Source organism: Acomys minous, assembly GCF_964271855.1.
Source record: "Acomys minous genome assembly, chromosome: 4".
Lineage (NCBI taxonomy): Eukaryota > Metazoa > Chordata > Mammalia > Rodentia > Muridae > Acomys > Acomys minous.
Window position 1 is genome coordinate 38,125,572 of NC_140486.1, and position 144,179 is coordinate 38,269,750.

Here is a 144,179-nt window from a genome sequence, read left to right on the forward strand (position 1 = left end):
TAGCAAAGCTTTTTCTGGATTATGAAGCGAGTAAAAATCTCAAGTAAAAGGAAAAATCAGAGAATTATCCTTGAAGGAAAAATGTATCCAGGGTTTTCAAGACAAATGAACATATGTGTGAACCATGAATAAGACTCCAGTGTGGTAAAAACTTGAGGGCACTAGGGAGTGCATGTCTGGGGTAAAGATGGCCACTTGAGCTATAATGAATTACTGTCACCTGCAGATAAAAACCTTTCATTTCAAAGTTGTCTGATTTCTTTAGAGAAGTTAGAAATTCTGCACAACAACTCATATATGTGTATATAAATATTAAATCATTGTAATAAAGCAGAGATAAAGCCCATTTTTTACTTTTACAATATTTAAAACTTATAAGCTCCAGATAATATCTTTCTTTTCATGAAGCAATTATTAATATAAGATAATGGAGAAGTGAGCATTTCAGAAGAGAGAGTTATGTGATGTAGAACAAGGTGCGATCATTTAGTACTGTAAGATTCTCAAATTGATGCTGTTTGAGTGTAGATGTACCTGGGTATGTATGCTGTAAACACCACTTCAGACATCAATGGCAACTCACACAGTTATGAGAAGGCCCTAAAAACCAAAGAGAGATTTGGAGCAAAGGACTAACTCCTGGCAGCTGGCCTGTGAGATAGACTGGGCCAAAAGCTATGGATACAAAGAATTCTCTAGTTCATTTTGCATTAGATGAAAAAAAAAAAAAACAAACAAACACAAAAAACAAAAACAAAAAAAATTAGTGGAGTCCAGATGAAGGGGCAGTTAAAAAGTAGAAAGGATGGGTATGATTGACACAGTAGAATTTTAAAATAGAACAGGTAGAAGAGAAGATTTATTTCAAAATATATTTTAGGTTTCATGTCATTTTTTGAGGATGAAGAGACATAAGTAGATAGTATGCTGTGTTCTGTTCCTCTATTACCTCTGTCGTTGTCTAATGGATCTATGAACAAAGTGGTCATGGTAGCAGAGACAGAGGTTATAAACGGGCTTAACAAAATGAACTTCCACTCATACAAGTTGAATTAAGTGGATCAACAGCAGAGACAAATACTGAGACATTTAATATGGTACAGTTCACTGGAGTGACTGACTGTGACCAGGTGGCTGACTGAACTACATTAGATACGTCCATCATAAAAAGGTTGTGTCCTGCTGCAATGCATGCTTATTCTGGTTTTTGCTTTCCTTGCTTATAATACTTTGTTCAAAATCAAAGACTTATAAAATACTTTATCCATCGCCATTGTACTCAACACAGCACTGCTTCTGAAGAAAGAAGTCCCATGTGGCATTGCTTTCAGGCTCATGGAAGTCACTCGTATTGACATATTTCCACCATCCTGAACCAGCTGGCTTACAATGATGGAATGGTCTCCTAAAGATAGTATTGCAGAGCCTTCTGGGTAGAAGTATTCTGAAAGGCTGGGGCAAACTTCTACAGAAGGTTATGTAAATTTTGGATCAGCATCCAATATATGGGACTATTCCCTGCATACCCAACATTCAGGAATCAAGAGTTGGAACAGGAATGGAATCATCCAGTCACTGTAACCTGTGGTGACTCATTAAGAAAAACATTCTTCCCTGTTTACATAACCATACGCTGGCCAGGAAGTCTTCATTCTAGGGAAAAAAAGAATCCACCAAAAAGCACAGCAAATGGAAGCTAAACGTAAGACTTTCAGGGCCCCTTTTTCAGTCTTGATGCCTTTGAGTCAACAGGCTAAGACGTTCATTACAGTGTTAACAAGGATGATTGATACAGAAAACCAGGGAGAAGCTTCACTGTTTCTTCTCAAGGGGAGTATGAAATATGTCTGGAGGGTGGAAGGTCTTTGGGCAATCTCTTAGTGTTATCATGCCCTGTGGTGAAGGTCAGTAGAAACTACAAAAATCTGTTACAGGCTGCCTGATCATTCAAGGATAAATATGTGTATCATATCTCCAGGTAAAGAACCAAGATATGCTGAAAACTTAGCTTAGGGTGGAGAAAATACAAAATGAATAATAAAGGAGAGTAGTTATAAATACCATCTAGGTCATGTAACTGACTATAGAACCCTGATTGTCATGTGGTAGGTAGCATGAGCATTCTTTTGTCTGTGTGTGTTGCTTGTTTGGTTATTAATTTATTTATTCACTTTAATACTGGTCATAGCCCTATTCATCCTCTCCTTTCAGTCGCACCCTTCCTCCCTCTCCCTCTCCTCTATTCCTCAGAAAAGGGAACCCCCACTTCCAATCCACCCCAGGTCATCAAGTTGCATCAGAACTCACCACGTCCTCTTCCCCTGTGGACTGGCAAGGCAATTCCACCAGGGGAAAGTGATTAAAAAGCAGGCAACAGAGTCCATGTCAGATACAGCCCCTGCTCCCCTCACTAGAGGATCCACATGAACCCTGAGCTGCCCATCTGCCACATCTTTGTAGGGGGCCTAGGTCCAGTCCATGCATGGTACTTGAGTGATGCTTCAATCTCAGCAAGCACCTCTGGGCCCTGGCTAGTTGACTCTCTTGATGTTCTGGTGGAGCTCCCGTTACCTGCAGGTCCTTTTTTTTTTTTACTTCCTCCCATTTCTTTACAAAACTCCTTACACATCACCCAATGTTTGTGATTCTCTCTTTTGAAACAGAGTATCGTTAATAGTCTCAGGGGTTGGGTCTCTCCCATGGGGTGGGTCTTAGGTTAGCCATGGTTGGACATTTCCTCAATCTCTGCTCTATCTGCTCTATCTTTATCTCTGTACATCTTGTGGGCAGAGTGAGATTTGGGTCGAAGTTTTTGTGGGTGGGTTGGTGTTCCCCTCCCTCAACAAGGAGACTTGTCTAGTTAGAGGGTGTCCATTTTAGTCTCTATGACCCCTGCTACTATAAGTCTCTGCTTGAGTCACCTTCATATACTCTCAGGAGCCTCTCCTGACTTAGGTCTCCAGCTTGTCACAGAGATGCTCCCACCCACAGTTTCTCTTTTCTCTTGAGGTCTTCTGTCTCCCACCTCGCCCACGTTCCCCAGGTCAGATCTCCACCCTCATATCTCTCAGCATCCCTCTCCTACCTTGTTACCTCTCTTCAACTACTGCTTCTGTCTATTCTGTTTCCTCTTCTGAGTGAGATTTGAGCCTCCTCCCTTCGATCCTCCTTGTTACTTATCTTCTTTGGGTTTGTGTGTTATAGTATGTTTATCCTGTACAATATGGCTAAAATCCACTTATGAATACATACACCACAAGTGTTCTTATCCTGTCTTGTTAAGAATGTGTGTGTGCAATATATGCAGATATGTGTGAGGTTTTTTTTCCTGTTTTCACCATGTAATTCAGCACTGGTTGAGATAATACAGTAGTTAAGTTTTGTTCAATCTATACAATTATGTTTAAGTTATAGTATACTAAAATACTGACCACTTCTTAAGACATTGTATTCTGGGGGAATATTTGCACTTTTTTATTATAAGAGGGAAATTTATAACATAATAGGTGAGAGCATGAACTTTCTTTTTGAAAGAAAATACATTGTAACATAAGCAAGCAGGATTTGGTGACAAGTTGACAAGGGGTGGAAATTTGCTTTCAAATTATTATTACATGTTTCTTTTTAATTTTTTGAGAAATTCAGATATGAGCACTCTGTTAGCATCATTTCTATATCCCCCCTCTCTCCAATTCCTCCCATGTCTTCTCCCTCCCTCTCAAATCTTTGTTAAACAGTGTTTCCTCTGTCTGTCTCTATCTCTATCTCTCTGTCTTCTTCCCCATCTCTCTGACTCTGTCTGTCTGGGTCTTTTGAGCTCTCTGGAAGAGAGAAGATCTTGACGGTTGTGTCTTCCAGCTGAGTCAATTTTAGAGTTTTGTAGGACTCTTGTGATTTCTATTTTTTATGTTTCTTTTTGTTTCCCAGTTCTTAGACTTTATTGTTTCCAAACAAATCCTTTGAGATGTCTCTTTCACAGCAAGGGGCAAGAGCTACCTATGCTTCTTGGACAATATTAGATAATTGGGAAAATGTCTTTTCATAGGTAACTATGTCTGTTAGCAAAATAATATGTATTTCTCTACAAAAGGATCGTGATTTTATCCTACCCCAACACTTCAAGCTTCTTGTATGGTTTTAATCTCACAAAACTATCTTTTTTTTTCATTAAATAAGATAATGTATGTAACCCACGAGCATATTATTTCCAGTGATATAGCCAGAGAGACATATTATCGATCCCACTTTGCTTATTTTTAATGCTAAACTCATTGGTCATTTAATAATTCAGTACTTTCAAAATAAAATAACATAACTTAAAAGCTGTCTATATGTAAAGACATAGCATACACTGAAACCAGACATAGAGAGAAAAAGCATCAATAGCAAAGACTATACCTGTTCCAGAATGATTTTTTGCAGGATTGGTGGCTGCCTTGCTAAGTTCCATCCTTGGACATTGCCTAGGAGTACAGAGAGCACAACCCAAACTCTCTTGTTATGCCTTAGCTGAACTGTCCTGTCTTAACTACTGTAAGCTTCCTACACACCTTCAGGCCAGCGACATTGTCTTTTGTGTTTTAGATAATCCATATAGACAGTCAATAATAAATAATTAATAGTAATTAATATTGAATCTCATTCTCTGGGCAGTGCTCCCAGTATTGATGATGTCAGTAAGGATTATGTCTTCCAGAGAAGTATGTACCAGATTCTCAAATACTTTCCACTCACAGCATTTTTGCCTAAAAACTAAACAAAGCTGAACATGTAAATAGATAAATAAGTCTATGAATCAAATATTTATTGGTAATAAATCTTAAATGTATTTAAACTAATACTGGATTTATTACAATGTTACCACTTATTAAATACAAAAGCTATTAAATTCTATCAAATACTATCAAGATTTAAGATTTGCTTATTTTTACACTAAAATAATAAATCTTGACTGGGTATTTTGTTACTGTAGGATGTAGAGAATACCTAATAGACTTGGATTTGACTATTCTTTAATTTCATAATTATTGGTGTATATTTGTATAAATACTCAGCACAAAATAAAACATATTTTTAAGGCCATTAGAGAAGGTCATGGAAATTATGCCCTGATTCTGAAATAAAAATAATTTAGCATTTTTCTTCCATTTCCACATCTTTTGGTCATCATTCATCCACCTCATTTCTCTGTGTGTATGATGCATTCAGATCTCCTTGTGTTCAGGGGTGTTTCACTTTATCAATTTTAACCAATAAAGGGTACAGGATTCTCAAAACCTTAGTATACTGTTTTCAATTTGCTCATATACACAGTAATGAGTGTATGAAGAAACAGAAGTACCCAGTCCTCTCTGCTTTACACAGCTATCTCTATGAAAGACTTCCTGGACAGAGACAAGTTCATGAGGCCATCCCAGAGAGCTCAGTCTGTCTAGTAACATGTTCATTGTTTAATCAGTAATGTACTTTGTTATGGAAAATATGTTAAATTTTTAATTAAGAAATTAATTTTAACTTTGGCATGTCTAATCATTGAAAGGAGTCCTTTTTTAATGATTTGATCCTGTGAGTCTACATTGAGATAATTTCTGTGATAATCATCATAGATCAGATTGGCAATGGCTATTGCTTTGCTGGAGGTGTCATTGTCTTCCGTGTCTCTGGTTCTTAGTACTCTCTTGTTTCAGGATTTCTTCCAAATATGAATTTCTGCATTTTATACTGTAAGCAAATTTTTGTGACCAGTCTATATCTCTTGATGAACAGAAACGTCATCCATAAAAGATAAGAATCAAAAGACTAAGATATCAATTTCAGAAAAAATGTTATTTATATCTGTACCTATATTTATCTTCACTTATCTATAATGTAATGACACAAGTTTTTTCCATTATGGATCTGAAGTATCCTCCATACATAGCCTGTTTTTTAAAAGATTTAACTATGTATGAGTTTTGTGTCTGTATGTACAGCTGGATGCCAGAAGGTCAGATAAGATCCCGTTAAAGATGATTATAAGCCTTCATACTGTTGCAAGGATTTTAACTCAGTGCATCCAGGAGAACAGCCAGAGCTCTTAACCACAGAGCCATCTCTCCAGCTCCATATAATCATTTGTGATGTCACCTTATAAGCTGAGAAAAAACCTTCAACTTAAGAGTACATGTTCTTAAAATGTATTGTATACCAAAATCAAAATCAATTTCTTTCTACAGAGACTTGAAGGTTTTTTTTTTAATACAACTCTTTCAGTGGCTTGGTTAGAGTTACATCAAGATACTTTATATTATTTGTGGCTATTGTGAAAGCAGTAGTTTCCCTAATTTCTTTATCAGCCTGTTTGTCATTTGTATACCTGAGGGCTACTGCTTTTTTTTTTTTTAATTAATCTTGTATTCGATCACTTTGCTGAAGGTGTTTATCAACTTTAGGAGTCCTTTAACCCACACACCTATGGACACTTGATTTTTGACAAAGAAGCCAAAATCATACAATGGAAAAAAAGATAGCATCTTCAACAAATTGTACTGGTCTAACTGGATGTCTACATGTATAAAAATACAAATAAATCCTTATTTATCACCCTGCATAAAACTGAAGTACAAACGGATTAAAGACCTCAACATAAAACCAGACACACTAAATCTATTAGAAGAAAAAGTGGGAAAAAGCCTTGTACAATACAGGAGACAACTTCCTGAACAGAACACTAATAGCTCAGGCTCTAAGATCAATAATGAATAAACGGGACTTCATGATACTAAAAAGCTTCTGTAAGATAAAGGACACTGTCAATAGAACAAAAGGACAAAACATACTGAGAAAACATCTTCACCAACCTTACATCTGACACAGGGCTAATATCCAATATATACAAAGAGCTAAAAAAAATTTAAATACCACTAAACCAAATAATCCAATTAAAAAATGTGATACAGAGCTAAACCAAGAATTGTCAACAGAGGATTATCGAATGGCTAAGAAACACTTAAAGAAATGGTCGACATCTTTAGTCATCAGGAGAACGCAAATCAAAACAACGCTGGGATTCCATCTTACACCTATCAAAATGGCTAAGGTCAAAAACTCAAGTGAGAGAACCTGCTGGCAAGGATGTGAATAAAGGGGAACATTCCTCCATTGCTGTTTGGAGTGCAAATTTATAGAAACCACTTGGAAATCAATCTGGTGCTTTCTGAGAAAATCGTGAATAGTGCTACCTTAAGACTCAGCTATACCAGTACTGGGCATATACCCAAAAGATGCTCCACCACACAACTGGGACATTTGCTCAACTATGTTCATAGCAGGTTTATTTATAATAGCCAGAATCAGGAAACAACCTAGATGGCTCTCAACCAAAGAGTGGATAAAGAAACTGTGGTACATTTGTACAATGGAATACTAAGCTATTAAAAACAAGGAAATCTTGAAATTTGCATACAAGTGGATGGAACTAGGATCATCCTGAGTGAAGTAACCCAGACCTAAAATGACACACATTGTATATACTTAGTTATAAGTGGATATTAGCCCAACATACATGTGGGGATCCTCACAGAGGCTGGGACTCGCAGCTGCATTCTGGGTTGAGCACTGAGAGTATGGAAGAGTGGGGCCAGGGAGTAGAACGACCTGGAGGAGTCAGGAGTTCCACAGGGAGACCACCAAAGCTGGTGGATCAGGACTCAGGAGGGCCTGCACAAACTGATGCACCAACCAAGGACAATGCATGCAGAGAACCTAGACCCTCTATTCAGATATAGCCAATGGACTGGTCATTCTCCACATAGAGGGGGAGGGTAGTGGGTACTGCCTCTGACATAAACTCAGCCCCCACCATTTTATCACTTTCCCTCGGCAGGGCAGCCTTGATGGTACATAGAGGAAGGGGATGAAGGCTACCCTGATGAGACATGGTAGGCTGTGGTTATAAAGTTGGAGAGGAGGGCCCTCACCCCAGGCAGATGTGAAGGGGAGAGGAATAGGGCAAAAGAGGGAGGGAGGGTGGGAATGGGGAGATATGAGTGAGGGGATAACAATAAGGATGTAATGTGAATAAATTATAACAAATAAAATTTTAAAAAAAAGTCACCTCCATATGTGCTGCATGGAAATCTGTCGGTTCAGAATAGTGCTTCATATGTGACTAGTTCTTTGCTCAAATAGTAATTACTTAATTTGGGGGGTTTATTTGTTTGTTTGTTTTTAGAGACAGGGTTTTTCTGTGTAGCCCTGGCAGTCCTGAACTCCTTTGTAGACCAGGCTGGCTTTAAACTCAAGGAGATCCACCTGCCTCTGTCTCCCAATTGCTGGGATTACAGGTATGTTGCCAACACACCCGGCCTGTCATTGCTTATTTTAATTCATCCCGTTTTCCTTTTAGCTTATCCAATTTAGCTCTGATAGTGACCAGTTTTCTTTTGTAGACAATCGAAGCATTTTAAACCAGCATTACTACATGGAATCCTAGATGTATGTTCATTTCAAAGGTAAGATTCTGGAATATCTTGTAATTTCACTTTAATTATCAATGATTCAATTTTCCAACGTTTACTTTGCAGTCAGTATTTGGTACTACAAAGGGAAGAGTTGAGAATATGCAAAATGGGATTTGGGGTGCACATGGCAAATTCTAGTGGGCTCCATTTATATGTTATATAGGTTGTTGAAAATATTTAATCTAAAAGTTAACTATTAAAATTTTGCATAAAACAAAGATGATATATACAAATTGTGGAAATTGTTGGATTCTTATTTGATAAGAATTCAAGTTAGCCTTATATTTTTTTCTCTATACACTTTAGTCTCTATATTTTTCCAGTTTTCTGAGAAGCTACAATGCAAGCTATTTTCGTTTCTAAAATGGTAGCAACCGGACCAAAAGCAGCTACTGTCCTTTAAATTGCTTCTGGCAAAGAATTCACAGGAAAATAACTGCCAAATTCTGGATGTAGTAAAGGGAAACTGTGCTGGAGACATCTTAAATGTTTCGTAGTTAAATTCAAATGATCACTTAGCTTTGTGGTGAGTGTATAAAATTTGTTCACGTGCACCTAATGAGAAAATCTGTTTCTTGACTCTCATACATACTGGGTGTGCACACCTTGCCAAGCCTGTGGCACAAACGAGTCTCATGTAGCTTTGTTTGGATGATTTTAAAATAAAGTATTGTTTTATTTAATCTCGTTCACTTTTACAGTTAGCACAATCATGAAAACCTAGAAAGATGGAGTGTTTATGCCCCCTGGTACTAACTAGATACCGTTTACTGTTTAATTTCACTCACTGCCCTGCATGGAGAGCAGTGGGTTAAACGCATCACAAACACTTGCACAGCAGCTGGGATCAGCACTGAGTCTTAGCTCAGCCCACCTGACAGGCGTGAACTAAGAGAGCAGGGAGTTGCCAAGCTGGAGCGCATCCTTCTTCTGGCGTTTCCTTGTGGACTGATTTATTTATTAGCAATAAAGAATTCTGCTTTCTAAAATGAAGTGCATTAACCTCTTGAAGGTCAGATAAGCATGTCATGCCTAACTCTAGGCTCAGCATTTACAAGAGCCCCTCCCCCCTTTTCTGTGATTAAAGAGCTATTTTCTAAGGCGAATACCAGGCAATAAATGCATCCTGCATCCACCCTGCCTAAATGAGAAGTGACAATTTCCTTTGTAAAATTCCAAGGTACATCTCTCCTGTTTCTCTGTGCATTTGGCTAGAGTTCTTAAAAGTAGATGAAAATCTAGGTTTTGAATAGTCTTCAAATTCACTGAAGAAATCATTCGGAAAACATATTGTGCATTTTTTAAAACCAGCATTAAGATTTCCTTAATGACCTAACTCCAATTCTGGAAGAGGTAATCATCTTATAGTATTCGCCCTTCAGAAAACACAAAGAAATTGTTTAATCTTTGAGACAATATAGAAAATTAATTTTACTCTTAAGACCTCTTGGTGTAATGCCAACCCCAAGGTCTTAGTCCTATTTATATCTTTGGTTTTATAACATGCTGAAATAGTTTTTATGTTAAAAAATACTTGCATTAAGCATTATTATTGCCTTATAATTAACTACACTGAGTTTAAAAATAAATACGCAGTGACTGCTTTTTATTTCAATCTTTTATATTAATGGAAATACATTTTCAGGTCAGTTGAAAGTGGCCCTTGTTATTATTCAGTGATTGAAAAAAATCAGTTGAAGGTATTCATTCCAATGGAGACGTAATCATTCCCATCTAATTGGCACAGATATGCTGAACTTAGAAATCAAGGTTATTTTTAAAAAATAATAGTCCTTGCAAGGTACTTTATTTTTTATTTTTTTTACTCTGAGATAATGTCTATTTTTATTGCTTAGTTGTGTTTCTTTTTTTTATTATTAATTTATTTGTATTACATCTCGATTGTTAGCCCTTCCCCTGTTTCCTCCCATTCTTCCCTCCCTCCCACTTCCCCCCTTCTCCCCTCCCCTATGTCTGTGATTGAGGGAGACCTCCTCCCCCTATATATGCTCTTAGAATATCGAGTCTCTTCTTGGTAACTTGCTATCCCTCCTCTGAGTGCCGTCAGGCCTCCCCATCCAGGGGACATGGTCAGAAAAGGGGCACCAGAATTCCTGTGAGAGTCAGATCTCACTCTCCACTCAACAGTGGAGAATATCATGTTCGTTGGCTAGGTCTTAGGGGTTTGAAGTTTACTGCTTATATTCTCCTTGGCTGGTGCCTTAGTTTGAGGAGGACCCCAGGACCCAGATCTGCCTGTCATAAAATTCTTTTTGTAGGTTTCCAGGACCCTGTGGTCCTACTATTTCCCCATTCTTCCATGCAACTCTCGCCTAAAGTCTCAATAGTATGTCCTCTCCTCTGACCCACTTTCCTGGTAAGTAAAGTTTTTCATGGTACGTATCACTTGGACTAGTGTTTTGATATAAGTGAGTATATACTGTTTGTCTCTTTTTGCTTCTGGGTGAACTCACTCATTATGATAATTTCTAGATCAATCCATTTGTCCACAAATTTCGGGAATTCCTTGTTTTTAATAGCTGAGTAGTATCCCATAGTGTAAATGTACCACAGTTTCTTAGTCCATTCTTCTACTGAGGGACACTTAGGCTGTTTCCATGTTCTGGCTATTATGTATAAAGCAGCCATGAACATGGTTGAGCATATGTCCCTGTTGTGTGGTAGGGCTTTTTCTGGGTATATTCCAAGGAGTGGGATAGCTGGGTCTTGAGGAAGCCCTATTCCTATTTTTCTGAGAAAGCGCCAGATAGCTTTCCAAAGTGGTTGTACTAGTTTGCATTCCCACCAGCAATGAAGGAGTATTCCTCTCTTTCCACATCCTCACCAGCATGTGGTGTCATTTGAGTTATTGATCTTAGCCATTCTGATGGGTCTAAGATGGAATCCCAGAGTTGTTTTGATTTGCATTTCTTTGATGATTAAGGAGGTTGAGCATTTCTTTAAGTGTTTCTCGGCCATTTGATATTCCTCTGTTGAGAATTCTCTGTTTAGTTCCAAGCCCCATTTTGCAATTGGGTTGTTTGGTTTTGTGGTGTTTAATTTCTTGAGTACTTTATATATTTTGGATATTAAACCTTTGTCAGATGAAGCGTTGGTGAAGATCTTTTCCCAGTCTATAGGCTTTGTTCTACTGACAGTGTCTTCTGCCTCACAGAAGCTTCTCAGCCTCATGAGGTCCCATTAATTAATTGTTGACATTAAGGCCTGGGCTGTTGGTGTACTGTTCAGGAAGTTGTTTTCTGTGCCTATGTGTCCCAGGCTCTTCCCCACTTTTTCCCCTAACTGAATTAATGTCTCTGGTTTTAAGTTGAGGTCTTTAATCCACTTGGACTTGAGTTTTGTGCATGGTGACAAATAAGGGTCTAATTGCATTTTTCTACATGTAGACATCCAGTTAGATCAGCACCATTTGTTGAAGATGCTATCATTTTTCCATTGAATAGATTTGGCTTCTTAGTCAAAAATCAACTGAGCAAATGTGTGTGTATTCATCTCTGGGTCTTCAATTCGATTTCATTGATCCACCAGCCTATTACTTTGCCAGTACCATGCTGTTTTAATTATTGTGGCTCTGTAGTACAGCTTGAGATCAGGTATGGAGATTCCTCCGGAGGATCTTTTATTGTATAGGATTGTTTTTGCTATTCTGGGTTTTTTATTTCTCCATATGAATTTGAGAATTGATCTTTCAATATCTTCAAAATATTTTGTAGGGATTGCGTTGAATCTGTAAATTGCTTTTGGTAAGATGGCCATTTTTACTATGTTGATTCTCCCGATCCACAAACAAGGTAAATCCCTCCATCTTCTGATGTCATCTTCAATCTCTTTCTTCAGAGGTTTGAAGTTTTTTTTTCTAATAAGTCCTTCACTTGCTTGGTTAGAGTTACTCCTACATATTTTCTATTGCTTGTGGCTATCATGAAGGGAGTAGTTTTCCTAATTTCTTCCTCTGCCTGTTTGTCATTTGTATACAGGAAAGCTACTGACTTTTTTGAGTTTATTTTGTATCCTGCCAATTTGCTGAAGGTGTTGATTAGTTGTAGGAGTTCTTTGGTGGAATTTTGTGGGTCACTTATATACACTATCATATCATCTGCAAATAGGGATAATTTTACTTCTTCCTTTCCCATTTGGATCCCCTTGATCTCCTTTTGATGTCTTATTGCTCTGGCTAGAACTTCAAAAACTATATTGAAGAGATATGGGGACAGAGGGCAGCCTTATCTGGTTCCCGATTTTGGAGGGATTTCCTTGAGTATCTCTCCATTTAATTTAATGTTGGCTGTTGGTTTGCTGTATATAGCCTTTATTATGTTTAGATAAGTGCCTTGTATTCCCGATCTCTCCAGAACTTTAAACATAAATGGGTGTTGGATTTTGTCAAATGCTTTTTCTGCATCTAAAGAGATGATCATGTGGTTTTTCTCTTTCAGTTTGTTTATATGATGGATTACATTGATAGATTTCCATATGTTAAACCATCCCTGCATGCCTGGAATGAAGCCTACCTGGTCATGATGAATGATGTCTTTGATATGCTGTTGTATTCGCTTTGCGAGTATTTTGTTGAGTATTTTTGCATCAATGTTCATAAGAAAAATTGGTCTGAAATTCTCTTTTTTTTTTGTTGGGTATTTGTGAGGTTTAGGTATCAATATGACCGTGGCCTCATAGAAGGAGTTTGGTAATATTCCCTCCATTTCTATCTTTCGGAATAGCTTGAATAGTATCGGTATTAGCTCCTCTTTGAAGGACTGGTAGAATTCTGCGCTGAAACCATCTGGCCCTGGGCTTTTTTTGGTTGGGAGACTATCAATGGTTGCTTCTATTTCTATAGGTGAAATAGGGCTATTTAATTTGTTTATCTGGTCTTGGTTCAATTTTGGTAAATGGAATCGGTCGAGAAATTTGTCCATTTCCATTAAATTTTCAAATTTTGTGGCATAAATGCCTTTAAAGTAGGTGCTAACGATTCTTTGTATTTCTTAGATGTCTGTTGTTACGTCTCCCTTTTCATTTCTGATTTTGTTAATTTGGATAGTGTTTCTCTGTCTTTTAGTTAGATTGGCTAATGGTTTGTCTATCTTGTTAATTTTCTCAAAGAACCAGCTCTTGGCTTTGTTGATTCTCTGGATTGTTCTCTGTTTCTAATTTATTGATTTCAGCCCTGAGCTTGATTATTTCTAGGCGTCTACTTCTCTTGGGTGTTTCTGCTTCTTTTTTTTCTAGAGCTTCCAGATGTGTTGTTAAGTTGTTTATGTGGGATGATTCCATTTTCTTTTTAAAGGCACTTAGTGCTATGAATTTTCCTCTTAGCACTGCTTTCAATGTGTCCCACAAATTTGGGTATGTTGTTCCATCATTTTCATTGAATTTCAGGAAGTCTTTTATTTCTTCCCTTATTTCTTCCGTGACCTATGTGTCATTAAGTAGAAAGTTGCTTAGTTTCCAGGTGTTAGTATGCTTCTTGTTATTTCTGTTGTTGTTGAAGTCCAGCCTTAGACCATGGTGATCTGATAAGATACAAGGTATTATTTCAATCTTTTTGTATCTGTTGAGGTTTGCTTTGTGACCAACTATGTGATCAATTTTAGAGAACGTTCCATGGGGTGCTGAGAAAAAGGTATATTCCTTTGCGTTTGGGTGGAAAGTTCTGTAGATATCTGTTAGATCCTTTTGATTCATGACATTGGTTAATGAGGTTATTTCCCGGCTCAGTTTTTGAATCAAAGACCTATCCTTGAATGAAAGTGGGGTGTTGAAGTCTCCCACTATTGTGTGGGTGTCGAAGAGTGGGGCAAGCTTTGTTAATAACTTTTTTACAAATGTGGGAGCCCTTGTATTCAGAGCATAGATGTTCAAAATCGTGATGTCTTTTTGGTTGACTTTACCTTTGACGAGTACGAAGTGTCCATCCTCGTCTCTTTTGATTGATTTTGGTTGGAAGTCTATTTTATTAGATATTAGAATGGCTACTCCACCTTGTTTCTTGTGACCATTTGCTTGGAATATTTTTCCCTAACCTTTTACTCTGAGGCAATGTCTGTCCTTGTGGTTGAGATGTGTTTCTTGAATGCAGAAGAATGTTGGGTCATGTTTATGCATCCACTCCATTAGTCTGTGTCTTTTTATTGGAGAATTGAGACCATTGACATTGAGAGATATTAATGACCAGTGATTGGTAAGTCCCTTCATTTTTGGTATTTGTAACAGTCGAGATTTTGTGAGGTTGTGATTTTGCAATGGTATAGTTACCTATTTCCTATGCAGTTTTGGTTGTAGTTTGACCAGTTGGGGTGGAGTTTTCCTTCTAGTAACTTCTGTAAAGCCGGATTTGTGGCTAGGTACTGTTTGAATTTGTTTTTGTCATGGAATATCTTGTCTTCTCTGTCAATGGTTATTGATAATTTTGCTGGATATAGTAGTCTTGCCCGGTATCTGTGTTCTCTTAGGGTTTGCAGAACCTCTGACCAGGCCCTTCTGGCTTTCATGGTCTCTGCTGAGAAGTCAGGAGTAATTCTGATAGGTTTGCCTTCATATGTTACTCGGCCTTTTTCTCTTGATGCTTTTAACATTTTTTCCTTGTTCTGTATATTTTGTGTTGTTATTATTATGTGGTGGGAAGATTTTCTTTTCAGGTCTATTCTATTTGGTGTTATGTAGGCCTCTTGTATGCTCGTATGCATCTCCTTCTTCAAATTGGGGAAATTTTCTTCTATTATTCGAGTAAAGATATTTTCTGGGCTGTGGAGCCGGTTGCCTCCTCTATCCCTATTATTCTCAAGTTTTGTCTTTTCACGTTGTCTTTTATTTCATGACTGCTCTGTGTCAGCAACTTTTCAGATTTAGCATTTTCCTGGATGGTGGTTTCCAGTTCTGTGATTGTATCTTCAAGTCCCAGTATTAGTTCTTCCATTTCTTGCAATCTGTTAGATAAGGCTACCTCTGAGATGCTTGCTTTCTTCTCTGATGCCTCTTGATCACGTTTTTCTTCTGTGTGTTCCTGTATCATAGCTACCATTTTTAGCTTCATGTCTTGGACTGTTTTAATGATTTCCTTCATCTGGTTATTTATATTTTTCTGAAATTCTTCAAGTGCCTCTTTATATGACTCTTTTAACTTTTCAGCCCTCTTGTTTGCCTCCTCCTGCATTTGTTTACAGATTTTATTTGTTTCTTCCATTATCATCTTCTTTACTAAGGACTTGAGGTCATTTTCTTGACAATCCATTGCTGTTAGGTTCTCCAGGTTGTTTTCATTGGGAATGCTGGGATCCGGAGATGCCAAATTGTTTTGGTTTTTGTTAACGTTCTTTCGCTGTCCTCTTGTCATTTTGATGGCTCTGATGTTGGAAGGTATTTTGTAGTGACCTTCGCTGGTTGAGAGTGGTTAATTGATGACTGATTATAGGTCAGGTGCTCTTGCCTGTGGGGATCAGGGAGTATTTCCGTGGAACAGGTATGTGATCCTGTTTCACTCCTTGTGATTTTCCTCTGCATCGTGGGCTCCAGGCTGAGTCAGCCAAAGTAGATTTCTGTTTGGACTTTACTGCTGTAATTCAGATCAGCAGTTTTTGGACCTAGACTAAGGTCTGCACACAAACGTTCTGGTTGTGTAGGTTGATCCCAGCTGCCTGTCCTTCCTGTGGCTTTGTAGTCAAGACCCCAGGTAAATTAGATCTTCTGGGGGTGTAGCTGTCTTTTAGGTCTGTCTCTATACCCTGTATAGACTCACATTTCATCTCCTGATAATGTGAGAGTGCCTGCCTTTCTCGGGCCAGGAGTCCCAGCTAGGCTCTTTCATTCAGGGAGTGTAGGGCCAGTGCCTTGCGGCTCGGCTGGGTAGGAACAATAGGGTTGCAGAGCTCTGGTGGTCACCCGCAGAATGAAATCTTCCCGCCGGGCTCTGATGCTCAACTATCACTCTGGGCAAGACCCAGGTCTCCCAATAAGTCTGTGGGCACGTCCAAGCTGATTTCTCACTGGCGCTGTTTGCAGGTTCAGTCTGCTGTGATTGGTGTTAGGCTGGGCCCCAGATGGCCAACGAGCTGCAGTCCCACTTTAGCTGTCTCTGTTGGGTCCTGCCACCTGTGTTTCCACTCGGCCTAGGTGGGTGACCTCAGCAGTTTGAGGTGGTGTGGAAGGAGGAATCCTAGGGCAGATTCACCCTCTTCACTGAGACTCCTCTGGCTGGGCATTCCAGAAAATCCCCTCCCTAAACAGTGAGTCTGTGCTTTATATGCAGGCTGCAGTTTGCATGTGGATTCCGTTCCAGAGTTTGGGGAGTACGTTTAGCACCTCCGGGATGTTGCTTGTCCCAGGGGGCTAGGCTAGGTCTCCTCGGAGTAGATCAGATACGTGGCTTATTGGTCGGTGCCATCTTGGAATCCGCCCGCAAGGTACTTTATTAGAAACCATCCCAGTCATGTCAAAACCTGAATGGCTCTTTCCAGTAGGAAGAGTCTCACTAAATCAGAGTAGCAAACTCACACCTGCTCTGCCAATGGTAAAATTATCTGAATATACGTGTTTCCGTGTGTTGGCTTGGCAAACGCAGAGGTAAAGTGTCACTTGATTTCAGATTATGAATTGATTGAGCAGATGAATGATTTACAGAGCACTTCAATGTTTATAGACAATAAACATTTTAAATGTTGGAATGTAGTAGAGGAAAAATAAATCACTAAATGTGGGAATTTGCAAGAAGCAATTAGAGAGAATAAAAAAATTTTGTGGTTAATGTCTGGGTTCTAGCTAAGTAAGAGAGACCATGATGGGCTAGGGATACAGCACCAGATACCACAGGTAAAACACAACTCAAATCTCAAAAGAGCTATGGACAGCTGGGCTCAAACAAAACATTAATTATGTTTGGTAAGTCTTCATTGAAAAGCAGTTATGAAGGAGTAATTTATTTCGTGGTCCAGAATCTGTCACAAACATGGGCTGGCATAGCCCAGCAGGCCCCAATTTTGATGAAGCAAAGAGAACCAGAAATGGTTTTTGTTTAATAGGAGGGCGGTCATGGCAGTGCAGAATTGTTTAAGCTGCTTGATAGCAGTCGAGTCTGCCTCGTGGCACCAGAGTTTAAGATTGTCCCTTAAAATACTGTGTTCTGCGAGTGGTTTCATAGTGCTGTTTCTAAGGCGTGGTGGTAGAACGGGCAGAGCAACTTGCAGCTTCTTTGTTTTAAAGATGATAACCATACTCTCAGAGGAGATGCTAGAAACAATGGAGCCACGTGCATCTGTTTCAGATGCCAAGGAAATATTATTTCAGGCAGGGAATTTTCAGCTCTGTAGAGGACTGAAGTATTTATATATCACCGAGGCTTTCCTTTTTTGTAAGGAAGACCAATGCGAGTCTTAAGTAATAGGTATGGACACAGAACCCACAGGTAAGCAGTTTCATGCCGTATCTCCATAAGATCTGTTACTTTTTACAATCCAAATGAATGAGGTTTGTTGTTGTTGTTGTTGTTGCTGCTGCTGCTGCTACTGCTGTTTCCAGCAGAGAGTGAGAAAAATAAATAGATGATCTAGGGAGAGAGAGGGCGTTCCTGTTAAAATTTAGAAAGTCCTGGGGCTGAGGAAGAAGTTTTGACTGGGGAAAGTACATGAAGACCAGGGCAAAAGACAGTGTAGAGAGCAACTTTAATAGAAAATATAAAATTTCCAATTGCTACTAGTTTTTAAGCCAGGTTCTTTTCATCTTCCCCTCCCTTCATGGAACATTCACAAGCTCTTTTTGAAAAGTTGGGGTAGTGCTGCCATTTGCACAGATGTAAAAGTCAAGGCTCCAAAATTCATTAGTTTCCAGGACAGAAAGTTTTAGGCTTGGGGGGAAACAGTGAAGTTAGGTGATTAGCCTTCGTTTGCTAATACTTTTGGAATTCCTCACAATGAATAAAATTACTCTGTGTCAGGGCACCAGTGGCGGTCCTTACAGCCACTGTGTGCTGGAACCCGAAATGTATTGGAGATGACAGTATAAAAATATATGCAATTTAGTAAGTTTATTGTTGGACGGGAGCTGTGGAAGTCAGCCCATCTTTTCCATAGAAGCTGTGCTACTTTGGTCACAGTTGAGCTTAGCCCTTTTAGTTAGTCAATATTAGCAGTAAAGGATTGAAAAAGAGCTTTTCTTTGAAACATCCCTGTGATTAACTGCCCCCTCCCTCCCTCTGTCTCTTGCATATAAAAATATTTAAAAAAAACCCTTCTTCCAACTAGTTGATCATGAGAGGAAGTATAAGTTGTAACTTGTCTTAATTAGTAATTAATTAATTATAACTTGTCTTAGTCAATAATTCTATTGCAATGAAGAAACACCATGGCCATGGCAACTCTTAGAAAAGAAGGCATTTAATTGTGGCTTGCTTATGCTCTCAGAGGTTTATGTAAGGCGCGGCCACACCCGATAATGGCAGCGACCATTACCACTTGGTAGCAACTGTTACAGTTGCTACAGCTCCCGCACATGCGCAGACATAAGCCCTCTCAATGCACCCCTCCCGACAGGGGTATGCAAATGAAGTACTCCAACACAGCCTCTCATCTGCGGGCATGCTAATGCGGGCATGCTAATGGGACATGCTAATGAGACATGCTAATGAGGCATCCGAATGTAACCAATGAGACATTGACATGCCACATCCAGACAGTATTTAAGAGGCGTGCTCACAGGCATTCGGGGTCTTTCGCTTCAGCTTCAAAGGATGCTCCCAATAAAGCATGATTGAGAAGAATCCTGGTGTCTGCGTCGTTCCTGCCGGCAGGAGGACGCGACAGGTTTAGTTCATTCTCATGGTGGCATGCAGGCAGACATGGTGCTGGAGAAAGGAGCTTGAGATTTTTACATCCAAATCCACAGGCAACTGGAAGAGAAAGACACTATCCCTGGCTTGGACTTTGGAAAAAAACATGAAAGCTCACCCACAGTGACACACTTTCTCCGAAAAGACTACAACTCTTAATTCTTTTCAAATAGTGCCACTCTCAGATGACTAAGTGTTTAAATCTATGAGCCTATGAGGGACATTCCTATTCAAACCACTATGTTCTACTTCCAGACCCCATAGGCTTGTAGTCATATCACAAGGCAAAAATGCATTCAGTCCAACTTTAAATTTTTCCATAGCCTAAAACAGACTTAACGCTGTTTAAAAGTCTTAGGTGCAAAGTCTCTTCTGAGACCCATGGCAATCTCTTAACTGGAAATCCCAGTAGAATCAAAATTAAAAACCAGATCATGCACTGCCATCAGACAATGGCAGGAAATATACATTACCATTCCAAAGAGGAGGAAAAGAAGCATGAGGAGGACATAGTGAACCGTAACAAAACTAAAAACCCAGCAGGGGAACCTCCAAACTCTGTGTCTTGATGTCTGATGCCAAAGCACTCTTCAGACCTCCTAATCCTTCTCAAGAAGTCCCACTCCCTGGTGACCAAACATTCAAATCTAGGGCGGCCACTCTTTTTCAAACCATCACATTACTTAGAGTGCAAGCAATTCTCTGTGGATCTCTTGGGCATATAAAACATTCCTTTAACTACTTGGGCAGCTGAGTACTGGAACCCAAATCTAATCTATTCCCTCACTGGAGGACCCCTTATGTCAGGTGCACTAGAACCCACCAATGTATTCCTCCACTGACCAATCCTTATAGCCACTATGTGCTGAAACCTGGATACAGTTTCTTTGGACAAAGACACCTTGTTGACCTGTGGCTAGAATTTAGCTACAGTTTTTAGGTTTTTTATAATCTTCTCTCTCTCTCTCTCTCTCTCTCTCTCTCTCTCTCTCTCTCTCTCTCTCTCTCACACACACACACACACACACACACACACACACACACACACATACACACACACACATACAGACACAGACAAGACACACGCACATACACACAATGAAGGGCTGACTTCCATTTCTAGATTTCACTCTCTGTGCTACCATCCTACAATAAACTTACTAAATTACACATATTTTTATACTGTCATCTCTAATACATTTCAGAGTATTGGTTTTTTTTTAAGAATTTATCATTGAAAACTACAGGTTTCTCCACATTCTCAAGATCTCCTATTTTTCTTTGTTTTTACCTAGTAATAACCGTCTCTGGAGATAACTCCTCACTTCCTCACTCCCAATTCTTCTGTTATTTCATCTCACATCCAAGTAGACTGCAGAAAATAGTGTTCCAACCTTAGAATAAATGACAGTACTTCTGGGGTAATGAAATTCAATCAATTAAGTATTCAAAAGTGTCTGTGCTGTCAAATAGTCACTCAGAAATTACTGAATACTATAAAAATAAAATCCCATTAGCAGATTCTAAACTGAAGCATCCTCTAAGCCCCTGGGCAGTCTAAGCCCCATCATTGTACATTTGTGGGCTATCAGAATTTAATATGTTTGCATATACATCTCTTTGGCAGTTCTGCATTTGTGTCATTTTGGAAGAACCCCCCTGATCAATAGAAAAGACACCTCATAATCTTTCTTGCAAGAACTAGGCCCTATTTTGGTCCTGCTCTCCCCTTATATTCACTTCTTGTCCTTCCACTAGTGAACCATCTGGTACCTGCACCCATGTTCATCACTAAGGATGTTTTCTGCTGTAGCCTGAAGAATTAGAGTGTGAATTTATTTAGGAGTTAGGGAAAAAATGAGTGAAAATATATCATTTGATGAGAATCAAAATATCTTCCAGTGATTAAAGTGTCTGACAACTTGTGCCTTCTTGAACAAAAGACTTTTCATTTGCACCAAGTTTCAGTAGAGAGGGATAATCTTCATTCCATATTTTGTAAAATTTTTAGTAACTGAGATGAATAGGTGCCTGCATTTCTTCCTTGAGAGAAGGGCATCATGGTATGCAATGAGCAAACTGTATTTTGTAACTGTTTGGCATGGCCCATTACTATCTACTATCTACTCATTAAAGAGTCACTGAATGTATGTTGAGTCCCTCCTCTCCAGGCTGGATAGTGGCTTGTTGAGCCAACATATCTGTACCTTCACTGAGGGTCCTCTCTATATAAGCATTCTTCTCTGCTGTCTATTCTTGGTACCAGCATAACTACATTCTCTGTGTTTAGAACACCATACCATGTTATAACTCAGTTAGTTACTAAGTATACGATCATGGGCTAGTGTACCCATCATCTCTGAGGCTCATTTCTTTCAATATTACCAGCTTTTCTCAATAATAGTGAAGAGAAAAATGGGACAATATTTGTCAAATACATATCTGTAGAGAAACATCTTGACATAAGACCAAGGTTCTTCATCACAACTGCAATTTTCTATGCCTGATGATCCTAGCAGGCAGCCCAGAGACATAGAACAAAGTCATTCTGATAGCTGAGTGTGTTGTCTCAGTCAGCAGCACCCAGAATATATCTTAGCCAACATTTGAAAGATTAATAGATTTTGAAAGAGCCCAGGTCCATCCCCAGTTTGTGATCTGTTTCCTGACTTTAGGATATGAACTCTATCCTCTGCTTTGTAGAAGGAGTAGGAAGGGCTTCTTTCTTGCTTCTGACTGTAGCATGTGACATGCTTGTGCCTATACATCTCTGCTACACTGTCCTTCATGTGTTCTGGATTTGTCTGCTTCTTCCTTTATCTTTTGACATCTTCTTTGACTCATGCCTGGTTCTCACATACTGGGCCTGGTGTTGTACAAAACACCAAGTCAGGGTGAAGCCAACTTATGATAATTTTAACAGCCTTAACACGGTACTCTAGGCCCCTGTGAACATGGCCACCTCACTGCCATGTTGATGTCCTTCTTGTTTATACACTAAGATCTAGTCCTTCCTGGGAAGCATGTCTGATGTCCTCATCCCTGTTGCCATTTTGATATCTGGATCATCTCCCACAGCCTCCTGGACTCCTACTCTCTTCTCCAAGCACCTTAATTTTACTTAATTCTTTGAATATCTTCCTTAAAAAAATCTTCCTAGTTGTACATTTCCTTGCTTTTAGTCTTTTAATTGGCTGGCTAATGCCCAATTAAACTGTGAAACCTTTTATTTCCTAATGTGTGCCATGAATATCTAAGATGGAAGCGCACTTCTCCATTTTACCAGCACATTTGTCTGCTAATGATGTTTTATTACATTGAGTCTTCTTATTAATGATATCAGATGAGTGCAGAGGCCATACTGCCCAATATTTATGTCTCAACATCTTAGAAGATATACATAAAATCTGTGTATTGGGAGGTCCTATCTTCAGTGTCAGCATCATGCTCAGATTTACGTTACTCCTATTCACAAAGTTCTTCCTTGGCAGATTCTGTTACTGATTTCAAAAACACTCCAACCACTATTTCCACACACTTCCACCCAGTTCGCTCAAGGACCAAATGATTCCTTATGAAACAACTTACATGTATTTTGAGCTGTGTAGGCCTTGCATCTTCTAAACAGTTTAAGAACTTTGGGAATTTAAAGGGAAAAACTGAACTGTGTCCCTGGTTCAATTATAACTTGATCACATTGCTAAGGAAGACTCTGTCTCCATTCTTGAAAATAAACACCATATGTACAGGCGTCCCCATGTGTCATTTCTAGTAACTCCTTTTCTAGTATATATAGAGATGATGTGTTTTGTGGATATGAATATTTTCTACAGCATATGCTAAATATGTCATGGAATCTCCTTGCTCTCTCCAGCCCTCAAGAACTCTGATGCCTGGAACTTACATCACAACATTATTCTTAACCAGGGGATGCCTTTACAGTCGGTGCTGGAGTGGATGTGACAGTGCTCCCAAGTGATATTTAAGGTCCTTAAATACCCTAAAGGCTAACTCCTATGTGAAAACACAAGACACAGGTGGGGATTACTAGTGCTTCTTCTCAACTGCACTAAGTCATTATTTGTGGATGGCCCCTAAACCATTGCCCATTCTTGTCTCAGGCTGATTTCAGTGAAAGGAAAGCTGTTTCACATGGCATTCGCATCTCTGGGAACAGCACCTCGTCACTACCATTCCAATTGTTTTATGAATGTGCCAGAGAAATGGCAGTGTGCCAGTGACAGCATCCACATGGCTGTTTGAAATGACACCCTAGATATAAAAAGAAAGCAAAATCCACCACAGATTGCAATGTGTACAATTTTTGGCTGTTTTGCACATCCTCTGCAGCTGTGCATTCATGATGCTATATTTAAGCAAAAATCTTTGTAAGAATTTGTCAAGAGGAGATGGAGGTTTGGCGGCCATTTTAGAGATCTGGCTATAGTGGTTGCCAAGGGTCGCTTCCTCCAGATTGAGCTATGCTTCTCTGGGAACCAGCTGAAAGCAGGGTGGCGCTGGAAATTAGGCTTTTCATAGGTGGTAGAACTCTTTTAAAAATTTAGCAAGACACTATCATTCTCTTTGAAACAGAGGTTACTGTATCTGTCTGATGCTTTAGCTGAGAAGGGCTTCACAACTGGAAATTGTAATCAGTGAGGAAAAGAAAGACATTAAAAACACTGATGTTCAGGTTTGGCACATCTTACATCTATGATCTCACCCTGAAGAAAGGAAACAGGTAACACATGGAAAGGAACTCATCCAGGTGAAAGAGGAGACTACTGGCATATCATCAGAGTTCCCACTGACTTCCTAGTGTCAGGAGAAATACTTCAGCCAGTCCTGTCCAAAGAGATAGAAAATAAGATATCCTGTGGACTCATTCACTGTTGAACAAAGAAATATGAAACTTGACTCTTGGAAGAGAAAAAGCAATAGGATTTTTAGAAATACCTTTTTTTTTTTAAGGTACAAATGAAAAGCATATTTGGATAAACAACCACTTAGAATCCATGGAGATGTCTCAAAGAAGAGAGAAATCGCCTGAACTAATTCCAGGGCTTCCTGCAGGAAGCTACTGTGGAGCATCCACAAGGGTCAGCGACACTCCAACCCTGCCTGCCACTGAATAGCGCCGTCATCTCTTCCCAGATGCGTGGGTTTCTCTAAATCATATTTGTCTATTACACACTTCAAATATTTGCATATTCTTAAAAAAAAGAGAGATGATCACGAAATGTCTTCTCCTCCTCTTAATCACCGTACATTTCGGTGGATTTTAAAATTGCATCAGAACCAGTTTCCTCAGATTCACCTCCAATGAAGAATCATTATTATCTGTAAGTTGATCATACTGTCCTTCTTTGAGTTCTAGCTTGGAGTTTTAAGAGCTGGGTTTTTTTTTTTATTGTTTTGTTTTTTCTTTTGATTTTTTGGTTTGAATTTACTATAAACTTGCTATAACTGAAGCTAATCTCTGCCACTGTTACACTCCTTTTCGATGCTGTCCCTTCTATATTTCTTCTAGAAATAAGATGTTATAGTTTTAGATATACAGAAAGATTGACGGTGGGATGGTTATAAATATCATAGACATGTTTCTTATAGTTGGTATGGTAAATATAAGTGGTTACAGTTTATGAGGCTATTGTTACAAATTACAACAATTAATGCTTATATTTGCTTGTATGTTTGCATTGGCCCAAATGTCCTATTTCTATTTAGGCCTGCCATTGAAGGCATCATCTTGCATTTAGTCATGCTGTCTTTATAGGGCTCCCTCGGCAGCCATGGTCTCTCAAACCAGCTTCTGGGGCCTATAAGTTAATAGAAATACTGATCACAAATTCTGTACTATATCCCTAAGCTGGGCCTTTTCTGGATGTTGTTGGTTTTTGTTGTAACTGTTGTTTTTTTCTTGTAGTTAGATCGAGGTTTCTGTACATTTGAAGGAAAGATAACAGAGATAAATATACAGTTCTCCTGCACCTGGTCAAGGGGACAAACCATTGTGGGACCTTACCTAATATTAACTTTAATCACCAAGTTGAAGCCATATTTTTTTACTGCCCCATTTATCTTAAGCTACTGTTTGGCCAACTTCCTCCCCCCCACCCCACACACACTCTTTTTAGTCTATACTTGAAGTAAAAAAAAGCACTATACACTTTAAGGATAGGAAATGTGTTCTGTATCCCTGAAGATATAGTATAATATAGTAACTGTGTAATGTATTCAGAATTCTTTTGAATGTGAGGTTTGCTTATTTTTCCTCATTTATTTATGAAACTTTTCTACTTAACACTGAAGTAGTAAATACACTTACTACAAATCTTTGAAAATCCATGAAATTATGGTATAAATGTGTTTTAATTGAAAATAAAGTTATTTAAGAGGTCAGCGCACTCCAGCAATAAGTAAATATTTGACAACAAAATTGAACTGGGCTATTAATATATTAAATTATCACATGTGGGAAGGATGTTAATGTAAGCCCCTTGGAAATGACAAAGACTGTAAAACTAAACAGAAGTAGGGACATTTAAGCACTGTACCATGATTGTTAAGCAAAACAAAACAATAAAAACTTCCCATGGAGGTAAGGGCACAAGTTTCTGAAAATTATTTGTCATAATTAAACAATTAAGATGGATAATAGACGCAGGTAAGGGTCTCACTATTGAAGTGATGGAATGAGGGCAAACTACGAAAGGTTTGGGTTGGAGCTGAGGATGCGACAATAGTTAGCTTAATGTAGACAGAGATAGGTACATGTGAATCATGAAAAGGAACAGCTATGTACCCAGGTTGGTCTGTTTCTGTGCTTCATGACTGTGCCAGAAAACCTCTGTTACAGTGACACCTTAGTAATACACGCTTCCCCCAGACACTGTGTCCTAAATAAAATATCTAGGACTTCCAGGAGCAATGAAGAATTATGAATTTGGGCCATGTTTGTACCAGATGTTTTTTTTCTTTTCCAAAACTTTTGATTATTTTTATTTTTATTAATTTTTAAAAATTTTTTATTAATTTATTCTTGTTACATCTCAATGGTTATCCCATCCCTTGTATCCTCCCATTCTTCCCTCCCTCCCATTTTCCCCTTATTCCTCTCCCCTATGACTGTGCCTGAGGGGGATTACCTTCCTCTGTATATGCTCATAGGGTATCAAATCTCTTCTTGGTAACCTGCTGTCCTTCCTCTGAGTGCCACCAGGTCTCTCCTCCAAGGGGACATGGTCAATGTACTATGGTGCCTCATATTTGTACTAGATGTTCTTAAAGTACCTTTTAGCACTCTAAGTCAAAAAATGCCCAAGAGACACTAAAATGTGAAGTTACAGCAATCAGACATATGCCATGAGCAGAGGTTTAAATATGGCTCCAGTTCTTAGATCATCGTGAATAAATTCCTCAGTCTATCTGTAGTTGATTTTCTCATCAAAATGTTGGATAATGGTATGGCATCAAAAATATTAATCTGTAGTCCCAGGCATATGTGAAGCATTGAAAAACCTTTGAAATGTCATGAAAAGTTTGATTGCTTCTAGACACTCTGCAAAATTAGCCATTTTCACTGTCTAAATGAGAAGTTGTCTTTTACAATTCAAGAAACAACATTTTCAAAATGGTTGGAATTGATGATAGAGAGACCAAATCAATTTGCTAAAATTAATTTATACACACTAATTTTCATTTTCATATATTTACAGTCTCAACTAATATATATCCAGATAAGTGCTAAAGCAGTTGTTATGGGTCTCTTTGATTTTTTACAAATGATTAAACTTCATATTTAACTTTAATGTGGCTATTTATTCTAAATGTAGCATTAGAGCTTTGGTCTGTGATTATCTGGTGTCACAGCTGACTAATTCCGTTATTCCTGTGAAAATTTTTGTTAGAATGTTTGCTTGATGTTGAATGGGAAAGAAGTAACTGCAAATTGACTGGAATTTTAAGCTACAAACAGTTGTACTGCACTTGAGTGAACTCACACATTGCTAGACATTCTGGGAATGTAAATTAGGCAGCCATGTCACTGAGGGAGGACACCAGGCAACGGCTGTTGACAGAAGAATCCAGGGCATGAGGGACACCTCTGCACATTCCAAAATGCCCTTCATATTCTTCAGTAGGGGAGATGTCTATAAAAACCTACATGAAGTATTGAAAATATTCTTATTTTGCCCAACTCAACCCATATGGTCAATACAAAATCCTTCTTTATTGAAACTATTCCTAGTAGAACAGAAGCTCTCATACCTGTGATTAACTTTTTAAATTTATTATTGTTTTGGCAGTTTCATAAATTTGTATATTGAATTTCATTTATTATCAATCCCCATTCTTCTCTCTCATCCCCTCCCTTTCCTGTAAAACCTTCCTTTCCAATGAGCCCCCTCTTTGTCTCCTTTTTGTGTGGCCCATGATGTCCCTTCTGTGAGCACGTATTAAAATATTTAGTCAGGTTGGTAATACTAGCTGCTTCCTACACTTTAATATGGTAGCACTTAACTGTACTTATATAATACAGTACTTCAGTATCTTTGCATGTTCATTTTGTTTTGGAGACAAGGTCTCTCTACATAGCCTTGTCTGTCTAGGAACTCACAATGTGGACCAGGCGGACCTCAAACTCACAGCAATCTGCCTGCCTCTGCCTTTTAATTGTTCAGAGTAAAGCCACCTGTACCACACAGGGACCAATAGGTCCCTTAAATTCAAAGGAGGTGGATTGCCACTTTGCTGTATAGCTCCTTGGCTTTGGAGGAGACAAACATTAATTTAAATACAATGTACTCCCAAATACTTAGGAGACACATGATGAATTGCACACAAAGATCCAGTCCAGACTGAAAACAGGTGTGCCAGTCACTTTCCTTGCAATCACACATCCTGAAACAACCCAAGGGAGGAGAGGTTTGTTTTGGTAGTGGATTCAGAGGGTTCTGACCTGTCATGGCAGAATCCCATCCAAGACCAGCACTGTCCACATCATGTGGGCCAAGGGGCAGAGAGAAGGGAGTGCCAGCACTGAGTTCAATGATTTCCCTCTCCCGCATTGCTTGAAATCCCAGACAAGGTCCCAGCCACTGTGTTGAGGCTTTGTCTTCAGGGAACCTTAGTACAATGCTGTCTGGAAACACTCTTCCCAAGCAAGAGTCCCACAAGGGAGACTCGGGCCCTACACACTTTCTGTGATGATCACATGACCATTCACAGGCTCCCAATTGTTTGATAAGATGTGCCAAATCTGAACATCAGTGTTTTTAATGTCTTTCTTTTCCTCCCTGATTACAATTTCCAGTTGTGAAGCCCTTCTCAGCTAAAGCATCAGACAGATAATACCTGAAGTTCCATAAGTCTTTTTTTTTCTTTTTTAAAAATTATTTATTTATTATAATTTATTTATATTACATCCTGCTTGTGATCCACTCACTTGTATCTTCCCATTCTTATCCTTCCTCTCTCTTCTGCCCTATTCCACTCCCCTAGACATATGAGACGGGGAGAGGGGCTCTCCACCCACCACCTGACCACAGCCTATCAGGCCTCAATTGTATATCCTTCAACCCCTTACTGTAAACCTGCAGGGCCTCCCAGCCAAGGGGGAAGTGTAATATGTGAAGTGTGGCTAAAATGTATTCTTAACTTAATGTTGAACTGTAGCTTGAGGTACTTTCTTTGCTCAGTATTTGTGTTACACTTATTTTCATGTACATTTGACCTCTACACCAAGCAAAAATGTTGAATAATAAGAGTATGCTGATAAAATTAAATTCTAGAAATCCAACATTATCTTATTTAAAATTTGTCTTGCATGTGATGCATATGCTTGTTGGTTTTCATGTAAATATTATGTACCTTCTCATCTAATTTTGTGTTTTGTTGAATCTTTAAATTACTACTTCTGCGATATTTTTTGTGTTATCAGGCACCGCTAACTGTATCAGATTATACCTCTAATACCAGTACATAGAGGGCTGAAGAGAAAGAATTACTGTTTGAAACCAGCCTTGACCTCATAGTGATTTCTAGGTCAGCCAAAGCTACATCACAAGACCCTGTCTCAAATTTAAAAAAACAAATAAAAAAACAAGACATACACTCGTTCCAATAAGTTTAATAAGAAAAACTATTTATTGGCATTATTCACAATTGTTCTAATAAAGACTTGGAACAATATATGATATTTAAAATGAATTAAACTTTTTACAACATTATTACTCATAAACTTTCTCATATGAATTTTTTCCCCTGTGTTTGTTATTCTGTTTGGATTTGTAATGTGATATTCAAGAGATAAAATTCAAGAGGCCTGCTATCCTTTCTCTGAGTGCCACCAGGTCTCCCCCTCCAGGGGACATGGTCAAATATGAGGCACCAGAGTTCATGTGAAAGTCATACCACACTCTCCACTCAACTGTGGAGAGTGTTCTGTCCATTGGCTAGATCTGGGTAGGGGTTTAAAGTTTACCACCTGTATTGTCCTTGTCTGGTGCCTTAGTTTGAGCGGGACCACTGGGTCCAAATCTGTCTATCATACTCAGAGGAAGGATAGCAGGTTACCAAGAAGAGACTTGATACCCTATGAGCATACACAGGGGGAGGAAATCCCCCTCAGGAACAGTCATAGGGGAGGGGAATAAGGGGGAAATGGGAGGGAGGGAAGAATGGGAGGATACAAGGGATGGGATAACCATTGAGATGTAACAAGAATAAATTAATTTAAAAAATTTTAAAAATTAAGAGAGAAATAAAATACAAAACCACACCTATATACCTAAAAAAAATTCAAGAGACCAATAAATAAATAAACCATAATGTTTTTAATGAAAATGTTTTGTGGGCAGGAGAGATGGCTCAAGTGTTAAAAGCACTTCCTACACAAGCATGGCAATGAGGGTGTGGATGTAGCACTCACTTTCAAAACCAGGCCTGTGCTGCATGTGTCTGTATCCCTAGCACTAAGCTGGGCCAGAGGCAGGAGAATGTCTAGGACTTGCTAGCTGCTAACCTAGGCCAAAAGCATGTGCTCCAGTTTCAGTGCCAGGCTTTGCCTCAAAGGAAGAAATAGGAGAGTGACACAGGGTATTCCTCTTTGACCTCTTCATGTGCACACAGGTTCATACAGAGACATATGCAGATACCACACACACACACACACACACACACACACACACACACACACACACAGTCTTTTCTAGGTAGAGTAACTCATGTTCTCCTCATTTTTATTTTCCTGTTTTCTTCACAGTAAACCAAAGTGACTAAAGAAGACTAAAGAAGATTTCCCCAGACATACCTCAGAAGAAAGCAAGACAGATTTTTCCAGACCATTTTTTTGCAGTCATGATATTGAAGGCTGGAAGCATTATCACAGGAAGCAATACCTGTCTAGTTTGTCACTTTATAATTTCTAGTTTATGATGGTTCCTCTCAAACTGCATTTTCCTGAGTTGTACCAAAATTCTTGGTTTACATATCTTTTACAAAATTGGTGAACTGGTAAATGTGGCATCTATTAAGAATTATAAAATTTTAGTGAAGGATTATGTACAGATGTGCTGAATAACCTTTTTTTCTTTTCAACTATTTCTGTTTATGACTGTTAACCTCCCCTTAAGTCTTTTGATATGCCAGGTTTAATTAATAATAATTTAAACATAATAACATTAATCTTTTAAATATATGTTTTTGTAGGATTTGATAATTATGTAGTCATGTTCCTTCTACCAGAATGATGATTTAGTGATTAGTCACAGTCCTACAAAGTTTCCTTCCATTCCTTGTAAATTCTTTGACCTCTATCTTCAGGCCCCAAATCCAGGTATTTGCAATCAAACATTACAGCATGGTCTTTGCTGAATGCTATGCCCAAGGGATCTTGCAGACTTTGCTCATCTGTCTTTTTTCACTCAGCATAATGCTGTGGAGATTTTGACATTCTACTTCGGGTGATATTATCTGTTCCTTTTTTTTGCTTAAGACTTGCCCATGCTGTGAATATAGCATAATCGTATAGCCATTTGCTAGCTAGCAGAAATCTGGGAGGCTGCAGTTTGGGGATGCATATATTAAAGCTGGTATAAGCTTGCAGGTGTTTTTCTTTGAGTGGTCATGGACCTTGGCTTCTTTTACATATATCTAGCTTTAAGAATGTAGACTTTTACAGAAAGTTTTACGTAAATTTTAAGAACCTGCCAACCTTTCCCCCCATGAAATTGGGTCTACTATATTGCGTACTCATTGTTTTTCTTCCTTGCAAAGCTGGAGATCAAACCTAAGGTGTCACACACGCTAGCCAAGTGTTGTGCCACTGAACAAAACCTTGGCTTGTTCTGTATTCCTTTCATATCTTAAGCTAGTTGAAATTCTCTTCTTTTATAGTTTGTTAAGAGTTTTTATGAATGCATTTGAATTTTCTGATACTTTAATGTTCAGATGATTTTTTTCTCTTAATTGTCTGTTGAAATCATCAGTATAATTGGTCAATTTGCATGTTGAAATATTGTGTCTTTGGGAAAGCCACATTTGATTACAATGTGTTTGGTATTCGAAGACTTTATTGAGGGACTTGATCTGTTGATACTTCGTTAAGGACTATTTTGTCTATATTAGTAAGTGATATGAATCTTGTTTTATCATTGTTAGATTTGTCATCAGTACAATGCTTATCTCATAAAAGGCATTGTGAAGACTTTTCTGTATTCTGGGAGGGTTGTTTTCGAATGAATTATTTCAAATTCAACACAAAACAGCCTGTCTTAATGTCTATTCCTATGAGAAAGTTATTAAGTACAAATTCAATTACAAGAGCAGATACAGTTATGATCAAGTTACTGTTTCTTTTCCATGTTTAATTCTTGCTACATACCATTCTCCAGAATGTTCCAGAACTACTTCACTAACTTCTGTAATATGCCTTCACAGTTCTTACTCTTGTTACACGGTCTCTTCTTTCCTTTGTTCGGATTAATCTAGTTTAACCTTCTAATAGACTTTTTTTTAATCTTGGAATCTTGGAAAGTTAGTTTTTATTCAATAATTTATCTTTTATCTGTTTCATATTTCATTCTGATATTTTATCATATCCTGACATTATTGTTTCATAACTTTCATCATCTACTGAAGAGTGTGACACAGGAAGCTAGCCTTACTCCAAAGACATAGAACAACCTGGGCACTATAGGGAGACCTCACCTCAAACACAACTCATAAACTTAGCTTATTAACCTAAGTAATGAATGCAGAGATTCCCTGTCTGAGCAGCTACTTGGATGCTGCTTGTGAATTCTGAAATGCTTTATATTTATTTTATTCAAACTATTTACTAGCTCAAAAATTTTGAAGTGTTTTTATATTTTATTCAATATATTTGCTAATTACCCTTGCTTCTTCTGAAGCAATTACTGGTTTACTCGAATATTGTTTATTATGCAGGTATTTTGAGGTTTTTCAGAGACTCTGATTTCTGGCTTAATTCTATTCTACTAGAGAGCATACCTCCTGTGGCATGAGCTCTTTAAATTTGTTGAATTGTGGCTTAGGACATGGAAAAAGCACTTATTATATGAAGATGTTTGTGTACACTGTTGAGGTTATTTGTATTGTTCCATAATTGTCAAACACTCCAGGTGTATATAGTATGATTATTTGTATATGCCACTTGTTATGCAGTTGTACAATTCTACAAACAGGAAAACCAATTTGTTTATCATCATGAATATATTTTTATATATTCTTGGTTTGATCCAATTTTTTGTTTCGTATCTTGCAAGTCTATCACGAAGCATCAATGAAGCTCAGTGTTTGTTTCCCAATGTAACATTCATCTTTTTGATGCAGTAATATTTATTGATCTAAAGTCTCCATATCCTGATATGGATATGGCTGCTCTAACTATCGCCGGATTCTTGTTGCCTTTTCATATTACTTTTTTCATCCACTTAACCTATACATGCTATATTTAAAGTAATGGCCTTATGCAGAAAATAGATGACTTTTTGTTTCGTTGTCCAATCTTAAATATGTATGATATTATTTATTTAACCGAATTTGGGAATGTTTACAACTTCTTGTATTTTTCATTCGGTTTGTCTAAGCTTACAATTTTTATTGTTTTTCTTTTTTCTGTGTTCCTATAAAAAACACAGGCATTAAGCTACTCACATGGGTTAGCCAATATGTCAGTGCAGCTGGAATTTTGTCTTTGAGCTTTTGCCCTGGCTTATGGATAAAGTTACAGATAATGCTATGGAAAGTATGCTTGCCCATAAGAATTGTTCCTTTTAAAGTTTTTATATCATCTAAGCCATATCTATATTTTAGGATAAGTCAAAAATACTTCAATTCCTAATAATTTATTATATGGAACAAAAATACCTTACTGTTTATGAATACTTCTTAAATCTTTCCTTGGAAAGTGGATGGTACAATTTTCCTGTCATTCCTGCAAACTTTTGATTGGTAAATGGGAAGTTTGCTTGTGCCTTCTCTATCCTGGAAGCTGTTTATAGAAACAGAGTGCCAACATGTTTGCGAAGCAGTTTCTCTTCTCATGAATTTTCCATCCAGTGTGAAAAGAAAAACACCACATTTAAATTCATTATATTTCCAATATTTAAGTGCTGCATAAACTGGAATGTCTTCCTTGGGTGTGTGTTTAAAATTCTGTGTTCCTGTCTGTTGAAACATTCACAGCAGGAAGGCACAGAATAGTGGAAGAATATTCTTCCAGGAGAGGTTGCCTCTAAATCCACTGATCTTTCATAACAGCCTAAAAATGTCTGGTCCAAGCTCGGCTGGGAGGAATCACCCCATAGTAACTTTCGGTGATTCTTAACCAAAACCAACATGCACATTTGTCTTTTTACAATCATCATGATTACAAAGGCCTCACCTGTCCACTTATATGAAGACTCTCAGTACATATTGACCATCTTATCTAACTTTGTCACTATTACTCATAATAATGTCAAAATGATCAGTTTTTGATGAGATACTGCAAAGATCTGTCTATCAACCAACTGTCTCAGTTCCTCTTATATACAAGTCAGACTTACTTCTGGGTGTGATGGGGGCAATTGTAGGCTCCAGTGCTCAGAAAGCTGAGGAGGAAGAATGGCTTGTATCAAAAGATTTGATGTCATCCTGGGCAATAGATAAGAGACAATAGTTTTAAAACTTAGAGTTATTCTTGTGATAAGTCTGATAAGTGAGAAAGTATATCACTGACTCTGTTGTATGTGTAATCACATGCCTCATGCTTCTCCACATGAACAGGAACTGTGTGAGAAAAAGGTTTGTTTTTTGGTTTGTTTTGAAGTGGGAAGTGCAAGATCTAGGGAGACAATGGTTATCCACCTTCCTAATGCTTTGACCTCTTAATACACTTGCTCGTGTTGTGGTGACTCCCAACAATAAAGTTATTTCATTGGTGCTTCTGATAATTTTAGATACACACACACATATAATATTTTAAAATAAATGTTCCCGATTTTATAAACAAAAAGCCTTACTACACGTATTTGTACTACTTGGCTTTGTGGTAATAGTCCCTCATCTGAAACTTGCTTTAAGTAGTCACAGGAATGAGAGATGCATTCTTTATTGGATGAGCATTTGTAAAATGGCATCACCCAGATACACTGGATGCTTTGATTTTAACAGAAGATGAGAGGAAATAGAGAACTACAACTAGAAAAATGAGATTATCAGCATAGTAAATGTCCTTAAAAAGGGAAAAGACTCTATATTCTTTTTCAATTGTATTTTTACGGTAAATGTTTTATTGTGAACTATAAATTTAAATGTTTATAGGTTCATATTAAAATGTATTGATAACATGGAAACACATAAAACTTTCCAGCTCAAGCTGCATCCATGCCTTTACCAACTTCTTATTCACTCATCTTGTTAAGGCAGCCCCTCTTCACAGCCTTGTCCCATGGTTGAATAATATTCCTTTCATCTTCTCTTTTCATTCTAAATCACTTGTTTTTGAGGAGGATACTGGAAGTAGTCAAGGGAAAAAAATTAATGTTTGCACTAGAGATGGCACAGGCTACTGATGACAGACAGTCTGGATTTACACTCTTACTTTAGATTTATTAGAGTCACAGCAGATGTAGCATTGTCATACCTCAATAAACACTGCATATTTTTGGAAGGCTGTGAAGTGTGCTTTTATGAGAATGATGAGGCCAAATGTTTACAGGTGTTAGGATAGTAGCATTACAAAAATTGGAAGCGGTATTATTGGCAAAGTGTAAAAACTACATAAATGTGTAACTATTTCCTTTCTCTAGCAGTAGGAGAGGATGCCACACGAGAACATCTGACCTGCAGTGTGTTAGGATGAAAAGAGTAATCTGTTTTTTTTTTTGGAGGTTCTGTTGAGGAAAGATAAACAGTGGTAATAAAAGTGTATGAAAGCCAATGAAGCTCAACAGAAGAAGATGTTTATAGCTTCAGTTGGCATAGTCTGCTGCCCTCTGTAGCTAGATGTGGTCCTTTTTTATTTCTCTACACATTGTATTTCTCTGTCATTCCTTACCATGCTATTTCTAGGAGACATACACCTACCTGTTATTTTCTCAAAGGACGATAGCAGAATACCTCTAAACCAACCCATTCCTACAGAAACGTCATTTTTTCAGACTGTTCAGCTTCTCAGTGCTCCATCTCAGGGTCTGCACAGGGGAAGACTCAACTGCCTAGTTATCTTCAATGGGACGCCTACTGTGTTTACAGTCTGATTTTCTTAGATGTGGTTCTGTGTTTCAGTGAGCCTCTCTGTTAGTGCAAACACCCAAAGGGACCGTTTCAGTAGTACAGGGTAACAGTAAAAGTGGTGAGCACTAATTCTATGCCTTATAGAAAATCACAACCAGGCAGACTTTTTAAAATATAAAAGTACCATGTTAAATAATAAGAGAGAAAATAAAAATAGGTAGCTTTCTATTGTTATGGTGTTCAAATTCTGTTCTGTGGAAATAGCATGTTGTTTGGCACTTTTTATATGTCTGACATTTATTTTTATCTCCTGTTTTAATGGAAAAAAGAGTTAATTTGAAACCAAGATTCTGACTGGAAGAAATGTTTTTAAAGTTTCCTAGACATACTCTCTAAGGTTGTATTCATTGCTGTACGAAGAGTCATTGTTTAATTTATTGCACACTTTCAATAATGCCAAGTACATGATTAAGTGCAGGGTGAGGAGGATAACATTATATATGGCTGGATTAAAATGGTGATTAATCCCACAGCTGCTGAGAGGATGATCTGGGAAGGAACCCATGATACTGATGTCACTATTTATGTCATAATAGTTCTGAGTATTGCTGGCTGTCGCACTGTGAGGACCACCTCTGTTGAAAAACAAGGAAGAGTGAGTTTACCAAGTACAAGAGTGAAGGCCCCAGAGACCTCTGACTAAGGTGTTATCATTGTATTCTGGAAGATTACACAACATTAAAAGAGAAGTGCAGATGGCTGGGTCCAAATGACAAAATGTTCTGGTTTTAGGGGAATTTACTATTTTGCCTCTCAGCACGTATTTCACCTTGTATTTTTTTAATAAGATGTTAAATTTTCTAGCCATGGTTTTAGGTTAAGGGAAACCCCCCAATTTGGTCAAAGAGACTTGATTTTTGAATCAAGGACTTAAGTTTGAGCAATGGAAAAATAGCAGTTTCTGTGTACTGCTGGACATAAAGGAAGACACACGTAGACTTTGCCATGGCTGCCAGAAGCTTGTGGATTTTGAGAGTAAGGGCAATCTGAGATAAATCTCCATAATGCAGCATGAGGTCGGGTCTCTATCTCAGTGGCACAGTACTTGCCACTGTATAAAGCTCTGAGTGTCACTGCAGTGATGACATGTGGGTCAACAGCGGACGAGTAGCTGGAGAGGTGGCTCAGCACCTGATGCCCTTCAGATGACCCAACTTCAGGTCCCACCTCCTAACCTCTTATATTCCAGCTGCAGGATATCCAACACCCTCCTCAGGCTTAAGTGGCTAATCCCACACAAAACGCACATATAAAATAAATCTTTAGAAACCATATAAAAATAACTAATACAACATTTACATCACTTACATCTTTGATCAAACTTTATCTAAAGTGGTCTTCCGATTGTGCCAGATGATGCGTGCAATTGTTTGAAATCTGAATTAGTTTGGCTTGGAAGCCACACTTGTAATAAACACTTGATAAAGCAGCTGCACCCTTTCAGAAATGGGAGTGGGGAGCTGAGTTTCCACATAGAAATATGACAAACACACGAGGGAAGGCATATAAAGAGAACAGCTCTGTTGAAAAGCAGATGTGACTACTAAGTTTTTGGCTTGTACCGATTATTTCACCAGCATTCTTATGTAGGATTTTTTAGCTGTTAATATACAAAATTAGCACTGCAAACAATTTTAATACTGGCAGAGCTCTATGCCTTTTATGCAAATTGTTTATGGCCCAACAGCTAAAACAAGTGATTGACAAACCAGTAAAATTAAGATCGTCCTGGGTAAATATCTTATATATGTTACGATGATTAATTTTAATTATAAATTGATAATTCATCTGAAAAGAGAGTCTCAAAGGGGATTTATCTAAATTAGTTTGGCCCATGGGCATTTCTGTGGGATTTATCTTGCTTACTTTAATTGAGCTTTGAAGACCTGCCCACTGTTGGTGGCAGTATTCTCTAGGCAGGAGAGTCTGAAGTGAATACAAGTAGAGGAAGAAAACTGAAAACAGGCAGAAGTGTATTAATTCAACGTTCTCTGTTCTTGACTAGGGCTGTAACGTGACTAACTACTTCACAGTTCACGTGGCCCTGATTTCCCTACAGTGATAGAGAGCAACCAGGAACTGTGAATCAAATAAACTGTTTCTCCCTCAAATTGTTTTTGTCTGCTTAAAACCCTGACTTTACCCAGAAAAGGGAATGAAACTAAAACATATATTTTGCTGTGTAATGAAAATCCTCACCAGGGAGCATGCACATCTACACTGGTATAGATTATAAGGCACACAAGCACAACAACTTTGCAGGAGACACCAACCGCTGAATCTTCTACTTCTGAATAACATAAATATCCACCCCAGTCAACATGTTAGGTTGAACGACACTGACATTTTCTTTGCAGGGGTGGTTGGCTTTGTTACTGAAATACAACTCAGTGCCACTTAGGCATTGTTTGATTCTCAACACCATTTTCTAGGATAGCCAATTGTCTCTATGAACATGTGTGCCATCTATACCTCTTTAGTGTGATTTTTGTGGACACTTAATATTTTGAGTGGAAATAAACATTTCCCATTGAGAAACAAATTCCTGTGTACCGAGGTCATTGAAATTCATGGCATTTATGTCTTACAATCATGAGTTTTCCAAATTCCTAGCAAGTAAGTAATCCTAAGTAAAAAAATTTAAATATATAATATATACAGTCATGTTCATACAACATAGTTCATAAAATCTAGCTCATACATATTTCTTCCTAGGTTTGCTGACATTTTGGTAAGGAAAAAAATCATTATTTACAGGGATCTCAAATATAACTGTTTCTAGTACCTAGAATGGATTGTAAATCAGAGAGGTGGAGTAAAGACTTCTAATCAGAGAGAAGCCAGATAAAAATAAAAGCCAAAAAAGTATGGACTCTTGTTCCAAATTTTTACTACAAAAGCTGAATTTTTCAGAACCCTTAAGCCTGAGGCTATTAGTAGGCATTTCTGTCTAAATGTTCTCTACTGCATTAAATTTGTTCCACCCCACAGCCCCCACCAGCACCTTTGAGTCTCTGCCTTCATCATGTTTAAACCAAGTATCTTTTTCATTTTAATTATCAGCTCCAACTTTGGTATCATTGCTCATAATAATTCCAGACAGCAGACAAAGGGTAGAAAGTCACCTTTCTTAGGTGTTACAAAAGGCATAAGCCACAAGGGCAGCGTGGAGGCCCCTGGATCCTAGGCTTCTTTGGTGACAACACAGGAAATGATAACCACAGCAGTACCTAAAATGCATTATGGACATGAAGGGGCCACAAACTGGCATGTAGTGATGGGCATCCACTTCAAAGAAAACCTTTGATCCCGAATAGCCACATCAAAGAAGCTCTGTAACGGGACCAAACAAACACTTTAAATACAGATTGCTGACGGCATCTGTCATGGGTTGTTTTACCTATTATTGGCTACTTTTCATGTGCCAAGGAAGATTACCATATTGGTCATGGAAACAGAAGTTATTTCATGAAATTCTCTTTGCCCTGATCACTATCAAATAATTACAGGAAATTACTTCTCACTGGTGTTTGAAAGGCCTTCTGGGGTTTGTTTGCGCATTTACACTCACTCTGTGTGTCAGTGGGTTTGTGTGAGGTAATGGATGTGTTTTAATTACATTTGAATTGCCTCTCTTTGTATATAAGGTACACATTCTTACCCTGGAAAGAGAAGCAATCAGCAGTGCTTATGACAAATCCACAGGTTTGAATCTGCTGTCTCTGTATATTTTACTGAAATGGTGTGGAACCTGTGTGACTGATACTTGAAATATGGAATGTGCTGAGCAGAATGTAAATATATTTCTTGATTGCTGCATAGAGATGGAGGGTCCAGTGGACATAAAGATTTGGTGAAGTAAGGAGGACAGGATGACATTTTGTTTGTGAGATGATGAGGCTGGGATGGCATCAATGCGGTCTCATGGCTCAGCCAAATTCGGAGTGGTGATGAGCATATCAGAAATCCTCTAAGGAAAATAAGCTCTGTAACAAAATTATGAGTTAAAATCCCACTGTGCACCCATAACACTACAGGGTGAAAGACAAACAGGCTCCCTACAGATAAACAGAGCTCTGCTTTGCCTACGATACACTTTGCCTGTGCAAATCATGGAAAAGACATTTTGGGTCATCACTGGAGTCCTTCCGGGAAGACAATGGAAATTCACCTGAGACATAAGCCTGCACCACCCCATTCTGATGATTGGTGGGAAGGGAGATTTCTTCCCACTCCTCAGAGATTGAGCTTATGACAGAAATACTTGTATATGGTGTCTAGTGAGGAAATCTGCAGATCTTCTTTAAACACATGATGCCTATGCACCTACAAAGATGAAGAAGGGAAAGTGTGCATTTTCATAAACAGAGACAGTAGCTGAAACATATTCTACATAGTCTTTCCCTTTACAACAATGACTCTATATTTTTCCTCACTTGACTGTCTTTAGAAAAGGACTGGCTTGGATTAGGTAGACCATTTGGTCCAGCAGACAGACTAGATTTGAAGGATGGGAGGCAAGATGCAGAACCAGTCAATGTCCTGGATACTCCAGTTATAAGAACAAGACCAACAGAAAATCTATTCCTTGTTGCCACATTCTAAACTCCTCGTGTCAGAGCAGTAAGGATGCTAACCTTTTCCCAGGCATGACTGGCTGCAGAGCTTAGAGATGATTCAGATGGGTGGGGTACAACAAAGAGGTTTGCTGAAAACAAAATAAAACAGATTTATGCAGACCCACAGAGAATCAGAATATAAATAGGATGGAATTTGTGCATAGTATCTGATCTATTCTGCCTTGAAATCAAGTTTCCAGACTGCCAGGACCAGAGAAAATATATTTACATATGCTCAGATGAACAAGTCATGATATCTTTGATCCTCACCTTGCCAAAAAAAAAAATAAGGAGAGGAAAGTTTTTCAAACTCTCTATAGGAGGGTGGCCCATCACTTCACCTGGGAAGCATGATAGTCCTGGCTCAGGTGGCTTAAATGTGGGAGAGCTGACCCTGAAGGCATGGACACTGGAGAGCCAGTCTGGTCTTTTGCCAACAACAACAGCAGTCAGGAGAGTCAGCCCTTGTGCTACTGGTTCAGAAGAGCTGACAGGCTGACCAAATCAGAGACCATTCAGGCTCAAAACCAAGGCTCTGAGTTGGCCCACCCCAACATCTGCCCCATCTGTGAACTGCTGGGGCGTGTGAAGGGACTAGTCCTGTAGATCCAAAGCTGTAGGATCCCAGTGACACAGGGCAACAACATCATATCTGAGAGGACTCCCAGTCAGGATCTGGTATTGATGATGTAGCAGAAGCCAGAGGCCTAGTACCATACCAATGACTCATCGCAATGAACAATTTTAAGAAGTATGGCCAATTTTAAGAAGTGTATATACTCTGTGACACACCATGGCACACTGCAGCTGCCACTGTGAGATTTATTTTTATTGCTTTATTTTTATTTTATTTTGTAGGGGAGATTGCAAGGGATGAGGTACACTATGGAGAGATGGGGAGATGAGTGGGATTTGGGTACATGATATGACATTCACAAAGAATCAACAAAAAGTTAGAAAAAAACAAAAGGAAAAAAAGAGTATCTTATAAATTTCTTTATGGTATGCTTTATTATCATTATGTTTATATGATTCTTTTTAAATTCCTCTGCAGTTTCTTCTTTAATCTGCAAGTTATTTAAAAACATGTTACTTTGTTTTCAAATGCTAAAGCCTTTGTAGACACCTGATTACCGTTGATTTCCAATCTGTTTCCCCTGCTCTGGGGGATCTTGTTCTGCAATATTTCTATCATTTGTACTTTGTAATTTAAATATAATAAATATTCCATTTGATCCTGAAAAGACCTCACCCTTCAGTTGTATATAATCAAACATAAATGCAATTAAATAATATCAGGTAAATTTTAATGTTCTTTACAAATCTATTTTCATTACTTCACTTCCTTTTCCATTTTTCTTTCAATATTTACTGAACACATTCAAATCTTTTTGAAAGAGTATTTTAAGTTTATTTGAGATTTTTGTACATGAATCCTTTCTGTATTGAACTTTGTCCACAATTACTATTATGGTTTGAATGTGAAATATGTCCCTAACAAGTACATGTTAAGGGTACAATACCCAGTTTGTGTCCCTAAATTGGAAGGTAATGGAAGTTCAGGAGATGGGTCCTGATTAACAGAAGTTGGTCACTGAGGTATGTTCTAGAAAGATAGGCCTCATAGCTAGCACCTTGGTGGATCCTGCTTGCTGCCTGTTCTGAGTTGACAAGCCTCTGACCTCTGATAGGGTCTTCCTAACCCAAGCATCCATCTTTCTTTTCTTTCTTTCTTTTCTTTCTTTCTTTCTTTCTTTCTTTCTTTCTTTCTTTCTTTCTTTCTTTCTTTCTTTCTTTCCACCCAACTTGTGTCAAAATCTCAGAAACCATAAGTCCAAATAAAATTTTCCTCTTTTTAAACTCATTTAGGTATTTTTCACAATGTCAAAAAAACCTAGTCCTTCATGTCTTGAAATCTGATATTTTTCTGGTAATAATGTAGTGAATGAAATTTCCTGTGCTATTGATGCATCTTGCTTATTATTAACTTCAGATGATCATGTCATTGTCTTCACGGTTTATTATTTTATTATTAGTATATATTAGTATGTTGTTTTTTATCCATTGCCTCTTATATTCATTAAAATATTATTAAAGTGATGTCTTTTTTTACTAATGTATATAATGATACAATTTTCTAGTTCCCTTGTTCTTTCTCTTCTACTTTTCCTGGAATAAATTAATATTTTATTTAAATTGTCATTTTAATTTTTGACATATTAAGAAGCTGTGTATTTTCATGGGATTGTTCTAGAAATATACACACTTGACTCATCTCTGTATAGGATGTATTGTCTCTTAGTGGACATTTGATGATGAGTTTCTACCTGAACCTTCTATCTTAAATATTGTGATGTTGCCATCCTATGAATCACAAGAACATGGGCTATAAGGTAATACTACCGACTTCTGTCCTTTTTAAAGTTTTTGGTTTTTAAAGAACTCGAGTAAACTATATAACTTCATGCTTTTTTACATTCATTCATATTTTTACCATTTCTACTGCTTTTTTCTATATTTTAAATTTGTAGATAGGAATATTTAAACATAGACAAGATAACATGTGTTGTGTAAGCTTGTTGGAAAGAAGTTATTTTGTTTTCCAACATTTTATTTTTTTTTATTTTATCCTCCTTTTGAAGGGTATATTTTTTGAAAAGAGAACTCTAGACTGACTCTAATTAATGTTAAAGACAAAACTGTTCTTTTTTCTTCTAATGTTTCTGATGAGTTCTAATTCCTTTGTATAAAACTTGAGTTTCTCTAATTTGTTTATAGATACCAGTAGATTTAGTATGCTATGTGATACGCCAGATAGTGCTTTCTTTGCATTGATTTGCCATGGAGTTTAGAATGAGTTTCTTGGGTATATGTTAACATAGCCCATGGATTTGGTCATAGAAGTTTCTCGATCATAACTTTCTATTTCTGCCAAGGTTAGAATACTTGTCATTGTTAATTATTGACATACCTATTGTCAGCCTTGTCATGCTTTTCTCTGTTTGGAAGGCAGCATATGCCTGTTGATGTCTGTTTAATATTTTCTATGAGTCAGTTTTTTTCTGGGTGTTCTTCTAAAATTGAATGATTTTATATATCATCAATTTCAATGTCATTGACTTTCTTAACATCTTTAGTCTGACTTGAAGATTTTTAACTGAGTTTTCATCTTATACTTTAAGCTTTCCACTTGATTACTTTTAAAAAGTAATTTCTATTATTCTAGGTCCCCTTATATGTTACCATGATTACATTTCCCTTCATGCCTTTGATATATGTATAACAGCTGTTCTAAAATCTTTGGGTTATTTGCATTATCATAGTTTAGTGTTTAGTTGACATTTTTATCTAGACTATGAACTGAGAGAAGTGACAATTTTATATTATTTCAAATATGGGATAACCATTGAGGTGTAACAAGAATAAATTAATAAAGGAGAAAAAAAATAAAAAAATAAAAATAAAAAATGATAAAGATTATACTTTTGACATTTTTATAAATATGATTCTTAGGATTTTTGCCAACTTTGCTTATAAACAATATGCAAGTACCAAAAAATTGTGATGCTTACAAATTTTTATAGGACTGAATATCTGTATTAGAAAACTCATAAACTAAAATTATGACTCAACTAATAAAGAAAAATAAAGCTTCAATTTGAAAAAAACAAATATCTTTCTAGTAATTTTTAAAGTTTACATTATGAAAATCACATTTCAGGCATTCTGGAATTTTCCATCCTTTTCCTAAAATTATCTGAATTTCCTATTAAGGGGTTGTTGACACGGTTAAATTAAAACACCAAATCTTTCCTTCCCTGCCATGAATAGCTGCCAAATTTTCTGCGTGTTTCTTCTAGACTTATTCAAAATTTTATTTTTCTTTTACTTTGTGGAGTTGTTGCATATGTCCACAGTTAACTGTCAACTAAGCTCCCATTCATCTTATATGTAGCTTTTGGACCACCCCTTCAGCCAGTGGTTTGATCCACTCTATCTTCTCTCTAACTTGCAACTGCTCCAACAGCACTGTACCCACCACCCTATGCCTCATGTCAGAAATGTCAACCATCACATGTGAATTTCTGGAGCTTCAATAAAGATACTATGTTTGATAAGAAGATATCTTAGTCAAGGCTTTAGAGTAAAGTTTTCTCTATCCACATTGCCCTTTTCTACATGGAGTATCATATGTATGGCTTCTTCCTTCCTTCATTTTCCCAAATTAGAAATCATGTGGGGCTGGAGAAGTATCTCAGTGATTAAGAACACTGGCTGCTCTTCCAAAGGACTCAGGTTCAAATCCCAGCACCCACATGGCAGTTCACAACTGTCTGTAACTCCAGTTCCTTGCACAGACACAGATGGAGATAAAACACAGATGTAAATTAAATAAAATAACTTTTTAAAAAAGAAATTGCCTACACAAATTTCAAGTAGTATATTTCTCATGAATATATTTATTTTTATTACCTATTTATCATTTCCTAAAATTAAATTATGTATTCATTAACATCTTTACTGTTGTTTGATTACCACTAAATGATATGCTCTTTGAGAGTGTGAGTACTGTATCTTTCCATTTCTTTATGCCCCTGGTACTTATTTATATTAACATTTGATAAAGACCTGACTTGGAGAATAGCAGACTGGGTATATCAATCCAGAAAAAAATGTGAAAATATTAAGAAGAATTTCCTTATCAGAGATCAACCACAAGTGCATGGGTCAGAGCTCCTCCGTGATAGGGTTATTTTTGGGCATGATGACGTAATCGTAGCACTAGGATGCTGAGTCATCACCCATACATATGGCTCCGCATCCATATGGCTTATGCAGACATCTATCTTTATGCCTGTGACAGTAACATCTGCCTCTTGGTAGGCAGGGTTTCTGACTTGCAAGATGTTCAGCTTATAAGCTCTGTCACCGCCTTGCTGCCTTTTACATGAATGGTAGTCTAGTAAGCAGTTCATTGCAGTACTCTAGCCTACAAGACTCTGCTGCACTAAGAACCTTTGAGAAGAGCTGAACATGGGGAGGCTGAATATCTGTACCAATTGGGCAAGGTCTTTAAGAACAAATAGTAAAAAACACTGAATAGGTAGCCCCAAATATTTTATTCAAAATCGCAGTTCCACATATATTTCCTTGTTTTGGTCCACTTCTGACTGTAAAAGTACTTCTTGAATAAACCTTCATTTTCTCTCACCTATTTGTGTATTTATGTGGCTCTGCCCGAGAGACCATTTGGTGCAAACTGTCCATCTGCCTTTGTTTTCCCAGATTTTAACACCATTCACCCTGGATCTTTTCTGACTGCAATGATGCCAAGGTGAAGATTAGTTATAAGCCTAGAGCTTATGTGGCCTTTTCTGGAGTGGATCTCTTTTCCTATGTCTATTAGGAAGGACACTTTACTAGAATTAAAACATAAAAGCTGAGATTTCTTGCTGAAAATAGACCATAGGACCATAGATAATTATTTAACAGGAGAGAGTCTGAGAAAATTATAAATGGCATCTACCTACTGGAAGCTAACCCAGAATGCACGCCAACAAAGTTGAAAGACTAAAAGGGCATGAACTATTGAGAGGTAAAGTCAACAACTAGCATTAACTGTTTAGCTTGCAAGCAGAAAAAATAATGGGAGTGCTAGTAGTATAACCACAACCAGCATTGACAATAACCAAAAACTTTGCATTGACTTACTCTATGAGGAAATTCATTATTTCATTGCATATATAAAGAGAACACAACACACACACACACACACACACACACACACACACACATCTATATCTATCTATCTATCTATCTATCTATCTATCTATCTATCATCTATCTATCTATCAAGGAAAGCATGGAAACAGTACTTATTAGGTAGGTCATCATGTATGAGTATTGGGCTGAGTACAATATGCTATTAAAAGGTGGATCTTTACATGGGAGGTTTTGCATTTTACTAACAACTCATCCAGTATACTATAGGTATTATGTACAGGATTTGGATCATATTTTAGTAAGAGGAATTGTAGAAATCAATAAATTTTGCTTTGAGTTGCCCAGTTTGGCATTTTGACTCTGAAACATGTTAGCATTTTAACTCTATATATGTCCTTTCCATAATAAAACACTTCAATATCCACAAATGGTGACAGTGAAGTTACTGAACTTCTAAGCATTTGCAGTGTCCAGTTATGAGCATTAGGACATTTCATATGTTTAAAGTGTTTAAAGCACTAAAAGGCACTCAGAGCTTTCACATTTACTACCGACTATTAACTATTACTACCTGGGCTGTAGCAATAGAGCTGGGGCATTCCATGTGAGAACTAGATTCTACGTCATTGTTTATCCAGAAGGACAGAGAAGCAGAGGTATGAAGCCCTTTCAACCATTTCCCTGTGTTTGCACATCTAAAGAAGAGGTGAAGCAGAACCCGATGTAGGTAAGATCAGTCTGACCTGAGCACAGCAAGTGTGCAAAAGGGGGAAGCAGATCACTCCTGCAAAGTTTAGACAACCTTGGTGTCTGGACTCTAGTCCTGGAGGGCGGAGTATAACAGAACATCAAAAAATTTGCTTCTTGGCCCTCATTTGTAAAAGTAAAGGTCATCAACCTCATGTCTAGAAACACTTTCAATTTCCAAGTTCGTGTTATTTTATTATTATAATCTTTGCCTCTAGATGAAGTGGTTTATATTCTAAACAAGTTCCCATTATGTAACTGCTATTTTTTTTTTTACATTGTATGCTCTGTGTGGATAGTGTGGACAGGAAGACAATAAGCCTTCTATCAAGCTAGACATTTACAAATGACTGGCTGAAAAGTAGGAAAGAAGCTCATTCCAGGCATATTTACAGAACAGCTTCGGTATGCCTCTAGAGTCCTATTTTAAAGCAGTATGAGTAATTCCACCCACTCAAGAAAACCTACCTATATTCATGATGGAAACTACATTATATACTCCATTTACTTACAGTAATTATTTATTTTATTTATGAGACTATAATATAATGACACCATTACTCCATTCCTTTTCCCCCTTTCAAGCTCTTCCATAAGCCATGCCTTGCTCCTTTTCAAATTCCTGGCTCTCTTTTCATTACACACACACACACACACACACACACAGGGAAGAAGAGAGAGAGAGAGAGAGAGAGAGAGAGAGAGAGAGAGAGAGAGAGAGAGAGAGAGAGAGGTATCCATGCATATATAATATAATCCTAAATGCATAAATACAACCTAATCAGTCCGTATGAAGTTACATGTATGTATGTTTTCAGGACTGACCATTTGCGATTGGGTAACCAATTATAAATATCTCAGCATTCAGTGAGTATAAGAGAATTTAAGGACATTTTACCCTTTTTCTTTGGTAAGATATTTGGGTCTAAACTCTGAACTTTTTAAAGTTGATTTTTTTAAAGACAAGGTTTCTCTGTGTTGCTTTGGCTGTTCTGGACTCGCTTTGCAGATCAGGCTGGCCTCAAACGCTGAGCAATCTGCCTGCCTCAGCCTCCCAAGTGTGGGGATTAAAGGTGTGTGCCACCACATCCACCTAAAGTGGATCTTTTGTTTATTATATTCCATATGAAAACCCCCTTATTCATAGTGAAAACTCATTTACAAATTAAGTGTATTTACAGCAGTGCTGCTACAGATATGAAGTGTTCTTTTGGGGGTAGCAAGAGCTCATTTGCTAGAGAACCCTGTGTGCTAACTTGCATCGTCTCCTTTTTTCTTAATATTAGGTGTCTTGATACAACTCTGAGTGCAGCCTATTGGTTGGCCTACACATGTAAATTTAATGATTTTTATAAGACATTTAGAAAACCTCATTCTAGGTAGTAATGAAAAGGAAAAAAATTAGTTCTGTCATAGAGCCCATCTCTAAGCAATCTAAGCTGGTGGGTGACAGGAGGAGATTGAAATCTCTTCTTTCTCTCCTACCCACAAACTCTTATCTGCCTCAACAATGATCAGTGTGGTTTAGTGAAAGATGCAGGTCAAAACAGAACACAGTTAGCAGAGAAAATACCCGACATCAAACAATAATTTAGAAGTAAATTTGTCCCTTTATTTTTATTTAATTTTGTCTCTATTTTTAGAACTTATACACATAAATAGTCTCATATCCATCCTCATTCTTCCCTTCACTTTCCCTCCCATATCTCTCTCAACCTCACCTCTTTTTTTAATCACTCTCTAAGTCCCATTAGTGGTGCACATATGTGCACTGGTTGGGCCCATCCACTAAATTATGGGAAACCTACCAGAGGTCATACATTAAATAAAGGATTTTCCTCCCTCTTCCCACAACTACCCACTGCCAATAGCTCCAACATACAAGGTAGAGTCTAGAGACCATCTATGGAACTATGCTGAGATTTGAGTTGGCGTGACCTTTCTAGTTCTTGTGCAGGTAGCTGAGCTGCCTTGACACCATAATCGTAATAGGTATGCTGTGTCCAGAGGGCAACGTTTCACAATGCCAACTCATCCCCCATCCTCCAGCCCTTACATTCTTCCCACTTCCCCTTCTGCAACATTCCCTGAGCCTTGGTGGTGGTGGTTGGTGGCAGGGGACAGGGTAGCAGGGGGGAGTCAGGATTATGTAAGTGCTTCATTTGATGCTGAGCAGTGAGCCTCTTGACCTCAGCACATTGAACACGTGTGCATCTCTCCTCTGACTGCTGCACACTGCAAAACAACTTCTCTGAAACAAAGCTGACAGAAGACCAGGTCTGTGGGTATAATCTGTCATCCTTAAAAAGGGAAACTATTTTGTATATTTTAAAAATGAGTCATTCATGTTTAATTTCAGTATAAATGTAGTATGGTTGTTTCAATAAAGCACGTAATAAAGGTCAGTAAAACAATTACCGAATCATCATCTCACATCTCTCTTACTTAGAAACTTTAGATTATAAAATATATATTTAAATCAGATGTACTCATATATATGTATATGTGTTTCATTTTAAAGACTCTAAGTTTTTTAACACTAGTTTTAGTATAGATGTCTACATTTTTGTGTTTATAACTGAATAATGTTTCAGACTATAAAAATACTATGGTTTGTTCCTTACCAGTAAACATTCAATTTACTTTGACTGTCTAGAAGAAATTATGTAATAAACATTGTGATAAAACTGTTCCTGATCATTTGAAATAAATATGCAAAATAAAAAATCATTAAGTCAAAAATTTTATTTAATAAATTGTGCCAGATTTCTTTCCCAGAAATCTGTAAAACCTCTTAACTCCAACAGCAATACATGATATTACCTATTTTCATAAATCCTCATCAGCAAGGGCTTTCATACCTTTAGCTGTTGCCAATGTGTTGGATTAAAACATGATACCCAGTTGTCATAATTTGTGTTTTCCTGTCTGCTACTGAAGTTGACCATCTGTCTACACCTGCAGTAACCAGTTAAAGTGCTTATCTTTCTTGGTCTAGATTTCTAAAAAAAAAAAAAAAAAAAAAAAAAAAAAAAAAACAACAAAAAACAAAACAAAACAAAACAAAAAAAACCTTTTCCTTACTTTATTTAGCATAGCTCTTGTTATACTAAACATGCCCAGTCTCAAATTGAGTGAACTTTGTGTACTCTCCTTTACTGATTTGAGCTTGGTTATTTTATTCTTGTTGTTGTTTTGGGTTTGGTGGGTTTTTTTTTCCTTTATTAATTTATTCTTGTTACATCTCAATGGTTATCCCATCCCTTGTATCCTCCCATTCTTCCCTCCCTCCCATTTTCCCCTTATTCCCCTCCCCTATGACTGTTCCTGGGGGGGATTACCTCTCCCTGTATATGCTCATAGGGTATCAAGTCTCTTCTTGGTTTTTGTTGTTGTTGTTTTATTTTGTTTTGTTCTTGCATCTTCTGTTCACAGAAGTTTCTTGGTGTATATCTTTAGCCTTAAATTTTCCCTTGAGGTTTAGACCAGTGTATTTGCTACTTGCTCAACAACATCATTTTTTGATTTCAGATTTGAAATGACCTGAAGGGAAATCTCCGTAGTGTACATGACCCCTTCCAGTAGATATTCATCCCTTCCTCAGGACTTTACAGGCACCGTTGTTCTCTATATAATTTGAGCAAACCCTCGAGGCTCTAGCCTTTCTCATCTTTAATATCTTTCACAAGTTTGTTACTCAATATTATTGCCCCGAATCCCCAAACTTGCTCTGCATACTTTGGTATCCTGAGGTATCTACTTCTATGCTTCCAGACCAAACATTGTCAAATCAGCTAATGAATAAATTACCCCATCTAGACTTTTCTTGTTCTTACCATTCTTTCTACACATTTTAGATTTATACCCGGGCATTTTATTGTTAGTGTTAGTGCTGTTTATTTTCATTTAAACTCTCTGGTAGCTTCCAACTGTGCTCAGAATAAATTGCAGACCCTTTGCTATAGTGACTATGTCCTAAAATATCTGAAGCTGAAACCAGCTCTCCATACCTTGCTTTAGTAGTGTTTTCTTCCCTTAATATTTCTTACATTGTGGATGGGGCTTGCTCACTAAGTATATTACATTTATTTGCATTTTCTGAGGATTCGCGTTGAACGTCCTTGATCTGAAGTGCCCTTCCCTAAAGCTCCTTGCAGTATCCTCTTCACCACTTTAGCGCTAACTTCAAAGCCATTTCCATTGAGAAGAACATCTGACCATACGCCCAATGAACAGCTCATCTCTGCTTATCCTCTGCCACATTTCCTCATTTCTAGAGAGCCGTTTGTACCTTGAGTAGGGTCCATCACAACGTAGGTGCTCGATGACATGTCATTAACTGATTCTTATGCTTTTCGATCTTCACAGTCCTCTTTAATTCATATACATTCTCATCTTCCTTTTTGTATTACTTTTTCACTTTTGTGCCTTTACCTGATCCATTGATAATTTTCTAATCTGAAAAGTATAAGATAAATTTCCCATATAGAGACTCAACTATTCTAACATTATCATTGTCAATATGATTTCATTGTCATCTGTGATTTTTTTCAAAGAAAGTAATACTTCCTGATATAAAATTTTACATATTAGCTTCTTAACATATCACACAAGTTGTTTCCAAAGATGACATTTATAGAACTAAAAAAAAAATCATTTTCTGGATGCTGTGCTTATGGCCACGCTCCCAAGCATGAATACCTGTACTGATGGCTACCCACTTACTCGGGGATGCGCTTGTAGCTGGCTCAGCAGAAAACTTGATGTGAGGGATAACTGCGTTGGTAACACCAGGGATGTTTGTTGTAATTTTGAGGTTTCACTATGTATCCTGGGTGTGTCTTGAACTCATGCTTCTTCTGCTTCCATCTCCCATCTTGAGTTTATTAATGAGATACATTTTTTAAAGAAACCCTTCAAAAAGCATCATCAATAGAAAGGATAGATTTGGTATAAGGCTGAGTGTGGAAGCACAATGAATGAATTGGCTCTCTGTCTGGCTCTGGATCACATTTTTTTATATGAGGAAGACCTTTTGTGAGGTCCTCCATGTGACATTCTCGGGTTATATGAACTAGCTAATGCGGGCGAGGTATTGAGCCTGTTTGTTTTAATTGTTAGCTTGACACAGTTTAGAACCACCTGGAAAGCCAGTCTAAATAGCAAATTGCCTATATTTGGTTAGTGAGAAGATCTACCAGTTATGGGGGTGGGTAGACCTGCCAATTGTGACAAGGGACACAGAACAGTATTAGAGGAAGTGTCCAGAGAGCTCATAGACATGCCTGAATCTATGTTTTTTATTCTTGACTGTGGATGTAACAGAACTAGACACTTTGAGCTCCAGATGTTTTGAATTTCCCATAATGGTGGTTGGTAATCTGAAATTGTGAGCCAAACAAACTTTTTCTTCTTCATTATTTTCGTTAAGATATTTTATCAGAGCAGCAGGAGATTTACTCAAAGTTCATAGGGAATTTATAAATGTGTTGGAAGTCTCAAGTGGCTTTGAGAGTATAGAACAAACAGAAATAAGCCTTGAAGCATCTGTGTTCGTTACTTAATCCCCTAGAGTAGTGCTCCACCGCCCAGTACTCATTCTTGAGAGCTTAATGCATGTGTGCACTGTGCTATTCTCTTTCATGTCTGTCACCATTTCCCTATAAAGTTTCCACATTTTACCCTTTCTTCCACATCATACCACCTGTTTTCTCCTTACTCATGTTTATTGCAATCTCTCCATGTATCTCTAGGACACATAGTGGGAGATGATAAGATGGAACACCAAGACATGTTTATTAAGAAGCACCCAAAAGAAGGCTGTGGGCAGAGAGCATCTTCAGAAGACACTCAAAATATTAGTAATATACCAGATGAGGAAATATTTGCCAGGTTTTGGGGATACTGAATAAACTGCCTTCTGTTTGTAATAGAAATATAGCCATGGAATTCTACTATTTCTTAGTTCAATCTCTCACTATTCTATGCCTTACTTTAGATGCTTGTGGTTCATACATCTGTGTTACAGGATACAAGTTTGTGGATATTCATAATTTATAATGTTCATAAATACTCAATGAAAATAAATTTTAAGCTAAAATATACAATGATCAGATTTCTTGTTGTATCTCAAAATGACTGCCCAATTACTTGTGTCTGTAAATGGCCAGATCCTGCAAAGATCATCCCAGTTGTGGTGTTCTCATTGCCTAAAAGAACATAGTAATAACTGGCTAGTTGGTTTTTTCTTCATTAACATTTGAAGGAGCATAATGATCCATTCATATATTTCTCATGGTTTTTATGTTCTTAGGGAATATTTTATTTAAAAAATAAGAATCAGTAGTGATTGGGCTGGAGAGATGGTCAGTGATTAAGAACACTGGCAGCTCTTCCAGAGGACCTTGCTTGGATTCCCTGGACCCACACACACATAATGGCTCACAACCATTTGTAAATCTATTTATAGGAAATTTGATGCATTTTTTCTGGGCTCTGTGGACACTGTATACACAGACATACATACAGGCAAAGCATTCAAACACCTAAAGTAAATAAATGGAAAAAAAATCAATGGGCATTATGCCTAAAAGGAAATAAATAAAAAGTATATTGGCATCGTAAGATTCTCCAAAGGAAAGTTAAAATACAGAAATATAGTTGTGAGCTGAACAGAGTATAGCCAAAGTATTACATAGAAAACACAGTAGGTTCCATATCCTTCCCATCAATTACATGCTAAAGCCCAAAACAGTTATGGCATATGGAAACATAATACGCTCTTTTATGTCTACTTTAAAGCTGTTATCATCATTTACATTTCAAAGAAAGAGAATTTGCCTCATCAGCTCTTATCTGGATGATCAGCAAAATTATTAATAGCAAGATCTAAATCCTCCATCAAATCTTAGCCTCCAGTGCTTTAAAAAATTCTAGTTTTCAGAGCTGATTTTATTTTGTGTTATCCTCAAACCAACTAAATTAATAAATAAACAAACACCGATGCATGTTAAGAGGAGATTTATACAACATAAAGCTATAATCATCTACATTCAAATTTTTTTAACTAGGGAGATTCAACATCCAGGAAGTGAACACTGGATGTGGAATTACTTGGAATGTCAGTTATTCATTATCATTTACATGTTTTATTCAACCAAGTTTTACAGAGAAAATGTAGTTCCATCCATCTAGTGCTGCTCCCTTCAAAATCTTATGTGGTTCTCCTGACTATTTTTACTTCCTGCTTTTCATAGTAGGACTTAATGAAATCAGAGATTAGGAAACTAGTAACTCTTTATCTCAAATAGCTTTGCATTGTTTCGTCAGCTAATTATTGAGGAAAGAAGACTTATATCATTCAATTGTGTGGTTTGATTCCACTGCCTGTTTGCTTGAAATGATTCATTTTCCCTAATAATCTGCATAATAATAATGTTCAAAAGTACTCATATAAATAGTTATACCATAAAATAATCAGATCCTCCATATAGACAATAGTTCATGCATAGATACATAGTTTTAAAACCATGGTGTAAGTTATTACCCTTATCCATGTTTCTAAAATAAAACATATCCCAATACATCCACTCCTTACAAAATCACCTGCAATGATTATTAAGAACCTAAAACATGCAAGACAATACATCAAAGAAATATAGCCAGTCATCATAATTGCTTATTATTAATGAAGTACAAACCTGTGAGTCATAGCAGATAAAAATCACAATTGTTTGGGGCTATAGGTAACATCAGGCGGTCTCCTTTGTTTCCACATCTGCAAGAAAGATAATTAGTAACTATTAGATTGTGAATTGAGAGAAGTATTAAAGAAGTTTCCTTCCATGTCCTTAAATGCAAACATCACTGTTTATGATTAGATACTTTCAAAATTCCTTGCATTGTCAAGTACTCAAAGAATGGCAGCAATGTTAAAATTCTATTTAATTTGAATGTAAAGCAAAAAGCTCAGGGAATTGAAACAGGAATCCTTGAGATTTCTTCTCTGTAATCACCATTCTCAAATGTTATTATGTATTTTTAAGTAACTTTTGTCATATACTGCTTGCTGAAGCTTCATCACTCTTCCCACCAGATGTGGAAGCGTGGTTTTCCATGTTTATCATAATATTATCTTTAACAGCCAAGTTGATACTTAGGTTGAACTTATGAGTACTTTTGTTGCATTTATAATAATACTTGGCCTCCTACATCTCTACAAGGAAGATGTTATTAATGTGATTCAAAAGACGAGCAACTCAAGGTATTTTTATAGTTTTAGGACTGATGCTGTTTCTGAGAGAAAAAAAAATTCCAATGTCACTTAATGACATAAAATTGTTTTGTTCACTTAATCTTCCTACTGAAGACTATAGCTTTTGACAAATGCTTTTCTGTGTTACCCTTTAATCACAAGGGCTGTTAAAATTCCCATCTGCCATGCTGCTATTTTTATATCCATTTAGATATAACAGAGAATGTGGGTACTTGTTTTGACCACACTCTTAGGGTGTGTAATCTACTTTTGAACAAAAGCTGTACTATTGATAGTGAATAAATTTGGTGGCTAAAATACAAATGTGCGGGATTGAAATTTTACACACAAATGAACTCTACCTAAAACAACTAGTAAAACACCAATATATTTTGAGAGCGAGAGCTGATGTGGAAAAATATTACAAAACACATGATTTTTGTAGCCTGCCCACGTCAAGTCTGAATAGCACAGCCAAGCTTCTCTTTTATCATGAATTAGCCAGTTGACAACACTTGCTCACAGTAATGTCAAAGTGAAGACAGATACTGTCAAGGGCCTAAAGTGTTGCCTGATTTTGACCCATGTCCCACATTCATAGTCTGAAGAAGGTACCTCAAATACTAATATATGAACACTGGATAGGCAAAGGACTTTTAGGGACTGCCTAGGACAGAAGACTAAAAACAAAAATTATCTGCGTTCATTGTTTTTTTATTTAATAAAGTAGTTTATTTGATGAAATGTTTTAATAATATTAGCTTGAATACCAGACTTTCTAAGTAAGCCTAATTAAGATGATCACATATTTATCTCAAGCACAAGCCACCATTTCATCAACTAGCATAATGTTTTGAATTTGAATCTACTTATTTTTCTAGGGATCACACATCTGCAGTATTCTTATTTTTAAGGTTTATTTATTCTATGTTATATTTTCACCTGCATAGATTTTTGCTTACACTACATATATATGCTACATATATGTGTAGTACATACATATGCAACATAAATAGTAGCACCTGAGTGGCAAATCTATCTGCCCATCTTCTGCCTCCTTCATGAGGGAATTGCTGACCACAAAGCATAGCAAAACATTTGTAAGGTCCTCTGCAAGACCTGTGAGTGCTTTAAACCACTGAGCCACCTGCCCAACCCCTGCACTTTCCTCTCAGTCCTCTAATATGTTAGATTATTTAAATCTTCCAACTGAAATGTTTAAAAGAACATAGAAGAGAATATGAGATACTGCACTATTCATAAAATTAACTATTTTGATGGTAATATGAAATAAAATCAGTGTAGAATGAAAGTATTTGCAAACTCACATTGAGGTAATTCCATCAAAAGATTAGATTCTGAAATATATAAAGAATCCTCATAGCTGAACCATAAAATAACTGTCAAATTAGGAAATAAGAATGGTTTTAAACCATAAAGTAACAAGGAAGTACTTGAGGTTATTAATGTGAATGCCAATGATAATACAAAATCAAAACAATATGAAAAGTAGGCAATAAATTTCAAAGGCAGAAAATAATTTAATTTAATGGCAATTTGTTTGGAAGAGTAAAGCTTACATCAAAATTACTGAAATTACTTAATTTTATTTTAAAAATTAAAATGAAGGAACATAGAAATTGCAAGTACAAAAGTCTTATTGTATTTCATGGAAAACATAATAAAGGTCAAAATGCAGGTATTTAAACTGATTCTTCAAATACCTAGAAACATAAAACAGGGTTATTAGAGTTGGAGGTATCTTAGACAATGCTGCAGTCTTTCAGGAAGCACAGAAAACACCCGGAGATAGCAGTACAATGCTAGTATAGGTCTGAAAGAAAGAAAATAGGTCCCAAGTATATTATTTCTAGTCACAATAATAGCATGTGAGTGTCAAATCTATCTGCCCGTGTTCTGCCTCCCTTACCAGGGAATTGCTGACCACAAAGTATAGCAAAGTATAGTCTTATGGAAAGTTTATCAATGTAAGAAATACATTGTGTGTGGCTGCTCATAGTCAATAGAGGAGTAATGCAAGGCAAGCCATAACATGTGAGTCCAGATCCCTTTTATCCTTCTGGTGGACATTTCTGAGACATGTGCTTCAGAGCATCAGTAGGAAGTCTCATGGAGTACAAGTTCTCTGGCCTACAGCAGAGTCCAAATCAATAACTACCCTCTGGTTTTTCCTATATTCTTTTGAAATCAATGTAAAAATGAAACGTGGTATCTGCACTCTACTTTAAAGGTCTCATTTCTATAGGTAAATGAGAAGACTTTGATGTACAAGTTAATGTTAGCAAAGGCAGAAAACAGACCCTAGGAATAGAACTCTGGGGTTAGATTAGAAGGAAAAATATTTGGAAGAACTCATATATGGACTTATGAGAGAACCTAGTCTTTTGTAGTCCACAATTATGGAGATATTGGGTGGGAAGAAATGCAGGAGAACGTAAGGGGTTGGCTCTGTGTGGCAGAGTTGTGAGCATTCAGATGAGTGACAGACAGTCAACAAGAGTAGGGGTGAGGTAAAAGAGGCTGATGAGTGGCAGATAGTCAACAAGAGTAGGGGTGAGGTAAAAGAGGTCACGAGAGATCAAATGAAGAAGTGCAATATATACATGCAAGACCTTTTTATCATTAAACTAATTGTTTTCCAAAATTATGTGCTGAGAAATTAGAAAGTAATAATAAATATTTTATGGTGTTTTAAAAATGGGATACATCCCAAGAAAATGCCATGGTTTTTCACCCTCCACTAAGGGGGGGGGGGGGGAAGTGGCCATACATATAAAGATTTGCTAGTGACGTGTTGGAAGCTCTATGAAAGTTAAAATGGCAGCTTTGTACTGGCCATTTATAAACTCAATCACGACACAGAGCTGAAGTGGCTTTGTATAAAGAGACAAAGCCCCGGTTCAAGGTGGACTGTGCTGTAAGTTAGGTGAAAGGCTTTATTGTAATTGCAGTAGACCGTCAAGTGAGATTGGTTGTAGAAAATGCAGGGCGTAGAAAAATAATAAGATTATGTAGTTGGGTAGCTACAACTAATATTCTTGAATGTTCATCTGGGACTTTGCTAGATATCGTAAGCTACTGGAAGCACCCCTGTGACGTCTCATCTCTACGGGCAAGTAGCTTCTAGTGATGAAGACACTGTAAAGATTCCTCAGGAGAAAGGGGTATCAGGAGATGGTTCCTGCCTTCTCCATATTCTCCCATTTCTCTCCCTTCTGGAATAACAGTAAGTATAATATATATTTTTCTTTTCTTTCTTTTCTCTAATCCTCTAAGAGGAAACAACATTTGTTCTCATAGAATTTGAAGATTTGGTTTGCATGTATTAGCAGAAACAATGCAAACCATGTATTGGCAATGCTGAATTGAGGTGCATGGATGGGAGTCTGGATACAGAGACCCTTTTCCTCCATTTTTATTGTTTGAGAATTTCATACATGAATACAATGTGTTTTGATCAAATCTGTCTCCATTTCCTCCCTTCCAACTTTTTCCCATCTCTGTACCATTTTTCTCTCTCAAGTTTGGGTTGTCTTTTTGTAAACCCACTGGTTCTACTCACTGTTGAATGTATGTGTGTGGGCACAGGACCAGCTGGAGTAGGGGCAGTTTTGCACATGCCACATTCCTGGAGATAACTTACTCTGTTTCCTACAGCAGTCATCGATTGCCAATAGCTTCTCAACTATAGGTGGAGTGCCCTATACCCCTTCCATGCTCATGATGGATTTTTGTACCTTGTACAGGTCTTGCACTTGCTGTTGCAGTCACTGTGTGCTTATGTGTGCAGTAATGTTGTCATGTTTTTAAAATACTATTTTCCTATAGATGCCTACTTTTTTTCACACATCTGAATAATTTTATAAACCAACACAGCTTTATAAAAGACTAGAAATTTCCATTGTATTACAAATTGTAGAATATTTAGGAGGATATAAAAAAAACAATATTTCTTATCCAAGTTACTGTAAATCATAGTTCTGGGCATAGCTTAACTAGTGTCGAGGCCCTATAATCTCACAAGAATAAATTCCATTATTTTTGCCATATTCTATTAGTTAGTAGCAAATCCCGACTTTTCACACAATAGTTTGAAAAGGATTACAAAAGGCCATGGTGTCTAAAGGCTGGCGATTGTACGGAGGAATCTTAAAGCGTTTTTCCAAGTAATGGTCCTTAGAGTTTACTCAAGGATATCAGTTATATGAGCAGCAGCTACCAGAAATGTTTAAAGTTTTTAACTCAAAACCTGGGAAGAAGCATATTGGTGAAAACCGTATAAATGAAAATCTTACAGATTCAGGGTGAACTGGGTGTTAGAACAGAATTAGGTGATACTGGAGACTATTAGTCTGCCTCACTTTCACAAGAACATTCACCCTTCACTAGATTAATGGCAAGTGTCCTGTAAAAGGGGCTATTTCTCTACTAGTAGACTCCATATGACTCAGTTATACTACTCTTTGGAATATGCCCAGATGACTCAACATCCTACTACACAGATACTTGCTCAGTCTTTTCATTGCTGCTCTACTCACAACAGCCAGGAAATAGAAACAGCCTAAATGTCCTTCTCTCTTCAACCCTTCAGATATGAACACATATCCTAGCATAACTGAAGGAACCTGGAAAGTAAAAGGGGATCATTGAAAGGGTGAATGGGTGGGAGAGCAATAGAAAGGAATTGAGGTACACAGTGATATGGAGGAATAAGTGGTAAAGATGGTGGGAGATTAAAAAACATAATATGGAGGAAGAAGGGTAAAATAACAGTAAGAATGTCTGAAAAAGTCATATGGATCCATCTATAACACACACATAAGGTGTCTCTTCTCTCTCTCTCTCTCTCTCTCTCTCTCTCTCTCTCTCTCTCTCTCTCTCTCTCTCACACACACACTCTCTCTCTCTCTCTCTCTCTCTCTCTCTCTCTCTCTCTCTCTCTCTCTCTCTCTCTCTCACTCTGTGTGTGTGTGTGTGTGTGTAATGTACATACATATATTTTAAATGAAAAATTTCCATCTGGGCTTATAATCTCCCTCTAAGAGCCAAAGACTGCCTAACAAAATCCACACCAAGCATAAGAAACTCTCCTTGAAATTTTGGTTCAGAGTTGTCCACATGATTCTAAAAACGTTACATACCATTGTTATTGTTCTTAGTTTCCCTTCAGGTGGGCGTTATAAGTCCCCGTTTCTGAGGACACCATGCACTTCAGACACAGAGTCCAGAAGCCCCAGAACTGGAACTGATTTGAGAGCCTTCTTCCTGAGGACTAGCTTTCACGGTACCAGGAGATGTCATAGTTTCCAAAAAAGGGAAAAACCAACAATCTTACCCAGTTCTGGTGCCTATGAACCACAACAGTGATCAGCATGACACGATAACAGTGCAGTAGTGGCACACATACCTGACCGTAACCACAGCTTTCTAATCGGACATAAGACTATCTCAGCAAGAGAATAATCATGTCTGGTATTGAAAATCTAGACAACGACTCAGTGCTCATGAAGTCACGGATCATGAAGGAGAAACTACAACTGCCACTTCACTAAACAAACATAATATCTAATAAGCACTAGATATTTGTCTTTATAGCCACAGATAAGTCCAGTTCCTTCCCTTCATCAAGTAAACTTCATTAGGCAACAGGTGGAGACCACTGCAGAAAAATACAACCCATCAAAACACAGAATTGTGGAACACGGTCCCAAAGGACATTTTTAAAAGAAACTCCTGTACCTAAGACTCAGGGACCATCAGACACGAGGAGGCAGAACGATTGTAATAGCCAGAGGATCAGGGAGTTTTCTGAAAGGTTATAACTACAAGTAAAATCAGAAGATAAAGTCATAAGGTCTCACCAACATGACCACCTAAACATGAACTGATTAAGGACAACAGCAGTAGGCAGGTTATTATGGACAGGGGAACACTCAGAGGCCACACCCCTGTCCCGAGAACCACAGGCAACGAAGAGATGCTGAGACTGGGAGAGACAGTCTGCCCAAGGAGAGAGCACAGTAGCTGGTTCTCTACTACCAAATGGCTAGCCCTAAATACCTGCACATATGAACATTATACAAACTTGAGCAGGTTGTATCCATACACTTAAGAAAATATTTGCATTCTTATGACTTCCAGTTTAGTGTTCATGTGGGATTCCTGAGTGTGTTGACCAGTAGGTCTCTGATTCTTATCCCTTCTCTTGGGATCTTCTCCTTCTGTTTATTTGTCTTGTCCAACTCCGATGTCTTAGTTTCATTTTATTTTTAAAAATTATATATGTATATGTGTATACAAATATATATAATTAATGAAACAGTGTTCATAAAAGAGAAGAAAGAAGATTATTTGAGAGGGTTTTGAAAGAGAAATGTGGGTGGGAAAATGATGTAATTATATTATAATTTTTAAAAATACAAGAAATAGTTCTTTAAAAAAAGAGAGTACTATTAGGTTTTTGTACTGTACCAAGGAATAACATAAGTAACAGGTTAACATCAAACACATATCATCAAGCTACATTTTTTTATTTCAAAAACAGTTATACTTATGTTTATATTTTATATACACATAAAACACATATGTTTATGAGATAATTTTAGTCCAAATGTCTATGTGTACTTTTGTTTCTATCTTATTTAATAAATATCTGTACACCAAAAAATATACATAATTTCGAAGGACTAAATAACACTTTACAAATTCCACTAGTCAAAAAATCACTAGTCTGAGAGATTAAATATCGTTTTGGAAATAATTGTGGCACAAATTGCTAGTAATAATTTTTGAGCTATCATGACCTTGAGAAAGCTAACGTTGTCAGACCTCAGTTGGTTGGTTGTTTTCAGTTTTTGATTTTGTTGGTGTTGTTTGCTTGCTTGCTTGCTTACTTTTGATACTAGACTGGCCTCTAGCTCACAGGAATCTACCTATCTCTGCCTCCCAAGTGATAAAATGTAAAGGTGAGTGCCACCATTCCCGGCCCTTAGGTTGTTTTGATCCCTAACACATGTCTTGATTCTTTTGTAATGCTGTGCAGCACTCTGGGAACTGTGGCTAGAATCTTTTACTCCAGATTTTCTGAGTTCCTCATACATTAGAACATCCACAAATGGCACAGAGGGTCAGCACTCATTAAAGAATATTTGATTCATTGATGTCAAATGAATTTAATGAAAAGCAAATTGAGGGGACAGAATTTTATAGAATGATCAAGAAAGTTTTCATGAATAGATGCCATCTGGGCAAACCTGAATGAAATGAAGAAACACAGTGTCTTCTGGGTGACAGCAAGGGCAACAGCTTGGAGAGATTCACGAGTGCAGAGGCCAGGGAAGCTCAGCAAGGAGATGGCCTGAGACTGCTTACCAAATAGGCTTGGACGAGCAATGAGACTTCAGGACCTTCAGTTAATTCTTCTGAGGATAAAATCAAATCATGCTTGTAATTTTTTTGGCATATAGCAGTTCTGGGTTCAAAAGGCTAATTTTTTGTTTTTATTTCATGTGATACAAGCATGCTTGGGAAACTTTGAAATGCTAACTGGAAGTTTCATAAAAGTATAAACTGTTGGATTCTGTACCACATGTCTGGTTCATGTCAGGATCTTACCACTTTCAAGGCACAGCAAGCTTGAATGTGTTTCAGAATTACCTCCCACTCTAGGAACTCTAGAAGACTAAGGAAGAAATATATAGATGTCCCTAACAGTTGAAAGTTATCTTCAATAAACTATAGGAGTGGTATCTAATGTAGCCCCTGTAGGTTCAGTGTGCTGGTTTTAATTTTTCATGGTAGCAAAATTTGAACTACCTTTTATGATATTGGCACGTCTCCAAGACAAAGAACAAATAGTTCATGGGTTGTATGTTACTTAATAATTCATGATGTTCTCCTTTTTTTCTAACAATTATAGTAGCATGGCTGTTTTTAAACACCATTAAATCCACAGATGTCATAATGTTTATCTCATGCTGACAAGAGTGCAGAAAAAAGTTTGTAGACAAAGTAAATGCACACATTAAGTTAAGGATGGCAGCCGTTTACTACCCAAACCATCTTAAGCAACAGAAATGATTTCTCAAATTATTTGCTTGAAATTACTTCACATACATTAAGAGAAAAATTTGGACACACCTAATTGCTGTCATATAGATTATGAACACTGAATGCAGGAAGAGGAAAATAAATAAAGAATACAAGAGGTAAATGGAACTGCAATGTGGCTTTCATAAGACAGCAGACAAATCAGAACTGGAAGACAAGCCAGCCAGGCTCAGTGCTTAAAAGAATGCGCATTCAAATGTGAGGCACCAGAGTACGTGAGAAAGTCATATCTCACTCTCCACTCAACTGTGGAGAATGTTCTGACCATTTGCTAGATCTGGGTAGGGGCTTAAAGTTTACCGCCTGTATTGTCCTTGGCTGGTGCCTTAGTTTGAGCGGGACCCCTGGGCCCAAATCTGCCTATCAACTTTACATTAGCACCGGCCTTTAATCCCAGCACTCAGGAGTCAGAGGTAGGTGAATCTCTGTGAGTTCAAAGCCAGTCTGGTCTACACAGTGAATGACAACAAGGGCTGTGTAGAGACATACCATCTCTAAGAAACAAATAAAAACAAGCATTTAATGAGTACTGTTAAGTGGGTGGACACATGAATTAAAACTTTCTGGCCCCTATATGAGTCAAATTTTCACTAAGTCCTTGCAGAGACCTTGTGAGATGAATATTAATTTTCTTGTTTGTTTGCATTTGTTATTATTCTCCTCTTGTTGATACTCAGGATATGGTGTTGTGACATTAGGATACATAGGTACATAGAGCTCTAAGAGCTTAAAGCTGTTACATAATACTATTATTTCTCCAGTGTCAAATTGTCAACTCTGAAAACCTACTGAAAGTAACATTAACTGGACTCAGCAGGTTATTTCTCGTAATATATATCTGTATATAAGTACAGATAATATGTATCTGTAATAACAAAAAGGAGGCAGTGAATTTGAAGAAGAGTATATGGGAGGGTTTGGAGAAAGGAAAATTTAATTGAAAAAAATTTCAAAAAATTATGATTCTGACTTGACAAAAGAATATGAATATTATCACCCTTGACACAGTAGATTATTTGTTTAAGAATAAGTTAATACTGTGTTATAAAATTTAAATTTGATTAATATTGAATTAAAGAAATATGCAAACAAACTGTTTATCCTTCTATGAATATAAAATGGCTTTGGTAATTTTGTTTTGTGCTGAAGAAAATAATAGGACTCCTATTTATCTAAACCATTAATGATATTACTGGGATGTTTTAAGAATTATATGAATATATAACAGCAGGATGACTTCTATAAGAACAGTATATTGTGTATCAAAACAACTTTTTAATTAAATTGCTCCTACACCTAAGCAAAATTGTATTTTTATATCATTATTTTCACCTCTCGTTCAACAATTATATTACTGCCCATCTTGGTAGGAAGCTGAGTTAATGGCACTTTTTAAGCTGTTTAAATGGGTACCACTCCACCAATAAATCAAATCTTTGACTTTGACTTTGACTATAAACTAACGAGCAATTTCTATAGTACACTATAATTTAAATTGGATGCAATCTTAAGTTGTGAGTGTATTTTATCTCATAACTACAGTTGTGGTGGTACAGCCAGTCAGGATGGCCAATCTTTTGGAATAGGTCAGTTCAAGTCATGTGGATTCATTTTAAAACAAAGTTCTGCTTCCCAAGGTCACCTGATTTCTGTAATGAAGTTCAGGCAGATCAGCTTAGATTCATCACTCCTTTCAGCCCAGCAGCTCCTACTGGTGCTGGATCAATAGCATCATCATATACCAAGGCTACTCACACATGTGCTTATTACTTGCTGACATGTTGATGGTTCTAGCTATTCTCACTAGAGTGACTGTTGTTTTTTTTTTTTTTCCTGTACAGGATTTATAACCTGATTCCCAGAAGAGGCTGTTATAATGTTTTTCAATGCTGCCACTTAGTATTTGGCTGACACCTCTATATCTTTTAGTATTATATCTTTGATACATCTGCTGATTTCTGCCAACACTCTCACTCCAAAATTGATAAAACATTTTTTTCTAATTTTGATGAGTCATTAGTATTTTAACTCTACATACAATGAAGATATTTATCCTTGAAAGGAAGTGTGGACATTGTCAAGGACCACATTATAACTGAGCTGGATTTATAGGTAGTATTAGACAACCAACAGTGAGTCAGTTCTTTAGAGTTCATAAATCCAATCTGCATGACTGAAACTCTTTATATTTATATCAATTATGTTGTTACTCTTACATTGTAAATAAAACTTGGACAGAGGGTCTAAGGGTAAATGACAAAAGATCAGTTATAAATTCATGCTTATATAGCAAGCATCAGAATCTTAATAAACTGTTCTAAGTCAAAAAATTGTGTTACAAAATCTGTGCACCAAAAATACATTACCAAATACATACATATATTTATATCATTGTATATGTGTGTGAATGCATCCATGTGTGTAAGTGTACAATTGTGTGGTTCACACAATGAAACTGGAGATCACGGTTTCAGCCAGGACTAGCTGGCCAGTGAATTCCAAAGACTCTCTTGTCTTTTCTCTCCAGTATTGCATTCACAGTGCCCATCTCCATGCCTGGCTTTTACTTGAATGTCAGGATTGGAACTCAGACCCTTATGTTTCTGTTTCTGTTTCTGTAGCAAGCACTTACAAACGCTATCACCTCTCAGCCTTATATGTCTATCTTTTGACACCTGTTTGAGCCAATGATTACATTGCAATAGTAAACAGTCATGTTGGTGAGACTATAAGGCCGTGGTTTCTGGCATTCCGATGGGACACCATCTCACAGCAAACTCCCTGATCCTCTGGCTCTTGTCATCTTTTCACCCCTATTTGGCAATGTTCCCTTAACCTTGGGTGATGGAACTGTATTATCGATGTATCTAGGCAACAAAAATAGGCATGCTATCGTTGATGCAGGGAAGTTCAGGAGGCCTCAACCCTACCTAAAGAACCACAGGCAAACAAGAATACTCAGAGTAGGAGAAAGAGCCTTCCCCAGGAATGAACACACCATTGTTTATCCAACAGCAAATTCCTAGCCCTTATACATATACACAGGTAGTATTATACAGACAGAGTAGGTTTTATTTATGTATTTAAGAATGTATGTGCATATTTCTGAATATGTTGTAACTACAATGAACAAAGAGGCCATGTATTTGAAGGAGAGTAAGGGATGTATAGGAGAGTTAGAGGGAAAGAGGGGCGGGGAAATAATATACTCATGACATAGTCTCAAAAGATGAAATGTTTTTAAAAGAAAGTATGTAGTGTGACATTAGAGGCCAGTTATATCAGAACTCACAATATTAAGTCGCCCTCTTAACAATCATTACCATAAAATTATAGATAGTACATTTTTTTCTTTTCTGCCACTGCATGTCCTCAAATTTAATGATTAGTTCTTCCTTGTTTGTAAATCCTAAAGAGCAATTTCCATCCAGTCATTAGGATTGCTTCATATATGCCCATGCTTATGATTAAATATTTGGTGGGAAACAGCAGCTGCTGATGAATTATGATCATAGTAAATTATACTTATAATGGCTATTGATTTCTCCCAGTACTCTGACTAGTTGTTTAAATAGTGATGAAGGCCGTACAACATTTTAAATTATGGCAAATCTACTTAAAACAAAATACAGCTTTTCTGATATCCTATTTTGCAACAGATTTATTTTTCAATATTTCATATCTGTTGTCAGAGTATTATTCATTATCTCCGAGGAATACTTCATTTAGAAGAAAGCATGCTGTTCAAAAATACGTTGAAGCCCTATCTTGAATTCATAGAATAACTTAATAGAATAGACTCATGCATAAGATTAAGGAAGATTTAATAAATTAATAAACATATCAGAATCAGTTATATATTATCATGTAATCAATCATGTATATCAGTCATGTAGAGCTACATATTATTTTTCCTTAAATTAAAAAAAAGGAGAAAAATCCACAATTATTTCTGATTAGGTTATTTCTCTAAAATACTATTATCATGAAAGGGCAAGGTTCCTAGTCTCATTTCTTATTATAATTGAAAATCTTTGGTGTATTTATTAGCTGTTCTCAAATGGACCTGATATTGGCTAATATGGATTAGCTGTAAGAACTTAGTAACAGAGAGTTGATACTGAACTACTTTGGTGACTTCTCTGCAGAGGAGATAGGGCCTCATCCATAGTGCTTCCATTGATTTAAAGTATTGTGCCTACTGTTGCTCCAGTAGCTTATACCAGACTCCCTGCTTTGAAGTCAACTATAGGGTTACATTTTAGTTGTAGAAGCACACTTGCCTAAAACAGTGTTAAGTTCTCTTTTAGAACATAATGCGCTTCCATTAAACAGGCCACCAAGGCACCTTCTTCTGTGCTCTCCTTGCTCTTCACACCTCAATTTGCCCACAGCACTGTGCTTCTATCATATGACCAGTGTTCTACAACATACGGGAAGATACCAAAATTACCAGGACTCATTGGTTTGTTGTCAACTTTTAATCTAATTTGCTTACAAATGTAGGCAAAATAAATATATTTCTTTCTTCTCTCTCTTATTCATCCCTTTTACCTTTTGCCGATTTATTTATATTTACTTTTATTTACTGTCGTGGTTTGAATAGGTATGTTGCTCATAGGAATGACTGAACATCTGGTCCATAGAAAGTGCTATCATTAGGAGGTGTAGCCTTGTTGGAAGAAGTGTGTCACTGTGAGGGTAGGCTTTGAGGTCTCCTATGCTCAAGCTAGGCATAGTGTGGCACACAGTCCGCTTCTGCTACCTGGGGATCAAGATCTAGAAACTTTGGCTCCTACAGAAGGAAGTCTGACTGTACACTGCCGTGCTTCCTGCCATGATGGTAAAGGACTAAACCTCTGGAACTGTAAACAGCAGAAATTAAATGTTTCTCTTTATAAGAATTGCCTTGGTCATGGTTTCTCTTTACAACAATAAGACCCTAAGACGCATACTACTATTATATATTGGTGTGTGTGTGTGTGTGTGTGTGTGTGTGTGTGTGTGTGTGTTGTGTGTGTGTGCGTGTGTGTGTCTTAGTCTGGGCCCAAGGTGAAAACAGTATTAGGACGCCACCCAACTGAGACATTGGCTCTACAAACTGATAAACATCTGAGATAAACTCAGAGGAGGAAGTATCAGCCCAAGACAAAAGACAGGCCAGGCTATCGTATGGCAAAACCACCATGAATGGGAGGAGGAAACCTGAGAGAAAGACAGGAGATTCCTGCCTGACAATGATGCTACAGAGTTGCGGGATTAGGGAAGGAAGTGTGCAGGTCTGAGGGATACTTCCAAGTTTGGTCCACGGATAGTGTGGCTCCTTCTGCGGGTTGGTGATCAGCAAGACTCCTCAGAATTGTGCCAGGGGAATTGCCCCACAGAAATGATACCCAGAAGGTTTCATTCTTGTTCCTCTTAATCTCCTTTCCCTCCTGTTTACGGTAGTCGGGTTGTAAGGGAGGTACACGCCTTTAATAAATTCCTAATAAAGTAGAATCATTAAGGAATCAGGAGTGAGTGAGTGTGTGTGAGTGTGTGTGTGTGTGTGTGTGTGTGTGTGTGTGTGTGTGTGTGTGTAAGTGTGCTCATGTCAAGATACATGTGTGGAGGTTAGAGGACAATGTGTAGAAGGCACACACACACACACACACACACACACACACACACGCCTATAAAATGATGAAGTCAGGATATTTAGATGATTCATCTATCATACTTTTGCTTCAACACAAAAGATGTGATATTATAATACTAATGTGTCCTGGAAGGGGACCTAATGCTGAATTGTTTAATTGCTAATGAAGAAATAGGACACATTTATAGATAGCTCAATAAAGTCTCTTAAAATGAGAAAGCATGTGAAGGACATAATTCATAAACTCTCCATTTCAAAAAAATCTCATCCTGGTTGATTGTGTTCATTGTTTGCCCACATAGTAACGGGTGGCCAAAAAAGAATACAAGTTGTTGTTGTAAGATTGTTTCTACTTTGCCTTTCTTAGTTGCCCATAATATACTCATTCTTATGGATTCTTTCATTTCAGGAAAAGGTTCAGAGTGGATGTGTGATAGGCTGCCCTGGAGTGCCAGATGTATGGTACAAATAAAGTGTGCTTCCTTGGAAGAATTCTTTTTCTATTTATTTATTTATTTACTTATTTGTTTATTTACTTATGTCATATAGAGCCTTATTAAAACATAGGAGTGGCTATTTTAAAATAAATTGTCAAAATACTAGTTAGGTATCATTTTTCATAAATACTCCATTTTCTAGGTATTCTAAGACGCTTTCAGGCCTTATGAAGGTTTGTTTGTTTGTTTGTTTGTTTGTTGCATTATAAAATGATGACATTTTCTGAAGACTTCTCAGATGATTAAAAAAATTATCCTAGCTTGACTTAGGCTCACAATTCAGACATTTTTTAAAATGGGAAGTCATGGACTTAAAAAATTTCATGTAGCTGGGCGGTGGTGGCGCACGCCTTTAATCCCAGCACTCAGGAGGCAGAGGCAGGTGGATCGCTGTGAGTTTGACCCAGCTTGGTCTGCAGAGTGAGTCCAGGGCAGCCAAGGCTACATAGAGAAACCCTGTCTCAAAAAACAAACAAACAAACATAATTCATGTAATTTAAAACAAATAGATCCCATGAAGGAATAGTGGCTCAATGTACTGTAACTGACTGTCATACTAGTAAAGATAACAGAAAATTTGAAATAACAGCATGTATCCTATATGACCACAATAAAATAAAGCTTAAAATCAACATTAAATGAATCTCTCTCTAGTAAGTGCATGAACTCAGGAGATTAAAAGACACTTGAAAGCTTCCTGTACTTAAATAAAATGAAAACACAACACAATGACAAGTCCGGGACACATTAAAAGCAGTTCCAAAAGGGAGATTTATAGCCTTAAGCAGTTACATTAAAAAATGAAAGAATACAAATAAATGACTTAATGATGCATCTTTAGACTTTAGAAAAACAATAAACCCAGATCTAGTAAATGTGAGGAAATGATAAAAATCAGAGCATATGTTAATGAAAACATATAAATTAATTAATAACAAACAAAACACTGTATAAGGACTCAGTGAATCTAAGAGCTGGTTCTTTAAAAGAAAAACAAAAAGACTGACAGAACCTTGGTCTAGTTAATCAAATAAAGAGATTACTCAAAATCAATAGAAACAGAGATGAGTAGGAAAACATTACAGCATATAGCAAATGTTCAAAATATTGTATTACTATTTCTAATTTGGTTAATATTCAAAAGTCAAAAAAATCACCCACCCTTCTGTTGAACTTCGCTTCATGTAGGGAAGGCAGTCAGCTTCTGTGAGCCATCCCCACTTGTTTCTGAAATCGTCACTGACCCTCTTCCCTTTTTCTGGTAAAAATGTATTTCTCACAGTACATTCTTCTATCACCAGGAACTATCACTTTACTTAAAATTCTATTTAATTCCCCCATTTACATTTTTTTTTTCATTATCACCTCTGGAGAGTCTCACTGACTAAAATTAAAACCTTCACCTAGTGTCAGCTTCATTGTACTTAGGAACTGTTAATGAATTTGTGTTGAAGAGAGTAGACAGTGTGGTGTTTCTGCTGCAAAGGGAAAGTAGCTAGAAGTAGCTAGAGTGTCAGGAGACCTCAGCCCCAGGCCGACTTCCGCTCCAGGTGGAAGCACCCATAGATTTAGGTGCCTTTAAAGACTCCCTTTACAAGCTTCCTTTTGAATCACCTCTTTTTTTAAAAAATTACTTGACTTTTCCTGTTTTGATTATTTTGTGCCATGGCTTTCTAGGAGAAATAGTTTTCCCAAAATGAAAGTATAAAGAAGATATTGGCTTGAGCTTGAACAGCAGGGATGTCTTTGTTTTATCAAAGAGAAAGAACTACAAGATTGTTAACAACTTAAATTAATCTATTACTGTAACATACATGTTTAATTTTCAGCATTGTATCAATAGAAAGTTTTGTTTATTTTTTCTCACTTTAATTAGGTGATACCTTGAAAAGCTATGTTACCCTGGGTTGTTCATGGGTAGGACGGTATAGGAATCACATGATGTTAGTACAGTGGTATTCAAAGATATTGCTTCATCGAATCAGCAGATCTCTGATTTATTATTTATTTTAAATATCCTCTGTTTCCCAAAAATCTGCTTCAAAAATTGTTTCAGCCACTCTATAAAATTCACAATATATTTTATGTTTTCTCTCTTGATATTCCAGGAAGGAAATATATTGAGTTAAGACAATATTCATAGCTTTAGAAATATAAGTATCCCTGTCATGTTTGTTATCCATGTCCTTTTTACTTCAAGGCATTGAAGAAATGAATAGGTTTTGACCAAAAATTTATGTTTTGTAATTTACTATAGCCAACCCCTTCTAGGTGCTTAATAATCAAGTATTATGTGCTTTCATATGTTCACATATTTGCATATATAGGACTCTCAAAATCAGTGTATGTATATATACGTATATCTATTTATACACATACACAAATACATAAACACACACATATGGTATCATAAGACACCAAATATTGTGCCCCTGAAGATTTCTGGGACATGGGCTGCTGTTGAGATTCCTTCATGTAAGAGTAAGCAAAGAATAATATGCCGAGATGGAGGTTAGAGGAATTTTTTCAGCCATGTACTGTGGCTTAGAAGGCTCTGTTTTACTCAGACCTCCTATTTCTTACTCCGCAATAGCTTTAGTGTTCATGAGCATGGTAGAGTTAGCTTTGGGACTCTGAAGCAATTACTCAGAGTTACTACTATGAAGCACTGATTTTTAACATGTATGAGACACAGGCCAAGCACTCTTAACTCATTTGCCCTTCATACAGACTGGAGTTATAATCTCTATTTTGCAGACTGAAGAATTCAGACTTAAGAAAGTAAGTAGCCCATGCACAGACTAGGGGTTTACAGTGGCATGGATCAGACTGGAGAACAGAAAGGCCAGATCCACAGCTGGTGTCCACTCCATCACATCTGTCATTCAAAGCTAGCCACAGACCTCACTCAGTGCAAGAAGTCTCTCAGACAAGAGCCAAACCAAACCAAATCCATAATCCATGCTGCACTGGCTGCCAAATAAAACTCCTAAAAACAAAGTACATTTTTCTTTTAAAGATTTTTTTTCATTTTTGTATTTTTGTTGTTTAAATAATTTATTCAGGTTATATCCGGATTGTTATATCATCACTTGTATCTTCCTGTTCCCCCATCCTTCCTTCTTTCACCCTATTTCCTTCCCCTAGACCTGAGACAAAAGGGGACCTCCTTTTTCTACCATATAATCACAACCTATCAGGTCTCATCCTGGTAGCCTGCTTCCCCTTTCTCTGAGTGCTACCAGGCCTCCCCACCAAGGGGAAGTGGCCAAATAGGGGGCACCAGAGTTCATGTCAGAGGCAGTCCATACTTTCCACAACTGTGGAGAATGTGCTGTCCATTGGCCAGATCTGAATAGGGGGTCTAGGTTTGATGCTTGCAACGTCCTTGGTTGGTACAGTAGTTTGTGAAGGTTGCCCCCCTGGGTCCAGACCCACCAGCCTCAATGATCTTCTTGTATGATTCCTGGAGCCTCTGGGTCCCTCATTCTTCCATACCACTCTCACCTGGAGTCCCAGTTGTGAGTCCCAGCATCTGTCTCAATCCCCCACTGAGTAAAGAGTCCCAGAGGACATCCAGGTTGAGCTAGTACCCAATTATACGGAGTATAAGACATCCATGTGTCTTTCTAGGTCTGGGTTAAATCACTCAAGATGATCAATTCTAGTTCCATCCATTTGCTTAAAAATTTCAAGATTTCCTTCTTTTTAAAGGCTAAATAGTATTCCATAGTGTAAATACACCACAGACTCTTTATCCATTCTTTGACTGAGGGATATCTAGGTTGTTTCCAGATTCTGGCTATTAAAAATGAGGCTGCTATGAACAAGGTTGAGCATATGCCTCTGTTGTGGGATGGAGCATTTTCTGGGTTTATTCCAAGGGGTGGAATAGCAGGGCCCTGATGTAGCCCTATTCTCAGTTTTCTGAGAAAGCACCAGATTGCTTTCCAAAGTGTCTGTACAAGTTTACACTCCCACCAGCAATGAAGGAGTGTTCCTTTTCTCCACATCCTCAGCAGAATGTGCTGTCATTTGAGATTTTGATCTTAGCCATTCGGATGGCGATAAGATAGAATCTAGGAGTCAATTTGATTTGCATTTCCCTGATGACTAAGGACTTTGAGCATTTTGTTAAGTGTTTCTCAGCCATTCAATATTCCTCTGTTAAGAATTCTCTGCTTAGCTCTGAACCTCATTTCTTAATTGGGTTATTGGGTTTGCTGGTGTTTAATTTCTTGCGTTCTTTATATATTTTGGATATTAGTCAGATGTCGGCTTGGTGAAATATTTATCACCGTGCACAAAACTCAAGTCCAAGTGGATTAAAGACCTCAATATAAAATCAGATACACTAAATCTATTAGAAGAAAAAGTGTAGAAGAACCTTGAACTCACTGGCACAGGAGACAACTTCCTGAACAGAACACCAACAGCCCAGGAACTAAGGTCAACAATTAATCAATGCGACTTCATGCAACTGAAAAGCTTCTGTAAGGCAAAGGGCATTGTCAACAGACTAAAGTGACAGCCTACAGAATGGGAAAAGTACATTTTTTAACTCAGCAATATCATGCAACTTTTACAGGGACCTTATATAGCAAATGCATGTTCATGCACGCATATGCATGCACTTGTTTATATTTCATGTTTCATTTTCTTGTTTGCTTAATTTTACCTATTATATGACCTCATAGCTAAATATTCTTTCACTGCTGTTAGGAAGGGCTGAAACAGAGACTTATACTCAGGACTAGAAATGACATGGTATACTGTTTTTGTAAATCATCTGTATTCTTTTCTCTCTCAGTTTTATTACATATGTTGCTGTAAGTATTTCCCTAAAGCTGAAAGTTAATTGTCATTTATACATATCTATTGTACTGGGGAAAGAATCAAGAGATGGGACTTGCCAGGAACCTTCCCTGACATATATGGATACCTTGAGGCAGAGCCAGCTTGTTGTGTGCCAGGTGGCAGTTCATTCATTAGTCACTTTCTTTCACAATTTTACTTCTTTTTATATACATGGAACTAGCTGCAATCCAAATACACCACGGTGATGTGTACATCTTAGTAATCTGCGAGATCATCCACTGAAAAGAGGATGTTTTCCTCTTGAGTCATACATTGCATTTTAAGTCTCGGACTGCTTTTATTACTCTTATTCAAGTTCTTCAAGCACAAGGACTTAGACTCACTGTGCTACTCAGCAGTGATTCTGTGCAGATTTACTACGCTCTCTTTATTAAAAGCTTGAAATAATTTATAACATTGGATTAAAATAATGGATGTTCTGAAATCCACCTGATAGGTTAGGGTTCTTATTGTAATTAATTTCGCCTGTGTGTGTATATCTGTGTGTGTTTGTCTTTATGTGTGTGTGGATTTTTCTTTGTGTCTGTCTGTCATTGTGTGTGTGTGTGTCTGTCTTTGCATATGCAGCTGCCATCTGTGTGTGTGTATGTATGTGTGTGTGTGAGTTTTTGTGTTTGTGTGTGTGTGTGTGTGTCTGTCTGTCATTGTGTGTGTATGTGTGTGTTTACACATTGTTGATTCTACAGTGCTAGTCTGTTGGAGTTGCAAATACTTGAGATATATATATATATATATATATATATATATATATATATATATCACTAAGCTCTAGTGCCCCAAGGGTAAGAAGTAAAATGACTGGCTTTACAACTCTGTGATGAGTTATTTTCATTTAATGCAAGCTAGGACAGGAGATTGAATTAGCCTAGTAATGTCTCTTAATGATATTGACTGCCGGGAATATTCAGCATAGCATTTCTCTCAGAATCAGTGCATTCTTTCTGGCCAAGTTGCTGTCAGAGGCAAATGAACATTATTTGATATGTCAGACAAATTCTGGATGCTGAAATTTCAATATCTCTGTTGAAATAGTAAAACTCTCCAAATTCAACATCATGTGCAATGCCAGTGACACTTTTATATGTGCCTTTCATCACATAAACATCTGGATGCAAGGCACCTCATCCGTGTGTGCTTACGAAGGAAAGGAATGCGTGTTTCTGTATGCTGTTGTCATTTTTGTATTTGATTTTCTTATGTAGGAATGTTTCTATTAAGTAGTGTTGGAATGAGAGAGAGAGAGAGAGAGAGAGAGAGAGAGAGAGAGAGAGAGAGAGAGAGAGAGAGAGAGACAGACAGAGACAGAGACAGAGACAGACAGAGACAGACAGAGACAGACAGAGAGAGAGGGAGAGAGAGTTTTTAAATTGTGGCTTTGTTAAAAAATAGTGACCTCTTTGAGGAAGACTGCCCAGAAACATGTTTGCCTTACTCTGTGGGTTTCACTAAGACCTGGCAGCTTTGAGAAGTGCATCTAACAATTTTATTTCAGTTATAAAGTCAACGAGTTCAAATTCCAAGGATGTTATCCTCTCATAAGCAATTAGCACACATCCTGAGCAATGAAAAAAAAAATAACCAAAGTGTCTAGATGTGATTCATACCCACAAGCCTTTGTGGTTTTTCTCAGGCTCAGTTGCTCCCGCCTGGAACCTGCTCACATGCTGGCAGGAAGCAGGAGGGTGGCCTGTGCTTCCAGACTGACATTTCAGGGAGCCTGGGAGCCTCTCCTACAGCAGCTTCCCCAGCTTCCCCTCAGCCCAGGGGTCTTTCCTGTTCCTTCATGGTTGCCAGGCACCAACTGGCTCAGACAGTGGAAAAGCAGGCTTGCCTTTGTGCTGTCAGACCACTCAAACCTTGTTTCCTTATTTTCATTCTTTCTGCTAATCATTTTTTTGTGCTTCTGTTTTTCTGCTTCTGACTTGGTGAAATCTAACTGCTTTTCAGGCCACTCCCAGCCATCCCATTTTGTGATCGATTTATTGGACAAGCAGATATTTCCATTCCTTTCTCTGTCTCCATCATTTGCTTTGTCCAACCCTTGCACTCTGGATTTTGATTTTTCTGGAGGTTGTAAAATGTGGCTTACATATTAAATGAGTACACTCTCCCTAAAAATCCCACATTCATTGTAAATAGTGTAGTCTAGCTATTCTGAAATCATGCATACCATCCTTACTTGTGCTGTGCAACCATTGTCAAGGGCATTGATGCAGTGTTTGATGTCATTTTGATCATTCACTAAAGAAATCCAATCCAAAAGCTAATAGAATTGTTCACACACAACGGGCTAACTCTGTTGTGCTGGGTCATCTGCATTTGTTTTAACTGGGTGTGTCTTGACTGCAGTGATACACTAAACTAGGGTGATATCCCAAATAGAAAATACTTTGTACAAAACACCTCAAGAGGAACTGCGGTAGGCTAAAAAAATGATGGAACCCATCTCATTTCCTCAGTCAATTCTATTCTATTCTATAATAGGTCCAGGGTCATGTACAGTTAGCACATCACATGGTAGAACAGTATTAAGAAAACATTACAAATATCCACTTGCCCTATTTTTAGACCTTCAGTGTAGTAGCATATAATACAGTCTCCCTAATTATGTGATGTCAAGATGGAATGAATATGAAATTGTGTATCATGTTATGATGCTGATAGCTTTGAGAAGTGAGTTTATTTACCTATCAAATCTGTCACTATTAACAACATAAGAGATTAATACTAAAATTAGACTTTCAAAAGCTGGGATGGACGTCATTCTTCTGTATTACAGAAATAAGTAGAAGGAAAGGAATAGGTGGGCAAAGGGGCAGATAGGGCTAACATGTAAAACTGGATGGCATGTAGTAATACATATACTGTTTGAATACGTGTCTGTGTGTGTGAGGGGGTATGGAAACAAGGGAGAAAACTGATATTTGTGTTTTTGAGTTAATGTCTTAGCATGCTACATGGATTCTGCTGCAGCAGCTAGGAACCTACCTCACCAGGTCATTCTCACTGCAGTGACACCTGTGGGTAGGAGCAGTGATAAGAACTAGAGGCTGGTTGGTGCCGCAGTGTGAGCAGAACCCTTGGGCCCAGGTCTGCCCATTATAATGTTCTACTTATAGGTTTCTAGGACCACCTGGATCCTTCTATTTCCCCATTATCCCATACTCATCTCACCTAGAGTCTCAATAGGATGTCCTCACATCTATCCCAATTTCCTGGTAAGTGAGGACTTCCATGGGACATGTCCCTTGGCCTAGTGTCCAATTATGAGTGATTATATAGCATTTGAGTCTTTCTGCTTCTGAGTTAACTCACTCATTATGATCATTTCTAGCTCAATCCATTTGTCCACAAATTTCAGGAATTCCTTGCTTTTAATAGCTGAGTAGTATTCCATAGTGTAAATGTACCACAGCTTCTCTATCCATTCTTCTACTGAGGGACACTTAGGCTGTTTCCAGGTTCTGACTATTATGAATAAGGCTGCTATGAACATGGTTGAGCATATGTCCTTGTTGTGTGCTGGAGCATCTTCTGGGTATATTCCAAGGACAAGGACAATACGTGCAGAAACCGTCGAATGCCTACCCAGAATTAGCCAATGGACAGGACCTTCTCCACAGTTGAGTGGAGAGGGAGGACTAACTTTCACAAGAACTCTGGTGCCCCATATTTGACCAGGTCCCTTTGATAGGGAGGCCCGGTTGCACTCAGAGGAATGATAACAGGCTATCAAGAAGAGACTTGATACCCTATGATAATATAGAAGAGGAGGAGGTCCCTCTCAGTCACAGACATAGGGAAGGGACATAGGTGAAAGTAGGAGGGAGGGAGGAACAGGAGGAAACAAGGGATGAAATAACAATTGAGAGGTAATATGAATAAATTAATAAAAAAGAACTAGAGGCTGGCTTCTCCTAGTAAAAATAATCTGCAAGCTATTCTAGGCATCAGGAGACTATTTTCTCTCCTTAGTCTACTTCCTCTGATTCTTGTTTGTGTGAAAATCTTTCCCACTCAATGGCAGTCTTTGTTGGTGTAAATCAATTCACAGTCATATGAAATCTGACAAGTGTATTGACTTCCCCTGTACCGCCAAAATACCTAGCATATGGCAGGAGAAAAAGGTTTATTCAATGCTGGACATAGCTTTAAAGCAGTTATTTCAAGGTTTATATTAGTAGAACTGAATAGGTTTGAGCTACAGTGTTGTCTCCCAATATTTGTCAGAATAATTGATGTATTTGGCGTGAAAGATGGAAAAAAAATAAGTGTCTGGAGATAGAAAAATATTCCAGTTGGCACAGTGCTTGACTCTCTCAGAACCTAAAGGAGCCAGGTGTGGGGTGCCTGGTTGTCATCCCGGTAGCAGGGAGGCAGAGAGAGGCAGAAGCCCGGAGGTTACTTGCCAGTTGCTGCTGTAGAGCAGTTTCTTAGAACTGAAAGCTTCCCTGCAGGAGGAAGAACAAGCTCATGAGATCCAGCAAGAATAAAATAATGATAAAGATGATAACGATGATGATGATGATGATGATGATGATGATGATGATGATAATAATAATAATAATAATAATAATAATAATAATAATAATAATGGAGGAAGTGTCACACTGAGAAACTTGGAATATTATTGAAGACCCCCTCCCCCTCCCTAGGTTTGCAGAAGAAGAGAACCAGACGACTGTGGGGTGGGCCAACTCAATAGCTAAGCTACAAAGATATTATTGTGTTATCAAGCTGCCTGGACACTGTAGAGAAGGGTCCAGGGATTTTTACGGATTATCACCTTTGATGGCTTGGACTATTCCATGATGCAGTGACTTTTGAGTTAACCCTGTTCCATGCAAGGAACCAATCACTGCACTGATGCTAGCAACTCCAAAACAAACCAATTTGTTCACTAAGTTGGACACTAGTGCAGTTGTCTTTGGTCTGTCCTAGGTTCCTTTCTGGGGTGAGTTGACAGGTGTGTGTTTCTTGCATTTACCCAGCAAGGGCCTGTCAAACAACACCTGCCTATATACTTTATAAAATATAGGCCACTGAGAAACCCTATCTCAAGTTCACATGACAAAAAAAAAAAAAGGAAGAAAGAAAGAAAGAAAGAAAGAAAAGGTGGACAGTGCATGATGGACAATACCTCTGCCTCTGTATATATACACACACACATACATACAAAACACATACACACACCTCACAAACCATCAAGAGTCTGTACTTGTATATAGTTGAAACTGAAAACATTAATGAATGTCATGCAATGTAAGGATATGCATCTATGAACAGGGTCACGGCATGGAGTGGCTTGGGGACTTTCTTAGAAGATTAGGTACTGTGGCCTTGGACTATGTTCTCAAAAACTGAAAGACTTTTTTTCAAAGTACCAATATCTTAGCTATTCCAACCACTAGAACCAAAATATCTGAGTGTTCTATGAGTCACAGGAATAAACCTTCCTATGGGACTAACATTGAGGCCAAATAGTGCAGAATTCTAGGCTGATCTTTAGAAAATGCACCCCAGTATTTGAGTTCAGATTCTGTGTAGAATTCTCCTGGAATTCAAAATACCTCATGTTGTCCCACTGGATCTTAGTTTACTCACTTTTTAAAAAGCAGGCATTATATAGCCATTGTTTAAATATTAAAGCAGATCAAGTATGTGAAATATTTCATCCCATGGGAATGAATGGTCCTGGCATTCAAACCCCCTTAGTCTGTCCACTCCCAGCCCCCCCCTCACCCCCCCCATCACAAGTGATACATAATACTTACTTAAATTAAAAAGATAATTGTAACCATGTAGCTGTTGTTTTTCCACTGAGCCATTTCCTCCTCTAAACTTTCTCCAATAAATTGTTATTAGTTTCTGGATTACAGAATTGTGCTTCCAAAGTTTCCAGTCAATAGGACAGATACTAAGAATTGAGATAACCCGATACAGAAGCAGTTAACAGTTTTCCCTTCTAAGCAGGCAGCTCCCTTTATTCACGCAGCTCCATTGTGAATGGTTTCCCAAAAACAGTGCATCAAGTGTTTGTGTACATTTCTTACTCAGCTTTCCAGATAAAAAAGCTTCATATATTGAGAAGATAATAAAAACAAATTCTTCAGTAAGGTATATTTTAAAAGATGGAAACAATCATTATTGTTACTGCTCTTTGTTTCTATTACATAAGTTTGTATAAACTTATGTAAGATAGAAAATGGTAAAAACAAGACAGTGTTTGTAACTCAGTATGAGATTAAGTGCATGGCTTTAAGACAATGCTTTCTGACTGGCAAAATAGACCACAATTGCCTTCACTGTAAAGGGAAAAGCAGGAGACCCTGAGATGGACCAGTCACACTTGGCTGAAAGAACATTCCTTGCTCTCTGTGTTTTGTAAAATATTTTTAAGGAATTACTTTTTGGTGTGGATACTTAGTATTAACAACTCAGCAAAATAAGAAATAATATGCCATTCTCCACAGACAGGTAAGTATTCGATAGTGGAAGATTACAGTGCATAGCATTGTTAAGTAAAATATTAATTTCTTTTTAGCCTAATTTTACTAGAAGTAAGGAAACTGAATGAACACTGAACTTCCACCATTTGGTTACAAGAAATGGGACCTAATGAGGTTGAGAAGCTTCTGTAAGGCAGGTGACACTGTCAAGAGAACAAAGAGACAGCCTACAGACTGGGAAAAGATCTTCACCAACCCTTCATCTGACAAAGGTCTAATATCCGAAATATATAAAGAACTCAAGAAATTAAATACCACCAAACCAAATAACCCAATAGAGAAATGAGGCTCAGAACTAAACAGAGAATTCTCAACAGAGGAATATCAAATGGCTGAGAAGCACTTAAAGAAATTCTCGACCTCCTTAGTCATCAGAGAAATGCCAATCAAAACGACACTGAGATGCCATCTTACACCCATCAGAATGGCTAAGATCAATAACTCAACTGACACCACATGCTGGCGAGGATGTGGAGAGAGAGGAACACTCCTTCATTGCTGGTGGGAATGCAAACTAGTATAACCACTTTGAAAATCTATCTGGCGCTTTCTCAGAAAAATAGGAATAGGGCTTCCTCAAGACCCAGCTATTCGACTCCTTGGAATATACCCAGAAGATGCACTATCACACAACAGGGACATATGCTCAACCATGTTCATAGCAGCCTTATTCATAATAGCCAGAACATGGAAACAGCCTACGTATCCCTCAGTAGAAGAATGGATAAAGAAACTGTGGTACATTTATACTATGGAATACTACTCAGCTATTAAAAACGAGGAATTCCTGAAATTTGTGGAGAAATTGATTGAACTAGAAATTATCATAATGAGTGAGTTCACCCAGAAGTAAAAAGAATTAAATGGTATATACTCACTTATATTGAGACACTAGTCCAAGGGGTACATCCCCATGAAAAACTTTACCTACCAGGAAAGTGGGTCAGACAGGAGGACATCCTATTGAGACTTTAGGTGTGAGAAGCCTGGGAGAATGAGGAAATAGAAGGATCCAGAGGGTCCTCGAAAACTACAGGCGGGTCTGGGCCCTGGGGTCCTCCTCAAACTATGGCACCAGCCAAGGAAAATATTTCCTACCTGAATTTCCTACCTGATAGGAAATTCAACAAGAGACTTACTCTTCCCACACTCACACCCACAACCCTTCTCCCAGCATTCTTTCACTTAATAGCTCCGGGGAGCACTGTGCACATTTTATTCCACAGGAAGTGCCCTGCTGGAGTTATGGTCTATGACAAGCAGGACTCTTCCCACATTCTCCCTATGTTGGTTTTATGGTAAATAGTTTCTTTCTCTGCGTAAACAGCACTTCTGTTTTGCAGCCATAATTCTCCCAGTGACTTGGTCTCAGCCCTTCATTTAAATGGTTTCTGTAATCCTATGTTTTATTCATTTCATTGCTGCGTGGATTTCATCATGAAGAAATGTCTTCAATTCATACATTTCTAGTCTTTATAGTCCCCAAGGCTTTTTTCAAATATGTATTTTTTATATATTGTATTGTGTACTACTTTACAGTTTATAAATCATGCACTCGAATAATACATTCTAAATGGACAAAGTAAAATGGAAATAAAAGTCATAACATTTTCTTTCTATACACACAGCATTTGTCTTTTGTTTCTGTCCAGTAAAGACACCCCCGACTGGAAACCAATGGCACACATCACACCTGTAACAAGGACTTCTTTCACAATGCTGGCACATTTCAAGGCTGGTTTCTGTCTCCCTCAGAGCCATAAAAATCCCTGTGTGGTTCTGTGCTCATTTGGCCTTTTCTGTTATTCTTTGTACACCCCCATGTTACCTATTTCTAAACTCATATGCCATCTGTTTCCTCCTTTGGTTTTCACAAAGCCATTGGACTTAATTGGTCATGGCAAGCGGTTTTTAAGATGGCCAGTTTCATTTCATTCATGTGATCAATCACAGGCTGGGCTGAAACGTCAGCCAAAAAGTGAAGGTAGGGCTCAGGACATAACACAGCACATGGTCCAGGCCACAGAGGCCATGCTTGTGATATCTGGTGTTGTAGGCCCAAAACTAATACTAAAGCTCTCACCACCTATCCACCACTCTACCCTGAGAGCTACCATCTTTACTTGCAAAAAGTACACACCAGCACTGTGGTTCAAAGACTTGCTGTACATAAGAATTACCTGGAAGACATGTTAATGTTCCTGGGCCCTGGGCCTAGGATACCAATGCAGTGGGTTTGGGGTCATTTTTAGAATGACGCTCTCGTGATGGCTTTCCAGGTGGTGCTCTCTGGTCCTTCTGATAAGGCAGACACACTATAGCAGTCATTTTGCTACAACTCTCTAACTTTTAAAATGTCCAGCCCTGGGAGCTCTGTTCTCTTGTATTTGGAGATGTCCAGAGCATCTTCCGACACAAACTCATGTTGCTCTGGTTGGCGGCCATTAGCAGAGTGACTAAGAAGAGGAGAGTGACCAGTTGGTCCTCATGCATGATGGTGATGCCTGGTGTGCAGATGCACTTGAGCAACATCTCAGCTGCTTACCTTGTCTGGGCTTCTCCTCTCTTCAGCACTCTGTCCATCTTCATCCAAGCTCTTATGTTAATTGAATCCCATCAGAGAGGCCAGGCTGCATTTTACACCCAAAACAATGACTTGTACCACGCTGCCAGCATATCTAAAGGCATGTTTAAAGAGATTTTTAAATCCAGGAACTTGATCAGATTGTATTTCAGTGTCCAAACCATCCCCGCTATCTTTCATAACCTTCCTCTGAATTGAATATTGAGTACGTGCTTCAGCCCAGCAAAGTCACAAGACCTTCATAATACTAGAATTACTTTGTTTTTTTTTCTCAGAAGGTCATTACTTATTCTTCTGAAGGGTCATTCAATCATTTCCATGTTACTAAAACTCTGTTGTTGTTGTTGTTGTTGTTGTTTGTCTGCTTCTAGTATTATGAACTCAAGGCCTTTTGTCATAAATAATTTGATATTTTAATTTGATAATTCAAAATATTTTAATAGTTTTAGTATTCTGTATCATTTATTTCCCCTGACATTATAATGAAATAATATGAGGTTTTAATATTTTTACTGTATTAGTTTGTTGTTTTATAATCTCATTTTTAAATTTCTTGGACAATTTTTATTCTTATTAAGGTAATCTATAGATTCAAGTAAATTAAACAGGTATACTATGCAGAGAGTTTTCTATTCCTCCTTATTTCCATTTCTTCTTTTGTCAAGCTTGCACATGGCTATCTCTCCTGTCTCTGGCACAGTTGGCACATGCCTTGTCATCTCTATGGTTATGGAGAAAGAGACCCAAGGAACTCTATGACTATCATAACGTGTCTTGAAAACTGATGCTGGTTCTTCACCATATCTATTGGGACTCTAGATGAGAGAAGCATGGGAGAATGGCAAAGTAGAAGGATCCAGAGGGTCCTAGAAACCTATAAGTAGAACATTATGATAGGCAGATTTGGGCCCAAGGGTCCCATTCAAACTAAGGCACCAGTCAAAGACAATACAGGCGGTAAACCTTAAACCCCTACCCAGATCTAGCCAATGGTCAGAACACTCTCCACAGTAGAGTGGAGAGTGGGATATGACTTTCTCACATACTCCGGTGCCTCACCTTTGACCATGTCCCCTGGAGGGGGAGACCTGGTGGCACTCAGAAAATTTATTGTACCCACTTTTCAGGAGTCTAAGAATGGGAGGAAGAGCTTGGCAAGCGTTCTCAGCAACCATGGTTGGACTCATGAGCCATACTTTACAATGCTGGGACTCTCTCAATAAGGTCAGGCACGTCAGGCAAACTCTGACTTTAACCCTCAGCTCTTCACTCACAGTAAAGACAAACCCTGTGGGCAGCCTCAGCTTACTCCCTGCTGAAATCCTGTCATGAATGCTGTGCTCCAGGAGCTGCCTTCCTGCCTACCACTGCCCTTTGCTTCCCCTAATTTGTTATTGTCAACAGTCGTTTCAGGGACATTAGAACCCACGCTCCAAAGCCCTTGTAACAAGTTTTCTTTCTTCAATGAAAATTTCTCTATATGACAAGCAATTTTAGTATTTCTCTACTTATCTGCTAATTTGTGCTCTTTATTGGTAGAGGTGACTTTTGTGATCTGACTGTACAATATATTCACTTCTCCAAGTTTTGATTTTTTTATCTTTCTTCCCCATTATCAATATATTAACATATTTATTTATGTTTATATAGATATATTTATCTATATCTTTATATTCTTTTTAAAATATATTTTATTAATTTATTCATATTACATCTCAATTGTTATCCCATCCCTTGTATCCCCCCATTCCTCCCTCCCTCCTATTTTCCCCATAACCCATTTATAGTAAAATTTTAATTAATTAAATTTATTTAATTATAGACTTTTCTAAAATATCTTTGTGCATGTTTAAAGTATGTACAGCTATTTCATTTAGGAAGGGACTGAGAGGGCCAAGAAAACAATGCACAAATGTTTAGCCACGAAGATGGATGAATGAGACGAGCTATAATGAGAGGCACTAAATGTTCAAATACATTCTAAACGCAAAATTTTTTTTCTATTTTTCTTTAAATTCGTAAGCATCTTTAAGTATGTGAGTGTGTGGTACTGTATTCATGGTGTTTCCACTAAGTTATTAATGAATTTTCCTCTAAACACCTAATTGGTGTCTAATATTTTTCATAGGCATTTATGTTAAGGCACTAAGAAATTGTGTTTAGCACAGTAGGAAATTAAGTTCCAATCCTAGCTTTGCCAGTTACAAATCATGATATGGCCATGTTGATTGATCCTTCTATTATCCGTCTCCACTCTGTAACATCGAGACTATTTGGAGAATGAAATGAGTTGATAAGTTAATACATTGACTTTGCATGGAGGTTGCCTAATATCGAATACATTAGCTCTCTGTTGTTTTGTAGCTTACTCAAGAAAAGTACATACAAATTTTTGAAAGACTAACTTTCCAGTCAGTATAAACTCTTCAATATTTACATAGCATGTATTATTGTAAAATTATTTTTATTTCTTAGTATTCATGTAATTATTTTATGTGAAGAAGTTATCATAATCTCTACCCAGGCAGTAATTAAGTGATCTAAACATTTGAGAGAAATACTTGATAATAATTTTGAATTAATACTATCCTTGTCAAACACAACACAGAATAATTTTTTTAAAAGTCAAATCTTCAACTATTACAATTCTTGCAGTAATGAGTTGAGTAAGTATAATACATGGCCAAGAACTCTTGAGCATTTTCAAGTATCTTATTTAGGAAGGAACTGAGAGAACCAGGAAACTGTCCAGTGAGAAGTTTGAATTGAGAAAAGCATAAGTCTACAGCTGTATCCATCAACATTTATCTCTTGATGATTTCTTGATACAACTAACTTAGTTCTTATAAACACAGAGTGAGTGGCCATGGTAGCAAGATAATTTTTGAGATGTATTAAATATTAAACACAACAAGCAAGCTCAGGTTTTTTTTTATTTTCTAGAGAAATAAATGTAGGCTGAGTCACGTCATTTGGAAGTGAATGCCAGCATGAATATTTCTCTCTTACAGAAGTTATTGTTCTATTAGCTTGCATTCCCTTGTGATAGGATTCTTAATTTTTAAACATTGTTCTTATTCTTATTTTATATGGGTGATTTGCCTTCTTGTAGGTGTGTAAACCATGCATGTGTGGTGCCTGGGGAGGCCTCAAAAAGGTGCAGGAATCTCTGGAGCTGGAGTTGTGGATGGCTGTGGATGCTGAGAACCAAATCAGAGTCCTCTGAAGAAAAACAAGTGGTCATAACACCTGAGCTGTCTCTATAACCTCCAACATAGGAGACTTTCAATGGCTGCCTTAGTAAGAAAATATCTAATGGACACCTATTTGGGGAGAAATAAGGATGTCTATTCCATAATGAAGCGTATCCTCTGTGTTCTCCAGATTGAGGAACTGTTTTTAGTTGTTAATGAAAGCACACATCATCTGGCAGAGATCAGTGTATTTACCTCTCCACAGTAGTGCAGTGGTGCTTATTTTTAAGCAGCACATTTTTCTGAGGTACTTAGATTGCTGCACTTTACATAGTTCACCAGTCATGTTTTAGATTTGTAGTTGGAGAAATCTGAATGAAAACCCTAAAAAATATTTTTAAATTGCATTTGAAAAATAGTATTTCTAGAGTACCCTTCTTTCTCTTCTTCTTATTTTCCCTCTGTTTCATTCTTTCTTTCCTCCATTTCCTTTTCATCCTGCCATTGCCTTGTCTCCCTCTTTTTTCTGTTTCTCCTTTTGTCTCTCTCTTTCAGGACCCTTACCCTAGCTCATTGGAAACCACAGCACTTGACTCTTAGGCCTCTTAGGAGGGAGACACAATGCAGTTAATTTTCAGTGGTCAACACTGAGGAGAATTAAAGGACATCTCAGCAGCAGCTGGTAGCTACAAGTTGACCCTTCCTTGCCTGCAGAATGCTGACATGAGTATGATTCACAGTCCTTTAAAATGATCTCAGTGGTTTATTTTTAAAACTCTAATAGATTTTCAATGTATATTTTGTCATCTTCTTAACTAATGAGAAAGTACTCTCTAGTCAGTTAGAGTAAGGTACATTTTCTAAATACTATAAATTAAATTACAACTCAAGAAATTAGTCTAAAGTCTTTAACATATATTTGGCAGAACATATGGATTCAATGTAAATGACTAACATTTTAGGTATTTTTATGTTTCTCTTCCTAAGACTGATTTCACATTTTAAAGACTTCATATTTTATAATTGTTAAAATGGAAATTAAAAGGCAATGTAGTTATAGCTATTAAATGTATTTTTTCACTTTATTTTTCTTGGAAGTTTAAGTCAAGACAGACTGCATTACAACATTTTTTAGACTTTAGTAAAAATTGTAGCTATATATACACAAATATATCTATAGTGTGTGTATGTGTTCATGTGTGTATTTATGTGTGAATAGCATGTTCAATAAGTCAGGTTTATTTCTAAGACAGAAGTATTTATTGTTCTCATTGATTAATGATGAAAGCTCAAGAATAAAATTTAATATATAATATAAATGCATACTTAATTGATGGCCTAAACTGATCATTTGAATTACAAGTTGAAATCCCATAGACTTGCTTCTTTCATTCAATGTTGGTGCTAGCTAGCTGCAGAATCAGCCACTAAGTCTCTGGTAAGAATTTTATATTAGTACTCTCCCTGTTTAGTGCTTTGCAGAAAGCATGACACAGAAAACACTTACTAGGTATCCACAAGCTTAACTGTGCTTTGCTGGTGCTGTGAGGAAGTTCTTATAATATACCAATAGTTGGGTTCATATTCCCAAATCAAAGTTTAAGGGTCTGACTAGTATTTGCACTTGGTTGACCACTACACTGTTCTTAAAGATGTACAAAAGTTGCCAGAAAGTAAGATCATATCTGTGCATAAATATGGCAAATGCACAGTCGAGAAGCCAATGTTCTATGCCATAGTAGACATTAATGTTCATGATTGTTGATGTTCGCTCTGAGTTCCTGGAATGCTCTTAGGAGGATACGAATAAATGTCTTTACTTCATCCAATGCAACAAGCTGCTATGACAATCAAGGCTCTTTAAAATTATGAACAATTTATACTTTTAAGCTATATTTAGAAGCAGGTGACTATTAAGGTGACTATTAAATCTGAAGTAGATTTGTCCTTCATATCTAGGGCCATAATTATTTAAATTTGAAATTAGTTGAACTGTCTTTTGTGTCTATAAAATTTGAGTGGATGTTTTACACTGTAAATATAAAAGTGTCTCTGAGACTACAGATGATTGACACAGATATCAAAATAGTGGAATAGAATTTTCACATATCTAAATTCCTGTAGTATTTTTAATGCAACTTTGAAATGTCCAAAATACAGGGGAAAAAGTACAACTGAACTTCAATATCTAGGTTTCATGAGCTCTATATCAATATTAGGTGGCATCTGCTTTAATCACATCTAATAATATATATTGCATTATATAAACATCTGTATTTCTTTGACTTGTTTCAAAATAAATTGCCCTAATTAGTACACTTTCAAAATATTTCAGCATACACATGGTCAACTAGAGCTCAATAGTTTTATGTAGATAGTTTAGGGAGGTAAATTTGCATACTTTCACGCTTGTTTGGATTACGCAGTTTGGTAAATTTCAAGATAAACCAAAACACTCAGTTTTAGTAGGGAGCAGAGGTCATCTGTCTTGGGATATTAGCTATCTATATCAATGTTTTGTTATACTCAGAGGAGGTTACACAGACACATCTTATTAACCACGATATACGTATATCCATTCTATAAGTATGGAAAATTGTTGAGGAAAAGAAAATGTCATCTATATTGTCTATCTATCTATCTATCTATCTATCTATCTATCTATCTACCATCTATCTATTAATCTGTCTATCAGAAGGGGTGTCCCTGATTAAAAGTATACCTTTCAGCCTCAAAGATCTGAATTAAAAGTGGATCTTCCCACTTCAAATGATTTAATCTAGGAAAAAAAAAACACCTCACACATGTGCCAATGAATCTGGGGTTTAGTTACAGATATAGTTAAGTTGACAACCAAGAATAACTATCACAACACTATATTCCAGTCACAGAACCGTGTACCAACAATCTGGTCAATGGTCATAAGTGACTCATGCACTTTAAAGTTTTCTTTCCAGACCATGGTTTAATTATAAATATTATTGAGTATCTTTAAATGTTTTATGGAGATGTTTTTATTAAAATTTAAATTATGCCATGCAGACTCTGTTTTTTTTTCTTTAATATTTTTAAAGTGTGTGGTGTGGTAGTGGTGGTGGTGGTGTGTGCTTGCATGAGTGTTTGTGTGTCTATGTGTCTGTGTATGTATGTGTGAGTGCAATTGTTCCTGGAGTCTGGAAGAGGGAGTTGAGTCCTCTGAAGCTGGAGTTACAAAGCCTTCACTTACCAGGAAACTGAGACAGAGGGGAGGACATTCTAGTGGGACTCTAGATGAGAGAATCATGGGAGAATGGCAAAGTAGAAGGATCCAGAGGGTCCTAGAAGCCTACAAGTAGAACATTATGATAGGCAGATTTGGGCCCAGGGGTCCCGCTCAAACTAAGGCACCAGCCAAGGACAAAACAGGTGGTAAACCTTAAACCCCTACCCAGATCTAGCCAATGGACAGAACACTCTCCACAGTAGAGTGGAGAGTGGGATATTACTTTCTCACATACTCTGGTTCCTCACCTTTGACCATGTCCCCTGGAGGGAGAGGCCTGGTGGCACTCAGAGGAAGGACAGCAGGTTACCAAGAAGAGACTTGTTACCCTGTGAACATATACAGGGGGAGGTAATCCCCCTCAGGAACAGTCATAGGGGAGGGGAATAAGGGGAAAATGGGAGGGAGGGAAGAATGGGAGGATACAAGGGATGGGATAACCATTGAGATGTAACAAGAATAAATTAATAAAGGAGAAAAAAAAGTAAAAAAACAAAAAACAAAAAACAAAAAACAAGTTGTTGAGAGCTTCTCAAGGTGGGTTGTGGGAATCAAACTCATAGCCTAAGTCACCTTTTCAGCCCCAAGTATGCATCGTAATAATTCATTTTTTCTTTTCTCTTTTTTTTTTTAAAAGACAGTATCTCATTGTTTACCTACCTAGCCTGGAACTTACTGTGTAGGCCAAGCTTGCCTTGAGTCACAGAAATCTACCTGCCTCTGCCTCCCAACTGCCGTGTCTAGCTATTGAAATGATATCTAATTTTATAAAGCAAAAGTGCAACCAGGGGTAGTTTAACATGTTGTGTTATAGCTTAAATACAGAATGTGTCATATTTGAACACCTGGTCCTCATCTGATAGCCTTGATTTGCAAAGTTCTGGAATATTTAAGAGGTAGAGCTTTGCTGTATGTGAATCCTGTGGGTGACTCTTACTGTTTTAGAGTATGGCTCTGCTTCCTGTCTGTCTATAGAGACCCTGTAACCAGCCACTTTACACCTCTCCCATGCTTTCCCTGTCATGATCAGTGGTACCTTTTTAAAAATTGTGAGCCAAAACAGAAACAAAACAACAACAGAAAACCCCACTTCCTTGTCTTTTTTTTCTTTATAAGACATTCTTGCTCTGTAGATTACACAATGCTGTGGTTTAGACAATCCTTGAACTCACTATGTAGCCCGGGCTGTCCTTGAACCCATGGAGAAACTCCCACTTTGGATGACAAAAAGCATAGTCACCATGCCCATTTTAAAGGCACCCTCCCTCTTAGTTGCTTCTTGTCGAGTACATGATCATAGCCCTGAAAAAGGCAACTTATATGTGTAGTTTTCATTCCAGTCTTTAAAAGCAAGAAAAAAAAATATACCAGGGGCATTTGTAAGATGTTTAATCCACATAAGATAAGAGACTGGATAATATGAGGAAGGATGATGGAGAAGACCAAATCTTAGGCTCTAGAATTGGGTGTGGCAGGAAGCTGTGGGTCTCAGCAGAATTTCCTCCTCCCTATGGACCTCGTTTATTTTCCCAGTGCAATATAGCTCAACCCAATCCTGTCCTGAAGTTCTGTTATCTCAGAGCACTTTGTATAGGTAGATATTTTTTAATCCTTTATGGGTTTTGTTTTTTGTAACATCAGTATGTGATAATGGTATTTGAAGACTGACAAATAGAAACTTTTAATTGCATCTTTAAAAAAAATCCCTATTGAGTAGATGAGGCTAAAATAGGCTGGTATACTGGCTCACGGTCTTTATTTAATGCTAACAATGTTTTTATGCTGTTTTGAATATGATCAAGTAAATGTATTAAAAAGTTGATTCCCCAAGAAACATCCAAAGCAAGCAATTATAAGATATTTGTATCCATCTGAGATACATTTTGCCAAATCATTTGTTTTACTGGCTGACCAACTATTAATGAAAGTCTCTGTCTCCCAGTGTGGTAACAGTCAGATGGACCAAATGCATCCTGTCACCAGTGGAGCCATCTGTCTCCTCACTGTGTTCCATTTGTATTTTGAAACTCTTCAACAGAAATTACAAGTGGAGGAGGAGGAAGAAATAATCAGTGAACACAACAAAATGAGTTTCATATCCTTTTATTATTTTTAGCGCTCAGGCAATAGGAGGTGTAAATCCCAGTATAGATATTCATTCAAAATATTTCTAAGACAATTAGATATTCCCAAATTGCGTCAATACAGTAAAATTTGTTTGCTTCAAATTGAGCATGAAGGTACTGAAATTGGATAGTAAAGAAATGTGACTACTGAAAAAAAAAAGTGCCTTTTGTTTCATGTGCTCTGGGAAAAAGAAACACCCAAGGCTCTCAAATCCAAAAAGTGTAAGTTTCCTTTACAAGGGGCTAAAAATACTTGCTATCATTTTTTGGTCATCTGTCTTAAACCAAAGATTTTCATGGCTTTCTTGGGGGCCTAGCTGTCTAAATTTAGATATTTGAAATGAACTCAAAAGAGACAGGAGAGCCAAGGAGAAAAAAAAATCACTTTGAAATAAAAATTCTTCTCAACCTATCTCTGTATTAATAGAAACTCTATGTTCTTGGCTGGAGCCATCCTGGCCTTTCATAAAGTGTGCTGCTCTTCAGAGGAGGCCTGGCTCAGTATTGAATGGCAGCAGTTGTAGGAAACTCACTTTAATGCAGAATAGAAGGGTCATCTCCTTGGTAGCTCTCTGTTTGTCTTGTGCTGCCTGCAATACATGTATTCTGTTCTCTGAGTGTCTTTTCCTCCTCTTCCCTCCCATTTTCTCCCTTCCCATCCTCTCTGTCTTCACCTGCCTCTTTCTTGTTTTTGTTTTTGTTTGCTTGTTTGTTTTGGTTTTGTTTTTTAGTGTGACACGGGTCTCAGTGTATCACTCACTCAGGCCTAGAATTCATAGTTTACTTTTGAGGCATTCTTAGTATTGAAATTATAAACACAAAAATATCACACTCGTGTGTTCACGCTTCCATATTTGAAGACAAAATGTATTTTCCACATGTCTCTTTTTTTTCCTTGCAAGTAAATTTATGCAATCTGTTTTTGGGGTCTTATTGTTTTTGAGTCTCCAAATTTAGGGCTGCTTTTTTTTTTTGTCTGGAGACTTTTCAACTTATAATATATTAGCATATTAAGAAACCTTCAAGTAGAACATTATGATAGGCAGATTTGGGCCCAGGGGTCCCGCTCAAACTAAGACACCAGCCAAGGACAATACAGGCGGTAAACTTTAAACCCCTACCCAGATCTAGCCAATGGTCAGAACATCCTCCACAGTTGAGTGTAGAGTAGGATATGACTTTCTCACGTACTCTGGTGCCTCACCTTTGACCATGTCCCCTGGAGGGGGAGACCTGGTGGCACTCAGAGGAAGGACAGCAGGTTACCAAGAAGAGACTTGATACCCTATGAGCATATAGAGGGAGAGGTAATCCCCCTCAGGAACAGTCATAGGGGACGGGAATAAGGGGAAAATGGGAGGGAGGGAAGAATGGGAGGATACAAGGGATGGGATAACCATTGAGATGTAACAAGAATAAATTAATTTTAAAAATCACAAAAAAAGATATACCAAAAGAAAAAGAAAAAAAGAAATCAAACTGAGCTCAAAGGATTTAGCACCTTAAAAAAACTAATAATCCTTTTAAATTATTATAAGTACTTTTCAATATGACATAAGTAATAAACAATGATGCACTATAAATATAATTAAGTTAGAGAAATAGAGGCATTCTACATAATTGATCTGTTTAAATATTATAATACAAAATATGGTTATTTTTCCCTTAGATCCTCAAGGAGTACTAGTGCTTTATGATACCCCTTCCCCAATAATAGTGTGCTGATATTCCTGAGCTTGCACATGCAACCACAACAGCTGAGACTTCAGAAGCCACTGTGTCATGCAAGGAGACAATGTTCTACAATGCCTCACAACTTCCCCAGCTTCCTATATTCTTCTCACTCCTCTCTTATGATATTCCTTGAGGCTTGGATGGACTGATAGAGATGTCATATTTAAAGATGAGGTTTCATCATGGCCAATCAGATACCAAGGTTATTCTCAATCGAGGAGACCTGCTCCTGCCTACCAAGAACAGGGTTGTCTTTCCAAATGCACTTCCCTGCCTTCGTCGAGCCTTTTGTCACCAGCACTCTGTCTGTGGTTGCCCATGTTTAGCCATCCTAATTTCTACAGTGGACTGCCAGGGCTTGTGGCCAAACCAAGTGAAACTCCTGACCTGTTTCCTGATCTCAGCTCTCCAGTTTAGCTCAGTTTTTAAGAGGACATTCTTTCTGAAGACACCCCAAACTGATGCCTCTGAGTTACATGACATGGCAGAATGACACCTCTCCCACTGCTGTTCCCAGGAGGGATGATTGTCTCACCACCACCTACAACTGGACTTGAGGCTTACAGGCCTGTTTGCCGTGCCCTGTAGCGGGATTACTCAGGCTCACTTGCCTCACCCTTTGGGAGCAGGTTCAGCGTCTCCTTTTTTCCAGGAATCGGTGGGGTAAAGCCTGTGCTTAGATTCCTCCTCTGCACTGCTCATCTTGTGTGTGTGTGTGTGTGTGTGTGTGTGTGTGTGTGTGTGTGTGTGTGTGTGTGTGTGTTCCTTTAACCTCCTTCATGGATTTCACAGACTTGTCTTTCTTGGAATAAAGTCCATATTTCGGCTCCCAATCCCTTCCTTCAAAGTCTTGCATCACTTCTCTGTCACCTTTCCTGAAAGCATAATAGGCACCTTATAATTTTCTTTTAATTCATGAGCATTACATTTTTTCTTCATAAAAAACAGGTGAATATTATTGGCTGGGAAATTCTCTTCCCACCTGATATGACTTAACTGATAGTTTAGATGAAATGCAGATAGATTTATTTTCACATGTTCCTGACTGACAGAAATAAATCTTACTATGTAAGGAGATTTTCAGCATAAAGGCTGCCATTCGAGAACTATATGTTGTATGGTTTGCAGTTATTATTATGACAAGTTGTTCTTTTGTTTTTCTTTGTTTAAGTGCTCCAAGAGAAATTTCAGGTACTCTAACCTTGAATTCTTTAGAAACAGACACTAGCAAGATTATTTTATTTTGTTCTAAGAAAGACAAATAAAAACATTCCATTGTGTCCTTCTATATAAACTCAAAGACCATTTTTTTCATTTGTTCCCCTGCCTTTTAAATAGTACGACAGTTTCATACGTGTATATAATGAATTGAGTCGTTTCCAACTTTCATTTCCTCTCTCATCCTTTCTCTCTCCTGCTGAACCATATCTTCTCATCAAGTTCCATGCCTTCCATGCCTTCTTTTCGTGTGTGACCCACTTAGTTTAATTATAACTCTTTGCTCATGTAGGAGTGAGATGCTATTTACTGGAACATGGGCAACTTACCGGTTCCTACAGCATTGAAGAAGATGACATCTCTTCTATTAGGAACTGTTTACTGCCAATGTCCCTTTGGAAAGAGGTGAGGCCACATGTGTGTGGCTCCTTGATCCACATTGCAATGTTGACAGTCCCGATCTTGTGTAAGTTTTCAATGGATAACCGCAGCTGCAGTGAGCTTAGGTGTGCAATAGCTACCTCGTGTACTGAAGATGTCTTTTGCTGCACTTCCCCCTATACTCTGATTCTTTTTTTTTCTTTCCTCCTCTGAGATGTTCTTCAACCCCTGGAGGTAGTAATACAGATGCTGCTTTGAGACCGATCACCCCATTGTTACTTAGTTTCAGCTGTTTGCAAGCCATAGGTTTCTGCATTACACATACCCACTAAAATAAGATTTGTTTTATGAAGGCTGAGCACAGCACAATCTATGAGTATACGCAGAGTACGTAGAAGACAGTTTGACATCAGAACCATTTAGAAGCATAATAGTAGTCCATTTCCTCCTAGGCACTATAACCTTCCCAGCCATGGATTCTTACCTAAGTCTATAGAACCGAGCATGAGTTCCCATCTATGGAGTGAGCTTCAAATAAAATGAGAAATGGTTGATTATCCTCCTAACAGCCATGCCCCTCCTGTAACAGAGGGCCTCCTTACTGCAACGCATAGGATTTGTAGCTCAGCAAGATCACTGATGGCTATTCTCCTAGCAGCCTTCATTACCCTATAGGAAGATGGTTAGCCAATAAGCAGGGTGCTTCTGACACATTGCCAGTTTGATGATTTTTCTAGGTCCTGTAACCAGAGTGTGGTATCTTCAACAATCAGAATGTACCAGCAAGGTTTCATAAGGAGCCACTGACTTCAAAGATTTAAGTGCAAAAAGTGGTCATTAGAAGAACATACTGTGTTCAAGAAAAATATGAGAGAAATAGAGGCGTATTATTGGGCCAATCCTATCAGGAGTAAACCACCAGAATGTGCTTCACACCATAACACAGAAGGATTATTACTTGGCTTTATGTCTCTAGAGCTCCTTAATGTTTGACTCAGGACCAGATGCTGGGATCTAAGAACACAAAGAAGTAAGTCAAGTTATTCTCAACTTAAGGAAAAGGGCCACTGGTTGCTACTGCATGTCTTTCCTGACTTTTGATTAAACAATATGGGCCTCTAATTGTTATAGTACAGGGATTCATGGAATACATAAATAATTTGAGAAAACATTCCCTTGTTCTTTAATAACAAAACAGAGACCAAATATCCTTATTTCTACTTTACACATAGAGATAGTTAGGCAAGCTGATGACCTATGACACCTCCTTTTAGACTGGAGAGCCCTTGCAAGTGTTTATAAATTCCCCCTTGGTTTAGTACAACATGGGAAAAGAGAAGGTTAGAAAACTTCATCATTTAATTAGACCCCCAGTGGCTCAGACACAATGAAATTGATCTGCACCTACTTGGAACAGAACGTGTGTCAAGTGAATACAATCCGAATCTTTGCTTAAAGCAGGCAGGCATTCCTGACAGCTCCAACGCCCAGGCAATTGTCAACAAAATCCCCGGGGAGAAGGAAAGCTGTAAGGATGCTCAATGATTCATAATATGAAGACTATGATTTTTTCAGAATTTCAACTTATATCTACTTTTAAACATTACTTGTCCAGGGAGATGATGTTATATTACAAACTGCACATGATGTCGGTATAGTTAGAAAGCTACTCAGATATTTTTGAGAGGGGTGTATGATCAAAGACTTCATCAGAGTTTTCATTCCATTGCCTTGTGAGAGTCCCCATTGCTAGCAATATTTTATGTAAATGAGACAAAAAATAATTCAATTTAGCTATTCATACAAGAGAATAGTCCACTCCAATTTTGTAGGAATTAAATATTAAACATTGTCTATACATTATAATAGTACTCTAAATTATAATTAGTTATAGAACATATATTGACTATTTGTTATGTGCAAACACTGAATATACTCAGTGACCACTTAATCCCTAAAAATAGCTATCATCTTTTCAGTGATATTCATATAATAGTTTGCATCTTCTTACAGCATAATATGTTGTTCAATGCTCCCTGATGGAATTTGTAATGCTCCCCATTGTGTTAAGTCATGTACTCCATTTGAGCAAGCTGTGCAATAATTATATACATTCCTTATGTCAATTATCTTCAATGTATCTGAAATATAATATATATTAACTGAATATACAATCCTTATAAGAAGGGACTACCAAATATTCTTCAAAGGAACTAGGAAAACATACCAGTGTTTAATGCCTGCATTCAACATGCACACATTTATTCACCAGAGGTAAAGATTATATCAGGGATATTATTTGGTGTGTGCTTTGGCACTTAAAGGTCAATTTATTCATTAGTATTGATATCAGACTTTCATTTAAAAATCTATTCAATGTCAACTTCTGCCATGGCATCAGCATGTTTAAATTCTTCCCTCCATTTTTTCTGGTTGTTTCTCAGGGGGATAGACTATAACCTGGATATAGCAATACATAGAAAGGGATTATTATAACTAAGAAAATAAGTAACTTGCATTACTATATTGACCTAGCCTTTTCTTTTGTCTTGTAAGAGCAATACTAGATATCAACCAAGAACTGCCCACTGTGGCACTAAGAAACAACCGAGGGGGAAAGGACAGAGCTTTCCCTACTGATCTCTCAAGTTTAACAGATCTATAGCGTTGCATATTTTGGAACATAGGATGAAAGGCTGAGAGGTAGAGAGAACTTTTGCTAGCATATTGGAGGAAAAGTGAGAAAGTTGGATGTCAAGTATTCCATATAAGTAATTTTTAATGATTAAAATAGAGAAAATCATTTTAAAATATATTTTATTAATTTATTCATATTACATCTCAATTGTTTTTTTTTAATTTTTTATTAATTTATTCTTGTTACATCTCAATGGTTATCCCATCCCTTGTGTCCTCCCATTCTTCCCTCCCTCCCATTTTCCCCTTATTCCCCTCCCCTATTACTGTTTCGGAGGGGTATTTACTCCCCCTGTATATGCTCATAGGGTATCAAAGGGGGAGACCTCGTGGCACTCAGAGGAAGGATAGCAGGTTACCAAGAGAAAATCATTTTATAAGTTAGAAATATAATTAGAAATTAACCAAGTTTTTTCCCATTTACAAGTTGTAAGGCTAAAAATAAACTAAATATAAAAGCAAAACTCAGAATTATCATAATATAACACTATTGGGGGAATTTACACTGCAGATTTTTTTTGGAGAGATAGCATGATCAAGATGCTAGGCTAGCAGGGTCCAGTGCTGCATCCCTGGAAACCTTTGGCAGCCACCCTGGTAAAACAGGTAAGATTTCTAAGAGGCAGCACTCTGTTTACACCAGGTCACTTGGAAAACAGCCAATATGAGCTGCCTTTGTCTACCTACACCCTCTATCTACTGGACCTCATTCCTACCTGCATTCCTGGAGGTGTGCTGGCCCCAGGGACCATCAGGTGAGACCTCTAGGGCCACAATTTCCAGTCTGCCCTATCCTGGCAAACCTAACAGCAGAGAGATCTGCTCCATCCTCTGTGCACCCTATTCCTGGTCCAGCTCCTTGATCATTGGAGGCCCTTGGCAGCCACCTATGCAGTCAGGCAGGCCTGCAGCCAACCAGGGACCACCAGGTCAGACCCTGAGGACCAAAATTACCAGTCTGACCTGTTCTCCTTGTAACCTCGCACTGGAGAACATCCCTCATCCCTAGTGCACCTCATTCCTGGTCTAACACCCAAATCTCTGGAGGCTCATGGAGGCCTCCTGGGGAAGACAGAAGCCTAAGAACCCCAGGGACCACAAGGCTGCAGTGCGAATACCTTGGAATAAGCTATACCTGGCTTCCTGCACCCTCTTTCTACTGGACCTCATACCTATGTGCATTTCTGGAAGTAAGGATCTGCCAGGGACCGCCAGTGAGAACCAGATGGCTAAAGCTAGTATGAGAACAAAAATAACAAGAGCCTGGCCTCTATGTCAACACCAGAACCCAAGTCTTATTCTACAGCAAGCCCAGGATACCTCAATACAGCTAAGGAACAAGAAAATGACCTTAAATCTGGTCTCATGAAGATGATGCAGGTCTTTACAAAAGAAATGAATAAATGTCTTAAAGAAAAAAAAAACCCCACAAATAAATAGGTGAAGGAAATTAATATAACTGTCCAAGATCTGAAAAATGGAAGTAGAAGCAATAAAGAAAGCACAATCTGAAGGAAGCCTAGAGATGGAAAACCTAGAGAAGAGAACAGGAATAACAGAGGTAAGCATCTCCATCCGAATGCAAGAGATGCAAGAGAGAATCTCAGGTATAGAAGATACTGCAGAATAAATTGATACACCAGTCAAAGAAAAATGTTAAGGCTAAAAAATGCAGGACACAAGTTGTTCAGGAAATCTGTGATATTATGAAAAGATCTAATCTATGAATAATAGGAAGAGAAGAGGATGAAGAGACCCAGATCCAACGACCAGAAAATATTTCCAACAAGATCATAGAAGCAAATTTCCACAATCTAAAGAAAGAGGTGCTTACAAATATACAAGAAGCATACACAGCACCAATTGACTGGTCCAGAAAAGAAATACTCCTGTCACATAATAAGACACTAAATCTACAGAACAAAGAAAAAATATTAAAAGCTATAGGGGAAAAAGGCCAAGTAACATAAAGCAGACCTACCAGAATAACACTTGATTTCTCACCAGAGACTCTAAATGCCAGAGGGGTCTGGAAAGATGCCTTGCAAACCTTAAGAGACCACAGATGTCAGCCTCAGACTACTATACACAGAAAAACTCTCAATCAACATAGATGGAGAAAACAAGATGTTCCACAACAAAACCAACTCTAAACAACATCTATCCACAAATCAAGCCTTTGCAGCATCTCATGAGATGATAATATGGTTTTTTTCTTTCAATTTATTTATATGGTGGATTATATTGATGCATCTTCTTATGTTGATCTATCTCTGCATGCTTGGCATGAAGCCTACTTGGTCTTGGTGGATAATGTTTTTGATGTGTTCTTGGATTAGGTTTGAGTATTTTCACCATTTTTACATCAATGTTCATAAGGGAGATTGGTCTGAAGTTCTCTTTCTTCGTTGAGTCTGTTGTTTAGGTATCAGTCTGACAGAGGTCTCATAGAACGAGTTTGGCAGTGTTCCTTTTGTTTCTATTTTGGGAAACAATCAGCCATTTCATTTAGATTTTCCAGTTTTGTGGCATATAGGCTTTTGAAATAAGAGTTAATAGCTCTTTGGACTTCTTCAGCGTCTATTGTTATGTCCCCCTTTTCATTGCCAATTTTGTTAATTGGGATATTATCTCTCTGCCTTTTAGTTAGTTTGGCCAAGGGTGTTCATATCTTGTTGATTTTCTCAAAAAAACAAAAACAAAAACAAAAACCACCAGCTTTTAGTCTTGTTGATTCTTTGTATTGGTCTCTTTCTTTCTGAGTTATTGATTTCAGCAGTGAGTTGGATTACTTCCTGACATCTACTTCTTTTGGGTGTGTCTGCTTCTTTTGTTCTTGAGCCTTCAGGTGTGTTGTTAAAGTGCTAGTAGGGGATCTCTCCAATTTCTTTATGAAGGTGCTTAGCACTGTGAACTTTCCTCTTAGGACTGCTTTCATTGTTACTCATAAATTTGGGTATGTTGTGCCTTCATTTTCATTGAATTCTAGAAATTCACTAATTTCTTTTTTTTAAATTTCACCCCTGACCCAGTGATCATTGAGTAGGAAGTTGTACATTTTCCATGAGTTTATAGGCTTTCTGTTGTTGTTGTTGTTGTTGTTGTTGTTGTTGTTGTTGTTGTTGAAGTCCAGCTTTCATCCATGGTGGTCTGACAAGATAGCAGGGGCTATTTCAATCTTCTTTTATTTATTGAGAGAAGGTTCCATGTGGTGGCAGAAAGAATATATATTCTTTAGGGTTTTGGTGAAATGTTCTGTAGCTACCTGTTGACTCCATTTGATCTGTAACATCTGATAATTTAATTATTTCTGTTTAGTTTTTGTCTTGTTGACTCATTCTTTGGTGAAATTAGGGTGTTGACATCTCTCACTATTAATTTGTAGGGGTTGATATGTGATTTAAGCTTAGTCATGCTTCTTTTACAAATGTGGGTGCCCTTGCATTTGGGGCATAGATGTTCAGAATTGAGACATCATCTTGATGGTTTTACTCTGATGGGCATGAAGTGCCCTTCCCTGTCTCTTTTGATTACTTTTGTTTGAAAATCTATTTTCTTAAATTGCTAGAACTACGACTGCTAGTTTCTTTGTTCAATTTGCATGGAAAACCCTTTTCCAGGTCTTTACTCTGAGGCAATGTCTACCGTTCTTGCTGAGGTGTGTTTCTTGTATGAAACAGAATTGTGGATCCTCTTTTCATGTCTGCTCTGTTATCTTGTGTCATTTTACTAAGGGATTGAATTCACTGGTGTTGAGAGATATTAATGACCTATAATTGTTGATTTCTTTAATTTCTATATTGGTTGTGTTAGTGTGAGTGTGTGTTTCCCCTCTTTTGCTTTTGCTGCTATGAATTTATTTATTTACTGTGGGATTTTGGGGTGTAGTTACCCTTGTTGTTTTGGGAGTTATCCTCCTAGTACTCTCTGTAGGGCTGGATTAGTGAAAAGATAGAAAGATACTAGTTGTACTTGTTTTTGTCATGGTATATCTTGTTTTTTCCATCTATGGTGATTGAACGTTTTGCTGGGTATTGGAGTTTGTGATGGCATCTGTGGTCCTTTAGTGTCTTCAAGATATCTGACCAGGTCTCTCTTGGTTTTATAATCTCTGTTGAGAAGTCTGGTGTAATTCTAATAGGTCGGACTTTATATGTTGCTTGGCCTGTATCCCTTGCAGCTTTTAATATTCTTTCTTTATGCCGTGCCTTTAGTGATTTAATTATTATGCAGTGGGAGAATTTTCTCTTTTGGTCCAATTGGCTTGGTATTCTGTATGTTTCTTGTATGTTTATAGGCATCTCTTTCTTTAGATGAAGAACATTTTTTCTCTTATTTTCTGGGCCTTCCAGTTGAAATTCTTTTCCTTCTTCTATTCCTATTATTCTTAGGTTTTGACCTTTTTATGGCATCTCAAATTTCCTGGATGCCTTGTGTTAGAAACTTTCTAGATTTAACATTTGTTTGACCACTTGATCAATTTCTTCTATAGCATCTTCTATGCCTGAGACTCTTCATTCCATCCCTGTAGTCAGCTGGTAACGCATCTGTAGTTCCTGTTCCCTTTTGTAGATTTTGCATCTCCAGCATTGCCTCGGTTAATGTTTACTTTATTGCTTCCATCTCCCTTTTCAGGTCTTGAATAGCTTTATTCATTTCCTTCTCCTATTTGCTTATGGTTTCCTGTACTTCTTTAAGGTGTTTATTAATTTCCTTCATCTGTTTGATTGTATTTTCCTGTATTTATTTGAGGGATTTATTAATTTCCTGTTTATAGTCTTCTATAATATTCATAAAATCAGATTTAAGGTTGTTTTCTTGAGCTTCAGGTGTATTAGGATATCTCAGGCTTTCTGTAGTAAGGTATCTGGGTTCTGGTGATATCATGTTACCCTTGTTTTTGTGGGGTGCATTCTTACACTGTCCTTTAGCCATCTGGTTGTCCCTGGTATTGACAGACTCAGAGGTCCCTGGTAGTGTCTGATAGCTGTCACCTCTGGTAGTTGCTAATGGCTGCTGCCTCTGATTGAAGGCAAAGCCAACACCCAGGAGGTGGTGCATGAAGAGGATGGAAGAGCCCCATCCAGTGCTGGCAGTTCCCAGTGGCTGATGTCTCTGGAACTGTAGGAAGAACTGGGACTTGGAAACTGGGAGAACATACACAGAGTTCACAGGCCTACCTCAGTTCTGCCCGTAGTCTCCAATGGCTGCTGTCTCTAGAGCTGAAGCAAAGCTGGGGCCTGGGAGCTGACACACAGAGGTCACAAAACAGACCTTCCTGCTGCTGGTAGTCCCTAACGAGTGATGTCTCTGGGACTGAGGGAAGAGCTGGGGCCTCTGCTAGTAATCTCCAATGGCTACTGTCTCTGGAAATGCAGGCAGAGCTGAGACCCAGGAACAGGCATGTGGAGGGCCTGGGGCAGACCTCACCTCTGCTGCCTGTCTCTGGGACTCCAAGCAGAGCAAATATTCTTATTTTCTTCTAAAGTATTCCTTAGACATCAAAGCAGTCCTGACCACTAAAGAAGTCAACACAATTTACGCTCTTGTGTAATTTACATTCTTATACAATATGGTAAATAACGAATGGAGTAAAAGGAGAAAGTATCGTCAGATAGCCATACCAATGAGGCTAGCAAATTTTGGAAAACATGCTGAATCAAAAATGAAAATTTAATTAATATTAAGAAATAATGAAAAATACTTAATATAAAATAAATGGAATCATTTAAATAGTCTATCATAAAGTACAGATAAAATTCATAGTGCTTATAAGTAGACATGGCGATTCCCCAGAAAAGTTCACTGTGGTAGTTAGTAAGAAAACAGTCAAAACACTCAATATGGAAACTGATGAAGAAGAGGTAAGGGAATCATGCATCAAGGTGTTCTGGTCTACTCTACACAGAAACAAATTGCAGAGATAGAATAGCTGAAAGAATATGCACTTGAAAAAGACATCTCCAAAATAAATGATTGAAAGTATCTAAAAAAGCACAATTTTGTTTCACAGAAATGACTTCAATAATTAAATTGACCAATGTGAAGGAAAGAGAAGTAGTTATGATTAACAATTATATATTATATATATTATATATAGAGTATATATACTATATATGTTATATATAACAATTATAAATATGTACAGACACACATAAATGTGTGTGTGTGTGGTGTGTACTTTGGACAAAGGTTAGATAGTATTGATTCTCTGGTGGATGGGAATATTGTGGTCAAATCCTCAGAGTGTGAAAGCAACACTGTAGAGAAACAGTCAATAGTCTAGCCACAACCTGCCAAACTGCTGACTTCTGATGTGATTCACTGCATAGACAGGACTGCGGAGAAGACACACTTCATTCACCAGTTGGCTTTATTTACTCTGAGACTGACAAGAAATGTGTTGCTCTGATAATGCTTTTAACTCCATTTTAAATTTCCATCATTGATGTGGGAATCCCCAGGCTCTTACTGTCTCTGGAAAAAAAAAAAAAGAAAGAAAGAAAGAAAAAGGAACTGATGAGCAAGAGATTATTTTTCTCCCCAATAATCCATATTTGGGGTTTTGTTTCACAAATGTGATATGTACTGTGAAAAACTCTTTTTCATATGTGTGTATGGTATACCATACATATATGGTATAATAACATATATAATACATATGGAATATATATATATATATATATTTCTTTTATTGAAAACAGTTTTTCTCACATAGCATATCCTGATTAGTTTCTCTTTCCTCCATCCTTTCCAGTTCCTCCACACCTCGTCTACCTTCTAAATCCACCCCTATTGGGGTTGCTCTGGGGATACTATGTATTCAAATGGTATTTGCTTGTCTCTAATATCTTTCCTGGCCAACGAACAAATTCTCACATATCCAAAATGATACGGTGCGAACCTTGCCTCCCAACATATGCCTGATTGGCCAAATAAATTCATCTACGGTCTGCACGGTGCAGAAATTAGGTAGGCAGAGGCAAAGTTCCAGGGCTTGGGAGTGACAGGCCACAAAGAGGAGAGAAGAAGAGGGAAAAGAGGACAGCGGGTCACCATGGGCGAGGGGGTGAGCACGAACTGGAAGCATGTGGCTCTGCGGATTGGCATGATGAAGCAGAGGCAGCCCAACTGAAAAGTGCACAAGTATTTATGAGAGTTTTGGCTGGGAAACAGACAAGATAGCTTAGAGGGTTAATATCTTCCCAGCTCCAGTGTGTTAAGGCTTATTAAAACTCTAACAAGCTTCAGTGTCTTTTATTTATAAAATAGCAGGTTAAATAATAACTGCCGCCTTAATCATTATATGAATCAATATTAAATATGAATAATCTTTCAACACTACCTTTTCCTGGCTCCTTAGAAAAGAAGCAGACTTCTAAGTGACAATGATATAGCATATTATCTTATATAAAACAAAAACTAACACATCAGAACTAACACATTAGAATAAAACACTAACAGAAGGAGAGCACTCCAAGAGAAGACACAAAAACAGAGACCCATTTCTCCATACACTGAGGAACCCCACAAAAATACCTAACTAAAACACCTAAGTTGAAGCACAGGACCTGTAAGGCGAAAAGAGAGAAGAAAAAAATTTTAAAGCCTCAACACAACATTGTGAGACAAAAGCCTCCAAAATTACCATGGGGTTTGCTTTCTGTTGTTCATCTACTGATGGGCAGGCAGCCTGCACTTAAGAGTCCTCTGTTTTGAAATATCAAATGGCTGAGAAACACTTAAAGAAACGCTCAACCTCCTTAGTCATCAGGGAAATGCAAATCAAAACAACTCTGAGATTCCATCTTACACCCATCAGAATGGCTAAAATCAAAAATTCAAGCGACACCACAGGCTGGTGCGGATGTGGAAAGAGAGGAACACTCCTTCATTGCTGGTGGGAATGCAAACTAGTACAGCCACTTTGGAAATCTATCTGGTGCTATCTCAGAAAACTGGGAATAGGGCTTCTTCAAGACCCAGCTATTCCACTCCTTGGAAAATACCCAGAAGATGCTCCAGCACACAACAAGAAAATTTGCTCAACCATGTTCATAGCAGCCTTATTCATAATAGCCAGATCATGGAAACAACCTAAGTGTCCCTCAGTAGAAGAATGGATAAAGAAACTGTGGTATATTTACACTATGGAATACTACTCAGCTATTAAAAACAAGGAATTCCCAAAATTTGTGGACAAACGGATTGAACTAGAAATGATCATAATGAGGGAGTTAACCCAGAAGCAGAAAGACTCAAATGGTACTCACTTATATCTGCATACTAGCCCAAGAGGCATGTCCCATGAAAGTCTTCACTTACCAGGAAACTGGGACAGAGGGGAGGACATCCTATTGGGACTCTAGATGAGAGAAGCATGGGAGAATAGCAAAGTACAAGGATCCAGAAGGTCCTAGAAGCCTACAAGACGAACATTATGACAGGCAGATTTGGACCCAGGGGTCCCACTCAAGCTATGGCACCAGCCAAGGACAATACAGGCAGTAAACTTTAAACCCCTACCCAGATCTAGCCAATGGACAGAACATTCTCCACAGTTGAGTGGAGAGTGGGGTATGACTTTCACATGTACTCTGGTGCCTCATATTTGACCATGTCCCCTAGATGGGGAGACCTGGTGGCACTCAGAGGAAGGATAGCAGGCTACCAAGAAGAGACTTGATACCCTATGATCATATAGAGGGTAATCCCCCTCAGGAACAGTCATAGGGGAGGGGAATAAGGGGAAAATGGGAGGGAGGGAAGAATGGGAGGATACAAGGGATGGGATAACCATTGAGATGTAACAAGAATAAATCAATAATAAAAAAATTAAAAAGAGAGTCCTCTGTTTCCTCAATAATACACCTTTACAGGAAACTAAACTTTTATTTGTAAGAGGTTCTATTTGGGCATTGTTTCTAGATTAAGGGTGGGGGCATGAATCCAGTTCTCCTTTCATGTCTAGGATCCCATCATGTGTAGACCTGGGCAGACACTGTGCATGTTACCACAGTCTCTGTGAGTTCATATGTGCATTGGTTCTGTTGATCCTGGTGGCCTGGTTTTCTTAGCATCCTCTTTCCCCATTGGCTCTTACACTACTTCTGTCGCCTCTTCTGCAGGGTTCTCTGAATCCTGAGGGGAGGGATTTGATAGAAATCTCTCATTTAGGGTTGAATGTTCCATGCTCTCTCACTTTCTATATAATATCTGGATGTAAGTCCCTGTATTTGAAGAACTTCTTCTTTAAATCAGCATTTAGGAAGGCTTTTCAGAGATGCTGCATATTGCATTGGCATCTTTTATAAGATAACAGAAATCTATAAAAGATACTTATTGGAAAATTTAACAAATGACTTTTAAAATAATTTTAAATGTAACAGAATTGGCATATAATATAGAGAGTTAACTTGTGAGTGTGTGTGATTTATAATAAAGTATATGCAAAGCTAGTTGTACTTTAAATAAATATAAAAGTAAAAAATTACAAGTATTCAATTTTCCATACAAATCTTTTCATATGGTTTCTAGTTATATGTTTTGAAGTGTTCTGTTTGTTTTAGCTAGTCAGGATGGTTTCCTTAAGTCTTCCTTGAAGGACTCTTGCATGCATTTGATGTGAATGTTAAAGAATTATTATTAATATTTTTATCTCTGCTGCATGTGAATTCTTATTAAGTTCAAAGGAAGCTGCTTTACATTTGGAAAAGTAATTACATAAAGGAAAGTGGAAAGCAGTCCCTTGGTACTCACATAAATGTTAACTTTCAAAATTAATTCTGAACCACCAAAGTTAGCTTTGTGTGCTGTGCTAGATAAAAATGGGAAAGAATCTATAACACACAAATGCTGTTATCTATCTATCATCTATCTGTCTGCCTATCATTTATCTATCTGTCTATCTATCAATCATCTATCTATCTATCTATCTATCTATCTATCTATCTATCTACAAACTATCTATTTATTTCCTTTCTGGCAATAGTTGCCTTATCCGCTAGAACTTGTTACAATAGCATCTCACATGGGATTCATCCAAAATTATTACTAAACTGCACTGAATTCTAATAAAGAAGACGGTTGTATGTTTTGTGAAGTCATTTCAGCCTCCAGGTCAGTGGTTCTCAACATTCCTACTGCTGCTGCCCTTTAATACAGTTCCTCAGGTTATGGTGAACTCTAACCCTAAAATTATTTTTTGGTATTACATCATAACTGTAATTTTGCCACAGCTATGAATTATAATGTGAATATCTGTGTTTTTCAACCCTTGCGAAAACATTGAGAAATGCTTTTCTAGATCTTTTCATGACAGTTAGTTTTAGAAAATCTTTTCATTTAGAAACCAGTTACTAGAATCCTACTTGCGTATATAAGAAAGCATAACACATAGAGGACAGCAAGCCAGTCTTAGCTGAATGTCTGAATGAACGGGTACTAAGAGAGTTGCTGAGGAAAACCAAATCAGTCAGACGTCTCTCACACACGAGTTTATAGTGTGGACTACAGAAGTTATAAGAAAGGGTAACCTCTAGGCAGGGGTCCCGGGAGCTTCAGAGAAGGGGAGATTATTATAGCACTGAGTACAGAGGAGACCTCACTAAAGACTGGAAATCTGAGCTTAGTCTCAAACGTGTGCCTTGTCAACCATGAAGCAAGGAGACGAAGACAGAGCTTAAAAATTAAGTCAATAGTAAAGAATTGCACACAGGAAATTGGGGGGGGGGGTTCTGACTTGACATTTGTTCTTATTTCAGTGACACTGGGTAAGCCATTCTGGGATCTTTGAGATAGAGGGGATCAGGCAGAAGGGATCAGACTTAGACGATATCTTTCAATAAAAATATATTCATTTTCTAAAATTTATCATTTTCTAAAATGTATCTTGTTACTTTCAGTCTACTATTTTCCAAACAATATTTTTTGCTCGGGTCTCACCTTTGCCAGATGTGAGTGAAAATCTTCAGAAAGTAGTCCCAAGATATCCTAGTTGAACTAGTAACTTTAAGTTCTTTTACTTTGAATTTTGTTACTTAAGATTATGGAATTTCTGATGTGCTATGCTTTATATCTCAACTTGTGACCAAAAATTTTACACAGTGTCCTTATTTAATAGTTGGTATTCAAAATCTCAGTATTTTGTTATATACTATCAGGTTAATAATTGAATCATATATGTAGGCATATATTCTTTAAATTAAAAATGCATGCTATGCATAATGCACATTCCAATTCTCTGTACGAATTCACTATGAGGATAAATTTGTTCATGGCACTGTAAGATTCTTTAAAATGACCATGTTTATAATATTTTTAGTTTTGGCTAAAAATGTGGCCCTCAAGTCAACTAAAATATTTCTTTCAATGATACTTTAAAAATATTAATGTATATTAATTGGTTTAAATGATTGATTTTTATTATGGTATCATGATGTAATTGCTCATTTTTCCTATTCCATTCTCCTATTGGACTCCTACTTAAGAGATAGCAATCCTCCTATTTGAAAATACATTTGAAATGTCTGCTGGTTGAATACTAAAATAAAGTTATTTGGTAATAACCTTGGTTTCTCACTTAGTTTTCAGTATTAGGAGTTGTTTTAAACTGGCCTGATTGCCTGGCTTTCTTAAAATCTTTCAGCTTTGAATTTTTCATAGCAAGTTACAACGTGTTTTAAGATTAGGTTGAAGACAAAAGGAACAATGATAAGATTCTTAATAATGTGCCCCGTAGGAAGCCCACATGAGGTGCTTATACATGAGTTTATACAAGCCTCATGACCTGAATATCAAGGGAAACTGACCAAAAGCTACCATTGCTCATCTCTCCTTTCATTGTCAACTTCTATTCAATCTTACCATTAAAGCGTTTTGGAAGATTAAGGAGCCAGTGCTGTTTCCATCTTCAGTGGGAAGTTATATGCATGACGCTTGGATACTTGAGCCTTGGTGGGAATCTTTAAGCCAGCCTTAAGCTTTATAGTTTTTTCCCCCTTTCCAACAGACTGGGTTGGTGTCTTCCTGTTGCATAAGCCAAGTAGAGTCTACAGTGCTGTTATCACATCTGTGGAGCTCTGTTAATAATCCCAAGTTCCCAGGTCTTCTGCTTGCTAAACTGCCGAGTGGACACTGTGAGCTTGACTACTCTTCATGCCTTGTGTGGCTCCTTACTTCACTAAAACACAATAGCTTGCTGTGAAAGTACATGCCATAAATTTTTTTGTGTTTTTAAATATTCAGAGTGAATATTTCTGAATTTATTATCATGTTACTCAATTGAATACTAATAATATGAACTCTGTGGGATATGACCTAAATTATTCATGGAAGTGGCATCTATAATGTATTGCTGGTGAATGTGCTAGCAGTGTGTTTCCACCTATCAGTATGATAGCTTCTGACAAATTCTCCTCCCGGTAACTTGAAATGAGATGCTCTAGGCACCTAGTTCTTTTAACAACTCCTCTTCTGATATACACCTTTATAGCCAAGTTTCTAAAATCTATGTCAGACTCCTTGTCTTCAGGGAGGCCAATTCTCCTGCATCAGACCTTCATAGCTTCAAATGAATTAGAAAGGCTGGCAGGCAAGAGGGCTCTGCAGAGAGGGGAAAAGTGGGAGACATAAATCAACAGAGATAAGGCAAACATATCCTCACAGGGGTGAACACAGCCACTCCATAGCAAGAAATTAAATGAGTGTACTAAGAGTATACTTCATTTTCTTAGGGTAAAATGCTCTGTTTTGTATGAGATGAAACTTTGCATAAAAACCTATCACTAGGAAGATGCTAAACCTTTTAAATAAAAATATAGGTGTTAACAGTAATCAAGATGGGATTCATAATTTGCACATGAAGATATTTTTTCTACCCTTGGAAGGCAGCTGTTAAGAAATATCCTAGGTGAACATTATCAATAATGTCTGTAAGCGTTGTTATTTATGCTGGATTTAAAAACGTATTGCTGAATTCATATATATTCACTATGGAAAATGGTATGTTGCATTTCAACATTTTTATGCATGTATGTCATCTATGTTGCCCAGTTCCAGACCTCTGCTCCTTGTTTCTCTTTTGGTACCTCCATGCTTCTCTAGAGGTATAGTTTTGTCAGGTGCCTCCCACTGTGTATAGAGATCCCGTACTTGAACAGCAATCTCATATTTGTTCCATAAATTATAAGCAAGTTCATAGTAAAACTAGCAAACTCATTCTTGGGGTGATGAATCAAGAAGTGGAAGGCTTTGACTTCTTTCTTTAAGATGTTCCTCTAAGGCCTGACAATAGAAAGGCATTTCAATAGAATTGCATATTTTAATGTATACAGTGACTTGCCTTCATGTATATATGTACACCATAATATGTGGCAGATGCCAGCAGGGATCGTAAGAAGTGTCAGGTCCCCAGGAATTGGAGTTACAGGTGACTGTTGATTTGCCATGTCAGTTCTGATTGGCACATGATCTTAATCTCTGAGCCATCTTCCCCAGCCTCTTGAAATCCAGTTTTGACACCATTCCTATGAGTAAAGGCAGAGGTTTTATCTCAGAATCCACTGCGATTTCACACATTACCATTTGAAGAGAGCGATTACCCATGTAGCATCAGTCATGTCACTTCTTATAGCTCCTAGATATGGCTTAATAAACCAAGTGTTTCATAGCACCATTATTTACTGTTGTAATTTTAGAAAGTGCTCAATTTTCACTAGTAGTAAATGAGGGGTTGAACAACCCCAAATAAAACAGCTAAGCAACTATGAAAACTTACTGAAAGTAGCAATTTAAAAAATTGAAAATAATCATGTACAAATATGTATATACATGTATCAAGTATATAAGTATGCTAACTTTATATGGAAAATGAAAAAGTAAGGCTAACTTGTGCTTAAAATGTAGAAAATGTTAGGTATTTTATCTTCTATGGTATGTCACTTTCATGTTTCTTAGGGGAATATGAAGGCACTGAGCTCTCAGTACAACTCTTTGTTAGTACAATGACACACTTGCAATTATATTATATGATACATGTGTGCTTGATTAGGGAGGAAAAAATATTAATTCTGATTGAATATCTACATAAGCCAGATAGCAAAATGGCTTAAGTATTTATTTCATTTAAAAATTTCTTTGGGCTGCAGAGATGGCTCAGTGGTTAATGAGCGCCGCCTGCTGTTCCAAAGGTCCTGAGTTCAATTCCCAGCAACCACGTGGTGGCTCACAGCCATCTATAATGTGATCTGATGCCCTCTTCTGGCCTGCAGGTGTATACATAGGCAGAACGCTATATATAATAATAAATAAATCTTTTAAAAATTATTTAATATTTTAACAGTCTTTCTATTTATTACTTAAGAATTTTATATAATATATTTGATCATATTTATTATACTTTTTAATCCTTCTGTAACCTCCCCCTTCCTTCTACTCATCTACTTTATGTTCTCATGAAAGAATGAAGGACACAAAAAAACAATACATGGTTCAGTCTGTGTTGAATGACTGACACAGGGCCTTCTCTGATGTGTAGTACAAATACCCAGAGTTAATTCATTGAAGAAAACTGATATTCCCTCTCCTGAAAGTTATCAATTATGAGAAGTTCCTTGTCTATGGATTGGATTCCATGGCCACCTCCCTTCCTCTAGATTTTGTTTGTCTTGGGCTTGTGAACTCAGTTACATTCTCTGTGATTTCTTATGAACATCTTCCCTGTTGTGTCTGGAAAATAGTTTCCTTGAAATCACCTATCACCTCTGATTTTCACAACTTTTTGTCTTATCTTCCACATGGATCACTAACTCTTGAGGAGAAAGAAATGACACAGACATCTGTGGGATCCTACTATTAAGGTTGAAGTCTGGCATTTCCAGATAGCCCCTGAGCTCCCTAGAAGATGACTAGCTCCCTTTCTCAGCCAGGTACCCTCCCAGCCTGATCTTGGGAACTCCAGATCTTATAAAGAAAAGTCACGTATATCTCAGGGAGATTACAAGACCAACACTTTCCTGATAAGAAATCCATTCAGCATGCACCTGGGGATTGCTTGAAACACCCATCCTATGCTAATGAGAAGTCTTGGTGTCTTGGATTTCAATCCATGAATGACCTTTACTCATATATGGAGTTCTGCCCCGACCCATAGGGTAGTTAAATACTGCTTCTCCCCTCTTATGATAGGGCTGTTTTGTTGCAAATAGATAAGTATCTCTGGCATCTCCTGTACCAGGAAATCAAACACATTCACCCTCAAAATCTCTCCCACTACCCAAGGTTTATATGTCCCAGACTCACAAAATGAATTCTCTCTTACCCCATTCCTCTACCACAACTATCTGAGATTCATTATTTATTCTTGGAAGGAAGGGATCCCCAAGATCCCTTCTGAAGGCTGCCAAGAGCTTCTGGACACCATGCCACCCAGAGCTTGGCTGCCCATTAGGCAGCCTCCTGCATGGCTCCAGGGAGCTTCCACTGTTCGCCAGCATGCCATGATCAGGCAGCAATGGCCCATCTCAACACTGTGAGCTCAGTGCTTACTGGACCTCCCGTGTCCTGCCAGAACTGCCTCTCACTGGACCTACCTTCCTGGTCAGTTTCAGGCTTTCACCGGCACCCCTGTCATTAATACAGTGGTTTAACTGAAGGGCTGTAACACTGAGGTATCATCACAGGCTTCTGGATTGCTCATTTCCATTGCTGTCTGGTACCAACAATCTCATTTTAATTGAATGACTTGTACCACCCAGTAGAAAACTCATTCCCTGGTGTAAAGGGAAGCCTCGCCTTGTCCATGAGCTTCATCCTGAGCACTCTAGCCATTCCTGAGTGGAAGGGAACCTTTGATCCTGGGTGTTCCTCTGTTCCCATCCAGAAGCAAACAGTGCCTGGACTGGCCTGAGGGAGAACATGTCTGCTTCCTGCCCTGTAGCCCAGTATCCCAGCAAAAGGAAACACAGTATGACAGCTGTGTCCCAGGATAGCCCAGGCTGCTGCCCAGTGCTGAACAACAGACAGCAGAGTTAGAGATGAATATTTCAAAGTCTTTTGTTTGCTACACATTGACTAACTGTAGGTTTCTGTGTTAACTATCATCTACTGCAAGAAGAACTTTCTTTGATGAATCTTACGTGATAAAGTGATCAATGGCATAGCAATATGTCATAAGGATGCATGTTTCTTTAGTTGTAGTTTACTTTTGTTTTATGGTTTGGGAGTTATTTTTGCACTATCCATTTGGTAGAATAATAGCAGTGTATTTCCCCCTAGGGTCCATGACCTAACTAGCCTCAAGTTCTTGGCCTCATTGATTGTGTTACATATTGGCTCCATCTCATGGAGTGGGCCTTAAATCCAATAACATTCAGTCCACTATTACAGTAATGGACACAACATGCAGGCACGTCCTTATTATAGCTCACAGTATTCATAGCAGGATGAGAAGGATAATTACTTTTCTCCCTGAGTAGAGTGGTAGTCTACATAGCACCTTCCAGCACAAGGAATGCTTTAGCCAATAGGGATGAAGTTTCCAGTTGAGTACCAGCTAGATTTCTCCATATTCTGTGACATAAATATGTATCTCCAGCAATAGAGTCTTACTGTCTAGTTATCGAGGAAACAAACATTATCAATAGCTATCTTGTGCTTTAAGGAAACCCATTAGCCAGCGACTCAACATGTGTACTCTATTACTGGTTCTGAGACTTTTACTAGGTGGTTTTTTTTTTTTACTAGGTATCACATGATATCTAGTCTTAATGAAGTTTAAAACAGAATCACACTATTTCACTTGTAGGTAGTAAACCTCATACTAGAAGGTCAAAATGGCTGATTTAATATTTCAAAGGCAGAATCATAGATTGACACTGGGAGCTATGTCATTCAGACATTCCACTCTACCATACCTTTTCTTTCTCACAAAGTACAATTTTCAAGATAGCTGCACATGGGTTTGTATAGGGATCAATTGAGACTATAGTCATCAGATCTTAAAGACAGCAGTGATGGGGCACAGAAATGGCATCAATGGACAATTTTTACTGACTCATAATAATATAGTGTTATAATTATACATTTTCATCTGATGATATGTGATTAAAAAAAATCAGTCATTTTACAAATCAAACCAGATATGTTAATCACAAACACCCAATTCTGCTGAGACTTCAAAAACAAACTTATCCTCTTGTCTTGAACAGAAAAGTGCATAAAGTTCAGATTCACTATGCTAGCTGGTACCTGGAAGGAAAATTCTTGATCTAATATCAGGAAAGATTTCTATTATAATGGAACCCTGCCTTTCAGGATTGATTTCTTGGCCATAACAAAGGGTAGAAAAATCACCAATATGCTAAAATAAAAAAAATGTTGCACAAAGCTGGGCTATATTCTTTTAAAATGTGTATTTGCAGATAGTTAGGATTTCACAGTGGAACAATTGATAATATTCATTAGAGGGGTAGATAGGATCTAGCTCAAATGTCCTTGGTGAGGAGGAGCAGATATTATCTTTAAGAAGACAAGCACGAGAGGTGGCCCTTCTAGAAGTTAACTCCCACCATGCTGACTCAGATGTCTGGGAGAGCTCCTCTAATTGCTGTGATCCCAAGAACTGTCAATTTTTGGAGACATGGGTACAGGGATGCCAGTCCCAAGAGTTAAATTTCTCCAGCTCTATTGAACACCAATTGTTTTTTTTTTCTTATCAATAGTCTAAATGGTACTCAGAGACCTTTATTTAACACACGTTTTGTGGGTATTTCTCCTTGCCCTTGAAATTACTGCCCTTCCCAAAAGGCTCCCTGGAAGCAACACGTTGGAATAAGATTGGATGTGTGAAATCTGAGCTCATTGTATCACCAGTGAAGGAACCTTAGATATGTATGTGTGAGTACAGTAACAGAAATGATTCTAAAGTGATGTCATTCTACAGTGAATTAGTAGGGGGAAATAAAACAATGCTGCATTTAAGAAGTTATTTTTATTTCTCAATGTGAAGATAATAGCTAAAATCTTGTAAAAGTTTTCAGTATGGATTATAAATAGTTTAATACATTATCCAGTTTTGTTGCCCAGAAAGAAAATTTGAAAAAAAAATTGTAAAATTCATTTTCTACACAGCTTTCTTAGAGTGTTAATTTCACAGGTGATCATGGATAACATGAGTGTTTAATTATAGCAGAAGAATAATCAATTTATTAGGATTACTTTTACCACTTTCACCACCCACATAGTCTTTAAGCAAAATGTATTTATGTAGTTAGCTAACGGTGTATTTTAGTGTTTAAAATTATATTCTATAACTATAAATTTCTAATTTGAGCTTACATGTTTCAACCATTAACTAAAATGATTTAATGTGAAAATCCTGATTGAGGAGGCCTTTATCACATATCTAACATGAAAAAAATTTTTGCAAGGAAAAGACTTTTGGATGAATTCAACACAATGTCTAGTCTCCTTACCAACTGTTTTTAAATTTTATCCTTTTTCTTGTATCTAGATTATTTGTATAGCCCACTTCGGGAAATATAATTTTGAATGATTTCCTCCTGATTCTTTTCAGTGGCTTAATCCAATTTATTGACCTAATTATAACCAGAGATTCACATGATTTGGTTTCAATTCTGTATGAAATGCTAACTACAATGTTGAACATGGTATTTGATACACAAAAATTCAAATCGTGGGTTAAGTGCTCCATTAAAAAAGGAAAGGGGAAAGTAAACCATAATTAAAGAAACTATTGCTTAATATAAAAAAGTGCTAAGTGCTCAAGCAAGATTATTGAAATTGAATTAATTCAAAAGCCTTTTCTTTGCAAATATTATTTCCAGTTAGATGCTGTGATGAGGACCTGCTCTGCCAGAATTCATCATATTAAGTTAATTCCATTTAGCTGAAGTTTGAATTTCTATACTCACTATAGTTATTTCTAAGCTCAATAGCTATTCCTGGTCTTTATAAATTTAGGCTTGAGTTAACATTTTCTATAAATGTGTTTTCTCTCTTTTTACGTGGAGATTTTAGAGTAAGTAAAAAAAAATATATATCTACTGACTCTCTTAAAATAGTTGCATTGCTGTAGAGTTGAAAAATACTAGTGGGTCACCTTATTTTGATACAGTTACTGGTAAGTACATTTAAGGAAATGCCTAAGTACATTTGTGTATGTGAGTGTGGGTAACACATGCCATAATGCTCCCCTGATTTTACTGATTGGAGGATTCTGTAAAAGACCAGATCAGACTAATCATACTGTAGGAGACACTAAAGCCATAGCATCTTCAACCGTAAATATTTTTAAATAAAAGTTGCAAATCTAAGTTTATAAAGATAGGTATGGTAAACCTAGAGAGACAAGTTGTCTTTCAGCTTAACTAGGGACAGGAAGAGATGCAAGAGCAAAAGCAAGCATCACAAACAATACCACAAAGTAATTGGCATAAGGCAGAAGGATCTAGAAAATAATGACCTGTGGCTGTTCCACCACAAATCATAACTCTTGCCATCTAACCTACAACCTACCCTCCCAGAGATGTCTTTTTCATAGCCATCTTCTTCCTTTCTGTGCTTATGAAATTGTCCAATTTGAAATTCTAGCTGACTTTGTGTTTTCTTCAGGACAACCAGCCAATATAACCCCTGGATTTATATGCACTGGCTCTGAGCTCACAGGTGTCTCGTTGGTGATAATCAGAACTATTTATAACCTTTTCTGTCAGATGTGGCACATTATTACCTGCAAACTGCCAGGTGCATTGTTTAAAGTTTCCAGATGGATCTATGCTCAGCTGCTGTTAGTATAATTTTGTGGTACGTGCTATCCCATCACTGTTCAGAAATATTATCTCCAGGTGGCAATTCCTTTTTTATCCCTAAACTATAGAAGCAGTTCAAGAAAGCTAATAAATACCTTACTGGAAATGCATTGCTATGGTGCTAAGGGATCATTGGGTAACGACAATTCCACCTGTTCCTTGGCCCGTATTTACCCAGGGTACAGAATGAGCTGGGTCAAGGCTGAGGTCAAAACTGCCATATTAATTCTCACCACAGTGGGGAAAAATAGAACTGTACACTACAGATGGACAGTCTTACTTCTGGGGAATTCCTTCTCCTTCCCTTTTCTCAAAGCAACTTTCATCACATCAGAGTTAGCGTTCCTCAACATACTTGCTAATGTAGCCTCATTCACTTAATATCTAAGAATAGACAGCACCATTTAATGTCCAATATAAATTCATTTTTAGTTCTGTGATCATTTTAAAATTAATTTTAACTTACTTAATCCCCATAAAAATAAGGTCCAGGGGCAAAGTATGGGCTGGGGACCTATTTGACAAGCTGTGAAATATAGAGTATTGATAATATATTTATATGTTCATCAATAATATATTAAAATGTCCAGGGATTTGTTTCCTTGATATTTCATCTTTGAGTGGGATGAGGTTGCCATAAGAAATTCTTACAGTCTTTTATTCTTTATAGAGTCTTTAATTTCCAATGAATGTAGTGCTTAGATTTTAAGACTCTGAAAGGTGGGCATAAGAAGAGTTATAATTTAAATCCCTTTTCAAAAATGTGACCAGTGAAAAAGCTAACTAGTATATTAACAACCACGACCATGGTACTCATGGAAAAGCATCTGCTGCTCTCATTATTTGAACCTCCTTCCCTAGCTTACTGGCATTTATGGTTAGCCTTATAGGAAGACTCAAGAATAGTTGATGGATGCTCTGTGCCAAATTCTTTCTAAAATCATGAAAATGGACATTCACTGGAAAAACAGGTCATGGAAACAGATACCTGGGCTTAAGTGGACTTTTGGAGAGGTCCAGTCGATTGGTGGTAGAGAAACAGGTGGCGAGCCATGAAATTGTGCTGGCGAAGAGTTGAGAAAAAACAACCTGTTCAGCTGAGTGTCTCATACTCTGGGGTCTATTATACAGCCTCATTATCCCCAGTCCAGGCTTTTAGTCTGCTTCTCTGAGAGTTGGCCCACGTATCCCCGATTTTCCACACGACGTATTTCCTGTTGTTGGGATGGCCTGAATCAACCTCAGAGAGAAGCATCGTATAAGCCTATGTAATGTAACCGTCCCATTGTACCTCACTTACCATCAATCTGGGTGCATGCATGTCGAAAGCGATGTGTTAGAAACAATGAAAACCATAACATTTTAAGCTAAGTGTCCACATCTTACTTTCAGCATAGTTGGAATGTTCACCGTGGGAAGGATTAGAGTCAGTGCTGCATCCCAGGTTCAGCCAAGGAGCCAAGGAAAACAGAACCCAGTGCCCGTTTGATCCTGTCCTCTGTTCCTTTGTTCCTGTTCCTTCTCCTTCCTTCCTCTTTCCTGTGTGCCGTTTGCTCCTGTTGTAGTTGCTTTCTCCTCTTCCTCCTCTAATCTCTCCCTCTTTGTTCCTCTCCTGTTCTCTCTCTCTCTTCTTCCTCCTATTCAGACTTTACCTTGTCTGATCCTGTCCATATAGTTGCAGTCAATGGTGTAAGCATTAAAGTGGTGTCTACTTCTAGCTACTATTTCTAGTAATAGTTTTTCTAGAAGGTGATAATGCAATAAATAGTTAGCTGTAAGTTACTATTACATGATGGACAACAGTGGAAAAATGACAGACAAACATCACCAAAGTAACACACATACACACATGCCCACACACACACACACACACACACAAGTGCGCGTGCGAGCGCGTGCATACCCATGCATGCACACACACATACAAATGCAAAAAAATTTGCACACATACATAGATATATATATGAATGACATAATTAAACCTCTGATATTTTACAATATTCTCTAATTTGAAAATGCTTACCCTTCTGAAAATAATATAAAGATGCTGGTTTTTATTTACATTTTTGATTTTAGGCCAGCCTGGTCTGGTCAATAAAACAAGTCCAGGACAGCCAAGGCCACACAGAAAAACCCTATCTCAAAAAAAAAAAAGTATTTTACTAAACCATATTATGAACACCACACCCACAGCCATTTTTAGTACTTAACAACTGTGTCCTGTAGCAATGGTTCTCAGCCTTCCTAATGCTGTGGACCCTTGATACCGTTCCTAATGTTGTGTTTGACCCTAACCATAACATTATTTTCATTGCTACTTCATAACTGTAACTTTGCTAAATTTCTGATATGCAAGGTCATCTGCTATGCAAGCCCCTTCTAAGAGTTGTTCCATCCTGTAAGGGGTCGTGACCCAGAGGTTGAGAACCTCTGTTAGAAAGCCTTTCAGATAATTAGACTCAAGCAAACTGTGAAGAGCTGGAGAGATAGCTTGTGGTTCTTTTGGAGGACTCAGGTTTGATCCTGTCCTCTGTTCCTTTGTTCCATCTGGTGTTTCACAGCTCACTGTGACCCCAGTCACAGGGAATCTGGCACCCTCTTTTACCTTTCAAGGGCACTGAATGCTCATGGTGCACAGACATACATGCAGGCAAAACATCCATATACATAAAATAAAAATGAAGATAAAACCCTTTCTAAAGACAATTCACAAGCTGCAAACACACGGAGCTCCACCCACCTGCCTTTGAGTCCTTCAGACACCACCTGCTGGTAAGCAGGCGAGCATTGGAAATTCCATGAGATGCATCCTCTTGCACTTTAGGAGTTAAGAACAGCTTGTCATCTGCTCTTTGCAGATATTGTCAGTGAAATTTTGATTTTACTGCCATAGATTCTTTATCATTTTATGGAATACTTTGAGGATTTAAAGGGAGATTAATTAAAAATTTCAGCTAGAGTACAAAGTGATAGATTTCATAACACACCCAAATATACATGTGTGTGTTAGTTATTATACTTTATATTAATGTATACATCCTCTTCCCTAGTCTTTTTCCTACCATTCAGTCTGTTTTCCTGTCACACATATTTCATTGCTCCCTCTTATTCTCCTCATCCCATTTAGATACCCCGATGATCTTTCTTAGCCCATTTTCAACCGTCATGTCTCCATATGTAATATTTTAGGATATATCATATTTTTAAAATAGCCTATATATTCCCATATTTCACAAGTTAATTTGATAATATTTCTAACAACTAATCATTGCATATTAGAATTGTGAATATAATGTAGTTAATTATCATTCTTTTTTTTATTTACCATTCTTGATTTGTGCGCCTCTGACGTTTGGTAGTATATTTGAAACTTGCAAAGCAAATTAACATATATCTAATTTCTTGATGTGTGTAAAAATCATTTAGTAAAAAAAATTCTTAAAAATCATAAGATAGTGTCTGTATTTTAGCATCATTATATTAAAATTATAGTGACAGGGTCAAAAACTCAACGAAGGCAAATTATCTTGCATGAACAGCTCATCATTGCAGGTTATATTAATTAATTTGGAGGCACATTAGTATGTAACTCATCCCAGAATTTCTAATTTAAAACTTTGAGTAATTAAAACAAAATAATTCATAAGGTATAGTTTTAAACTTTAATAGAGAAATGAATCTCTGTAAGGTTTTAAGTTTAGATGAATAAAAATGATTTCTTTCATTCCTCAGAGAATCGACAGACACGTAATGGAGACACTACATTTACTGTAAGTCAGAGTAACTGAGTGGTTAATTCATAAAATGCCCATTAGTCGATTTGATGTTTCTCTGGTTTACTTTCTGGCCAATTGACAGGATCCTGGGAGAAAGGAACTTCATTTGACGAACTGTCCCCATCGGGTTGGTGCATGTGCATCTCTGCGGGGCGTTTTCTGGGCACTGGAAGCGTGGGCAAGAGCCCACGCCACTGTGGGCAGTGCTGGCCCTCAGAGTGTGGTCCTGGGTTGTATGAGCAATCGGGCGGAGCTAGCTGTGGAAAGCAGCCAATAAGCAACGTTCCTGCATGTCCTCTGCTTTAGTCCCTGCCTCCAGTTTTCCTGCTTAAGTTGCTGCCCTAATGATGGATTGCGATGGGACAGTGTAAGCCTAATAAACTCCTTCCCCCACGTAGTTTTGACAATGATGTTTATTACAGCAACAGAGTAGCAAAACAGGACAGAAATATAATTGAAGTTACCTTATAAATTGAACTCTGTCCCACCAATTTAGTTAATCTTCTGTTACTTAAATAGCTATTTCGGATTGATGTGTGTGTGTGTGTGTGTGTGTGTGTGTGTGTGTGTGTGTGTGTGTGTGTGTGCGCGCGCGCACGCGTTTAGACAATGGTTAACCTATACCCACAACAATACATAGGCTCTAAGTAGCAAAACTGACATTGAATGAAAAAATAAATTCTAAGAGTTTTGGGTGGTTATTGTTTTTAACAAATCGTTATTTCCTCTTGCTTCAACACTATCATCACCGCCTCTGTTTTGGCAGCTCACGTTTGGCTTGATCTCTGTGTATCTGACCTCAGCATTGTTTCAGTTCATAAGGTCAAATCTATGGTTCCTCATAGTGGTATTCTTGTGGTTTGCTTTAGTGGCATGACAACTAAACAGATGGGTGCAATTCCACCATAGTTTCTACTCAAAGAAGGAAATTGATCTCTTAGTAATTAGGCTCACTTCATCTCAATAGATAAATGAGGTAATACTGAGGTCAGCTTCCTCCCCTCCTGGGAAGTAGACAGTTTTAAACTCGCTGCTAACAGTTAGATTTGAGAGTCTGCAGGAGTGCATTGTTAAGCGTTTGGGACTATTGAGCACCATGTATCAACCGTGCATGGTAGATATATTTACAACATGAAAATTGACAAACGCTACAGATAAAACCTTTGTAACTCAATACAATGGTTTATTAGCCCACCACAGAGCTTATTTTCCTTTTTGTTACTATCTTCAGGTGACTTTTATACTGGTGTGAGAGGGCTCATGAAATGTCTGTTAGGACCAGCTTGTCGAAGATATTGTGGACCCTGAATCCCTAACTATTACCTTCATGGTTCAGATTATCCCCAGGGCACATTCTATAAAATATCTAAATACTCCTATCATCGTAACCTAGGGAAGGAAGCAAAATAAGGGTCTGAGATGTGGGCAGCAATGAAGAGCACTGGCTGTTTTTCTAGAGAAGCCAGGCGTGGTTCTTGGCACCCACATGGCAGCTGACAAATTCTGTAACCCCAGTCTAAGGGTACCTGACACTTTTTCCTTGCCTTCTCGGGCACTGCATACATACGTGATACACAGACATATACACATAAAAACCACCCTTGCACATAAAATAACAATAAGTAAACATCTCAAAAAGAAAGCCAAGGAAGGAAAGCAAACTTTGACATTAAGTAAATGGAACTGTAAATTAGCATTTGACATACATGACTTCAACATGAAAGACTGGAGTGAGACATTAGTCACATAAGGACAGGATGCATGTAGCTTTTACCTCCAGATATTATTGCTAAGGCATGGCATCAATGGTGATGTTAATCTCCCACAAGCAACAGCCTCTTTGACAATTTCATGAATCTTGTAAATTACCATGTCTAAGGAATAAAATTGTTATTCTGTCCATGTCCATCCCTAGTTGTGGCTGGGGACGTTATGGTACTTGACCATGAAAGGGTCTAGACTCACATATTTGCTACAGAGACAGGATGAATGTTGAGGGAATATTCAAGCCTGTGACTTTGCAGTATACAGTAAATCAAGGCCATTAGACTTGCTGTTTTCAACATTTACAGTTTTTCAAAATCCAAGGCTAGGGGAAAAGTGAAAAGACAAAGATAGTTATAGGATTTGTTAATAACAAAGCTAGTACAGACAAATATATATGCCTGGATGGAAACAAAGAATGAAGAGGGAAGAAAAGAAAAGGGAAACTAAAAGCAAATAGTCCAAGAGCACAAATACAAAATTCCTCAATCAAATACTTGTAAACTGAACCCATTTCCTTTCTCTATTTCCTGGTCATAACACTTTAATTATATTCTAAGTAGATGTGGTAGCTTCCTGCTGTGGTCTCTGCATTTGGGAAGCTGAGCCAGAAAAAGCAATGCAAGTATGCAAGTTCAAGGTTAGTCTGTGCTACACAGAGAGTCCTGGGCCACATAGTGAGAACCTATCTCAAAGTTGTTTAAGAGTTAAGATGTTTTTAGGTCTAGATAGATGTTTAGATATGATAGAAAATGATTTACATCCAAAATTTTAGATGCACCAAGATAGAAAATATGTGTTCTTCAAGGCTGCCAAATACAAATAGCCAAAAAACTAAAAATGTAACATGCATATAATTCCTGATTGTCTCATGGTTCTTGCTATAGGTAGTTTATTGTGTACATGTGTAATAATATAAATGTATATGTAAAAAACAAAAATATTTAATAAAAAAATAAATTAAAAATATTAGTTGGCTATAGATGTGAGGGTAACTTTCTGGGTCTATGTTTTCTTCTACTGTTCTATATTTTTTATTTTCTATACCATTACTGTATTGCTTTGGCTTCTGTAATATTGTAGTGTATTTTAAGGCCAGGTAATACAATAACTGCTGTTTTAATGTATTGACAAAGATAACATTGGCTACCAAGGCCCTATATAAATTTTATAGTTATTTCCCTACTTCTGTGAACTGTATCATTGGTATATTAATAATGTTTCCACTGGATCCATAAATCAGTTTTTGTAGTAAAGTCATTTGAAGAATATCGAGTCCTCCAGTCATGAGAAAATTTGGGTCCTTTTCAATTTCCTTTACCAGTGTTTCAAAACACTAGTTTTAGAACTCTCTCACTTCCAATTTAGAATTAGTTCAAAGATACTTTATAGCGATGGTGGATTTGGTGACCTTTGGCCTTGATTTCTACTTCAAAGAATCTGCTATTTGATGCACCAGTGATGCTGAATTTTTGTATCTCATTTCTGTTTTCTGCAAACTTACTGAACTCAAATTAAGTATATTTTTAGTAGAAACCTTTGGAGTTCTTTTTCCAAGTAAGAACATCTTCTGCAGGTATTGATGGTTGACCTTCATTTTTAACCTGCTATTTTCTCTTTTTTTAGGTCCACAAGCACTGCAGTCAATAAAAGTGGCGAAAGTAAGCATCTTTACCTCGCTCTAGATCTCAGGGGAGAACCATTTAACCTTTTCCCGTTGAGGGTTACGGTTGCTGTTGGCTGACTTCAAGGAGCATTTATTATACTGTAGTTTATTCATTTTGTGCCTAATTTTTTCAGTGTTTTGATTGTGGCAGAATGTTAGATTCTATGATGCTCCCTTGCTTCATCTATATTGCAGATCATTGTCCTTCATACTGTTGACTACAATGTACCATTCATCAATTTATAAACCTTAAAACATCCTTGTATCAATGGGATGAATCCTGCTTGGTCACAGAGAATAATCTATGTAGTGTCTATAGGGTTCAGTAGCTCATGTTTGGTTGAGGGATTTTGTGTTTGCTTTGCTTGAGGATATTGACTTGTAGTTATTTCTTTTCTCCTCTCCCTTAACCATCTTTTTCTTTCTTCCTTTTCTATGTGTCTGCATACTCATTTATATCACAGTAACAACAGCAACCTCATCGTTTGTTTAGAGGAATTCCTTCTTGTTTATATTTTAGTGACTTAAGAGACATGCTTTTGCTTTTTAACCTTTGGTAGCATTCAGCTATGAAGGCACCTGGTCTTAGAGTGTTCTTTGACAGTGAGCTTTTTGTTGGTGATGTTGAATTTTGTTCTTATGATTAATTTTTTCAGACATTTTCCTTCATCATAGAATCTTGCCAAGGTTTGTGTGTCCAGAACCTTATTCATTTTCTAGGTTATCAAATTTGTTAATGTATAATTACTTTAAATAATTTCTAATGGTCTCATTGTATTTCTAAGATGTCAGCTACAATTTTTCACTTTTATCTCTAATTTTACCTACTTGAGTCTTTTTTATTGTTTCTTTGATTATCATCATTAAGGACTTGCTGTTTTACTATGTCTTCCAATTTCTTTTCCTTGTTGAGGATATTATTAGCATTGACTCAAACATGAATGGAAGTTAATCTTATTAAGGGAATGATAATATAGAGATGCATGTGTCTCATAACCTAGTAGTCTCTGTCTTATAATAAGAATAGATGCAATAAATGTGCTCACCACCTTGTACTATGCTCAAATTAAGTGTAGACTTGTTCCTCCAGCCTGCAGACCTCTCTGCTCACAAAGACATTTTGAGAGGACTTGAGTCAAACTTACATAGGAAATAAATATAAAATTAAAAGTATAAAACAGTACACATGTAACACATGGGTTAGGCTCTTAGCACTGCTCAGGGAAGGTCAATTTTTCCATATGACACAAAGGCAGGATAGCTAAATTTAATTAGCATTACTATTCCTGACTATAGTTTACTAAGGCTTTTGAGATCAAGTTGGTCATAAATTTTCAGACTGTATCTTCCTCTATAGGGTAGAGATTTAATACCTATTAAAAAGACAAAAGAGAGATGTATATAAAAATAATCACTGTAATTTTATATTTACTCATTTACTCAGTAACTTTTGAGTAGTTGATTTTATAATATATTTGCAAATCCTATTATTATATATAATACTATATTTGCATTTACTATGCCATTGCATAATTATGCTATTATTACTGTTGTTACAACCAAATACAAAGAAACATGTCAGGTCAGCAGTGACCTTTCCATTTAGAACCCTGACTTTCAGTAGCAAGCTATCAAATGCCTCCAGCTGATTCCTGCCTGGACAAGAAAAGCATTATAAGACTAAATGGTATAAATCATTGCTTATTTTTCAAATATATTCTATTTATTGAGCTCAGAGCTGTTAAAAATACTAAGAATAACATGCATGCCAAAATTGAACAAAGATTCTTGTATTTCAATTAAAGTGTGTATCAAAAAATGAGTCACATTTTATTGTTGTTTTTTAGCTAACATAGAAGACAAATAATCAATCCCTCTGATACAGTGAGAGGATATCTTTTAACAATATATTTATAGACTCTAACAGAAAATGAAATAAGAAAGTGGTAACAAGGTGATACCAAATTCTTTACCAAACTAATCTCACAATTCCCTGGACTTTCTCTACTCTACAGAAATCACTTTCTGCTAGTCAGTAGTTTGATCACATTTCTATATGGCTTGAAAGTAAAACCCGTAAGCTTAGTATTTCGATGACACAAAGAACTTTCACCAAGATCTGTCTTCGTATATAAAAACAGTCCTTTGCACGTGGACATTTTGTTTTTAAATCTGAGTTATAGCTCTAAGGGGTTGTCAAGCTTTACAATGACAAATATGAATTTTAAGTACTTTAGTTGAATTCTGTGTGCTTGGTTTCATGTCTTGCACCCTTGTTTTTGTATGTTTGGAATAAATTTAGAAAGAAAAATCTCTTAAACAGTTCTGCCATCATTTTATATCAAGAGGTTTTCAACTGATTTCCCCTAGGGAAAATATAATATAAATGGTTTACTTGCTGTGATGTAAGCTAGAAGGAGTCAGTCAAGGTCTTAAATTATTAAATATCTTTTCTAGAAATGGGTAGTATGCTTAAACTTGTATACATATCTGATCTTAGTATGATAACAACATCTCACTCCATGTCAGCCCATGCCTGCCTGTCTCATGGCAATAAGTCCTGTTTCTTTCCAGGCTATCCACACTGCACGTACTACACACACACTCACTGTGCTGTTACTGTACCTAACTTTAAGTCAATCTTTTTATGGGTGCGCATATGTAAGAAAACCCACATCACTGAGCCTGACTTTATCCTCACTCATTTACTATGATCTCTGCTGATACTGAGCAGGGGTACCATGGTGAAGGCTAATGTGTCTCAGTTGTGAGGCATCGCTCTATGTTGGTAAACAGTCTTCCAATGGGTTCCTCAGACTAAGATTCCTCTAATTCTTTAGATACATCTCAAGCATGTTGAAAGACACAGGCATGCTTACCTTGCTACTTTGTCAACATCCCCTTATTAGAGAGCCCTAATATTTTGACACTTGTTCCCAGGGCCAGAAACAATTCCAGGTAGGTCAGAAGTTAATTCTTCCAAATGTGACCACACCTTATTTTTATATGTGCTACATAATTTCAAATATAGTTTAACCTGAATATGATTCAAAATCATCTGAATACATCAATTTTAGAGATAAAATTGAATAACCTTGCTTCCTGAGTGAGTTTCAATGAAGTCAAAAGAGAAATCATCATAAATGTGTGTAGTTAGGGTGCAGAAAAACATACTGTAAAAGTGGGAGGACTCTGCAGGAGTCTTTAGTCAGCACAACACTTTCTCTTTCCTGGTCTCCTCTTTACACCTTCTTCTCGCTTTAGCGTCGATTTGTTTAAGTTCTTAGGAAAATCAGACAACACAAAGCATGACAGGAAACCAGTCTATAAATGGAGCTTGAAATTTGGTATCAGGTAGACCTGTAAACCCTACACTCAGAACGCTACAGAGGTTGATAACTCTGTGTTACATCATGGACTGACGAAATTCTCAGCCGAGGAATAATTTTAATCTTTTTGCTTTGCACTTCATGCTCATTTTCTGGCCTTTTCATACATTTCATTTTGTACTTGTTCTTCCTTCTCTCCCTGGAGCCTCTCATGTCTGTTCTGTCCTTTGTTCTCTTATCCTAACTCCCATTTCCTTTATTCAGTGGCCCTTCTTAATTAGCAGCCTGACCTACCAAGTTAATAAGCCACAAGAAGAGGGAGAAAAACTGAACCAATCCATAAATGGAACATTTTATGTTTTACTCCAAGAACTCTTCAACATTGCATAATCTCCAAGTATTATCTTTAAAAGAGAGGATTCTTAATAAAGTCACTTGAGAGTCCAAAGGATTCGTGGAAAGCAGGAGTAGTTTCTCAAATTCATGATGCACATCTTATTCACCTCTACAATTTGATGTACTTCATAAAAATAAAAACTTAAAACATGAATTATGAACAACATAAGAATGAAAGGCATCAACTGGCAAGTAACCATAGATTTACATTGTAGGGTTCTGTTTAACTATTGTCTAAATGTTTCTTATGAAACAGCCTTTTAAATGTGTACTGTAGATCATAACACTTCATAGCCTGACTCAGAGCGTGGGCTCATGTGGAACCATGACCTGTCAGTGGTCATCCAAAGAATCTGAGCAATAGACAATCCTAATCCACATATTGATCACACCAATCTGTAAATCAGAACACTGAAAAACAAAACAACCAGACAAACATCCCACCCTGAAGTACTTACTTCCCTACAGTGGAGGAATAATTTACCATTCTGTGGATGGGACACAGCTTCTTATTTTTGACAACAGGAATAGAGAATATGAGAGCTCTTGCTTCTCCTGTGCTTGGGACCCTTGGTGTGACCTGAGCCCCATGAGTTACATCAAGTGACATCACTACAACTTTTTGTTTTTAATATTGTGAAGTTTTCAAAAGAAGGGAGATGTGTGTCTTTAAAAAGCAGTCAGACTACTCAATATAGAATACAGGCTCATGCTTCAGTGTTAATTTAGAAGCCTTCACTATTCAGATTAAGGTGGCAGGATGTTTTTATGCTAAATTTTTTCTAATCATATGCACATAACCAAAACCATGGAGCAAGATTAGACTATTTTGCATGTCTCCTTAAATGCTTCCTCTTCATGTTTCTAATTAAATAATTTTAAAGGGACTAAGGAACAGTTTTATTAAAGTTTGAGAGTAAACAGCACAGGCAAGATGGAAACCTCAATATATAACAAGAGTGAGATGGGGAAAAAAATCATGCCTCTTAAGTTAGACATCATGGGAGTCAGAAAAACAGTGAGAAAGCCCACAGTATTAGGAAAAGTTTCCACGGACTTTAGCAAACTTTCTGTGAAAGTGATAAAGAAAAGGAAAAGAAGAAATAAAATGTGTTCTGTGCCAAGTCATGGATCTGAGTTCAGTGTCCACCCAATGCCAGGCTTTTGTATCTCATTGTAACGAAATTGCAGGAGGTTAGACAGAGAAGTAGGCACAGGTCATCATGAAAGGAAAGGCACTCCTGAGACTAGGAAAGGGCTAGTGAGCTAGGAAAGAAGCCACCAAAATGCTGGGCCTTCTTGCTTGACTCTTCAAAGGACATTTATTTATAATCTCCTCTCCCAGGTTCGTATAGCACTTAGGCTCTCCTTGCATAGCCTAGGTGAGAGAGTTTCCAGACATCCTTTGCAGGTTGGTCTGAGGCTGCTCCATATGCTGTGATATCTGTCACCTGGTTTCCTTCATATGCTAACCTTGAAGTAGCTTTCTCTAGTCTCCGTTCTCCACCCGTAACTGACTTCGGGTTTGCAAAAGCCAAGCCACCATCCAGCAAGAGGCTCAGTGGAATGCTCCTTCCTGTCTTTGTTCACAAGGAACAATCTTTGCTTCCCTAGATGGCCTTTCTCAGGATTCCCAAATTTTGGGGCAAGGATATCTTTGACTTCCTTGTAATCTGTAAATGGGGCAACCAAGACTTCTATCAGCCAGAAAAGCAAGCCCAGGTTTTTATTAGGTCCAGACTCATGGCAGTCAAGGCGCAGGAAGACATCATTTTTTACTAAACCGAGGTGAAATGTTTAGACTAAAAAGTCTTTTAAACTAAGACAGACACATCACTGCACTCTCCAGCAGACAGCAGAGTGATAACCTGGCTGAATCTGAAATGAATGTCGCATGCCTCCAGCAAACCATTGCCCACTGCTTTGTAGCAGCAGTCCCCTGACCTCTCTTGCCTGCACTTCTTTTGATGTTAGTCTTGCTCTGTAGGCTTTCAAGAATGAAATCTTACTTCCTAGTTTATACAAGGAAACAAGGGCAATTGAAAAAAATGAAAGAGTTTCATTGTGTGCTAAGTGTCTCTTTACTCTCCCACACTTCCGTTCAGCTCCTGCTTCTCTGTCTTTTTTTTTTTAATTAATTTATTCACATTGCAACTCAATTGTTATCCTATCACTTGTATCCTCCCATTCCTCTCTCCCTCCACTTTCACACTATTCCCCTCACCTATGTCTAAGACCGAGAGGGACCTCCTTCCCCAGTATATGGTCATAGGCTATCAAGTCTCATCTTGGTAGACTGCTTATTCTTTCTCTGAGTGCCACCAGGCCTCCCCACCAAGGGGAAATGGTCAAATATGGGACACCAGAGTTCATGTCAGAGTTAGTCCCCACTATCCACACAATGGTGGAGAACGTCCTGTCTATTGGGTAGATCAGAGTAGGGGCTCGGTGTTTACTGCATGCATTGTTCTTGGTAGGTGCAGTAGTTTGAGCAGACCCCCCCGGGCCCAGATCCACCCATCATGATGTTCTTCTTGTAGGTTCTAGGCTCCTCTGAAAGACATCAGAGAAAAACTTCTCTGTCTTTTATTGATCCCAAATACAGATCTATGTGGACCAAGACAACATCCTAGGACTTCTACAAATGTTAAGGAAATTTCCTAGAATGTATTCTCACAAATTTTATCTTTTTCCAAGCATTGATCTAAAATATCCAGAAAGAAATGAAATCACTAGTTGCTACTTTATTATTTTTAGCACTCTATTGTTGACAGCTCCTCTGTCTATCCAGGTGAGGGCTTTTGGAATTATTAGGGCATGGTTTTTTTTTGTTTTAAGCATTATTCTTTCTGGTCATACTTTCACCCATTTTTTCTCTATACATGTGTGCTTTGACCCTCGTCTCCAATGTACATCTGTATGCAGGAACTGATGCGTTTATTTCTTCTGTTTTGTTTTGCTCAGGTGCCAGCCCGTGAGAAGAAAGTGAAAAGAGGAAAAGAACCTTTGGAAGTACTACAACCCAGAACAGAAATGGAGGCTAAGAAGGGACAATAGGTAGAAAGACTGAACAGATACTCAGGAGAGGATTAGGCAGTTGCTTTCACATAACTTTAATATTAATAAGTAAAGTTATAAAAATACAAACATAGGCTACTGTGGTTTGAACTCATGCTGTGAGTAAAAATATTTACACAGGGACATTGTTTAAGACTGGTCTTATTATCTATTATACCAAATATGTTTTAAAATGATATAACTCAGAAACCTAGAAATAAAATTCTATTAAAAATTCCATTGTCACATTCATATGCATTTTTATATTTCAAGCAGCATTTGGTTATATATTTTGCAGTATATTAGAATCATTGATTGTTCCATTGGAAAGAGAGTCAATATTTTATGGCTTCTTGAATATTATCAATTGTGTATATCCTAAATTTATACTTAAGTACAGATAAAAATTTAAAAATGATTTGACCATCTCTATTATTGTCATATAAATTAGGCAAAACTTGGCCTTTAAGAAATTTTTCTCTGTATGTCATATCAATACTTTATTCATTTAGATGTTTTTGTCACCCTCGTGTGTGTGTGTGTGTGTGTGTGTGTGTGTGTGTGTGTGTGTAGTTTTCTTTATACCTTGTGACATACTTCTGTTTTTAGTTTTACTCTGACCAGTTTGCTTTCCTCTGCTCAATCCCATCTTTATGTTGATTTCATTTTCCCAGAAATCACAGCCTCTGTGATGGACTCTGTACTCTAAAAGTTACAGATATAAAACACTGACAGTGCCTTCCTGCACCTTGCACGTGTTGTGTATGTTTTGGAGTTAAAAGCCACATGCCCTTGATAGTAGTTGTATGGAATTCATTAAGACACTATAGCAAAAATGGAAGTTGCAAAGGTAAAGTGATGCTGGATTCGGAAGGGCTTTTGGCATGAGGAGCTGCACACTTACTTGACAGGCTGTACTATTGACTGAGGTTGTTTCGCTGAATTTTTACTTTGCCTTTACGTCTTATGGAATATGGTATCTTCAACGTGCAGCCCCTAGAAAGACCATAACTGTCAATCACCATTAATCTAAGCCTCATTCTCAAAGGCCTGTGGGTGATCAACATCTCTATGGTGGGGCTGACCTGAAGGATAAGGAATGGACACAGGCCTGCCAGTTGGACTGCTGTACTCAATACATTTGAGTCCTATCTCGTTAAATAGTTGCAGAGGAGGTGAAGCCCTAATTTGTTAACTCACAGTGTTAATGCTGATTATCTGATGGGAAAGGAATCTTTGAGTGTATACCTGAAAAAAAACTTTCCTAAAAGACCTCTACTTGTTGTGTTAAAAGGAAAGTTTATCTATCTAGTGCTAAACATAAACAAAATGGATCAATAAGAAGATGAACACACATTCCTGGTGTGCCGCTGCACAGTGGCTGGTTATTCGGAATCATCACCCACTGTGCATGTCTCATAAAGAAATGAAAAATGCTGAGGAAGTGTGTGTGTTGAATATGACTGAAGCACTACACAGTATATGAATGTGTCAAAGCAATACATGGTGCCCTGTTTCAATATTTAACTTTTATCCTTTTGGTACATTAATTATAAAGGAAATTTGAAAAAGAATGGACATGAATAGGCTATTAACAATATGCACCAGACTTTAAAAGAATAGGTAAAGAATAGGAAAAATAGGACAAAAATATGGGTGATTTAGAGGATTTAAAAAAAAAAAACAGATGTTTCTACAACTGTTAAGATACAAATGGAACGCAGAATATGCCTATCTATGCCTATGCAGAATTGAATTGGTTTCTTAAAACATTCCCACCTGAATCTGCACATGATTTGTCCAGATGCAGACATGAACGTGAGAATGAATAAACAGTCGTGTAATAACCGTGTAACTTACTAGCACTTGTAAGGTAAAAATTGGAGACCCAGAGACACACACAGATAATACACTTATTTTTTTCAGAATAAGATTAGATAAGTGGCTCACAGTGTTGATGTTAAGATTTTGTTTCTGGCTTATCACTTATGTTTTCCATATTACTGATTTGTCTCTCCCTTTCCTTTCCCTTTCTTTCTGTTAATTTGGGTCCTCATGGCCCTCCTCTCCATCTCCTTCCTGTGCCCTCTTTCACCACCTCCTCCCTTTCTTCTTCCTCCTTCTTGTTCTCAAGCTTCTTAAGACAAAAAAAAAAAATCAGTGTTTGACAATATTTTCCCATAGAAGTTTTAAACCTATGAATTTTCCTCTAAGAAGCCTACTTTATCTCTGTTGCATATACTTAGATGTGTTGTGCTTTACGTAGCACACCACTGATAATATGGTCTTCTGTAAGCCCATAGACTGCTTAAAAGTATTTGCTTGTTTTCAAAGTATTAAGGGGTTTCCCCCCACATTGTTGTTTACACTGTAATTACATTCAAGCCAGAAAAATTTTGTCTGATGGTAGTGCTTTTCAGATTGTTAGCTTGCACTAAATATGCTTTCATGTTGCATTTTCAGAGTTGAAGTATAAGAAATTACATAAAGTACCCTCACTTATGACGATTAATTGCGATATGCTTTTGATATATGTTCATATTTTGTGTCTTTTACTAGTTTGTTTGATTTTATTTTTAAAAAGATAAAAGTAAATTCATGTTCAGTTCACTCATTAAGTGGACATAGGTTGTTTTGAATAAAGCAACTATAAAAACGTACATATGATTACCTTTGTAAATTCCCAGGAGAAAAAAAAATCAGTGGATTGGCCTACCAGTGAGAGTTCAGCAGAGAGAAAAAGAATATTCCCAAAGTGATAAGTCTTTTATATTTCCTCCAACTGCATTTTCAATGATACATCAATATTTTTCTCTAATCTTTGCTATTCTTGTGCCTATGAAACAGCATCTCATTACAGTTTTAATTTGCATTTTCCAAATGAACATGATCTGAAGGATTTCTCACGTGCTTGCTGGTCATTGTGACTGTCGACTCAAACACTGTCTATTCATTGTAATTGTATCATTTATTAATATTAATCTCTATACTAGATACAAATACATTGTGCATTATACACCTTTCAAATATATTACTTCCTTGATGTGTTTTACCATCTAGGTTTCTTTTTAATGCCCCTTGAAGTAGATTTTTTTTACTTTGGTGAGTTGAATCTGCTTCTACTTTTTCATGTTCCATGACTGTGTTTTCTGGAATATTCTTTGTTTCTCAAGGTCAGAAAGAGATCTCCTGTTTCTCTCATAAGGGTCATGCTTGTGGATTTGCATTTAGTCTGTGCTAAGTTTTGATTGACTCTTGTGTTTGGTTTTGCACCATTATCCAGCTTTGCTATCTCCATTTGTTTGTAATACCATTTTCCTCCATCATATTAGTGCCCCATTTGAAAACCAATAGGCCATAGGAGTACAAGCCTGTATTTCTGCCCTTCATTTCAAAGGACTATGGGTGGGGGATAGGGGGAGGAGGGAAGGAGGGTGAAACCAGAAGCAGATGAGGGAGGGCACTGTGATTGGAATGTAAAGTGAATAAATTTAAAAAATATATTTAAATTAAAACAAAAACACCCTGTAATCCTCCACTATGGTTTTCCCTGTGTATAGAAATAAGTTAGTATGTGTCCTTCAAGCGTATTCTTTATTTTATTTTATTTTATTTTATTTTATTTTATTAATTTATTCTTGTTACATCTCCATGGTTATCCCATCCCTTGTATCCTCCCATTCCTCCCTCCCTTTTTATTCTTTTTAATTTTTAGTTATTTGGGTTACCATATTATTTTTTCATTTCTATTTTGAGCCTTAGAATAATTTTACTAATTATACAAAAGAGTCAAATATCTGCTGTGAATTTCAGTAAAAGTAAAATTATAGTGGAGCTATCTGGTTTGGAAGAATGATCAGTGTGGTAAATTACAGATGGAAACAATTTATTCATCGATTTTAGTATGTTTTCAGTTGAAAGGCTAAGATATTTTCCCTTTACCTGATCTTGGTTGACACCATCTAGAAAAGGTGAGAAATGATGCTGGAAGTTGTAGTAATGCTTGTATGACTTTTATTGTCAAGACAAAAAAGCCTAAAAAGGTTCGTGGGAGACCTTGAGAGTAACTATAATATGTCTGACTGCCTTCATCCAAAACAGCACACGGCATTCTTCTACCCAGAATCTTAAGAGGAAAGCAATGGGTGTAATCTACAATGTAGGCCTTTTTGTTTGCGTTATTTCCTCATTCATTCATTCATTCATTCATTCATCCAATTACATTTTTGTCTATGTATATGTGCCTGAGTGTATAGATGTGTAACAGGTTCTTGGAGGTACCTGTAAAGGACTAAAGAGGGAAGTTTCCTTGAAAATGGAGGTACAGATAGTTATGAAATAACCAACATGGGTGCTGGGAACCAATCTTGGGTTTTTTGCAACAGCACTAAGCACTCTTTTTTTTTTTTTAAGTTTTACTTTTTTAAAAATTAATTTATTCATATTACATCTCAGTTGTTAGCCCATCCCATGTATCCTCCCATTCCTCCCTTCCTCCCACTTCCCCCCTACTCCCCTCCACTCCCCTAAGTCTGTGTCTGAGGGGGACCTCCTCCCCCTGAATATGCTCATACAGTATCAAGTCTCTCCTTGGTGACCTATTATCTTTCCTCTGAGTGCCGCCAGGCATCTCCATTCAAGGGACATGTTCAAATATGGGGCACCAGAGTTTGTGTGAAAGTTAGATCTCCTTCTCCACTCAACAGTGGAGAATGTCCTGTCCATCGGCTAGTCTGGGTAGGGGTTCGAAGTTTACTGCCTATTTTTTCCTTGGCTGTTGCCACAGTTTGCAGAGGACCCCAGGGCCCAGACTCGCCTGTAGTTTTCCAGGACCCGCTGGATCCCTCTATTTCCTCTTTCTCCCAGGCTTCTCACACCTAAATTCTCAACAGGATGTCCTCCCCTCTTACCCACTATCCTGGTAGGTACAGTTTTTCATGGGGATGTACACCTTGGACTAGTGTCTCGATATAAGTGAGTATATACCATTTAGCTCTTTTTGCTTCTGTGTGAACTCACTCATTATGACAATTTCTAGTTCAATCCATTTGTCCACAAATTTTGGAAATTCCTTGTTTTTAATAGCTGAGTAGTATTCCATAGTGTATATGTACCACAGTTTCTTTATCCATTCTTCTATAGAGGTACACGTAGGTTGTTTCCAAGTTCTGGCTATTATGAATAAGGCAGCTATGAACATGGTTGAGCATATGTCCCTGTTGTGTGGTAGTGCATCTTCTGGGTATATTCCAAGGAGTCGAATAGCTGGGTCTTGAGGAAGCCCTATTCTCATTTTTCTGAGATAGCACCAGATAGCTTTCCAAAGTGGTTGTACTAGTTTGCATTCCCACCAGCAATGCAGGAGTGTTCCTCTTTCTCCACACCCTCGCCAGCATGAGGTGTCAGTTGAGTTATTGATCTTAGCCATTCTGATGGGTGTAAGATGGAATCACAGTGTCGTTTTGATTTGCATTTCTCTGATGACTAAGGAGGTCGAGCATTTCTTTAAGTGTTTCTCAGCCATTTGATATTCCTCTGTTGAGAGTTCTCTGTTTAGCTCTGCGCCTCATTTCTCTATTGGGTTATTTGGTTTGGTGGTGTTTAATTTCTTGAGTTCTTTGTATATTTTGGATATTAGACCTTTGTCAGATGAAGAATTCGTGAAGATCTTTTCCCAGTCTGTAGGCTGTCACTTTGTTCTCTTGACAGTGTCACCTGCCTCACAGAAGCTTCTCAGCCTCATGAGGTCCCATTTATTAATTGTTGATGTTAAGGCCTGGGCTATTAGTGTTCTGTTCAGGAAGTTGTCTCCTGTGCCTATGAGTTCCAGACTCTTCCCCACTTTTTCCTCTAACTGGGTTAATGTCTGTGGTTTTAGGTTGAGGTCTTTAATCCACTTGGACTTGAGTTTTGTGCATGGTGACAAATAGGGGTCTAATTGCATTTTTCTACATGTAGACATCCAGTTAGACCAGCACGGTGCTGGTCTAAGTTTTACTTTTTGAAATTACTCACACTTTAAAAGAACAACAGCTTTTCTTTTCCCAATGGTTGTTATTACTACTTAGAACATTAGACAAATACAAAGATTGAAACCAAAACTTTCTGAGGCTACATCAATGTACTGTCCTCAGCAGGAGCTCAGATGCTGAGGATTGCATTTCCGATAATGCACTGTCTTCAGCAGGAGATGTAGTAAGCACCCTTAACCACTGCACTTTCTCTCCAGGACTCTGTTCATGGTATTTTATTAAATGGTTTCTCCCCAGTGATTTCTACATTTCAATTCCCGGCAACTATAAAGATATTTTCTTTAACATGGCAAAATCTATTTTGCAGATGTGAACAAATTAAGGATCTTGAGATGGGAAAATTATCCAGGTAGATCTGAGAGACCGAACTGTTTCCTTATAAAAGGAAGTTGAAGGAAAGACCAAGCTAGCGTAGGAATAGATGAGGATAGAATTTGAGGTTGGAGGGATATGCTTTCAAAATGGAGGAAACTTCCAGGCATGAAATATTTCAAAATCATCAGAACATAAAAGAGACAAGGTTGGAAAGGCTATTGTGAAAAATATATGTGAGGCAAATTTATAGTGTTGAGATTCTATCATGTTATGGGCATGCACACACACACACACACACACACACACACACACACACACACACACACTGCTGGCATAAGCTCTGATCATATTGCTTCAGTGAAAATGAGTGTGGAACATTTATGCTAAAATGCCTTCTAATCAAATAAGAGAGAAAATAATTTATTTTATCTAAATTCTCATGATTTTTTGGTCAAATAGGAACAATATCAAAATGAAATCTTTAATTTCTGTTTATATTTCATTCTTATGTCTAGCATATGTAGAGGAATTATTCTTTAGTTCTTATTGATGGTTATTTTGGATATTTTGACCAGTTTTGATTTCTGACCATGGTCTAACTCAAGGCCTTTAAAACAGTAGGCAATCTCTCTGACACTTTTATGTATGTTTTCAATCAACTTACTCTATAGATTCAGTGTTGTCCTCTGATGATTATGTGTTCTATTACATGAATTTTGCCACTACCTATACATTTGTTTGGTGGGAACACAGAGCATAGCTTGCATAAACTTTGTTAATTACTATTATGATTTTTTTATAGTCACATGATTGCTTCTTCATTTTATCAGGTTGTTGTTTCTTGAAGTCTTCCCCACAGAGTTGACTGATATATAATTATAAGCCCCATGCTTCACTAGAATCTTCTATTCCAAGTTAATGATGGTTATCAAATCCCATTACTGGTTAACATTAAGTAGTTTTGTTCTCATTATTATGCATTCAAAATTATAAATTTCTGTCACTGATTTAGGTATACCCACAGACTTTCATCTACTGTATTGCCGTTTTCAGTTTTAATTTATAGTATTCTTTAATTTCTTTAATCTCATTTGAATTAATACATAGTAAATTTGTCATATTTGAAGATTTTTCTTTTTCATTAAAATGATTTCCATAAAATATGTTTTGATCATCTTCCTCTCCTCTAGTTCACCCCAGATCCTCTTCACTCCCAATGTCATGGTCATGTGGTTTTTCTTCCTCCATCTTAAAAAAGAGACAAAAGTAAACAAAAAGTATTTATAAACCACAAAACATAAAAACAAAAATCAAAACAAACAATCAAAAAGATCAATAAAGCAAAACAAAAACAAATCAAAACAAAAAAAGCCAACACCAAGCAAATGCCACTGGGTGGCTTTGTGTTGATTATCTCCTCCTGGGTGTAGGTCTGCTCTGAAATGTGGTTGATATAATCATTGGGAAAAAAACTAATTTTCTCTTTACTTTAGCTGCTCTCAATTTTAGATAGCTTATTCATTAGAAGTAGAAGCCGGTATCTACTTCCTTCTCTCAGTGTTCTCTCAGCATAAGTGCAGGTGCTGAGTCTGGAAGACACAGTTTCCTTGGAATCATCCACTACTCTTCTGTTTCCATCTTTTTCCCTTTTTTGCATCCCTGAACATTGAGGGGAAGGTCTGATGAAGTCATATCATTTGGGAGTGAGAACTCCAAAATCTCTCACTCTTTTCACATTATCCATTTGTGGGTCTGCGTATTAATTCCTGTCTACGGCAAGAAGATTCTCTGATATGGGTTGGGCAAGGCAATGATATATGGGTATCAGGTAGATTTTTCCCATATGCCCATGACGTATCTATTCTCATGTTTTTGACCAGTTTAGCAGTGTCAAGTTCCTTTTCCTAAAATGAGCCTGACGTTCCATTAGAAAGTTGATGATTATCCCTGTAGAGCTTATGCCAACATTGAATCAGTATGTCTTACATGCAGCTCACTATTATAGGTCTCAGAGTCTTTCACTGGGTAATATTAATGAATACTTTTCATCTGGTAGCATGCAACGTATACTCCAGCACATGACCACTAATCAATAGAGATTAAGGTTCTGGTTGGGTACAAGCTCAATGTCTCCATGTTTGCTCACATATGTAAGTGTGTCTTCAGCAATATGGCCTTCCCATCAGGATAGAGAGATTAACTGACAGCCTTGGCAATCATTTGGCCAATGAATCAACAAAATGTAAGTCATTCCTGACACTGGATGTTTTCCTTATTGGTCTAAGATGTCTAGTTTTGGCATTTTCTCCTCCATTATATGGTGGCCCCATTTAAATTTTTTCCTCTGTGTTCATATTTTAAGAAGCTTCTACACTGGTTAGTTTCTATGTGTCTTTTCAAATGGCTGCTATTGTTAGATGTCCCGCTGCACATGCCCGCTCCCACTTTGCCTGCTCATCCACCATCCTCCTCATAGAAGAGGAGTTATCCTCAGAGAGTTTAGGAAACACTGTCCTGTGGGTGAACTTGGACACCAATGATTCCTAATGTTATTAATCATCATCTTGATTTGCTCTCAACTCTAATAAACCCTGGCTCCCTGGAAAACACCCTCTTCAATTCATAGCCAATCCTCTAGACAATGATTGAAAGTGAACTTCACATCATGTTCAAGGACCACACATACTTACTCATGTCCTCTCTCTTGTCTTTGGCTATATTTTCATTCAGTGAGATCAGCATGCACTGCTCGTGGTAAGACCCCCTTGCTACATTATTTGCGTGTTGCACCAAAGCAAAGGTCTGTAATAACTGCACATGGTTTCCAGTGCTCAGAGATTATACATTTTGACTTCCATTTTGTATTTTCTGAGAAACACCACCCTGAATATGTGTCAGGTTTTATTGTTTGCTCATTGGAAGAAAGTATGTTCAGACCCAGTTACTCCTTTGTGGCCAAAGTAAAAGTCTTTCAGTTGGATGCTGAAAATACTAAAATTAACATGTTATGTTAGCATGATATCCCCTCAGCTAAGATTTTAGTATTATAACCAATGTTTTAATGGTTTACTCTATTATGTGCCTCTTGAGTTAGCTAAACTTAAATTTCCACACAAATAAATAATTTATCCTCAACATTTCCCCTTTTATTCTTTGTATCCGTAAATAGTATCCTTTCTCCTGATATTAAGGCATGAAGGGCAGTTTTCTACTCAGCCTTATACTCATCACTGTGGTAGGCAGACTAATATCCTCCCTTGATGCCATATGCCGGTCCCTGGAACCTCAGAACACACACTGTCTTGTGGATAAAGAAGGATTTGAAGATGTCATTAAGTTAACCATTTTGAGATGGGAAGATTATTCTGAATTATCTACTTTGGTCCATTACAGTAAATAATACTGCTTATAGGAGGGAAGCAAGGTCATGAATCAGAGGTAAGGAGGAAAGGAAAACTGAGGATACTGTGTGGCTGGCTTAGGAAATAAAGAAAGGGGCTACAGGGCACTAAGTGCAGGTGTCTGCTATCAAGGTGGCAAGGCAGGAAAGTAAATTCTCTCTGGAGCCTGCAGGAGTACAGGCCTACAAACTCATCTCCTGAACTATAACCATGGAAATTTATATTATTTAAAGCCAGTACACATGTAGTAATTTATGAGAGCAGTGCTGGGAAATGAATGTGATCCTTACTCCAATTCCTGTGAAAACATGTCTCATCCTATTCATTCCTTTTCCTGTCATTGAATCTTACACACTTTGGCTCCAAGGCCACTCATTCACCTGCCTTGGCCCTCGGCTTAGTTTTCCTCGCAGCTGCCTCACATAGTGAGCCTCCTCCCATCCAAGCTACCACACTGGTGTCGCAATCACTGCCTGAAAATTGTACTCCATTCACAGCACTCTCTGTGTGAACCCCTCTAAATAATCCCAGGATTTTCAAAACAATGGTCAATCTTTCAGGGCTAACACACAGCACTTCTGCCCCTGGTGCTGTGAAGTCCCTGTTGTGTTCCTCATCTCTCTTCTCTTGGGCTTTCTAGACAAGTACAAGCCTGTCACATCTGGAGTGTGCCCATGTGTGCTTTTCTCTGCTCTCCTCCTACACCTGGGTGTTCATATCTCCAGGGAGAATGGCAGTGTGATTTTTACTATTAATAGGGAGAGCTAACTAATTTAATTACATGATATTCAGACAAAAATGCATATGCATTTGCTGTTTTAGAACTTAGCACAAAGAGTAAATATCATCCTTTTGAACATTTTAGCCAAAAGTTTCCTGCATGTTTTCAGATGTTAGAAAGAATTGATTTCAAAATGAAACAAATTAAAAGGGAAAATTCTCTCACAGCTGTTTATTTGGAACTCTGCTTAGGACACAGAAAATAAAGTCAAGTATCACAACAAAGCCATTTCCTATGATTATGTACACAGAGAGACAGAGAGAAAGAATGATGCAAGGGTTAGATGAATGAAGAAGACTTGCATCAAGCATCAGTATCGGAATAGAGCTTCCAATTTTACTAAAATTAGGACAGCAACAACCACAGGAAAACAAAATGGAAAACATATATGTGGAAACATTGATATGCATTTAGAGATATGGTCTACTTGTTATTTTATTGGTGTGAAGTGTGTGTGTTTGCATGCAGTGGAGGGATGGCAGGACCCTGCACAAATGAAAAACAATGACTATATATATATATATATATATATATATATATATATATATATATATACATGTATATATTCATTTTTATATATGTGTGTATGTATAAATGGGGGTCAAAAACGGGGTTGACAAATACGAACAAAGTTAGATAATATGTGTGTACAGAAATGTCATAGTGAATACATTATTCTATATACTAACAAAAAATTTTAAATGAAAAAGATGGGATTTGGCCAGTGATTAAACAATGCAAATTCTTTTTAAAATGTCCGACATGAAACGAATCTGGAATTTCTGGCTTTAATGCACAAAGTCTAGTTGTATTTACTAAACCAGGTAATAAGAAGTCAAAACTAAAACTCGAAATATTGCCGAGAAAGCAAAACTGCTGTAACGTAGTTCCAATTCCTTTATAAAAAACACTGGTGTGAAGTCAAAAGCACTCTTCTACAGCTTTTGGGGAGGAGTGGTAACCGCTCAGTACAACAATTAGAAATAGAGGCTGGAGTTGTGATGCCCGAATCTAGAGATCAGCTCCCAGCTTTGTGTTCTTGCACAAACTTAAGTTTCAGGGAGTGGCTGTGAGAATCGAATAACCCATGCAAAGCCTTCCTCACACTGACCCCTTCCAAGTCACACAAAGTGTAAGATGCTGTGTCTGTTTCTCAGGCTCACTTGCTCCCCCTGTAGGAAGTATTGCCTCAGCGCCCTCCTTCTCATCCTCACCCTCCTCCACCTCTTCTTCTTCCTCCTCCTCCATTCTGTAGCTCTTTGTGTGAAGAAAGCTTAGCTGCGGACTCAAGATGGCCCTGACATTCACTTACTGTGACAGGTTAAGAGATTTGATTATTTGTAAAATGAGCTAGACATGCTGTGTTCAGACCATCATGCAAAGCACTACAGTCGGGTATCCCAGCCTCTACACTTGACAAATGAAATTTCTTATGCACCAAAGATTTACATGGTAAATGCTGCTGAAATTTATGCCTCTTAGAAACCTAAAAAT

General features: G+C 37.6%; 1 long non-coding RNA gene across 1 annotated transcript; it reads left to right on the forward strand.

The window, feature by feature from the left end:
• Positions 1-16,108: 16,108 nt before the first annotated feature.
• LOC311596901 lies at positions 16,109-87,016 on the forward strand. Its single transcript, XR_014779026.1, has 3 exons — positions 16,109-16,194; positions 58,578-58,738; positions 86,840-87,016. It is a non-coding gene; the product is annotated as an uncharacterized lncRNA (long non-coding RNA).
• The last annotated feature ends 57,163 nt before the right edge of the window (positions 87,017-144,179 follow it).